The 144,179-nt window shown below is 42.6% G+C and overlaps 1 protein-coding gene across 1 annotated transcript; it reads left to right on the top strand.

The window, feature by feature from the left end:
* Nucleotides 1-30,999: 30,999 nt before the first annotated feature.
* On the top strand, nt 31,000-136,250 carry LOC146785613 (arylacetamide deacetylase-like). Its single transcript, XM_085634873.1, has 5 exons — nt 31,000-31,277; nt 75,030-75,252; nt 122,312-122,381; nt 123,009-123,180; nt 134,796-136,250. The coding sequence occupies exons 1-5, from the start codon at nt 31,140-31,142 to the stop codon at nt 135,402-135,404; spliced, it is 1,212 nt and encodes a 403-aa protein (XP_085490999.1). The 5' UTR covers nt 31,000-31,139; the 3' UTR covers nt 135,405-136,250.
* Nucleotides 136,251-144,179: the final 7,929 nt, after the last annotated feature.

The raw sequence follows: 144,179 nt of genomic DNA, 5'->3' as shown, positions 1-144,179 counted from the left end.
CTGTAAGAACAAGACTGAAAATAGACTGAATTTGAAGAAATATACAGTGAATAATTGGATTGTGGCATATCCCATACATAAAATGTAGTTTTTTAAAAGTTATGAGGAATTTTGAAAATATCAAATTTGGAAAATGACAAAGTATTTTTTAATCCTGAAAATGCAATCTTGCACAACATATCTGCACTATGTGTTAGTTACTTTAACTTGTAGGATTTAAAAATACATCTTACACAAAAAATATACATATCTTATGAGGCCGAAACTGCTATTTTGCACAATATTTTTGCACTATGCGACAGTTATTGCAATTTGCACTTATGAGTTTGAACCTGCTAATTTGCACAACATTACTTGCACTTAGTGCTTATTATTTTAATCTTTAGGTTTTAAAACATGTCTCATGAGGTTATAGCATCCTGTCTTGTTGATATGCAAATTGCACATTGCACAGGTCACTTTCTCATTTTATCCCACATTTTTAGGAACTTAATTGTTTGGGATAGAGCTATTTGAGGCCATGGTCTCAAGTGTTAACTGTATTTTTCTTAAATATCGATTAAGTCTAAAGCCTGATCCATAATCTAGTTACAGCTTCAACTCAGTAGTCTTCTCCAGTTTGAATGTGTATACTAACATGAGCATGATTTGAATAATTCTCGAGTTCATCACGTTTTATGTCTATGTGTGAAAGTCTTCCGAATTTCTCTTATGCCGATATAAGGATGAGTACTTTACTGAAAACACCACCAACATTGTTTGTATATTCACACATAACAAAAAAAGTAAAATTAAAAGAAAAATGGCACTTATTTTATGCCAGACTCACACAAGTCGAATGAGGGGTTAACATTCTAGTCTATTGAAACATACAAGGTAATCCTTTTATTAAAAATATTGTTTTTGCACTCTATCACTTTAAAAAAAAAAAGACTGTCTAGACTATGGGACTCTATGGTCCAGTTGAAGGCATTCGCCGAATCGCGTCGACCGTCCCTGCTGTTTTGCACCCGGTGTTTGAAGAAAATGAAATAGACACAAATTGAACTACCTTGCCGTGCTGTGGAATCCCTCTGTGCTGTGGATACTCTGGTGGGGGACACTGCCGAGTTGCTCTGAAGGTATATATATATAGATATATATATATATATATATATATATATATATATATATATATATATATATATATATATTCACTTAAAAAACCATAGGTTTCACATATGTTATAGTTAGGAATTAGCATTTAAAAAACCTTGCAAATTCACTTAAAAAACCATAGGTTTCACACATGTTATAGTTAGCTGGACATTTCACTCATAAAAAACCATTGAAATTCCCCCGTTATAGTTAGTTCAGCTAACTATAACTCGCACGCCCGCAATCCACTGCTCATGATGTCACATATTACATCACTCATTACATGGTCAGTGGCATCACTCATGACATCACTGATGACATCATCCTTGTGATAGAGTGGCGGTCGCGCGAGTTATACTTATCTGAACTAACTATAACGGGGGAATTTCAATGGTTTTTTACGAGTGAAATGTCCAGCTAACTATAACATGTGTGAAACCTATGGTTTTTTAAGTGAATTTGTAAGGTTTTTTAAATGCTAAGTTATGAATGTATTATTATATTTTTTATATTTTGTTTTTTACAATAAACTACCTATGTATATAGTTATAGATTGACTGTATCCTGTAATATGGAATGGCTTGTTTAAATATTTTTTTTTTTAAGGTTTTTCACCGTGCGCGCACGGTGCGCTCACCCCGCGATTTTTTGAAAAAAAAATAAAATGTTTTTTTCATTCTTCGGGGTCCTTCAGGGACCCCCTGACAAAGGCTAGGGGGTCAGGAACTCTCTACCCTGCCCCCTTTTCACGTTCTCCACCTTTCTTTTTCACTATCACACAACCAAAACACAGAAAATGGCGGTCGACACTTCCTGATTTTGACCGATTCGAACGTTGACTGACATGTAACCACCAATCAGAATTACGCTTGCGCCCGTTAGGGTGCACGCACGGTGCGCTCACAGTGCATGCACGGTGCGCGCCTATAGATATTTACGTGCTTTTAACTGCAATTTTCTCAGGAAGAACAGATTGACACCATATATGCAAAAGGCACATGCCTGACATGAGGACTACCTCTTTGCCAAATTTCAAGTAATTCTGTTTAGCCGTTCGGGCTGTACCTTCGACTAAAGGTCCTATGGGAAAATGCATGGGGAAAACGTGTTTTGGGACCCCCCTTTTTTCTCAGCCCCCGCTTGACGAATCACCCCGAGACTTTCAGTGTAGGAGCTGAGCGGAGAGTCCCATTAGTTTTGAAAATTTCACACGGATTCGTCAACCGGCGCCAAAGTTATACAAAATAGAATTTTCAGGTTTCCTATGGAAACACGGTCCTAACTATAACTATCTACTGGCGACCGCCAGTATATAATATATATATATATATATATAAATATATATATATATATATATATATATATATATATATATATATGCAGTCTGCCTCCAGGAAGGCTCCCGTGATCAAGGGAGCCTTGCTTCCAAAATGCGTAACCAGAACTTGGAATAAATATCCTGACATGGACTTCTGAGAGCGCGTATTTATTTATTTATATTAGACTGCAATTACATGACAGTTTTGCTCTACTGGCTTTACGCGCCACCGATCTATGGGAGGAGCTCCCGGGAAGGGTGCTTATACTGTGAATATATATATATATATCACTGAAAAAACCATAGGTTTCACACACGTTATAGTTCGGAATTAGCATTTAAAAAACCTTGCAAATTCACTGAAAAAACCATAGGTTTTACACACGTTATAGTTAGCTGGAAATTTCACTCGTACAAAACCAATGAAATTCCCCCGTTATAGTTAGTTCAGCTAACTATAACTCGCGCGCCCGCAATCCACTGCTGATGACGTCACATATTACATCACTCATGACATGGTCAGTGACATCACTGATGACATCACTGATGACATCTCAAATGACATCACTGATGACATCACTGATGACATCATCAATGTGATAAATTACTGCATCTTCTCACACCCTAATTTAACCGATGATACACAAACTCAAAATTTCAGACGTCCATTCTCAAAACCACAGATACTTCAATACCAATAACTACATACCCACTTATTAACTCTTAGGTTTACATACATCTCCACTCATTCATATGTACAGTCACTCATACTTACAGTCACTCCGTACAAGACTATCATATGCATTCATGCAGCTACATAGACACTCACACACCACCAATCATCCATAGAGGTACTGTCACACCTAGTCAGTCATGCAAATAATTAATCACACTCCCATTTACTCACCTATGCAGTTATACACACACAAGTTCACTTACTCATAAAAATAGTACCACATTCTTACGCTCTTATACAATCATTGATACAAGCACACACTCATCCATACAGCCACTCTCACAATCACACACTCTCACATATAACCACTTATATACTCTTACACGCATATATACTGCCTTTCACATATGTAGTTAGTCACAAATGTACCACTGAGATATACATTCAATCCCTAACACACCCATACATACACTCACTCAACCATACAGTCCATCAGAGATGCACTGTTAAAACCATGCACCCAAAGAATCACCCACTCACACATCTATGCACAGAGTCACACACAGCCTACCCACACAAACACTCAAGCATACAGATACTCAGACAACCAATCGATAACCCATATAGACACTCATATAGCTATTCACAAAACCATGCAGCCACTTATACACCAACAGACAGAAACATGAAGACATTCACACAGTTTAGTCACTAGTCTGCAGTAAGATACATTTAATGACTCACTTTTCCAGTCAATTACGCACATAGAAAAACATCCATTCACACACTTGTACAGCCACTCGTTCTTCCACAGGCCTTTCACTATAAATATATAAAACATATTTAAATTTTACAGAAACACACAGTCACTGGATGATGTCATCAGTGATGTCATGAGTGATGTCATTTGAGATGTCATCAGTGATGTCATCAGTGATGTCACTGACCATGTCATGAGTGATGTAATATGTGACGTCATCAGCAGTGGATTGCGGGCGCACGAGTTATAGTTAGCTGAACTAACTATAACGGGGGAATTTCATTGGTTTTGTACGAGTGAAATTTCCAGCTAACTATAACGTGTGTGAAACCTATGGTTTTTTCAGTGAATTTGCAAGGTTTTTTAAATGCTAATTCCACGTGTGTGAAACCTATGGTTTTTTCAGTAAATTTCCTAGGTTTTGTAATGCTAATATATGAATGTTTTATTTTATTTTTTATATATTTCTTTTACCAAAAGTTACACATGTATATAGTTATAGATTACCTGTATCCTTTAATTTGGAATGGTTCAACTTTAAAAAAAAAAAAATTGGATAAAGTTGAACAGCATAGTTAATATCTTCTATTAACTTATAAACACTATAATTCTTTATTTTTTTTTTTAAAGTATTTTTGCCGTGCGCGCGGTGCTGTGTGCGTACGTACGTTCACCACATACGCATGCGTTCGTCGTGCGTACTCCGCGCGGTACGTTCACGCATGCGAGCGTGCTCCGTACGCGCTCGGTGCGCGCACTACGTACGCATGCGTACGTTCTTTGTCTACGCATGCGTACGTTCTCCACGTACGCATGCGTATGTCGTGCGTGCTCCGCGCGCTACGTTCGTGGAGTTTGGGCATGCGCACGTGCTTTTTACACGCTCGGAGCATGCACTATGTACGCATGCGTACGTTCTTCGTGTGCGCATGCGCACGTCGTGCGTTGTCCGCGCGTTACGTTCGCATACTACAGCGCACTACGTTTGCGCATGCGCGGTTCGTTCACGCATGCGCGTGTGCTACGCGTTCACGTACGCGCGCATGCTCCGCGCATGCGCTTGTGCTCCGCGCATGCACCGTGCGCGCACGGTGCACGCATGGCAAGTCATGTGATTAAGAAAGAACACTTTTCATTGGTTCATAGTACTTTCTCTTTCAGATTCTTCCAATAACACACCCAGGCAAGTTATGTGATTAAGAAAGAACACTTTTCATTGGTTCAAAGTACTTTCACTTCCAGATTCTTCCAACACCACACCCAGGCAAGTCATGTGATTAGGAAACAACACTTTTTATTGGTTCATAGTACTTTCAGTTCCAGATTCTTCTAATACCACACCCACTCTCCTCATTATTACTTCTGATTCCCTGGGAGAAGGAGCTGATCTGTTTTTGTGATACAATGGCAGAGCAGCAGCCATCTTCTAGTAGTGATCAGGAGACTCTTGTGCCACAGAGGCAGAGGAAGCAGAAAGAGTCTTTCATATGGCAGTTTTTCACTTTTCCTGAGGGGCAGAAGAAGGTAAATACTTCCAAAGTCACCTGCATTATTTGTCAATGGACCTTATCACGTGGAAATGCTAATAAGAAATACTCTTTTAGTATTCACACGATGTTAAGGCACGTTGAAGGAGTACATCCTGTGCATTTTGCTCGAGCTGCTAGTGAAAACTCTCCAGCAGCTCAGCCGAGCACATCCGCAGCAGCTCAGCCGAGCACATCATTGGCAGCTCAGCCGAGCACTTCTTCTGCGGTGGCGCCTTCACCTACTTCTGCACCTCTTGATATACGCCCTGCTTTTCGGAGGGTGTATACACGGTGCATTGACTGTCATGCTCTTATTTCTCTTTGTGAAACCAGTATTGATCTCATTGACAGAAAGATAGAGCAGCACTCATGCACCCGGCCATAGTTTTTTTCATTTTTTACTTTTTCTGTTCCTCTGTCCCTACATTAACAAAAGGACTCTTTTTAGAGCCACCTAAAAACTAAACACAAAAACTTGTTTTTCAAATCAATTTTCCATTTTTTTTTTTACCGTGCGCGCAGGTTTTTTTGTTTTTTTTAAATTAATCATTTTTTTCACCCTTTGTGATCCTTCAGGGACTCCCTGACAAAGTCTAGGGGGTCAGGAAGTCTCTACCCTGCCCCCTTTCCATGTTCTCCGCCTTTGTTTTAAATTAAAACACATTTTTAAATGTTTTTTTTTAATTGCAAGTAAAATGGATTACATTTCCTAAATTTTGTTTCAAGATCTGAAAAAAAGATAAAAAGTATTAATATTCAACAATACATTTTCTTAAACAATACATGTTTTTTCATATTTAACAAAGCAATTTTTTGCCCTTTTTTTGCTGTTTTCAGAATGTATTGAATTTCACTGAAAATAGTGATATCAATTATTTTCATCATTTAACAGCGGGCAAAAAAAAAAACAATCTGAAAGATTGTTTAAAAAAAGCTCTGAAACTCTTCTCACTAAAACAGACCTTGATAGAAATGTCACAAATATATTAAAAATACTTTCTAACAACAATAACTATTTGCGATAAATAACGTCTGAATATCTTGCTGCTTAAGCACGTACACCAAAATAATATCTGTCAAAGAAGTCCACAATTGTTACCTTTACCTTTCCATGAGGCCAAATGGTAATTTTAAAATCCTTTTTAAGTGAAATATCCAATGTTAATCCTATGAAATTGAAATAATGGTTTCTTCAGATGCTGGAATTTGTATCTAAAATTTTGGTTTCAGAAAAAATAAGTAACAATTTGGTAAATCATAAGGCAAACGTTGCTTGAAAATCAATTGAGAATCATTACACAGTGTCCATCCTTTTTCACATTTCAGATACACTGTGTAATGACCAGAATAATTATTTCAACTGCAACAAAAGTTTTACCTGATATTGATAATTGATTTCCTACAAACTTCTTTAGTAAAGTTTGCAATTAAGTTCCATCTGCTCTACAACGTTGTATCATTAAAATTACATACTGTCCATATTTCTTAAAAAATAACGTTGATAACATGTCTGATTTACATTGAGAACATTCCATGTTGTGATTGGCATCTTTAACTAACTTACTAAAAGTCACTGATTTACTCTCTGGTAATGTTAAATATATAAACCTTTCAGAATCAACATTACTGCTGCATGTGTTCATACAGTTTTCACAACAATGTTACCATTTAAATGAGACACCAAATATGTTTTCTATTTCTACCCCTTCATCTTCCAGTACCATAAGCATATACATTAAGAATTCCTGTGCATCTTGCTGGACATTTTGAGTAAATACATCTAAAAGATTTCTAACATCAGAAGCACTTTCTATTTTAGTTTTATCATTACTCAGCTTCTCATAAAGGAGACTCAGCAGAGAACAGAATCTTTTTTCATGATTTAATATTATCTGCTCTTGCAAAATTTCAAGATAAAATACAACATTCAGCACTACATTTGCGTAGCAGTTGACACCAGAGCTATTTTCAAAATGACAACCAACAACCTCTTCAACACTGTCCTTTTTCTTTTTGCTTGGAATCACATCACTCTCCTTTTGTTTTCTCTTCTGTACATCATCATTACAGATATTCTCAATTCTCCTTTTCCGACAAACAACACGTTTTTCAAACACAGGATACTGACCTAAATGAGGAGCATAGCTTCTTCTTAATCTATTATACTCCTTTACACAGTTTGCATCAGCACTAACTTTTGAGTCATCAAAGTCTATCATGAATAAACCAGATATTTTTTCATGCGTGACAAAGCAACATATGCCATACCTTCTTTAAACACACTAGATCCAATATTTACAAAAGCACTATCTACAGTTAATCCTTGAGATTTGTGAATAGTTACAGCATATGCTAGAGAAAATGGAAACTGCTTCCTACGTACATATAAGTCTTTCACAAGCAAGAAACGAACTGAACAACGACAAATGTCTTTAACCTCTTCAATCTGATCAAATTTTATTTTTAAAAATTCAATTCCATCTTTTTTCTGGGACTTTACAAAACCCACAACTTTACCCAAAGCTCCGTTCACTAAACCTTTTTCTACATCCAAATTACGTCTTAAAATTACTCAACAGTTCATACATACATAAAGATTATTTTCCAAACCAGCTGTTTTCGATATGTTTGTCTCTAGAGAATCCAATTTACTTGTCAATTTGCTTGTCAATATAATAGTTATTCCTTCATGCTGTATTTTATCTTCCAGCTTCCAGTTTTATAATCACTTCATTTTCCAATTTCAAAAGTTCTTGATTGAATATAGAGCATTCATGTAGTGTTGGCATTAAGCAGATTACAGTATTTTTTCCAGCAATGTTCTTGTATATTTTCTCTGGAACTATTTGTTCTGTTTGAAACACATTACATAGCAATCGACTCTGTAAAGCTTTTCTGCCATGTTCTGTGAGTAGCCCAATTCTGATATCTTTGAGAATACTTGCATAATCCTCATCATTGGCTTGTCTCATATTGGTAATGAGTTCTTTATACTCAAAGTATGTCCAAATATTCACATTACCTATACTTCCTAACGACTTTTTTGTGTCTTCATGTGTAAGTGTATGGAATACTGGTTGTCCTTTAACTGGAGTGAGCTGCAAAAGATCCCCAAAAACTATGACGTGTTTTCCTCCAAATAACACGTCATAGTCTGTCTTTAGAATTTGCTGCATTCTTAAATGCACAAAGGCAAGCATTAAGTTTCATACCATGCTTAACTCATCAATAATGAGTACTTTCATTTTCTTCAATACTCTTGAAACTTCAAAACATGCTTCTCCTGTTAGCTTGTGGTATTGTATTTTGTTCTCATGCTCTACTAGTAACATTAGCAAACGATGTAAGGTAACTCCTTTGATGTTATACGCTGCTAACCCAGTTGGAGCAGTAACAACACAAGACAAAGTTGAATCCGTTTTGTTCTGTAGGTAGCTTCTAATTACTTTAATTAAGAAACTTTTTCCAGTTCCTGCTTGTCCACTCACATACATTCTGATTGGTTTAAAAGATGTGCATGAGCACTCTTTATTTTGATGTAGTAATCCGTGATCAATTTTTTTTCTGACTTCCTCATAAATATTTTGTTGTTCATCATTCAGTTGTTGTTCCATATTTGGTAAGTTTATTAAATCTTCCTGAGCTTGATTCATAGCTGTTTCCACTTCAGTCATGGCTATTGCAGCTTCATTTTCTACAATTGGTTGTCCTAGAGGATCTTGACTGAACGTCCCAGAACTTTGACTGTCTTGAGAACGGTCTCTAGCTACTTCAGCTGCAATTGTTGCTTCTTGTTCAATTTCTTCATTTAACATTTGAACATAAGTTGTGAAAGTACTGCATTCTATGCTATCTTTGCAAGCATTAAAGGAATCTTCATAGCTCTGAAAATCTCCAAGTAGTTCGTCCTCTGAACGCCATGGTTTAAAGAGCTGTAAAAGTGCCAAGTAGTAAAATTCCTTTTTGTCAGTAGTGTCGCAACTCAGCTTCCGATGATTAATCAAACTTCCTTTTGTTTGTTTTACCAAACATCCTTCCTCACCAGTGACTTTATATTTTCCATTGTTGATGTCTTCTGTGGCATTCCGTTTAGAAATGTATTTTTGCAGCACTTCATAGAGACACATGTTCTCAAGATGATGACTTCTTTGTGGGTAATATGTGTCCAACATGTTTGTTCTTAAAATGTCTGTATTTTCAGGTTCGTACTCTGCTAAATATTCAATTTCTCGAATAGATTTCAGAACCCGATTTCTCATTCCTGCAAGGCCTAAACTTACCCAAATTATTCTTCTGGATTTGGAGTACAGACTTGCAGATGATAACCTATCTGAACATTCGTAGGATCCAATTTCTCGATGCGATAACATCTTTAAACTGAAACTGTATAGCTTTTTACTGACAGTCTTCTCGTGAGAAATCTCTTCCCACATTTCTTTCAATTCCGTTTTCTCAGATTTAGTGATGTAAGATGTGACATACCGAGCAACAGCAATAGAATTGTCAGCAACATACTGTATATCCATGTTAGCATTCCACATGGATAAAATGACTGGGTTGTAGTCATTTATATATTTTGACTTTTCTTTTCTTCTTGGTTGTAGGTATTCTTAGACGATTTTCTTGTAATAGTATGTCACACAGCTGACATAAAAACTGTTTACTCTTCCTTTTGAAAGAACAGGTCGTGGAAATCCAAATCGACATTTTGTGTAGAATTTATCTTTACTCTTGTACGTTCGTCGATAGTATTTTCCACACAGATGACTTTGGAAACGTAAAACTTGCTCTTTTAATTATTTTTTCTTCTGTGCTTTTAGGTATAGCACATGTTGCATATCCTTCAATGAAAGATAAAACTGCTTCATCAGCATCTGTTCCAAATTTGGGTGCATCCTTGATCCACAACAGCATATGAATATGTGGAGCACCTCTTGCTTGGTACTCTTTCCTCCAAAAGAAATCCACAACTTCTCCAAGAGGTGGATTTTTTTTATTGCAGATGAAGGACATCATAGCCTCAAAGCTATGATTGAAATATCTGCAAACATTAACTGGATCCAATGAGCACAATTCTCCTGCTGTCTTGTATTGGATGTTTTCAATATTTGAATTTGCCTCTCGAAGAAAATCCAGTAAATCATCCCAAGCGTACTCTGCACAGCTTAGGGTAAGGAACCATGTAGGAGTTCCTAAATTCCGTAACATACATTTCAAGTCTCCATGGCGTCGGTACCAATATTCATTAGTCCCACGCTGACAAGCCATCAAATTAATCAATTGAGATTCCAAATGATCATCTCGCTGTTGCACTTTGGTCATAAAATCCTTTGCAGACACATTATGTAGATGTACTCCAGTTTTCAAAATGCGATTTACTGCATAAGATAGTGCAGACAAGTCACTTTCAAATAAAAGATGGAACAAATAAGGAATACTTTGACGAAATCTCGGATCTTCTGCATATAGTCTTGTAGTCCGAGACTCAGAAGCAGGAATCTGTACTGGACGTTCATCATATCATCCACCTTTTCCTGTAGGAAACAGCTGGGGAAAACAACGAGCTTCCAAGCTCTCCTCCCATACACTCACGGGAGTTCCTTGTGCTTTTTTCATCTGAAACAGATCAATAGTGTTTCCCATAACTTCTTTAGAATGAAGAGGATGTATGCTGAAATGTTCATAAATTTCTTCTTCTTTTGACTTATCCAATTTGCCCTGTTGGTATTCCTGTGTCTGCTAGTAATTCTTCTTCATCTTTATCCATATAAATAGTTTCATACCATTTATTATTTATTTTCAAATATAAATTTGCTCTTTGTACTTTTCATACATCTACCAGCTCCTGCCAAATTTTCTTATTCTTTGTCGGTACACCATTAACCAGAAAAACTAATGGTTCAGTTTCCAATCTATCTGCATCAATTGTTTCCATATTTTTTTTCAAATCCAATGGCAAATAGACAACTCTTCCTTTTAAACCTCTTTGTAAATCCGAAGGAGGTAATTTACCTGTTTTGCGCTCCATACGTACTATGGTCTGAAATGGATGGACACATTGAATGAGTATAGACTCATACGTATTTAAATCAGAAAGTTCTGCAGGAATATCAACCAATTCTAAATTATTATGTACAACTCTAGCTGGCATTCTATTTTCTTCTAACTTGTTATAACAGTATTTACAAATACGCTGATCTTCACCCAAATCAAAACAATTTTCCAGAAATATATATGTTGCAAAATCCTTCCACTTATAATTATCTTCATTTTCACTTTTTTTATAGAGATCAACATTCCTTGTTTGAATTTTGTAATGGCTTCTCCGGCAACAAAAACAAGTAATATTTGGTCTTTCATTAGAGATGATAGTAAATGTTGTCATTTCATCTTCAAAATTTTTACTAACAGTGAGTTCTACATTCTCTTTCACATTTTCCTCCATAACTGTGTCATTTCCTGCACTTTCTTGCTCTGGACCAAAGTAACAAAACTGAATATCAGCAGTAACCTTCACTACATCTGATACAGATCCACGGAACAGAGCATTATTCAAGTCATTTAACTTTAGTGCTGGACTTTTCGCAAAATACAATGTTCTCACAAACTTTCTCATTTCAGTATGATGAACAGCCAGCATCCTAAAATGGTGAAAAACACTTTGGCAAACTTTCCTAGATAGACAAGCAAGAGAATGTCCTTGCAAACCAGTATTCTCTCTCACTCTGCATGGGTCTAGTCTTTGAAGCACCTTAATCTTCTGTTTAACACTCTTTTTACTATATTCTCTTAGAAAGTCACGTAATTTATCAATAGATTCCTATCGCACAGTGCAAATACTACTACAATTCCAAGTGTACACTGGGGCTTTGGGACGTCTCCCCATAACCTCATCAGCTAACACTTCTTCCTCATTTCTTGGAACCATTTTCTCCTTTTCCATTATACAACCATCTTTAACTTCATAAGCTCGACCATTGGTGTCAACTGCATGCAACAAACTATTACTATGAAGATAACTCTCTTGATTAAAAAATGGTTCAGTGCTTGAACTATGCTTCCATTCTCCTAAGAACACTTTACAAAAGTAATTTTTTTTCACTACTCTTTTCCTTTTGCTTTGTGACTTCATTGCTTTAACTAATTTTTCTAATCTACGCATCCTGTTCAAAATTAAAATGAATAGTTTTCTTTTTATTTCCAAAGCCTTTGCAACAATTGTTTCAATATATTTCTATTTTTCATAAAATTTGGTTTTCTTCTTATATTTTTTCACATCCTTTAGCAAATTTAACATCACTCTTCTCTGAAACATTTTCCGACGAATGTTTTTAAAATCTATTTTTCGTGTTAAATCACTCTTTCTTACTTCTGATTCGACATTAGCTTTTAGTATTTTCTGTCGACTCTGTTGTTCTTTTGTACTTGAAACACTATTTGCAGTGGATATATTTTTAACATTTTTTCTATGTTTGAAGATATTTTAAAAAAAATCCTTAGTCTGCTTACCAGAAGGCTTTTTCTTTTTTCCAACATGAGGTTCTTCAACTAATTTTTTTGTCCAGTTTTCTTCAAATGTAGATGTTGTTGCTGTTCTTTTCTCTTTCTTGATTTTATAGGCATCTTTAATTAATTTCACTGTTGTTCAGCAATACCTGAAAGAAACTAAAAAAAAATACCTTTATGTAATTTTAATACATTATGATTTTTTTATTTGAGCTTTTCAAATCCTATCATATGAGCTGTCCCTTTCCTACAACTGCAAGTCTGACAGAACAATACCAACACGTATTAAATCTCTAACATCAATTCCTGTGTGCACACAGACTCATGGTGTGATTCTAGGCACACAACAATTTTTGTTTGGCAATTTCAAAGCACATTTACTACTGTGGTAGAGTAAGTGATAATTACTATGGCAGCCTGACACATTTTCCTTATATTTTAGAGAGGCAGAAAAGAGCACGTCCTAACAGGTACTTGAGACCATCAGCATGTGTTACAGGGTGAATGATTAGAGTAGAGCAAAGGAAATGAGCCTTGGTGACGTTGAATGTATTAGCATTACACACTGCTATCTAAAATACCACACAGAGCTGAGTAGTAAGCTTGGGAGTGCAGGAGAAGCACCTGTCTGTGTGCTAAGAGCGTGCTTCTGGAGACTGATTATTGTCTGGTGCAAGACAGATCTGCATGGACGCTTGCACAACTGCATGAAGACTGCACAGAGGTATGTAAGAGTACATGTGTGGTAAAAGTTAATTGGAATTTTGAACATGTAATAACTACCTCACCCATTGCGGGAGTGGAAGTAAAATCTACCATGTTGATTTCAAATATGTTAGCATTTGCCTCTCATTTGTGAGATAGTGATTTCTGCTCAATGCTATCCATCACAGTTGAAGAAAACAAGCTGGCCCTTTCCTGTGAGTGCAAATATTACAGAAAAACAGCAACACAAAGTAAATCTCTGAGAACAATTCCTGTGTGCAGACAGACTCAAGGTGTGATTCTAGGCACAAAACAGTATTCCTGGGTGATACCAGTACACCTTAACTTATGGTGAAGACATACTCCATAATATCTGACATGTTCAAGGCAGTTAAATATCTTCCTTAACATAAAATGTAAAACACAACTTTAAAAGTGGAAGGAAAATGTACCATGCTAATTTCAAATGTGTTAGCATTTGCCTCTCATTTGTGAGAAAGTGATTTCTGCTGAATGCTAACCATCACAGTTCTTGAAAACAAGCTGCCCCTTTCCTGCGAGTGCAAGGCTAACAGAGCAAGAGCAACACGAATTAAATCTCTGATAAGAATTCATGTGTGCACACAGACTCATGGTGTGATTCTAGGCACAAAACACTATTCCTGGATGATACCAGTACACCTTAACTTATGGTGAAGACATACTCCAGAATATCTTTCATGTTCAAGGCAGTTAAATATCTTCCTTTTCATAAAATGTAAAACACAATTTTAAAAGTGGAAGGAAAATGTCCCATGCTAATTTCAAATGTGTTAGCATTTGCCTCTCATTTGTGAGAAAGTGATTTCTGCTGAATGCTAACCATCACAGTTCAAAAAAACAAGCTGCCCCTTTCCTGCGAGTGCAAGGCAAACAGAGCAAGAGCAACACAAATTAAATCTCTAATAAGAATTCCTGTGTGCATACAGACTCATGGTGTGATTCTAGGCACAAAACAGTATTCCTGGGTGATACAAGTACACCTTAACTTATGGTGAAGACATACTCCATAATATCTTACAAGTCCAAGGCACTCAAATATCTTCAGTTACATAAAATGTAAAACACAATTTTAAAAGTGGAAGGAAAATGTACCATGTTAATTTCAAATGTGTTAGCATTTGCCTCTCATTTGTGAGAAAGTGATTTCTGCTGAATGCTAACCATCACAGTTCTTGAAAACAAGCTGCCCCTTTCCTGCGAGTGCAAGTCTAACAGAGCAAGAGCAACACTAATTAAATCTCTGAGAAGAATTCCTGTGTGCACACAGACTCATGGTGTGATTCTAGACACAAAACAGTATATCTGGGTGATACCAATACACCTTAACTTATGGTGAAGACATACTCCATAATATCTGACATGTTCAAGGCAGTTAAATATCTTCCTTTTCATAAAATGTAAAACACAATTTTAAAAGTGGAAAGAAAATGTACCATGCTAATTTCAAATGTGTTAGCATTTGCCTCTCGTTTGTGAGAAAGTGATTTCTGCTGAATGCTAACCATCACAGTTCTTGAAAACAAGCTGCCCCTTTCCTGCGAGTGCAAGTCTAACAGAGCAAGAGCAACACAAATTAAATCTCTGATAAGAATTCATGTGTGCACACAGACTCATGGTGTGATTCTAGGCACAAAACAGTATTCCTGGGTGATACCAGTACACCTTAACTTATGGTGAAGACATACTCCATAATATCTTTCAAGTTCAAGGCACTTAAATATCTTCCTTTACATAAAATGTAAAACACAACTTTAAAAATGGAAGAAAAATGTACCATGCTAATTTCAAATGTGTTAGCATTTGCCTCTCATTTGTGAGATAGTGATTTCTGCTGAATGCCAACCATCACAGTTCTTGAAAACAAGCTGCCCCTTTCCTGCGAGTGCAAGGTTAACAGAGCTAGAGCAACACGGATTAAATCTCTGAGAAGAATTCCTGTGTGCACACAGACTCATGGTGTGATTCTAGGCAAAAAACAGTATTCCTGGGTGATACCAGTACACCTTAACTTATGGTGAAGACATACTCCATAATATCTGACATGATCAAGGCAGTTAAATATCTTCCTTAACATAAAATGTAAAACACAACTTTAAAAGTGGAAGGAAAATGTACCATGCTAATTTCAAATGTGTTAGCATTTGCCTCTCATTTGTGAGAAAGTGATTTCTGCTGAATGCTAACCATCACAGTTCTTGAAAACAAGCTGCCCTTTCCTGCGAGTGCAAGGCTAACAGAGCAAGAGCAACACAAATTAAATCTCTGATAAGAATTCATGTGTGCACACAGACTCATGGTGTGATTCTAGGCACAAAACACTATTCCTGGATGATACCAGTACACCTTAACTTATGGTGAAGACATACTCCAGAATATCTTTCATGTTCAAGGCAGTTAAATATCTTCCTTTTCATAAAATGTAAAACACAATTTTAAAAGTGGAAGGAAAATGTCCCATGCTAATTTCAAATGTGTTAGCATTTGCCTCTCATTTGTGAGAAAGTGATTTCTGCTGAATGCTAACCATCACAGTTCAAGAAAACAAGCTGCCCCTTTCCTGCGAGTGCAAGGATAACAGAGCAAGAGCAACACAAATTAAATCTCTAATAAGAATTCCTGTGTGCACACAGACTCATGGTGTGATTCTAGGCACAAAACAGTATTCCTGGGTGATACAAGTACACCTTAACTTATGGTGAAGACATACTCCATAATATCTTACAAGTCCAAGGCACTCAAATATCTTCAGTTACATAAAATGTAAAACACAATTTTAAAAGTGGAAGGAAAATGTACCATGTTAATTTCAAATGTGTTAGCATTTGCCTCTCATTTGTGAGAAAGTGATTTCTGCTGAATGCTAACCATCACAGTTCTTGAAAACAAGCTGCCCCTTTCCTGCGAGTGCAAGTCTAACAGAGCAAGAGCAACACGAATTAAATCTCTGAGAAGAATTCCTGTGTGCACACAGACTCATGGTGTGATTCTAGACACAAAACAGTATATCTGGGTGATGCCAATACACCTTAACTTATGGTGAAGACATACTCCATAATATCTGACATGTTCAAGGCAGTTAAATATCTTCCTTTTCATAAAATGTAAAACACAATTTTAAAAGTGGAAAGAAAATGTACCATGCTAATTTCAAATGTGTTAGCATTTGCCTCTCGTTTGTGAGAAAGTGATTTCTGCTGAATGCTAACCATCACAGTTCTTGAAAACAAGCTGCCCCTTTCCTGCGAGTGCAAGTCTAACAGAGCAAGAGCAACACAAATTAAATCTCTGATAAGAATTCATGTGTGCACACAGACTCATGGTGTGATTCTAGGCACAAAACAGTATTCCTGGGTGATACCAGTACACCTTAACTTATGGTGAAGACATACTCCATAATATCTTTCAAGTTCAAGGCACTTAAATATCTTCCTTTACATAAAATGTAAAACACAACTTTAAAAATGGAAGAAAAATGTACCATGCTAATTTCAAATGTGTTAGCATTTGCCTCTCATTTGTGAGATAGTGATTTCTGCTGAATGCCAACCATCACAGTTCTTGAAAACAAGCTGCCCCTTTCCTGCGAGTGCAAGGCTAACAGAGCAAGAGCAACACAAATTAAATCTCTGACAACAATTCCTGTGTGCACACAGACTCATGGTGTGATTCTAGGCACAAAACAGTATTTCTGGGTGATACCAATACACCTTAACTTATGGTGAAGACATACTCCATAATATCTGACATGTTCAAGGCAGTTAAATATCTTCCTTAACATAAAATGTAAAACAATTTTAAAAGAAGAATCACATTTGTATTATTTTTATCCACATACACCACATACATCCCCTCTCAAATTCATAACTCACCTTTTAAAAGTAGTTAGTTGAGAAAGAAATGTGCCACTCACACAGCAGATTATCAGAACCAGAATCTCTGAACTGTACACCTCTCAGCAGAACCAGTAAATGGCAATGTTTCCCTCTCTTTTTTCACACATATACATGTTAACTTCAAATCACAGTGTTTCCCACATTTTTTCAAATGGAAGCACACATTTCTATTGGTTGCAAATTTCAACCCTTTCCAAATGATCCCTTCCCCCAACATGACTTCTGCCTGCTACCATAGCAACAGGTCATAGAACACTGGTGTGAGCAGAGAGGGCAGAAGTTCAGCACACAATGTTTCAAATCCAAATAGCAAGAGTGCTTGACTTTTCAAACCTAACAGCAAATCCAAACTAATGTTCTGTGGGAACACATTTTTAAGAACCAATAAAAAACATGCTTTTAATAATTTAAACATACAGCCTAGTTTTTACTGTTGAATGGTCTGAAACAGCCAATGATTTCTTTTTATTTTAAAAAAAGTATGTATCCATTTTACAACTATCTTTCTTTTCATATTGCCATTCTACTGAAAGACACCTTCTGAGTGCATCCAGATCTCCTTAGTGTGTTAGTTCAGCTAACTATAATTCACGTGCCCGCAATGCACTGCTGATGACGTCACATATTGCATCCCTCATGACATGGTCAGTGACATCACTCATGACATCACTGATGACATCTCAAATTACATCACTGATGACATCATCCTTGTGATAGAGTGGCAGACCTACTCTCACCATAGCGAGTTATAGTTAGCTGAACTAACTATAATGGGAGGATTTCTATGGTTTTGTATGAGAGAAATGTCCAACTAACTATAACGCACCTGAAACATATGTTTTTTTCAGTGAATTTCTAAGGTTTTTTAAATGCTAATTCCTAACTATAATGTGCCTGAAACCTATGTTTTTTCAGTGAATTTCAAAGGTTTTGTAAATGACAATTTTTAAATGTATTAATTGTTATATTGATTATTTTGATACTGACTACCTACATTTATTTTAACTATTTATTTTTAGATATATTTTTTTTAAATTACATTATAATTATATTATACATTACATTACAAAATATACTTTCTCAGAATGAATTATTTTAGTTTAAATACTTTGCAAATTGGCAATAGACTTTTAAGTACAGTAGTTACAGTTGTTGCAATGGGCAACACAATTTCAAACACAATGCTCCATTGAGCTCAATGTGAATTTCTAGTTAAATGCAATTAGTTACTTTATGGATTACTTTTCTAACCACAGGACTGGATCCTAGATTCAGCCCTTGGACATCTCCTGTAAACAGTTGAGTAAAAGCAGAAATGTTTTCACATAGAATCACCAATGTTATCCTATGGCAGGAAATTCACTTAGCAGGTAAGTAGTGTTATCGTCACTTTTTCTTACTCAGTGGTGGATCCTGGATCCAGCACTGGTGCATCTCCTGTAAACAGTTGAAAGAATGCGTTTAAGTCATACAGGCGATTTTTAAGGAATATTTTTAGTTTGTGAAAATAGACACATAGAAACTTTTCTGCTGAAAACCAGACAATGGATTCCTATGGAAGGAAATACAAGTTACTGGTAAGTACGGTTAGAATTACTTTTCAGGGTCAGCGCTGGGCTAAAAGATGCACCACTGAGGTCTCTCCTGATAACAGGAGAGTAAATCGGAATTCGTAGTTCTGCTGATTTTTTAGGAATATTTTAAAGTTCCAAAATTCCACACTTAGAAGAATTTTCAAGTGAAACCTGTCAATGTTACCCGATGGAAGGATATTCACTTAGCAGGTAAGTAGTGTGATCCTCACTTTTTCTTACTCAGTGGGGGATCCTGGATCCAGCACTGGTGCATCTCCTGTAAACAGTTGAAAGAATGCGTTAAAGTCATACAGGCGATTTTTAAGGAATATTTTAGTTTGTGAAAATAGACACAGAAACTTTTCTGCTGAAAACCAGACAATGGAATCCTATGGAAGGAAATACAAGTTACTGGTAAGTACGGTTAGAATTACTTTTCAGGGTCAGTGCTGGGCTAAAAGATGCAGCACTGGGATCTCTCCTGATAACAGGTGAGTAAATCGGAATTCGTTCTTCAGATGATTTTAGGTGAATATTTTAAAGTTCCAAAACTCTACACTTCGAAGAATTTCCAAGTGAAACCAGTCAATGTTAGCCTATGGAAGGAAATTCAAGTTACTGGCAAGTATGGTTAGAATTACCTTTCAGGATCAGTACTGGGCTCAAAGATGCAGCACTGAGGTCTCTACTGATAACAGGTGAGAAAATCGGAATTCGTAGTACATCCAGTAAGCGCCACAGAGCTGCGTAGCAGAGAGATGTCAAAAGGGGCACGACCTGCACCACCTCTCTGCAACGCAGCACAGTGGCGCTTCCTGGAAGCACCTGGTGGGCTACTTGGCCCCCATGGTCCCTCAGGTTTGAAGTGGAATTTTTTCCCTAACTTAAAACGCGCCACAGGGCGTGTTTGCACACATCACGTAAGGCCCGTCCCCTCGCTTCACCACTGTGTAAATGCACCCTGTCACCATTCTAAGTTGAGAGATTTACTCCCCTTCAATCCTAAGGGTCCCTAGGGTCAAACTGGCCCACTAGGTGCCTCCAGTAAGCGCCACAGAGCTGTGTTGCAGAGAGGTGTAAAAAAGGGCGTGGCCTCTGAACACCTGTCTGCAACGCAGCTCCCTGGCGCTTACTGGAGGTACCTGGTGGGCTAGTTGGCCCCCAGGGACCCCTCAAGATTGAAGAGGAATGAATTCTCAACTTAAAATGGGGAATTAATTTCTCTTCAATCCTGTGGTGCCCTGGGGGCCGACTAGCCCAGCAGGTACCTCCAGTATGCGCCAGGGAACTGCGTTGCAGAGAAGTGTAAAATGGGGCGTGGCCTCTGAACACCTGTCTGCAATACAGCTCGCTGGCGCATACTGGAGATACCTGTTGGGCTATTTGGCCCTCAGGGACCCTCAGTATTGAAGGAGTATTAATTCCCCAACTTAAAACGCGCCACGGTGCACGTTTGCACAGTGGTGAAGGGAGGGGGTGGGGCCTGAGTTCACATGTGTGCAAACACGCCCTCTGGCGCATTTTAAGTTAGAGAATTAATTCCTCCTCAATCCTGTGGGTCCCTGGGGACCAACTAGCCCACCAGGTACCTCCAGTATGCGCCTAGAGGCTGCGTTGCAGACAGGTGTTCAGACGCCACGCCCTTTTTTACAACACTCTGCAACTCAGCTCCGTGGGGATTACTGGACATACCTGGTGGGCTAGTTGGCTGCACCACAGGGCGTGTTTGTAAACTGAGGACTACCTCTTTGACAAATTTGGTGTAATTCCATTCAGCAGTTCGGGCTGTAGCTGTGGCTGAAGGTCCTATGGGAAATGGCATGAGGAAAACACGTTTAGGGACCCCCCTTTTTTCTCAGCCCCCGCTTGACGAATCACCTCAAGAATTTCAGGATAGGAATGGACCGAAGCTGGCCAAAATTTTTGAAAATTTCGCGAAGATTCGTCAACGGGCGCCAAAGTTATTCCATATAGAATGTTGTGGATTCCCTATGGAAAATAGGTCCTAACTATAACTACCTACTGGCGACCGCCAGTAGGTAATACATATATATATATATATATATATATATATATATATATATATATATATATATACAGGAACTTCGTCACACCATTCAAGCTTGCAGAAAGGACGAAGCGGACCCAGTCTAATCAGTGTATATATGCAATCCAAAAGTGTGTCGTGCACCGCCATGATGCGTTTCGGCCCCAGAAAGACCTTGATCACATGACGCTGATACAGGCAGCCAATGAATTTTAAAGTGCAGTAGTGCAAACCAGGTGCAGTGGGCCAATAGACATAGAAAACATATTTCACATCAAATGTTACATTTGCTAGGCAAAGGTCTTATTCGGAACTGGCTAAAAATACATTTGAAAAAAATGAATTTTAATATGAAACAGTCTAATCTCCTTAATGCCAGCTAAAAACAGTAGTGCAAAGTTTAAATAAGTGCAAAGTTGCGCAAAATATAGTATTCGCCAGAATGAGTTAGTAAGTATAAACGATATAACGGGCAAAAGTGTATAATACAAATTGCATACAGAGTGTTGCTTAATTACCTGTCCCCGTACTGATACAAAAGTTCATTCATGAATGTGCAAATTATGCAAGTGCAAAACACGGGCAAAGCCATACTAATTGTTCCTCTATCTGCCACTCAAATCTCAGTTATAAAACATAATAGTAAAAAATGCTAATTCCTAACTATCAGGCCTGAAACCCATGGTTTTTTCAGTGAATTTCAAAGGTTTTGCAAATGACAATTTTTAATGTATTAATTGTTATACTGATTTTTTTATACTGATTTACTACATTTTTTAAACTGTTTATTTTTAGATATTTTATTTTTTAATTACATTATGCATTACAATACAAAATATACTTTCTCAGAATGAATTACTTTAGTTTAAATAATTTGCAAATAGGCAATAGACTTTTAAGTACAGTAGTTACAGTTGTTGCAATGGGCAACACAATTTCAAACACAAAGCAACATTGGGCTCAATGTGAATTTCTAGTAAGATGTAATTAGCTACTTTATGGATTACTTTTCTAACCACAGGACTGGATCCTAGATTCAGTCCTTGGACATCTCCTGTAAACAGTTGAGTAAAAGCGTTTTGGTTACAGTAGTGATTTTTAAGGATTATTATTGTATTTTAAAAGTTGACACAAATGTTTTCACATAGAATCACCAATGTTATCCTATGGCAGGAAATTCACTTAGCAGGTAAGTAGTGTTATCGTCACTTTTTCTTACTCAGTGGTGGATCCTGGATCTAGCACTGGCCAATCTCCTGTAATCAGTTGAAAGAATGTGTTTAAGTCATACATTTTTTAGGAATATTTTTAGTTTGTGAAAATAGACACTTAGAAACTTTTCTGCTGAAAACCACACAATGGATTCCTATGGAAGGAAATACAAGTTACTGGTAAGTACGCTTAGAATTACTTTTCAGGGTCAGTGCTGGGCTAAAAGATGCAGCCCTGGGTTCTCTCCTGATAACAGGTGAGTAAATCGGAATTCGTAGTTTGGCTGATTTTAGAGGAATATTTGTACATTTCAAAATTGGACACTTTGAAACTTTTCTGGTGAAAACCACACAATGGATTCCTACGGAAGGAAATATAAGTTACTGGTAAGTAGGCTTAGACTTACTTTTCAGGGTCAGTGCTGGGCTAAAAGATGAAGCACTGGGTTCTCTCCTGATAACAGGGGAGTAAATTGGAATTCGTAGTTCGGCTGATTTTAGAGGAATATTTGTACGTTTCAAAAATGGACACTTAGAGACTTTTCTGGTGAAAACCACACAATGGATTCCTATGGAAGGAAATACAAGTTACTGGTAAGTACGCTTAGAATTACTTTTCAGGGTCAGTGCTGGGCTAAAAAATGCAGCACTGGGTTCTCTCCTGATAACAGGTGAGTAAATTGGAATTCGTAGTTCGTCTGATTTTAGAGGAATATTTGTACGTTTCAAAAATTGACTCTTTGAAACTTTTCTGGTGAAAACCACACAATGGTTTCCTATGAAAGGAAATACAAGTTACTGGTAAGTACGCTTAGAATTACTTTTCAGGGTCAGTGCTGGGCTAAAAGATGCAGCCCTGGGTTCTCTCCTTATTACAGGTGAGTAAATCGGAATTCGTAGTTCGGCTCATTTTAGAGGAATATTGGCACGTTTCAAAATTGGACACAAAACTTTTCTGGTGAAAACCACACAATGGATTCCTAAGGAAGGAAATACAAGTTACTGGTAACTACTATTAGAATTACTTTTCAGGGTCAGTGATTGGCTAAAAGATGCAGCACTGGGTTCTCTCCTGCTAACACGTGAGTAAATCGGAATTCGTAGTTTGGCTGACTTTAGAGGAATATTTGTACGTTTCAAAAATGGACACTTAGAAACTTTTCTGCTAAAAACCACACACTGGATTCCTATGGAAGGAAATACAAGTTACTGGTAAGTACGCTTAGAATTACTTTTCAGGGTCAGTGCTGCTCTAAAATATGCAGCACTGGGTTCTCTCCTGATAACAGGTGAGTAAATCGGCTGATTTTAGAGGAATATTTGTACAATGGTGAAAGAAGAGGGCAGGGCCTGAGATGACGTGTGCAAACACGCCCTGTGGCGCGTTTTAAGTTGGGGAATTAATTCCTCTTCAATCCTGCGGTCCCCTGGGGGCCAGCTAGCCCACCAGGTACCTCCAGTATGCGCCAGGGAGCTGCGTTGCAGAGAGGTGTTCAGAGGCCACGCCCCTTTTTACAACACTCTGCAACACAGCTCCGTGGCGCTTCCCCTTTGTGAATGTTTGTATAAACATTTTTAAGGAGCAGGCAGTGGTCCCATTGAAAAAATTATCTTTTGAAAAGCAGTCACAGACATGGTTGTCTGACCCCAGCAGGCCACCATACCTGTGATTTTTGCAATTCCCAATGGGTCGCAAACTAAGACTTAACTCATGAATATTAATCAGGTAGGTCTATTCATGAACCACTGGGAATCACAAATGTGTTAAACACACATTTGGACATTGCTGTTTGCGGTTACTAAATAGCAAATCACAAAAAGTCACCATTTGGTAATTGCAAACCCTTACCTTAGTACATCTGGCACCAAGATCTTAAAAGGAACTTTCGCACTTTGAAACCACACCTGCTCAGCCTACATATGTTAATGTTTGAAGTTGTTCAAACACTCTCCCCATCTTGATGTAATCCTGACATGTTAACATTCTTTTAATGTAATGCAACCTCACACTAACTGGTCCTGGTCTGGTATATCAATGGATAAATAAATATATACATAAAATAAGTAAAGGCCCTTTTTTATTAAACTAAAGCAGAACAATTTTCACGACCCAGCAACAGCTCATTGTAGATCACTTGCATAAAAAGTGATAGTCTTTCACATGATATAAAGGGGTGTTTCTATGGATTTCAACAGATTTTTATGAAGTGTGTTATAAAAAAACACTCCTTCCATTTTAGAGGAGGATTCAGTTGGTAGCAGGAAGCATAATGTAATTAAAGCAACATAGGATGAAACACCATTCCACTGTTACCACGTAACTAATAGGATGGTGATCCAGTACATAGAAGAAGGCAGTCCTTATTGAAAAACCTAGAGCAATTCGAAACATGGGGCATGCCGACAGCAGGGGACAGTAGTAGGACTTGACCCTCTTTGCAGGTCACCCTCAAACTTTTTGCCTTCACCTCTCCTATATTTGCTGAATTCATTTATGTTGGCCTTAGGACTCTGTGCACTTTACCACTGCTAACTCATGCAAAAGTGCGTGTGTTTTTTTCTTTAAACATGGTAAAATTAACTTACACCTGATAGGCATATTTAATTTGCTTATAAGTTCCTAGTAAATTGTATATCAAATACCCAGGGCTTATAAATTAAATGCTAGTAGTGGGCCTACAACACCTATTCCGCTACCCGCTTAAGTAGCCCCTTAAAGATGTACAAGGTCTGCCATTGCAGTTTGAATTTAATTTTAAGTTTTCAATTCAGCTTGGCAATATAACACCCTGTCCAAGCCTTAAATTCCCCTTTTTTTGCATATACACGCCCCTATGGTAGGCCCTGGGTAGTCCATATGGCAAGGTGCATTGTAATTAAAAGGTTGTACATGTACTTTTAAGTTTTACATGTCCTGGTAGTGAAAAACTCATACATTTGTTTTTCACTACTGTGAGGCCTACCTCTCCCTTAGTATAACATTGGGTTGCATTATTGCATTTAATAAGTGCTAATTTTTGATTGGGAACAGGTAAACATTTTGTGTTTGGTATCTGAGAACTTGTAATTAAAAATCATCTTCAATTTTAAAGTCAGATTTTAGGCTACAATTTTTGAAAATGTCACTTTTAGAAGGTTGGAATTTGCTTGCCTTAACTAGTTGGTGCATGCATCCTGTTCCTGGGTCACATGACTGGGTGTAGTTGGCAGTTGGACTTCATTTATTCTTACCAGACAGGTAAACAATAGAGGGACTAGGTGTGCCTGGATCGGCAACCAACTTATAGCATGGGACGGAGCTGGGCACTGCCCCACTTTCAACTGAATTGGCCATACTCTGCCTTCTCAAAAAAGACATATTTCCCCTACATTGTTCTTGCAACCAGATTGGATCCAGGGAAAGGGGAAGCAGGAAACTTTAAGAACTTCAAAGGGAATACCCTAGAAACCACTGCTACTTCAAAGGAGGCACCATTTATAAGAAGTTGAATTTCTGGACCTGCGGAAGGTTTCTGAGAGGACTGCCTGTTGCTATGACCTGTTGTGTACTTCAAAAGACTGCCTTGCTCACCTGGACAGACCGCTTTGTTACCTGAAGTCTAACTTGAACCATCAGAGGCCAGTACTGGTGTTTGAACCCTGTCCTACTGCCGAACCTAGGAATACCAGCGTATTTCCAAGGACTAGTTGGCTGGCCTCTTGATCAGAACCTTACCTACAAAATTAGCTTTAACCAACTTGAACCCACACTGGACCCAGCCTGAGTGAATCCTAACCCCACAAGTGGTGTCCCTCCAGTACTGGACCCTTGGTGGTGGTGCTAAAGGTGCCTAGATAGCCAAAATGCAAAATTTGGGACTATAAATGTTTTTTGGTAAAAATTGCCCTGAGAACCGAATGAAGACCAGGATGAACCTGCTTGTCTATCAGCTCAAGGTGCATTGCTGGTTGGCCTAACTTTGGACATCTTCTATCTTCTACCTCTGCAGCAGCAAATCCTGTTCAGCAGTATTTTGCCAAAGTGGTATCTGACCTCATGGAACACTTGTTGGCTTTAGCCTCCAACCTAGTCCTGCTGGAGATTTCCGACTCACAAAAAGTGACTAAGTCTGAACAAAGAATTTTTCTCCACAACTTTGTCCAGTGGCTCCCCGATGGCAATGCTCCCTCCTCGTACACCTGCAGCCTTGCCGATTGAACTTTACCTGCTCAGAACTATTTTCTTCAAAAATCCTTCTAAGTCCTAAGGTTAGTGCTGACTGGGCTCCATCTACTTTTTGTATTCGACTCACGCTCCATCGCCGATGGCCATATTTTTCGACTTTGACCCGATCTTACGCAACTAGGTGTCTTCGGCTGGCTTTTATCTTTTAGGTGCTAGTTTTTACCTTAAAAGTTAAAAATTCATTACTCCGGTTCTACTATTTGGATTTCTATCGTATTGGTGTCAAATAATTTGTTAAGATTTATTCTATATTACTAAATTGCTGCAGGATTTTTCTTGTGTTGTGGTCTCACTTCATTACAGTTTGTATGCTGCATAAATACTTTACACATTGCCCTCCAAGATGACAAGACATTCACATTGTCCCTGCTGTCAAATGAGAGGACCTAGAAAAAGTAGGGAAGGACAGGAAACACCACAGGCTGCTGGGCCAAAGGGTAGATGGTGACAGTAAGAGGATGATGGCACTTCAGCCTAGAGGCTTTTTGTCTTTTCCCTCACACCCACAAATGTAGTATGCATCAAAGGGATCTTACTTGATTGAAAATGTGGGGAGAGTTAGGAAAACTATGTTTTTCTAAAATCTTGTTATAGTTTATTCTTCTTGGAAACAGCAGCATTGCTGTATTCTCTGGCAGCCCGTTTGCCTTTTGGCAGTGTCTTACCATGCATTGCAGGTTGTTTCAGTTAAAGTCAGACATTTTCACAGCACACCAGTTAGGCTACCTCCTTCTTAGACTGAAGCACAAGAAGGGTTTTCTTCTACTCCAAAACAGGTCAACCAAGGATGCTTGCCCTTGGTGCAATCGTTTTCTCTGGGCTTGCCAGCAGAGCTTGAGCAAATCAAAAGTGAACCGTTTTCTTGGCTGACTGACCAGGTTATTTCTAGAATTAGGACGAGTTGTGTCAGGCCACTCAACTGCTCAGATATACTGCAGTACTTGAGAGTTGAACTATACAATCGCAATGCATCTTTTAGTCCACAATCCAGTCCCAGTCTCAGTAACTTACAGTACTAATAGGATTTCTGAATCCATGGCAATGGCAGCCACACCTGCATGTCATCAAGAAAGATGTATCTCTTTAAAGGTTTCCCTCAACTCAACCAGCGATTGTTGATAGGACTTCATCTAGCATGTCAGTGTGGAATCCAGCATTCAAAATGGGCAAGGGGCATGGAAAACATGCTTTGTTCATATGAGAGCAATTGCTATTCTACTGTTAATCTTTAAGTGTCACAGCTGGACTGGTTCAACTTGGCTCTGTCAAAGGGGGGTAAGTACAATAAGCTCACCTCTGCCCAACTGCAAAGATTGTCAGCCTGGATCAGGCACACATCAATATAGGCTGCAATCTCATTTGAATAGACTGGTTAGATGTAGGAAAATCACAACAGAGGAGAATTAAGTTGGTCAAATGTGATGAGTGCAGAACATTTATTGATGTCTCATCTTCACCCTCTGAAGACCATATCTTCAGCCAAATGCACACCAGGTAATAATCTAGTGAGAAGGGGAAAGGGAAGAGAAGCATGTTTAGGTTCTCCAGAGGTGGAATTTCTTGTGTGTCCACGTTTGTCTCATCAGCCAGATCACTCAGGAGTCTGTTCAGACAAGACATGTCAATCTACTGTCAACTAATTTCTTTCTACTCTAATCACAATGCAATGTGACTTACCTCACCTCACTATCTGCCTGTTTACCTCTACTAGCATGCTGTCTCAAATGGATACAGGACTGCCTACACAAGAGCAAGAGTCAGAATTGTGCTTTAATCCACTCCCTCATTCCCTGGATGTACTAGATTATGCACCCCTCACAGTTACACTGCATGCGTCTCGTGCATGTGTTCCATTACAACTCATTGAGACACATTTGCTCTCACTACACTGTGCCATGAGGCGCATAGTTCTTTGATGCAACACACCTTTTAATGCACCCTCAATGCATCTCATTATGAACACACTTTTAAGCGGTCTCAATGCTTCATAGCATAAACTGCACACTAAGCAGTCTGATGGCCTCATCCCAGCATGCGTCTGGTTATCAAACATAGCAAGAAAGTTCCAATCAAGACAGGCGGCACAAATTTACAGGCTGGACTAGCAGGTGTGTTTTCCAACATAGGATGCAGGTGAAATGTTAGTACCTATTAACTATCAATCAGCTACTACCTACTTGCATAAAGTCATACCCTGGACATGGGAACAATATTGTACATGTTACGAGTTCCACTTTAGGTGGACCTCTGTCCCCTGCAGCTTTTTGTAGCCTCCTGGGTAGGCCCTTGTCTCCATTTGAATATGTCCAAGGTCAGGACAAACAGCAACACCATTAGTAACACCTCCTTCCTTCACCCTCTATATCAGTGAATAAATGTATGAGATATCCTCCTTATTGCTGCAGCTATGCTGCTACTTTCCTCCTCCAATCAGGCCGAATGGCTCTACATCTGGTGGTCTCATTTTACCTGCATTTAAGTGTGCATGGAGTTTCAATTTTCCTAGATAGTCCTGTTGCCTTCCAAAAGAAAACTTTCCAACACTCTTGTTCAAATATCCTAGTCTAAAGCAACGTGCATCACATTAAGCAAATAGCTGAATATATTCATGGCAACCATGTCTATGCTTTGTATCCAATCCCACAGTAAGAGTTTCAAGGGGCTTCTGATTTTCTGATTCCCACACATTTGAAGTTATAGCCCACTCATGTGGAGTGAATTACTTGATTGTCTTATTTCAACAGTGTTTTGTGTTAAGTGAGGTTCTTCATATTTACCCCTTTTATTCGGTTTATTTCCTAAAACATTGAAAATAAATTATGTTCATTAGCTGCTTGAAAGCTATTTGTGGATTGGAAATTGTCAACATACATGAACATGATAATTCTTTCTCTTGTTATTGAATGAAGTTCCACAGTTGGTTTTGAGTATTGGTCCGGCAACGTGTTTTCCATATCTATGTTAATGTATATACATTTCCCCTGGTGAATGTAAGCAAAGGTTCGTGATTTTGGCCACTGTGATATTAAATCTACTTGACCCGCTCTCAGTCACTATTTCTTGTTACACGATTTTTTGTAGGTACATGATGTTCTGTAGGTTGTCTGTGCTACAGGATGTTCTGTAGCTGGGACATCCTGTAGCAGGGAATCATGTGTCAACCTGCAACCCTGCCCATGCTGTATATCTTGTATAGGCTACTATGCTTTAAAGATGATTTGCAAATTTGTGATTCACACAAAATTGCATCTGATCTGCAGTGCAACTGAGAGTAGCCCTGGGGGCAATAGGAAAAGAGACATGAGCTCTTCTTTCTGACAGGATTCCAAGTGTAAGACTCAAATCAGTGCTTCACTTGTGTTGGTGGTTGCAGGTGGAGCCCATCGACACACATTTTTGGGGATCGTGACTTTAATCCAGAACAAGAGGCAGAAATGCAGACAAGGAGAAAGGAGGAGGAGCAGAAAGATGGGAAAACAGTGACAAATTCAGAATACAGTAATGAAACAGAACCTACAAGAGTGAAATAAAGGGACAAAGAGGGCACAGTGGTGTAATAAAGAGGAATAGTGTGGATTCCAGACCGGACAGCCCCAGTATTCAGCAACCCCAATATCGTTCATGACCCTTGCCCTTATTTTTTCCACAAATTAAGCACTTTCATAAATGTATTTGTTTGTATGAAGCTGTGTATCCATTGTGCCCTGTTAAAAAGCGGGTTAAAAACCAAACCTCTAAACCATCATACACAGACAGGTTCAGTCCATAGACAGAGGGGCCCAGCTGCATGCTTCCCCAGTATTTAAACCCTATTTAAGCGCAGAGTGAACTTGAATTCTAGAGAGCATTTTGCTAGTGTGCCCTGAATGTCCCCTTAGAAATGAGGAATTAGTGGAGGGATCAGTTATTGAACTACAGTAATTCGACTCCCCTGGTAATTCCTTAATTCTTCAGAAAGTCCCACCCAGAAATTCCGGCTGCTGAAACTAAACAGGTGTGTCTGACTCATGTTTCCACGGATGACATAGCCCCGAGAGGGCGGTAACTGCTGTTACTGGCCCCATCACATTTAGAAGCAAGAAAGCAAGTTAAATAAGAACATTGTTTATACATAGAATGATATATTTTCTAAGGAATATTTGTTGGGAATCTATTTTGCTCAGAATTGCGATTTCTTATTTTGTAAAATGCTAAATCATAAAACAGGACTCTGTCCTTTCACTCGAATGTCTTGCATGACCATGCACTGTGCCAGGTCACACAGATAAAGGCCGGAGACAATGGCTAGCAAGCCTGTTCTTGAAACTGCCCTGTGCAACCCCTGTTACTAATTAACAGCATGGAGTGCTTGTGGTTTGGCAAGCCCCTGTTCACTTGTTATTGGACAGAGGGAACCTGAGTGCAAGTTCCACCAGGTGTCTGATGAAAGCTGCCATTGTGGTGAAACCTCGTGTGTGAGTGTTCTGGCTAGAAGGAGATTTACCTCGAGCAGCTCTGAATGAGTGGATAATTTATCATGGCCTCGAAATTACTGTTCTTCACAATCGCTGCTATTTTTGTGGCGTATTGTTTTTATAAACCTCTTCCAGAAAACACCGAGGAGAGATGGAAAATGACTTTATTAAGTTGGATGTTTGGAACAGTTACACGTGTGGTAAGTTGCAAATTGTATCTTCAGACCTCTGATACGACGACATACTCTCGAAAGCACCGTTTGCTGCTATATATATTTGAAAAATGTTAAATATGCAACTAAACCCAAAAAACCTACTGTAAACATGATGGGGCTTATTTACAAGGCCCTTGCGCCACTTTTAAGTAATTTTTAAAATGGGAAAAGTGACGCAAAAGTGGCACAAGGGGCTTGTAAATCTGCCCGGATCTGTCTAAATGCATTATTTGGTATCGTACATCATATGTAGCTTATAAAGGGTTACTTACATATGTTTTTAATGTATGGAACGGTTTATGAACTAAATATTGTCTTCATGGTCAGAATATATTAATCTTTATTTCAGAATGCTGTGAATCTATGTCTTGTACATGTGTGAGGCCAGTGCTTTAAATGGGGAAACATAAGTGCAGGTACTCATCAAATTGAGCTACGGGGCGAGGCAAGGGGCGGAGCTGAGGGTGGGGCATGATTATATAAAGATACTACTGCCATCTGTCAAGTAATCATTTTGCCCTCGAATTACACTTATCAATAGTCTCAAATTGCCTGCATGTGCAAATTACCTCTGCACATGTGGGCATGGCATATGTAGACAATTAATAACCTGTCTCCTGCTACGCTCCTTTCAACTGTGTAAGCCGCCCATTGTATTTAAAGGGACATGTTAGTTACAGCCGTTTCAGCACACACCAAAACACATGATAAATGTATGAGCATAAAGTGGTTAACTCCTCATAAAAAATTAAATAAAGGCCAAGCAATGTGTTAAGCTTTAGTTTCTGCATTTTTTATATTTGCAGCTTCAGTTCTTATTTGTTTTATTAGGTACAGCATTCATACATTCTCTTGCCCATGAGCATGCACTCACACACATGCACAAGAACAAGCAGACATGCACACACAAAACATTCCTCACATTTTCTTTAACATACCATCACATAATGTCCTAATGCTCTCTCTGTCGCTTCCGTACTCACACACAAAAGCAGACATTCACTGGCACAAAAGGATCACAACAGAATTAAAAACTCTGTTTGCAATTCCTACCTCCCACGGCTTTCTTCTTGCGGACTCTCAGACAGTTGTCTGGACTTTCAGTGCCTGCGCAATTTCACACCTGGGATTTACAGTGCAGGGTCTGATCGGACGCTGTCACTCACAGCGTGATACTGAGCTTGCTCCCCTGCCACACTAACAAAATGTAATGAGCCGCCCCTGAATGATTCAGCAGCGTCTCGGCCCAGGGCTACGGTGGCGCTTTGTCTGAGAGTGATGTTCAGACAGCCTCATCCTCAGCAGCACAAGTACCACTGAGCCTTGCTGTCATGAGTACCGGTACGCTCCGTGGCAATTAAAAAGTGCCGGTACTCAGGAGGTTACAAATAAAAAGAGCCGTTACTCAGTACCGGAGAGTACCGTCCCATTTAGAGCACTGTGTGAGGCCTAATTTAAATAGAACAATGAAGACACAGAACTCTCATATGGCAATATTTATGCAAAAGCTTAGCAGCAGATGTTAACTAACTCCAGGAAGCGGTAGGGGAAGTGGAAACAGAGATAAGTAACACAAGCACTCACACTTAATAAACTGAATATCCGCCAGAATTTTATTAAACAGTATCGCCCTCAATTACAAAGCAATCTGGCAGTCGCAAAGTTCAATCGTAGCCTGGTATTTTTACCGATTAGGTCTTGCAAAGGGTGTGTAAAGGGGTCCTTTCTAAATACCCATTCCTTAAATTGTGTATTAATGTTTTGAGACTATAATCTGTAATGTTGTTCAATAATCACTCGAGGCACGTTGTAGGGACACCGCTATGTTTATTTATTGTTATTCTAGAATCGTACCGAGGAGCGCCGGCCGGCACTCTCTCCCTGTGGCTGCTTAGCGCGCTAATGCCGCGCGCACACCCCGGCGCCAACATGGCCGCCTACGTCACGTCAACGTGACGTGACCACAACTAGACCGCTACATATCTCCCCCTTTTACCAAACCGAAATAAAGTCACTTACAGTTCGCAGGTTAGTTCAAAGTCTCGGAACCTGGAAGGCCTTACAACTTGCCTTCCACTCCTGGTCACCTTACCAATGTTCCCTCGAGCCCCTTGGCTCTGCGTTTCCTCGATTTCTGTTCCTCCACTCATCGCTCCTCCGCTGTTCATATTGCCACTCGGCCTGTCCATCTCTACCACTGGGGTCTCACCCCTTAACACGCCTTCTTGCTCCTCTCCTGCACCTGCTTCTCCCATTTGTTCACTTCCGCCCCTCTTGTTCTCTTCATCCAGGTCTTCCCTGTCTTCACCTTCCGGATCCCACTGTTCCCATCTCAATATCTTGTTGCACCGGGCCATGCGGTCCTGCGACCACACGTTCCCATCACTGAGCAGGGCCGCTCGATCATAGACTTCCTTAACCTGCATCGGCTTGCTGTACTTGCTGTCTCCCTTCCTTTGTAGGGTCGCCAGCTTTACTCTCACCCATTCTCCTCTCTCTAAATGGGTGTCCTTCACATTCCTCCTCTTGTTGTAGTTGTTGGTGTAGGTGGCTTGTGCTCTCTCCAGATTTGCTCTTACTACCGCCGGGGACCATTCGCTGGTCACCACCTTCTCCTTCCAGATTCTGTTGTCGTGCGTGAAGGGTTCACGACCTCTCAATATTTGAAACGGGCTGTACCCCGTGCTTGTGGGCGTTATTCTGTAGGCCCATACCATGTTCTCCAACGCTTTCTTCCAGTCTTTATTACAGGTGATGGCCGCTTGTATAGCCCCCATCACCACTCTGTTAAATCGTTCCACCAGACCGTTGCCTGCCGGATGGTATATGGCCGTGTGCTTTACAGAGATGCCATTTCTACCCATGAATTGTTTCCATCTTTCCGACGTGAACTGTGGTCCATTGTCGCTTAAGATGGACTTGGGAATTCCTTCTCGGGTGAATGTTTCCGATAGAAACTCCAGGATGTTCTCCGTGTCCATGGATTCGCTCACCTTTATTTCTGGCCATTTGGAATAACGGTCGATGAGGACACACGTATTTCTGTATGCCCTGGTCGTCCAGCACCGGTCCTAGAATGTCTATTGACAACTCTTCCCACGGGTTTGAGGGAGTGTCGAATTTCCCAAGGGCTGGACGTAGTGGTCTCAATGTTTTGTCGGCCCCTTGACATTGGGGACACTCTCTGACATGTCTCTCTGCTCTTACGTCCATACCTGGCCACCAGTAGTTCTGTTTCGATCTGGCCTTGAGTTTTCCTATGCCAAGGTGGCCTTCGTGTAATAAGTCCAGCAGCTTGTTGATGAGCTTCGGGGGGGGGATTACTCTGTCTCCCCGGTAGATGAATATGCCCTTGTCTCCTACGGTCAGTTCTTCCTTCACTTCATAAAATGGTTTGAGGTTGGGTTTCACCTTTTTCTTGTCAGGCCACCCTTGTGTGATGTGCGCTTTTGCTTCCACCAGGTCAGAATCTTCATCATAGGCTTCAGTCCACTCTTGTATGCTGATTATCTTCTCTTGGTCCTCTACGAGGGCTACCATCTCTCCTCTGTCCGCTGGGTCCTCTTCTCCCGGCTCCATGGCCGCCGCTCGACTCAAGTAGTCCGCCACTCGGTTCTTGTTTCTAGGGATGTACTCCACATCATATCTGAATTCCAACAGTTTTAAGGACATCTTCGATATCCGGGGTGTGGCGCTGGCGTGCCCGCCCGATGTTAATACTTTCACTAACGGTTTGTGGTCAGTCTTGAGCCGAAACCGGGTACCCCATAAGAACTGCCGGAACCTCGTCATGGCCCACACTACCGCTAACATCTCCTTCTCGATGACACTGTACTTGCCTTCTGTTTCCGTCAATGCTCTGGAGGCGAAGCTGATTGTCTCCGTGTCCCCTCTTCCTCGGTCTTGCATGAGTACAGCGCCTAATCCCTTGTCACTGGCGTCAGTGATGAGTATGGTGGCGCCTTGTGGGTCGTACCCCTTGAGCGGTATGGCCTCCAGGATTCCCTTTTTGATGACTTCAAATTCCGCTTGGGCTTCTGGTGTCCACTGGAACACCGTGCTCTCCCTGGTCAGCCTCCTCATGTTGTAGGTTTTGGATGCGAAGTGTACCACGAATTTACTATAGTACTCCGCCATCCCCAGGAACGATCTGACCTCCTCCTTGTTCTTGGGGGGTGGTGCTTCAGCGATCGCTTTCACGTTCTCCGTCTTGGGTGTGATCCCCTGTCGCCCAATTTCATGGCCTAAATAGGTTACCGATTGCAGTCCCAACCGACATTTCGACCACTCTGCCGTGAGACCTTTGGCTTCCAGTGTCTGTAGTACTTTGTCTAGTTTTCGGTCATGATCTCTTCTATCTCTCCCCATCACTAAAATATCGTCCTGGAAGTACTGTACATCCTCGCAGTCTCTGAACAATTGGTGCATCATCTTCTGAAAGACGGCTGCCGCTGAGGCTAGCCCGAACGGCATGCGACAGAATCTGTAACACCCAAACGGGGTGATGAACGATGTCAGGCTTTTGCTGTCCGGGTGTAGGGCTACCTGGTGGTAAGCGGATGTAAGGTCAATGGTGGAGTACCACTGAACTCCTCTGGTTTTTGCTAACATCTCCTCTATCTTGGGAAGGGGAAACTTCTCCACCACTATGTTTTTATTGAGTTCTCTCAGGTCCACGCAGAGCCTGACCTTCCCGTTGGGTTTCATCACGACCACCAAGGGCGCCAGCCATTCGGCGCAGGTAATGGGTTCTATAATGCCCTTCTTCTCCAGGTCTTGGAGTTCTGTCTGGACGGCTTCCCTTACTGCAATGGGCACATTCCTCACTTTGTGTGCCACTGGTGTGGCTCCATCCTTAAGCACTATTTTATGCTGAAATTTCTCCATTTTCCCTACAGTGCCCCCAAACACTTTTGGGTAGTTCTTCTTCCATCTGTTCATGTCCGGCCATTCCTCCTGTTCTGTGAGCAGGATTTGTTCCTTCCCTCCTGGGTCGAGTTTTATGCCTAGGTCACCCTGGTCTAACCATCCTAGGACGGAGGGTCCTTTCTCGGCCACATACAGTTTGCACCACGCGGATCGGCCTCTGAACTCGAACAGTAGACGTCGGAAGCCTAGCATGGGAATGCGATCCCCATTGTAGGTAACTGGTCGTATGTCTAGTTTCTCCAGCTCAGGGCCTAACTTGGTTTGGAACTGTCCTTCCCACACCGCTCTCTGTATAATGGTAAATGGGGATCCGGTGTCTGCCACTACTGAAATGGTGATGCCGCCCATGGACATCTCTAGGACTGGTTTGGTTGATCTCTTGTCGTCTACGCTCAATACTTGATCGTATATACATAAGACGGTGACCACTTCTTCCTCTGGGGCTTCCTCCAGGTCTTCTGTGCTGTGGTCAACGTATTTCACCACTCCTTTCTGTTGTTTCTTCCGACACACCTTCTCGTAGTGCCCCATGATGCCGCAGTGAAGGCATTTGGCTCGGAACGCCGGGCAGCGTCTGTCGTGGGCTTCGTGGGACCAACTTCCACACCTGTAGCACGTTCTCTTGTTCACGCTGTCCGCTTGTTTCCCTTGCCATCTGCTAATCCCTTTGGCCGTGGGTAGTTTGTTTTTCTGGTCCTTGCGGTGATCTTCCTCCTGTATCCTGTTCACCATGGTTGGAGTGACCGCCTCCTTTTTGGTGGCCTCGGCGCACCTCCTCGAGAGTTCTGCCCTCTTCACTATGACCATTACTTCCTTGAGTGTGGTGTCCCCGCTCGCCCACAGCTTGTCTTGCACGTTTGCACTAGTGGTGTGCATGATCACCTGGTCTTTTATGAATTCATCTTCCCACAGTGCGTACTTACACGGGGCTGCTAGCTTCCTCAGCGCTGCTACATACTCTTCGATGGATTCCCCCACCTTTTGTTTCCTTTGCTGAAAGTTATATCTATCCACTGAAACACAGATGGTGGGCGGTATCGCTCATCTAGGTCTTCCACCGCCTGCGCATACACATCGTCGTCCGTGTCCTCTCTCTTCGTTGGTACCAGACTCTTGTATATTCTCAGTCCTTCTGGGCCCAGATTTAGTAGCAAGATGCGTTTCTTTCTCTGAGGAGTGAACTTCTCTTCATTTTCGTCCTCCAGGACCCCTATGAAGTTGTCTATATATTCCTTCCAGTCCTCCCATTTCATCAGTGGGTCTCCGGGTTTCGTTAGGAATTGCACGGGTGCAATCGCGTACCCTGCCGGGGTACTCATCTTCACTTCCTTGGCGCTCGTTCCGTCGGTGGCTTTGCTCGGGGGCTGCCTGGGGTGTTGTCGTTGTTCCCTGTATGCTCGATTCTCTGGGGGCTCTTATTACTAGACCCCACTTCCTCCTCCTTGGTAGCCAGCGCAGCGCTCCCAGTGCGTGGAATGTGTGAAGGTGGCGCGTGTGCTCTTGGCCGTTAGCGGCTTGCTTCGTCCCTGTGGCTTATATGCAGCTCGTGTGCTGTGCTGTGGCACTGCCACGCTCCTCGGTTGCTCCGTGACTCGGATCGTCCGACGTTCCCCCCGTGGCTCCACCGCTCCAGGCAGGCCTGTCTGGTGTTCCGTTTTTTTCCTTGTGACCTACTTGCGTGTCTTCCTTCGCCTCGTGGGGCCACGTGGAGTGTTGCCTCCTCCTATGTACCCGCGTCGGTCCGGTCTCCGTCCCGACCTCGTCGCCACTGTGATGTTGTTCAATAATCACTCGAGGCACGTTGTATGGACACCGCTATGTTTATTTATTGTTATTCTAGAATCGTACCGAGGAGCGCCGGCCGGCACTCTCTCCCTGTGGCTGCTTAGCGCGCTAATGCCGCGCGCACACCCCGGCGCCAACATGGCCGCCTACGTCACGTCAACGTGACGTGACCACAACTAGACCGCTACATAATCCAGTCACTAAACATTAATATTTTACCACCAAGTCAAAGGTGGTGATAACCATTCGCCAATATGAAGGGGTCTCCAAGTCCCCAATGAGAGGGTACCTTGAGCTTCATAAGTGTGGATATTTGACTACGTGTGTCTTTTATGTTTTCATGTCTGTATATGGGAAAACTGTAAACTTCTGATTTTCCACTTTATGTTCATTTAATTGATTGTATTATATGTAATCTGTATGTTATGGACAGCCAGAATAATAAATGTTATGGATGAATTACTCTTCAGTGTTGTGGTTTGGGGACTTTAAGAATTTCGATGTGCAGAGGCAAGTAAAGAATCAATAATAGTAGCTCTCATGCACAGCCTCATAGGGATCAATATTGGACCCTTTATATTCATGCTTAATAAAAAGCATTTCTCACAATTTTCGCCGAAATTGTGAGACCCGAAAAGGTCTGCGGAATCCAGCAGGCCTTCATGCCTGTGATTAGCCAATCATAGTGGGTCACAATTTGCAAACTTCCTCATGCATATTATTGTGGTAGGTCAAAGACCAATGCATTTAGTAAGATTAGGACCACAAATTGTAATCTCTTCTACTAAATACATTTCAGTACAATCCAAAAAGGAAAATGCAAATTGCGAATTGATATTATTTGTAAATTCCAATTTATTTTTGGGAATATTAGTACATGAGGCCCTAAGTCATTTTTTATTTACATGAAAGAAAATAAGGTAGTTAAAATAAAGACATTCACAAAAATGTAAGACTGAAGCAGTGAGGTATGCAAGTTACTGCCTAACTAGTACCACAGTCATTTTTAAATGTAGGGGAATTACTGGTCGTGTACATGGGTTACCACCCAATATCGTCATGTCTCAGAAATTAGTAGTGGTGGTTGGTATTTTCCACTGATGGGATGCTGGTCACACTGTGGATTCCCCACAAAAATCTGGGCTACTCAATGAACACAACAGATCACAGTAAAAACTAGAGAATTGATTTGAAGATTAAAATCAATCTTCAACTTCGTACCTTGATATATTTTGAATTCTGAGGGCTAGTGGGATGATACGAACAGGTCTGGAATTAGGGGTGGCTTACTGCACCAAAATAATAGCACAGTCCTAAAACATAGGGTCAGTTGTAAAAGTTGTCATAGCCCTCCTCTTCAGAAAAGGGCACTCCCTCCAAGTTAGGAATGGTATGGACCAGTCATGGACAATTCAGGCTCATCACCTTCACAGTCTTGGAATTCAGAGTCCTACATCAGACAACAAATATGCCCTTCAGTTCTGTTCAGATGTGCTGTGTGCAAGATCTGCATTGCTCTTCGGTGACACTAAGTCTTGATGTCTATTTTTAGGTCTCGCTGAGCCCAGCACATGCGCTGGCTCAGAGAGACATTTTATAAGGGACTTTTCAAAGTGCTACCACTGGCATAGAGCTACAGTGCATGAGGCGTGCACACGCGCAAAGCAGCCATATGGCTTTACATCGCTCTCCCTCATAGCCTCCTCTCCGCCCCCTTCCCTGCTGCTATTTCACCAGAACTCTCGCTTCTCCCCCCTCCCCCCCACCACTGATCACGTCTCACGGCCGTTCGCGCGGCCAATGCTTGTTTTGTAAAACATGACGCTGGAGAGATTAGACAAGACACCATAATGTGTCACTCGCGCAATATTAGAAATTCATCAGGACAACAGCCTTTGATTCAACATTACACACAATTCTTACTGCCCAGTGCTTCCGAGCCACGCTGTCTGTGCCCACAGCTAAAAGGCTCGCTTCAAGGGTAAGGTTTGCTGCTGTCGTCGCAGGAGTGTTAAGAGCTCACCTAGTTTGTATTTCTTAGTCCAGACATAAACAACATGGCATCTCTCACGTCCAGATACGCATGACGCATGTACTTACATGCAAGAGTGAGATTAAGGGGCAGGGAGCACCCGGCAGTCGATTAAGAGGCCTGAAGCGGACTCAACAATACGCAGCTTTGGTTATTGGCGCGCCGACATTTAATAGCGCTGAACAAGGGCTTCTGAGCAGCGCTTTTTGGCACCAGCACTCTTAGTTTGCCAAATTAAGCACCACACCCACCCCTTTTCACATCTTGTCCAGGACAGCACCTCAGGGCAGGCGGAAGCACGAAGCAACACGGATTAAACTAATGGACTTAGTTAGTGGACAAATACAAACAATGCAGCCAGCAAAGGTGACCTGTGCAGCACGTTAAGCAATAAATGCAACCTGTGTGGAATATTCTGTGGCAGTGTCCTCTTTCTAATATTGCATTTTAGCATACAGTAGTACCAAATGGAACCTGATGCTATAGGATCCATATATTTCACCAGAAAGAAAACTTTGATATCGACCAGGCATGAAGGATTTTGTCTCGCATCAAAGTATTGTCCGTTCTCTCTGCCTGAGTAACAGTCTGTGCACAGCAGAAGCCATGTTGCACACCGCAGAAAACAAGCACACATATACAGACTACTTGCAAAAAAATACAGACTACTAACAAAACAAATTAAAACAAGCATTGGCATAGCCAATAGGTCTCGCCTTTGGGACCTTATAAGTAAAAAAAAAAAGACTTCACGTTTACATTTACTGCATCCTAAATATGAAGTAAATGTAAACTTGAAGTCTTATACTTCAGTTTTTTTTTACTTACAAGGTCCCAAAGGCGAGACCTATTGGCTATGCCAAGGCTTAGTTATAAATCGTAACTAGGACTACCCTACATATTGAGATGGATGATGTCTTAAAGGAATGGGTTTAGTGTCAATAACAAGGACACGTAATGTATTATGTATTTCAGATTGATTAGGAACTATCGGAGGACGGATTATTTCTTGGAGAAACAGCATATAGAGATGCCTAAGTCCTGTACCATATTTAATGCCTCAGATTGAAGTGCCTACAAGTAGAATTGGCATTGAAAGGTAATAAGGATTATGGTAAAGGAAGAATCTTGGGAGCTATTTAGAACTATGGTTAATAGGCATAGACAACGCCTACTGCCTTACTACGCTTTCGTATTTCTCAGGCGTAGAGCAGTCATCTCCCTCATCTTAACCCTTGGGGAGTGAAAAGAACAGAAATTGAAGGAAATGTCACCATTGATGTTATACTATCAGCCCAGGACAATAAAACGTTATTAAAAAATCCAATATTTGTCCTTGAGTAATAAAGACTCTTATCTTTACAGAACAAGCATTGGCATAGCTAATAGGTCTCGCTTTTGGGACTTTATAAGTATTTAGTTATGCATCACAATATCCTTGGTGCAACAACATCAACCGTTGCATGGCTAAACACTTATAAGGTCCCAAAGGGGAGACCTATTGGCTATTCCAATGCTTGTTCTGGTTTGGAGTCAGTTCCCCACACTGCACAATACAACATGCTCTTAGTCTGGGGGAGGCCTCAATACCAGGACTTATAGAGACCCAGGTTCTGGTACTACAATGATGGGAAACAGTAACATGTGATGCTCTGCTCCTGACATGCAGACCCTGGATTGATAAATGGAGCTCCTTCCTGAAGCACAAATGTAGCTTACTCATTAGAAAAGGCAAGTGTTTCCCACTTTAAGGCACAGCAGAGATCCAGGGCCAACAAACACTCCTTCAATTTGGATGCAGTGCATTTTTGTGGGCTGCCTTCTTAGGCTTTTGCAATGCAGGGGGCAGCTAAGAAATGGCCCCAGTGTAAGCAAGCAACCAGCTGTCATGTCCACGAAGGTTAGAAGGAACAACCGAAGGGAGACCACGATTTTGTACATGTGCTCATATGTATGTGTGTTTTGGTATTTACATAGCACAAAGCTAAATGGGGAGAAATAGGCTGTTGCAATGGATGGATGGGTGTTAGATCTGGGGGTCTCTAGTTGGCAGGGTAGGTACCACTGTCCAAGTAGGGACCCTTGCTTCTCGTCAGGGAAAGGGGGATACACTGTTAAGATAACCCCTGCTCACCCTCTAGGTAGCTTGGCCTGAGCAGTCTAGGCTATCAAAGGCAATGTGTACAGTATTTGTACCAACACTCACAGTAACACAGTGAAAACACCACAGATTTACTCCACACCAGTTTTAGAAAAATAAGGTATCTTTACTAAAAACTAGCAAGACCAAATACTACAGAAAAACCAACATACAATTAAAAAGGTTACTTTAAAGATAGTTCAAGAGTTTGCAGAAAGTACTCCAGGATGTAAAAGTCAGTGTCCTGCACAATGCGACTCTTAATGCACAAAATGCGGCACTCTCGTGCCCAACAGTACCTGTAGTTGCGATAAGGTTCCCAAAAGCTATCACAAGGAAGATGGCAAAGGCGATGCGATACTCCTGAGATCCTGGGGAGGCTTTGCAGCAGCCCTGCTTCACGCAGCAGAGGCGGATGCGCCGGCTCCGATCTGTAGGGGGAGGATGCGATGACTTTGGCTTTCGTTGCGTAGGTTTCTTAGGGGGAAGCTTCACACACAGGTACGATGCGACGATCTTCGGTGCGGCTCGATGCGCGGCGTTGACTTCTGGCGCCGCAACCCTAGATGCGTCACGGGACGGGACTCTGCGTCGACACACGCAGCGACTGGATACTTTCACGCACCGGCAGTGGTGCGGCTCGCAAACTGGTTCTGCGACGACCCTCGCAGTGTCAGGAATCTTATCGCACCGGGACGATGCTCGACGCACTCGGCGATGTGGGGACTCCGGGTTCTGCGATGACGCCGCAATGAAATTCTCCTCGCACTCTCGTTCTTGCGACACGCAATCGGATGATGCATTGGGTACCAGTTACTCTTTTTCACGCTTCTGCTTCCCAGCTCCCAAACACAGCAAAAATGACCTCCTGAGGCCCCACGACTGGGCAAGCACTCCAAGGCAGGTCAGAACTCCTTCAGCAGAGTTCCAGGGGAGCTGGTGGTGAAGTCCTTTTGTTCCTGGGACTTCTTAACAGGGAGCCAGCTCTTCTCAGGCCCTTGGAGATCAGAATCAAAAGAAGGGGACACAGCAAACTCCTTCCCCTCTCTTTGGCAGCAAAACAAAACAGCAAGCAGGCAGTCTTCTCCTCTTCAGTCCTTTTCAGCTTTCTCCTTGGCAGAGGTTTCTTCTTAGTTCCAAAGTGATCTAAAGTTTAGGTGTCTGGGGTCCTCTTCTTATACCCCTCCAAGTCTTTGTCTCTCTGTGTTTCAGTGGGGGGGTTCCCCTGCTCAAACCGGTTCCTGGGGGTGCTCTGCCCTGGAGCACCTGGTTCCTTTCAGAGTGAGGGGCAGGGTCGTTAGACGCTCAGCAGGATGTGGAGCCTTCTTTGTGCCAGCAGAGGCAGAGTCCTCAACCTGGCCAGCAGGGGGTGGAGCCAGCATTGTGCTGGCAGGGGCAGCCCTATTCAAACCCCGGGACTACTCCTCCCACCCATCTAAAGCAGATCTCCCTATTCACCCTGATGCTGACTCATCCAGGCTCCTGGAGCCACCTAGCCCATCACATGACACCAGTCAGCCAACCAGCACACAGGCACACAGGAAGGTTAAACAGGAGAATAGCTACTTTCTAAAAAGTGCTATTCTCACACAGTGAATTTTTAAAACCATCTTGCTAAAAAGATGTATAATTAAATTCTGAACACAAAGATACCAAACTTGGATTTTCTATCTTGCCCTTATGGGAAGATAGGCATGTAGACAGCCTTCCCCATTCTATCCTGTGGGCAAGATAGCCTCTCAGCAGTGAAAAACTAAAATGGCTGTAATTCACTACCAGGGCATGTTACATACCTCAGTACATGCGCTACCTTCCAGATACACTGCACCCAGCCCAGGGGGGTACCTAGGGCCACCATAGGGATGCCTGACATGTACAGAAAGGGAAGGATAAGGCCTGGTCAGTGGGTGCACTGGCCAGGTCGACATGGCAGTCCTGGACTGCACATAGGCACTGTAAGCAGGCCTAAGACATCATTTTAGCGCTACTCCTGTGGGTGGCACAATCAGTGCTGCAGCCCACTAGTAGCATTTGAATCACCAGCCCTGGCACACGCAGTGCCCTTTACTAGAGGCTAACAGGTGAAACAAATATGCCAATCATGGATAACCAATCAATATAACAATTTATACAGAGAGCATATGCACTTTAGCACTGATCAGCAGTGGTAAAGTGCCCAGAGTCCTATGGCCAACAACCACGGGTCAGAAAAAATAAAGGAGGAAGAAGCAAAAAGTTTGGGGATAATCCTGCAAAAAGGGCCGCTTCCAACAATGGGAGATGATTCACAGTCCGTTATATCAAGTGTAATGTAACATACTTGCACATGTTTACATTACACAGATGCATTACATACCATTAATAATCCACAAGGTTTCCCAATTATATATCGTAGTATACAGACATTGGTTTTCAGATTTGCAGTATATGAGTGGATGACTTGATGAGAAGTTTCAAAGCCCGACACAGAAGCAACAGATATTCTAATCTTCTCCCTTTAGATTACCCCCTATGCCCTTCATACTTGCCTTTGGTCTTCCCAACCAGGCCCCCAAACAATGTCTGTTCTCAATGCATGAAATTCGGGTTTTCTGTTGAAGGAAGAGCTCTTTCTGCCTCCTCAGATAGGCAAAATGCCCTCCACCTGTCTTCTGATGCTCAAACTACTACCTAAAATTCGTCCATACCTTTCGAGTTAATTCTGTCATCTGGTTGTGCAGGTTACTATTTTAGTCACCAGGATTATTGCAATTCTTTATTTATAGGCGCACCCTCCTTTTTGACTCATAGACTTCAGTGAATTCCGGTTGGCACTGAGGGTTCCTACGTCATCTTCTGCTTCAGCATGTCTCAGTTCTTTTAATTGGTTGTCTATGTACAAACACGTCCTTTTTAAATCGATGTGAATTATATTCAATGCTTTTCTTTGTTGTAGTTCAGTTTATCTTTAACAAAAATTATTTTGTCGTGTACTTGGTTGTTCTCTTATGTCTTCTGAGGCTCAGTTGGTATCAGTTTCAAGGGTTTCCCACGTCCGCGTGAACAGTTGGGCCTTTGCTGTTGTGGTAGTGAAACATTGGAACCTTCTCTTGTTTCGTCTTAGGGCTCATGAGCAGTTAATGTCATTTCAAAAAGCCCTGAAAACAGATTTGCCTTCTCACCAGACACAGTTTTCGCAGCTCTTCTCCAATTTGGTCTTTCTAGAGCCAGTTCACCTTTTAGATAGTTGCATACTACACAAAACACATAAAAACATAAATACATGCATACATAAATAATTAAATAAATATATACATACAAGAAGCATGACACAAATACACAGTACAAATTCCCAGGATGGAATTAAGGATCTGAGTTCTATAGGAAAGAGTTGGTAGTCTGCCTTCCCACAAGGGTGCAGGTACGAAGGCCTAGGCCCTTGAACTAGAATCAGTTAGGAACAACCATCAGTCTACCCATTTCCTTGTATGTGCAGGGCAGGGACCACTATCGACTATGTACTTTGGGTAATGTAAGACTTTATGTGGGTTAGACCCGATTTAGCAGACCTCTTTTCCCTGATGATGGCATGCCAGTGAAAATTAGGTTCTCCTGTACTGGACTCAGAGCATGTTATTTTCTACTCATTAAAAGCCCAAGGTAGATTAAAAAAGATTGAACAGAGTCAGAGTCCCATAAAGTTCCTTGCCAGTGGAAGAGATTTGGGGCTAGATGTGCTAAATATTTTTGTCTTCGTAAACAGTTAGGATCGCAGAATCGGGCCATTTAAAAACCACAAAAATACCTTTTCTTATGTAAAGAACCCAAGTTGTAATTCAGTAACCCGTTACCAAATCACAATTTGTGTTTGCTATTCAGTATTTAGAAGGGGTGTGTTCGGGACTTCCCTTCCAAATGCCAATTCATGTTGGTATGTACTAATATTTTGAGACAGAAATGCGGTTGCAAAACATTTGCACTTTACAACCAACTCAAAGTTGGTGATAAACCATTAGCAAATGGGAAGGGGTCCCCAAGGGGCCCCTTCCCCTTTAAGAATTCTTGAATAAATATGTTTTCCAAGAAACCACTGCCTAAATCCTAATTTTACAGTCCTATTTTATCCACCACTATACAAAAAAAAATATATTTCTTCTAAATGTGTTTCTGACTTACAACCAATTCATTCACTAAATGTTCATTACTAAGTTGTTTCTCCTGGAGAGACAATGTACCGAGGGGAGCAACTGTATCAACTAAACAAAATCTAGACAAAAAATCTGGTTGAAAAAATATTATATCCTTAATAGCCACTACCCCATAATTGTGAAGGCAAATATATATATCTAAGTCTAGATGCACTATTCTCAACTCTACATATGCATCCCTCCATCAAGGCACGTTGAATGGAGTAGCATACTACCCATGTAAAAAGCACTTTGAAGGCTCCAAAGGATACAATACAGAAAAAACCTTTCTATTTCTTTTTAGTTATTTCTTTTGGTATAGCCAAGCTTCGCTGTTCTCACATCTAGCATTAAAAATGCCACAGGGTGGTCAAGCAATTCAGAGATATTACTCTACTAATACTACGACAACAACTACTGTTTACTAATACTACTATTAGTGCTATTACTACTATATTACATGTATTACATGTTTGCTTCAAAGTTATAATACAAAATGGCAAATTGTTTAAACAAAATAAGTAGTAACGTACATACGAGCTGTTTGTGCATTTCAATTAAACATTTATTAAGGAGGTAATCCTACTGTAGGCAATATGCATCTGAGGATTGGATAGAAAATATTTGACCAAGTTGGTAAGCATATGTTAACGGGAGTTGTCAGCAATCCTTCAAGGTTGCCTCACTGAGCTGCACAGAGTAGGAATATTCACCACACCAGCGTCTCAGAACCCGCCTCCATCCTAGGGCGAAGGATGCAAAAACAAGGAGCTGAACCCCGTCGGAGCCCAGATAGGAGACAGCAGCAACCCGAGGTCTGGGCTGACCACAGACTGCTGGATCAAGCAGCCTTCACTGTAGGGCTACTGAGTATACCCAAGGCACATGAGGCGGCACAATCGGAGGACGAGGAAAAGGTGGATCTTTTATGAGGTGAATTGTTGAACCTATGTGAGGATTCAATCAGCCTTTACCCATTACATCATGCACGCGCTCTGGCAGCTGGAAGGCCCCTCTGCATGCTGATTAATGGAAACCGAGCTGGAAATATTTTCTACACTTTGGCTTTGATGTGTAATACACCACCTTTGATGAGAAAAGGAATGCAGTATGAACAAGTTGATTTTCCCTGAATGTGTACTGTGTCAAGCTATTCGAAGGGAAGGGTGCAATCTGCCACCCACAATTGGTTCCAAAGAACAAAAAAGTGCTTGCAGGTTTCTTCTTTCAAACACCGCTCACCTTTGCTTCCGGGGATGCCGCCATCCACAGAGGGGGACTCCAATCCCCAGCCTGCTTTGCTTCGCGCCTGGAGGCGCTGACTACGGCTGCTGCACCTGGAGGGGCTTAAATTGAAATTGCAGCTCCCGCAGCGCGCAAAGTGCTGGCCCGTTTGCGCCCGTCCTAGACCGGACAAGGCTGGGCTGGGCCACCCCCCTTGGCTCCACACATGGACTATTGACAGAGGGAATGAGACAACTCTGCAGGCAATCCCAAGGTTAGGGCTCCCACAATTGTCCATTGTCTGCTACATTCCTGAAAGCCAATAAGACTTATTCCACCGCCAGGGGATTGGTTTAAAACGAGTCATGGGAAAACGTACCCCTCCCCCCGGTGAAAGGCCCAGCTACCAGGCATAAAGTCCCATTGGCTCCTCTAACTGCTCAGCTGACCGCAATCGATAAAATGCTGCAGCGGGCAATTGCAGCAGTGTCCAACGAAATCGAGCGCACTGAGAGACAACTCCTCTAACTCCTATTCTCGTCCCAAGTCCAACTCCAACGGAGCCAGGGACTCCGTCTCTATCTTTAACACCAAATGTGACTTTAGACCCAGAGCCCTCATATGCACAAGTCAAGACAGGTCCTGGTAGTGCCCCTCAGATCCTCCTGGGAGGTGGAGCAAAGAAGAAAGGAGGGAAACGGAAACATTTTATAAACAAGGGATCAAGGCAGAATAAACAAGTGCCCGACAAATGTCATCAAGCCAGCCCCCGGGGGGACAAGAAGCAGACGAGCTGTCGCAGAAGACTTTGGAGCACCCGTCATGGGTGTCTAATCTGGTAATGGAACTCAAAGCCCACTTTACTTTGACTATAAAATCTGAACTCGATTCACTAATGACATGTATTGATAATCGATCATATTTGATGGACCATTGGGTGGGCAAAGCACAAGCTATTTTCTACAAAATCGAGTCTACAAAACCCCCTACACCTGAGCAGGTCCTGCACCAAAACAAGGTAACACCAGCCATTCTCGAGGATTTACCTCTCCCTGTAGGGTCTAACACAATTGTACAAAAGGATGTAGTTCCCACTCCTAGATTGCCCACCCCACAGAGCAAAGATTTAGCTAACCCCCAACTGAGGCGCCTCCACTGTGCCCCCCTCAAACTTCTAAACAGGCACATACCAATTGCATCAGACCCCTTGGACCAACAACAAGTCCAAAATAACCAATATGCTAACAATAGCGCCCCCTCATACACTAAATTAAGAACCAAACCCGCACTACCATGCATTGATTTGCCCCCAGCCTCTACTCCATACGTCATTGTTTTAGCTGGAGTATCTGAGCTGGAAAGAGGCCCATGGGAGACACACTCAGAACTTAAAAGTAAATGCATTCATTGGTTAAACAAATATAGGCCTCTTCCCTATTAAGACCAAAGTGAAATTTTACTCACTCATAGGGTAAGCTGGCTGGGGTGGAGGCGAAAGGACATATCTAGGGATGTCTGGGCTGTTCAACACATCTTAGAATGGGGTTATCTAAGGGAGAATGGGAATATTCTCTCCTTGCCCCTGGGATATTTCTATCCCCCCAGGCATATGCCAGACAAAGAGAGAAACATGGCCAAGGGTTGGGGGTCGAACGATCAAAACAGTGCCAGGCCAAAAACAGGATGGGAACGCCCAAAAACAATGATGTATAATATCCCTGTTAATAATAGATTTAGCTCTCTGGAACTGGTAGATTGACTAAACTACTCTAATAAATGGCCCACTAATAAAAACGAGGCCAAAACGGGAAACATGCACCTGGCTGGCCTCCCACAAATGGAAGGACAAGAGAGGGAAAAAATAGTCTTGGAGAAGCTCTGTGGGGGTAGTGTTTTAACTCATACTTCCACCCCCTTTAGTACCTCAAATCGGGCTAAGGAATGTAGCCAAAGGGGAGGGGTGGGATACAAAGACACACATCAAGTTTCATCAGAGGAACGGCCTGCCAGTTAATACATTGGAACCACAAAGTACCCGGATCTTATCCTGGAACATAGCAGGCCTTAACTCGAAATTGGACTTCCCAGATTGGGGGCCAGTTGTAGACCAACCCGAGTTATGCCTGTTCCAGGAAACATGGTCAAAGACAGATTTATTTAGAGTGGGATATGTGACGTATTGTACTCCAGCAGTTCACAGGGCCAGGGGGAGACCCTCGGGGGGGTCTATGCACCTGGGTAGGTGTATACTTGGGATGCAGTGTAAAACAGATAGAGACCCAGTCCCCCGAAATCCTGTGTATTCTTCTTCCCTTTCACAATTCCATGAGGATTGCAATAATTAATGTCTACTCACGGCCAGTAAGCTATGGACAATTTTCCCACAGGCTTGATTGCCTCTCCTCATTCCTCCCCACCCTACCGGATAATTGTCGGATAGTTATTGGAATGGATCTCAAATGTCAATTTGAGGCCTTGAACGGCTTATCCGTTAGCATTCCAAGTGAGGAGGACTCAGAATGGTCAATCCCAGAACCTAACATCCAACCAACACGGGCATGGACCCCTCTATTATTACAACTGAATGCAGTCACACTTAGTCACTCATTAAGGGCTTGTAATGGCCGATTCCCATCCGACAGTCCTGGGAATTCTACTTTTGATAGACCCGGGCAGGCATCAATTGTAGACTACATTTTGGTAGATGTCAGCCTTTGGCATAAGGTTATTGATTTTAAGGTCGTCTCTCGCCATGAGAGTGATCATAACCCCTTGGCACTTGAAATATCCCTAACCCTGGCTAACGATCCCCTAAGCACATCCATAAACCCAACCCTAACTTAGTATTGGCCGAAGGAGGGAGGAGGGTACGCTGGAGGGAATTCACACAATCACCGGAAGTAGCTTCTCTCTACCAACAAATCCTCCCCTTTCTAGATGTTGCGTATGCAATATCCGCAACTAGTAGCAGTACAGCATCTCAATCCATACGGGCAAAAAATCACCAGGACCTGTTCTCTACACTGGCAGATTTCTTTTATAATCGTAACAGGCCCAGGTCAAAATGTAAACCATGGCACCCATGGTACAATAAAACATGTAAGGTAGCCAAGCAAGCCCTATTAAACTCTATCAGAACGAATGATAGATTGCTAATCAAGGAAGCCAGGGATCGATAAAAAAAAACTATAACTGGAGCAAAAACTAACTGGGAAAATGAAAAATGGGACGCAATAAAAACAGCATTAGACAATCACAACATGAGAGCCTTCTGGAACTTAGTCAAAACAGGGAAATCCGAAGGCCAATCGGCTATAGGACCAAACCTAAGGGAAGAAGTTTGGAGAACCCCTTTTAAATCTCTATATTCAAGGCCCGCAGAGGAAGAGGGAGAGGACAGGGTAAAATCACCCACCCCAGAGGCGAACGCCTCAAATTTAGATGCTCCCCCTTGCACAATGAAGGAGATCACAGGGACATTGGGTAATTTGCTCCCAGCAAAAGCACCTGGGTTGGATAGGATACCTGGGGACCTATTCCAATCCGAACCTCTGGGCACCCTACCTACAGTTATTATTTAATGCCATTTTATAAGGTATGGCCTTGCCCCCACTTGGGCCGGAGCAGAAATTATCCCCATTTATAAAAAGGGCTCTCCATTTAATCCAGCAAATTATCGCCCCATAAGCCTTATAGACGTCAGTCAAAAAATCTTTGCTCGCGTACTTCTGGAGTGCCTACAATCTTGGATAAAGGAAAGTAACTTAACGCCTTTGTAAGCAGGATTCAGGGCCAGGACCTCCACTATTGACCAGATCTTTAGATTACAACGTATCCATTGGAAAACTGTGGTTTTAGACGGTGGCAGCCTCTATTTCACATTTGTGGATCTTAAATCCGCGTTTGACTTGGCGCAGAGAGATCAGCCATGGGGGATCCTTCTCGACATGGGAGTACCAGAATACCTTTGCCACCAGCTGAAACGTTTGCACCAAGACAACTAAGCAAGAATTAGATATGTTAAAAACTGTGAACTTTCAGCCCCTTTCCCTGTAGAGAAAGGGGTGCAACAAGGATGTGTCTTTGCCCAACACTCTTTTCTCTGTTCCTAACCGGCTTAATTGAAACTTTGTTAACTGGTAAAGACATTGACGCTCCAAGGCTGGTGAATCGCAAAATTCCAGCACCTATGTTTACAGATGACACTCTCCTACTTTCTAAATCGCCCATGGGCATGCAGAGGGTACTTGAGGTATTTCGTTTCTTTTGCAAGAAGAGGGGACTGGAGATCAACCTCCAAAAAACTAAGTATATGGTTTTTAATGCTAACACTACAAATTGCCCACATCCCTAACTAGAAGGAAGGGCTCTAGATAGGGTGTACATTTTTGATTAACTAGGGATCACACACTCACCGAAAAAATCGATTGGGGGACACAAATAAAGAAAGCTAGTCTAAAATTAACACAGTCCATGGGGGGCATTCTAAAAATATACAAAAATTGCACCCATAAAGTGATAGGTCCACCAGTAGAAATCTACAAAATGCAGGCCAGGGGAGCTTCATTGTATGGGGCAGAATTATGGGGCCATTGTCCATCCACTTCCCTATCCATGCCAGAGAACTTATTTCCTAGGCAACTGCTGGGACTCCCTATGAGTACCCCATTAAAACCGCTCAGAAGGGATTGGCCCCATAGCCGATGTAGTTTCCTCTAGACCTCTCCTATACTGGCGTCGCCTGTGGAGTACACGTGAACTAGCTGACTATAAAGAGGAGTTGAAGGATGTCATGATCCTTCTTGGTGCAGGGAAACTCCCCTGGCTAGCTTACATCAGGAATTCCTGTCAGGCAGTAGGGATGGCAAATATGTGTACCACACTAGAAGAGACCTGTCCCACAATCTCCAGAAAGGCACTACTCGACTCCCACAGAGAACATAAAATGGCCCTACTATGTCAAGGGGCCAAACCAAGTAGCTTGACTTCCAGGTTTCTGGACATGAAGCAACTATACAGGACAGAACCAGCACTTGATCAAATCCAACCATTATTGACAAAGAAACTTTTTCCCGCTCCGAGCATTAACTAACAAATGGCAGGGGCCCACAAACTTGATTGCCCAGGGTGTGACCAAGTTGAAGAAACTGAACCATATTTCCTTTTCTTTTGCCCCGCATATGGAAGGCCAAGCTCTAAGTGGGTGTTACAACTCTGTAGAAACTTGGGGATCAGGTCCTACAGGCTCCTCAAGTATGAAACTGACAAACTTATTGTGTTCGCCTCTTCTAGGTTTCTCTGCTCAATGTGTTGCATTCGCAGAGCAATTTTAAAGAAAACTATTGTAGGAAAACCCTAGCCTCCAGCACCCTCTATATACGCTGCTATGCCATGTTTGCACATATCTACAGTATGAATACTGTTATCACAAATTTTCTCCCCGTGGGGTTGCTCTTTCTTTTTTTTTTAAACGTTTTATATTACCCCTTTTCATACAGTTTTTTAACATTGTTACAACCATCTACTAGATAAGTCAAAAGCTTTTTAACATTTGTTAGGAGTTTTATATATAGCAATGAAGTGGCTATTTGTTTTAATATACAATATTTTACCCCCCCTGCACTTAAGGTAGAACACTCATCTCTTGATGATTATTGTCTTGTACCCAGGTTTAGCATTGAGTGATGCTGCGAGAGAGCGCATCAAAGAATGAATTAGAAAATTCTCCACAAACCAGATTCGTATCATCTTTTAATATAGCACCAGTGTATATAAACTGTATGATGACATTTTTTAATACCTCTCTTATGATATATAAAATGTATTGTATTGTCTTTTTCTTATGTGCTTTTATGACCATAATGTCGAAATAAAGCATTTTTGATTGACTGAATATTATATCTATTAAATCATAGAGTAAACACCTGACTGAAGGCCTTTCATGAATGTTGGTTAATTAATAATTCATAGATATTTTGATCTATTCATATCCCTTGTTTCATAGACAATGGTTGCTATTTCTAGCATATGTGTCAGTGTAAAACTACCAAACCAAGGGGCAAATAGTTAGGGCAGAAAATGGAGCCTGCAACAAATGTACAAATGATAAGGGGAGCAGCACTGCAATGAAGCCCTCATTCTAACCAGTAACATCATTATTCAGGACCAAATTCTGCTGTTAAAATGTCAGCAGTGGTGCCCTGTAGAATGTGTGCAGGCCCTCTTATATCTACCAAGAAAAACAACGCAAAAAAACAGACATGCAAGCTAGATAATGTCACGCCTGGATAGAGGGAGATGTTAAATTCAATATATTTTATACTTTGCGTACACAACATTATGAGATATTCGTATTTCTTTCCAACATATGCCATAAGAACACTCCCAAGTATCTTATCCTGTTCCTATCCACAAAGCAACACATGAAAGCAATACAAATTATCCAACCACTTTCTTTAGCTAAACACATCCAAATAATGAAACAGCTTCAGGTGGCCACTGTGTTTCCATGACAATTCCTTCATGTTTTCCCAGTCAGCCCAAACACAAGGGCAGACAGCCTTTGATTGAGAATTATTCCACGCAGTGAGGAGGGTATGTTAGAAAAGGAGCAAGTGCGGTGCTTAATTTGTAAAAAAAAAAAAAAAAAGTAAATAGTGCTAGGGCCCTCGTCAGGACAGCACTACAGCTTGCACCGTCCGTTTCCCCTGCCAGTGCTGCCTGTGACAGTGTCAACACAACTAACCATCAGACTGGTTTTGGAAGAAGGTATTAGTCATTGTACATGTAAATTGAATTACTAAACAGCTATTGTTGTAGTCATACCTAAATTAGGCAAACAGTGCCACCATGTGGCACATTGTCATAAGCGCTGGTGCTGGCAATTACCTGACTGTGCCGAGCACCTGCAACCGCCAGCTCAAACAAAGCACTGTGCTAGGGTTCTTTGCAAGATACGTGACTAGTCGGTATTCACCCTTTCCTGGATCTCAAAGAGTGTAGCTCGAATTGTGAGGTCTTGCCATATCTCACTTTCATTGTATACCATCGGTTTATTGATGATGAGGTTACTGCCTGAAAGTTGGTTGATTGCATGACACTTGAAACATCAGTAAACAGCAGTTTATCACTTTAGGGAACATTTAATGATGATCCTCAAATCTACTTTGGCTTCTGAGATCTGTATTGACTAAAAGAGGCCATTCACTTTATGTATTGCCTGAGATACATGCAACACAGCATTCACCTGTTCTGTTCCAATTTCTGGAAATACCTGCTTTTGTTTTACTTTTTCACTACAATGTATAAGGAGGGCATATTTGTTTGTTGAATGTGGTGTATGAGAATACGATGATGGGTGGAGGGTGTTTTCTTACTGATGTCAGACAAGTGCACTGGACAACCATCAGTGAAGTTCCTGGTCATTGCCCCAGGGTACATATTTATCACCGTCTTATATCCATCTCTATGTGGTTACCAGACTCAGCACATCGCTTGAGTGAGGTTGCAAAACCTCCCATTGGCAGTGATAAGGAATGGTGTGTTATGTTCCTTGGTGCTCCATGTTCTAGTCGGTGGTCGCTGTTGTGCCTGTTAGACTGAGACCTAACTTGCTAATATTTCCATGGACATTGCAAAGATGATTGTTGCAATAGCTTAATTTGAATTAGACAAGAAAACTCAATTGTTGATGAGGAGTTGGGACAAGCAAATTTCTGATTATAATGGGTAGTTTAATCTTATTAAATCAGTGAAGCAGTAGTATCGCAGTTACACATAAATAGGTACTCTATCTGTGGCAGCAAAGGCAGAGGGCCATACGGCAGCAAGATAACACTGCTTCTAAATATAAAAACAAGTCTGACATTGTACTAAGCTCTGTTGTTAGCTCTATTTTGGCCAACCCTGGTACTGCAATGGTTGTCCATCCTAAAGGCCTTTGCTGGCCTTTCATTCAAATATCAATGTGTCACCTGCATTTGATGGCAAGTCTCTTCTAATAGAGTTGTGGCTACTGTAGGAAAGTGCCTCCTTTGACATGGTTAGGCACCCACTTTTTGCCTGATGTAATTTTGAACTTAAAGTGCACTGAGTCCCTGCTGACCAGGTTCCCAGTGCCAGATCGCCTTTCCCTAAAACTGTACCATGATTGACACACCATCTTTAGCCTTTGCAAGCCCAGTAAATGGTACCCCCAGTACCCAGGGCATGAGGACAGAAGGAGGCCACCTAGGTACCCATCACCTGGATCCGGCGGTGATGCTATCCCAGTCTGCGTGTCAAGGTACAACCCGAATAGTTGACATGACACACAGTCCTGTATGCCATGCCAACCCTGCACTGCATAAGATATAGATAAGCCACCGCTACGGCAGACCTTCAGCCTTTAGGCAGGGTGCACTATATCCTATGTGAGGGCCCATCAGCATGAGCCGATGGGCCTATGATATCCCGTCCATTCTGGGTGTCATAAATGAACAGGGGGGCCATAACGAGTACATGGGCTGGTTACTCGTCAACACAAGTTTCCTAGCTCTACGGTGGCTTCACTGATTTCTAAGATGTTTAGTACCAAACATCTTGTCTTAATAAATCTGTGCTGATGCCAGTATTGAATTTAATAATAAATTCACATAGGAGACCCTGCTAGATGGTCCCCTGAAACAGAACAAACCCCGGTGTTTTATCTGTCTAGTTTTTACCAGTCTGCCATCACTAGATATATTTGTGAACCCCTGGGTAGGCAGCCAGAACTCTCCTTATCCAGGAATAATGTCTGCTCTAGGTGGAGGTTGTCACACCTTCCCCCCTGCAGGATCTGCCTCAGCAGAAGCAGGAACTTCTAAGGACATGCTGCCTTTGCATCCTGCCCCCAGCCTCTGCTGTTAGAAGCAGATGGTGCCCCCAGTCCTGTTCCAAGGACGGGCGGGTGGTATAATGGGAGGTGATTCTACATTCACCCTTCACCACCCCTCAGGTGGTGCAGATGAGGTACACTACACTTTTCATGATCCATCATCTTGAGGATGGGGATAGTAGCCAATTAGAAATCAGGGCATGCCCATTCCCATGTGGAGTGAGCATAAAGAGGGTTTAGACACCTTACAAGTAGATTGCCCATTGGCTGCTACCCTCTCTCCCCTAAAAATGCCCCTAAATTCGGGTTTTAGGTGACTCCCTGAGAATCTGACTTCAGATTTGATGGACAACAGAAAAAGACCGTTGTGGTTCAAGAGCAGAGACCTGATGCAGAAGAAATAGGCATAAACCCCTAAGACTGCCAAGAACTCAACAATTGCAACCTGCTGTCTCTCTTGAAACCTGTGAGGCCCTGAGAAACACCAGATCCTCCCAGCCTTCTTCAAACTGCCAAAAATCTCCCTTTGAGCTAGAGGCTAAAGTCCCCAGCATCTGCTGGTAAAGGAACCATGTGGCAAGGACTGGCATACTCCGTGTCGAAGCGACTCACCACTGAAAAGGAACCTCCCAGTTCCAGGTCAGTCGCTCAACAGTCTGGTGAAATTGACTCCTGTGCGCCTCTATCAATTGGAGGGATCTGCTCTGCAGAGCAACCAATGCTGGAACCAGCCCTGCTCCTGAAATCCTGTACCCTCTTGCCAGTGGCATCACCTCCTCCTCTGGGGTAGGCTACTGTGCATCATTCCCATGGCCTGACAGCTGCTGGTGATCTCTGAAACCGACACCCATGATCCCCGGTACCTCCGGTCCAACCCGACTTCCTGTGATACCCAAGTCCTGGACCCCCAAAAACCATAAACCTTCTGGCCAAGATCTCCTCTGACCTTCCAAGGGACCATGATCATCTGAAACTCCTTCGCAGAGTCCTCCTTTGAGCGAGTGCAACAGAAAATGAGTTGGCGAACCTCTGCTACCGAGACTCAAAACCCCCTCCAGCCACAGTGACCGCTGGGTTGGCGGTGATCTGAATCCATTGGCTTTCAGTGACCAGGTGCCATTGACTGTGACGGTAACTGGGTTGGCGGCCGACTGAACTCCATTGTAACTATACCCTTCCATTGCGATTACCGCCAACCGTGATGGTAAGTATTGATGGTATCGACCTCTGAATGGCTTGATACTGAAAGTACTGCAAAATTTGAACTGCACTTCATTTATTTTGATCCTCAAAAGTATGCAAAGTATTTATTCAAGTATTGAGACTGTACAAAGTATATTTCCAATTTGAAGTCTTGCTAATCAAAACATATATAAAGATTCTTGCTATTTTTATATAAAATTGGTCTTGGATTTATACTTGAGTGCGTGTCTCATTTATTTCCTTTGTGAGTAAAACAAATGCTTAACGCTGTCCTCTTATGAGCCTAACTGCTTGCCCACACTTCCACAAAAACAGAGTTACTATTATCAAATTACTACCTCTATCTTCCTCTAGGTATTTTATTTACACTCGACTTGACCCCTTACATGGACCTGAACCATGTATGTTGCAGAACCATCTGTGAGGGCTACAGTATCATAATGGGCAAAATTCCGAAAGCAGAATATCTTAGACAACTTATAGCTCAGTCTGAGAAATATTATGCAGGTTAGTTAGGCTAGTATGAGGATGATGACATTATCAATGATAATAATGATGGGAGTGGACATGAGTCAGTCCCCTCAGAAACAGCTGAGACTCCCTCAGAGGACCTCCAGCTAGAATAATTGGCCAAGAGACAGAGTTTAGAAACCTAGCTCCTGGTACTAGTAAGACAAAGAAAAGAATTGGGCTCAGGAGCCATCTATAGTGGCAGCATAAAAACAAAAGTAAATATGGAGAGAGAGAAATCTTTTAACCTAAAACTCCCAAAAGGAGCTGTCCCTCCATATTTAGAGGGTGATGATATCACCAAATTGTTCAATGCTTTTAAGAGAGCTTGTGTAGCTAGGGAACACACATTGGGGCTCTCTCTCTTATGGGAACAATCCGCAGGAAAATGTCGGTCAGGCTCTAGGCATTGAATGAGGCAGATTCTAGGACCTATGAATTCATGAAGGATTGAGGGATTTGGTCTTACCACTGAAGAGTATAGGATAAGGTTCCGGGAGACTCGAAAAACCCAGAGTCAGTCCTGGGTCAAATTTGGAGACGTTTCAGTGAAAATACTAGATGGTTGGTTAACAGGTAACATTTTGAAAGACTCTGACAGGCTTTACAATTTAATTGTGAAGGAATCGTTTAAGTAATTGTTACAATGAGAAGTTACATCAGCATTTGGTAGGCCTAGGTCTACTTTCTACTCTAGAGTTGGGTAAGGAGGTAGACTACTGGCTCAAGACTAAGGTGACTAGAACTACTGCTGGTGGGGGAGATCAAAAGAAAGAGACTAAAAAGCCCCCTCAAGGGATAGAGGGTGATCCTAAAAAACAAAGAGTCTTAGTCAGTAGGACCATAAATCTGTTCAGGAGGGTGGGCCACAAGACTCTTCACTGCCAAAGGGTGGGTGCCAGGGTAAGAACTGGGATTCCAAGAAGGCTTGGTGCCAGGACTGTAGGTCCTAGGGGCACTGATCTGGAGACCCTGGCTGTGAAAACAAGAAACAAATGTCTAGTCTGCTTGCAGTAAATGCAGTGGCCAATCTCCAGGTGGGATCCCAGGAGGGCCCTGACCATGTCAGAAAGCTCACTGAGACAACTCTCATTGAGGATGTGAACTTACCCACCTAGTTGTCGGGCCCACTAACTCCCAGTTGAATGTTTGCTTGCTAACATCTCACCCTGGGCTGAAGCAGAACTAAGGTTCCATGCTGGAATACTTGAAATCACACACTGGGTGTGTGCAGAAACCTGAGCACAGAGCTGAGCTCATAGTGAAAAAGGGGTGCTAAAAGAATGGCCCAGCCCTCTAAGAGAAAAGGCAGGAAGATTGGGGTACCAGTTTGTGAACAGAAACTGACCACTATCCTCAGGGCGAAGAGTCAGCCCCAGAGGGAACTGAGTCTCAGCAGATAGAGCCTTACCAGGCTTAGCTCTTAGGCCCATGGCGGACACTCTAGGTAAGACCTCTGCCGGGTGCAGAGGAACTGTACCACTCTTGAAAGCCTGTGACAGCAGGCTGCTGCAAGTGGTGATGTCAGTGGTTCCCATAAAACTTGGTGAGAGTAGAGGATCCTTTACACTGAAGTCAGAGAACTAAAACCTGGCAAGTGGTAGTCCCTCAGATGTTTAGGGGGTTCTTTTGTAATAGCTGGCCACCTTGGACAGAACAAACCATGGAGTAGGCGTGTCATTCACTTCTACTGGCCAAGGATGCACCAAAAGGTGAAGGAGTTCTACAACTCCTGCCCCACCTGTCAGGACAGTGGCTAGACAGGTGGGAGCCCAAAGGCCCCCTTAATCCCTCTTCCAGTGGTTGGGGTTCCCTTTGAAAGGGTAGGTATCTACATTGTTGGTCCCCTTGACCCTCCAACAGCATCAGGGAACAGATATATTAAGGTGATTGTAGATCATGCCACCAGGTATCATAAGGCTATTAATCTTAGGACTACCACTGTCCCTGCAGTGTCTGGACCCTCATTGGTGTCTTCACCAGGGTGGGTTCCCCTAAGGCAGTGGTACCAGCTTCATGACTGGCTACCTAAAACACATGTGGAAGGAGTGTGGAGCGACTTATAAGTTCACTAACCCCTACCAACCACAGTGAAACAGCCTTGTTGAAAGATTCAACTAGACCCTGAAAGGTATGATTGGTGGACTCACTGAAACGCTCTGAAGGAGATGGGATGTTCTACTACTCTTGATTTTTGCCTAGAGGAAAGTGCCACAGAAGGGAGTGGGGCTCTCTCCATTTGAGCTTCTATTTGGTCATCCTGTCAAGGGACCATTGTGCTTTGTGAAGGAGGGATGGAAGAAGTCTCTTGTCAAATCTAAGCAGGACATAGTGGACTATGTGCTTGGCCTCTGCTCTCATATGGCAGAGTATATGGAAAAGGCAAACCACAACCTTGAGGCCAGCCAGGAGCTCCAGAAGGAATGGTATGATCAAAAGGCTGCTTTGGTGGAGTTTCGACCAGGGCAGAAGGTCTGGGTATTGGAGCCAGTGGGCCCTAGGGCCCTCCAATATAACTGGAGTTGGCTGTATTCCATCCTAGAAAGAAAAGGGGAGGTCACCTACTTGGTAGACCTTGACACTTGCAGGAACCGCAAGCAGGTCTTCTATGTGAACCGCCTTAAATCCTATTATGAGAGAGCAGATGTAACCATGTTCATGGTTATAGATGAGGATCAGGAAGCAGAGAGTGAACCTCTTCCCAACCTCCTGTCCAACAACCCAAAAGATGGGCCAGTAGAAGGAGTGTTCTTGCCAGACAACCTCACTGCCCAACATCAGAATGATTGCAGGCAAGTCCTAAATCAGTTTACTGAGTTATTTGCTTTGACCCCTGGCCAGACTAGGTGGTGTACCCTTGAAGTGGACACAGGTAAAAGCCTCTCTGTCAAAAACAAACTTTACAACCAGCCTGATCATGTGAAAGAAAGCATAAAAGCTGAAGTAAGCAAGATGCTGGAATTGGGAGTCAGAGCCATCTGAGAGCCCCTAGGACAGTCCAGTCATCTTAGTCTCCAAACCTCAAACCCAGGGTGGTAAGAAAAAAAATAGGTTCTGTGTGGATTATAAGGGCCTCGATGCTTTGACCAAGACCAATGCATACCCATTTACTAGGGTGACTAATTTATTGACAGGTTAAGAGCAGCCAAATATCTGAGTACTTTATATCTCACCTCTGGGTGCTGGCAGATAGGTCTGACTCCAGGAGTCAAAGAAAATTCTGCATTTTCAACCCCAGACAGGCGTTATCAGTTTACTGTAATGTATTTTGGTCTGAAAAATACTACTGACACTTTTCAGAGGTTGGTTAATTAAGTCTTGGCTGGTTTGGAATCTTATAGTACGGCTTATCTTGACGATATTGCTGTCTTTATCTCCACCTGGCCACATCACCTGATCCACCTCAGGAAAGTATTGGAGGATCTGTGCATAGCAGGCCCCACTAGCATGGCAAGCAAGTGCCAAACTGAGCAGGGAAAAGTTGCATACATGGGTCATTGTGTGGGAGGAGTCTATGTCAAGTGTTGCAACCCAAGATCCACACCATTCTGGACTGGGTAGCTCCACCAACCAGACTCAAACTTCCTTGGCTTGACTGGGTACTACCAGAGTTTCAGGGAGGATTATGGCACCATGTGGCCCCTATCACAGAAGTGACCTCCAGAAGAATGTCCAAATAGGGGAACTAGGTAGTGAGCTGTCAAAAGAAGCAATGTGCTCTGCAACTGTGCTGAAAGCTCCAGATTATGCCAAGCAGTTCATTGTGCAGAATGATGCTTCTGAACATGGTTTAGTAGCGGTCCTATCCCAAGTAAATGACGAAGGTCAAGATCAGCCTGTGACTTACATCAGCAGAAAGCTACTCCTTGGGGAACAGCATTTGTGTGCCATTGAGAGTGAAGCCTTTCCTGTGGTTTGATTCCTGAAGAAATTGAGGCCATACCTGTTGTGCTCTCACTTCATCATTCAAACCAACCACAGACCTTCCAGATGGTTAATGCAGATGAAAGGAGGGAACCCTAAACTGCTCAAGTAGTCCATATCCCCACATGGAATGGACTTTAAGGTGGAACACCATTCCGGGACTGCTCATGCCAATGCAGATGGACTTTCCAGGTGCTACCACTTAGACAATGAAGACTCACTAGGGGAAGGGTAGTTTCACCCTCTTTTAGTTGAGGGGAGTCATGTGCAAAAGTGCCTCTTTTGACATAGGTAGCCGCCACTTTTTGCCTGCGGTCTGATGAAATTTTGAACTGTAAATGTACTGAGTCCCTACTGACCAGGTTTCCAGTGCCAGCTCTCCTTTCCCTAAGTCCGTACCATGATTGCCACACCTTCTGTTGGCTCTGTAAGCCCCAGGATATGGTACCGCCGGGACTCAGGGCATCAGATCAGAAGGAAGTCCCATTGGGACCCTTTACCAGGATCCAGCGGTGCTGCTTTTGCAGACAGCATGTCCAAGGTACAAGAGAAACTGAAGAGTCGACATGGCATATAGCCCTGTGTGCCACTCCAACCCAGCACTGCATAAGATATAGGTAACCCTATGGCAGGCCATTAGCCCTAAAGCAGGGTGCACTATATCGTATGTGAGGGCCCATCTGTACAAACAGATGGGCTCTACGATATCCAGTCCATTCTGGGTGTCGTAAGTGAACAGGGAGGCAATAAAAAGTACATGAGCTAGATACTCGTCAACACAAGTTTCCTAGCTCCATGTTGGCTTCACTGATTTCAATTTTGCTTTTGATAGTTGAATATGATTAATATCTTATCTTAATAAATACACGCTGATGACAGTATTGGATTTGTTAATCGATTCACACAGGAGACCCTGTTAGAGGGTCCCCTGAAACCTACCAAACCCTGGTGTTGTCTCCGTCTAGTTTTAGCCAGCCTGTCATCACCAGGCATATTTTTGGAACCCTTGGCAGAGAGCCATAGCTCCCTGGATCCAGAAACAATGCCTGGTCTGGGAACTTCAATGGACATACAGCCTTTGAACCCTGCTTTCAGCCTTTGCTGCTAGAAGCAGATGGTGCCCCCCCAGTTCTACTCCACTTTTGTTGGGAGGTCTGGTGAGAAAATTAGCTAAAATAAGAGGTGGGTCTGACTTTAACATGCACCAATCCTCATATAGGGCAGACGAGGTAGACACCACTTTTCACTATCTGCCATGTTGAGGATGGGAATAGTAGCCAAATAGAAGTTAGGATATGCCCACCCCCATGTGGGTGAGCATAAAGAGGGCATGAAGAGGGAGCTACTACCTGGCCTTCCCTAAAAACGTGACTAAATTCAACATTTAGATGGCTTCCCAGGAACCTGATTTCAGATTCGACGGGTACAAGAAAATGATGGAAGAAGGCCGCTGCGGTTCAAGAACTGAGACCTGACAGAAGAAAATGGCATAATCCCCCGCCTCTGCCAAGGACTTGACAATTGCAACCTGCTGTCTCTCCTGAAACCTGTGAGGCCCCAAAGAAATCCCGGAGTCTCCCAGACTTTGGCAAATTGCCATGAACCCCCTTTCGGGATAGATGCTCCAGTCCCTGGCATCTGCCGGTAAAACCACTGTGGTTGAGGACTGGCACACTCCGTGTCGGCTCGACTAACCACTGAAAAGATACCTTGCAGCTTCCAGACCTGTTGCTTCACTAGTCTGCGAAATTGACCCCTGCATGCCTTCATCAACTCTAGAGATCCTGTCAGCACACCGACCGACGCTGGAACCAGCCATGCTCCTGAGAGCCCATACTCTCTTGCCAATGTCATCGACAGCATACAGAGACAACATTGGCATGACCGCCTACACCTATTGCCTGCCCGCTGCTGGTGATCTCCGAAACCAACACCCACAACCCTTGGTACCTCCAATCCAGGTGCAGCCTGACTGCTGTGGTACCTGAGTCCTGGGCCCCCAAATACCATTACCCTTCCGGCTGGGATCGCCTCTGACCTTCCAATGGACTGCGGCCATCCGAAACTCCTTGGCAGAGTCCTCCTTCCTGTGACCGCAACTGTAACTGAGTTGGCAAACCTCTGCTACCAAGACTCTACACCCCCTCTAGCCACCGCGCTCGTGACCCCTGGATTGGCAGTGTTCCGAATCCATTGGCTTCCAGTGACCAGCTGCCGGCGACCGCGAAGGTAATCGGGTTCGCGACCAACTGATCTCCATTGCAACTATTCTTTTCCATTGCTCATCCTGCCGATTGTGATGGTAAATATTTGATGGTATCAAACTCTGAGTGTCTAGATACTGAAAGTACTGCATACTTTGAACTGTACTGCATTTATTTCGATACTCACAGGTATTCAAATTAGTTATTCAAGTATTGAGTATATACAAAGTATATTTTCGATTTGAAGTATTGGTTCTCAAAATATATATATAGATTCTTGTAATTTATATACAAAATGGTATTGGGTTTTTTCTTGAGTGTGTGTCTTATTTATTGCCTCTGTGAGTATCAAAAATGCTTAACTCTCTCCTCTGATAAGCCTAACTGCTCACCACACAACCACAAAAAGATTTCTATCAGCTTACAGCCTTTATCTTCTTCTGGGGATTTCTCGTACTCTCTACATAGTGTTCTTTATTTTAATATGCTGTAAAGAGAGGTGGTATTTTACAGCTATTTATGGGTCACTATGTCATTTACAACAGCGGCCTTTGACGTGACATTCCACTCATCCAGTTTCCACATCTTTAGCTTAAACCACAGTGGACACAGCAATAATTTTCTTTCTAATTACTTTCACTGTTGAAACTGCTGTGCTAGTGCCAGTCCGACCTATTGTGGTCAGGGAGCTACAATGATGGTGTCTCAAAAGGCTTTTCACTCTCATTTGCAGTCACTCCACATTTTCTGCAGACCCTTCACGGTACGCAAAACACACCAATATGGCTGTCTTATTCACCTTCTAGAGTTACAAAAGCAGCCCATATATGAATTGGATTGAAGGTTGAGACAGGAATAGTGTGACCAGGTGATAGAAATTGGGTTACTGGTTGACTGGGGGGTGAGCCTTGGTCAAAAAGCAACCACCATAGTAGTCAGGGCAAGGTACAAGCAAACCCCAAATTAAGCTATGCTCAACTACCTGGTAGTTTGGCTCAGAGCAGTCATGCTTAACTAAGAGGCATTTTGTATAGTGTTTGTGCAAAACTTCAAAGAGTAAAGCAGTGAAAATACCACACAAAAAGGATCCCACACCAGGGTAGAAGAATAGAACTTAATTTAATAAATTAAACGACCAACAAGAAAAAATCTAATCAGTAGACACAGAGATATGATTTTTTAAAGAATGGGCTGCAATATAGCACCTAAAAGCATAAAACGTCAACCGCACCTATCTGGTCAACAGGGACCTGATCAAAGATATATTTTCAGGCGACCGCAATGGATTGCAGGTCAGATACAGCCCCAGATTAGTCCCATTGAAGTTAAACCCTCTCAAATATTGTGCCACAAGTCCTGTTTGAGTTGGGAAGGGTTGCAGAGAGCAAGTAGAGCATCATGGGCGGTGGTCGGTCTGGTGTGAAGAAAGTTCTGGGCATTGTGGACGGGCAGGCTGGAGCTTCGCGGTGGCATCCTCTGTGCTTGCTGTGTGAAGAGACGGGCTGGCAGTGGCCCGTGCTAAATTTTGGAGTGAGCGACATGCTTCTGATGTGAAAAGGGGCCGGTTCCTGGTCACGAAGAGCCCAAAAGCTTGATTTCAAGAGCTTAGGAGCCACACCAATGGGTCCAGGACCTGAGAGGCATCACTTGGGGTTTAGGAACTCACTGAAGATGGGTTGGGGAGGTTTTTATGTCCCTGAGGCTCATATCAGGAGACTAGCAAAATAGCCCTTTGAGTCACTCTGGAGTCCTGGGTTCAAGATGAAGTTGCAGGTCCAGTTCTTTTTCCCCAGGCAAGATGATAGCAGGCAGCAGGTCAGCACAGATGGTCAGCAGTTCCTTTAGTCCAGCAGAGTGGCAGTCCTTGTAGCAGCATAGCAGTCCTTTCTGGCAGAGTATTCACAGGTCCAGACATATACTGAAGTGCTATTGTCTGAGGTCTCTCTTTTTTAAATAGCTGTGCCTTTTAAGAGGGAAGGAACTTCTAGAGGCATGCCTTTGAGGTGCACTTATCCCCTTTCTTCCTTGCCCTGGCTCCAGACTAACCACAGGGGAATGTAGCCCTCCGTGTGGAACAGCACTCAGTCTATTCAGGCCTATGAGGTTGGGCCCAGCTCCTCCCTCTCAACCTTCCGATGATGGCCCATCCAGTCACACCTAAACATCCATTGGAGGAATACACAAATACCAACTGCTAACTACACCCAGTCATATGACCAGAGACAGGCGGCAGGCAACAAATGGCCAAGGCAAGAAAATGTTAACTTTCTAAAAGTAGGATTTTCAGAATTATAATTTAAAATCAAACTTCACCATAATTTGGGTTTTACATTTGGATCCCAGAGACACAAACATGGACCAATTATCTCTTCTCATTTGGAAATTACCCTTATACAATGCAATAGGGCAACACCAATATTATCCCAAGGGAGAGATATGCCTTTCAGTAGTGAAAATCTTGAAAGGTTTGGGCCTGGCAAAAGGTTTATTTTGACAGGCCATAATGGTTGTTTACAACTGCACATACAGGCCCTGAATTGGCAGGCTTGGGGCATTTTTAAAGGGCTACTTAAGTGGGTGGTATAATCAGTTTTGCAGGCCCCCTAGTTGCATTTAATATACATGACCTGGCCATATTCAGTGCACTTTACTAGGGAACTATAAGTAAATTAAATATGACAATTTGTTATACGCCAATTTTAACCATGTTTTAAGCAGGCACAAGCACTTTGGCACAAGTTAATAGTTGTAAAGTGCACAAAGTCATAAAGCCTATAATAACAAATTTAGCAAAAATTGGAGGAGTGAAGCATTTTTGGGGATGACCCTTCAGGGAGGGCCAGGTCCAACACAGCCCTCATCCAGCCTAAAGCCAAGGTAAACTAATCATTTCCTTGATGTATTTCCTTGCTTAGGTAATAGAACATGGTCACTGGCACTATACTTTAGGGGCATTGGCCAGTTCTACACCTCTCTGAACTCAGTTGGATCCCTCTGTCTATACTCTCCTGAGCCACTGAACTGTTCCACGGGGGAACTTTCTATCAAACAAATTCCAAAGGTTTTATAACTTACTTGTTATGATGTCACAAATTAAAATTAAGGGGCCGTTATGATGTTGGAGGATCGCCACTGACAGGCTGTCAGTGGTGGTCCATCGACATCGGAAGCATCGGTCCGACCTCCGCATTACGATGCAGTTGGCCAGACCGCTGCAGGCTGGGGGAAAGACCTACGCCTCTGACAGGACTGCAGATCCCGTTGGGGCATTGTTGCACAGATAATCCACAATTGGTGGCAGTGCCTGCTCAGTCACCGCCATCAGGATTATTATGCCCGTTTCTGACAGCATTTCCATATCAGCCTTTCTGACATTGAAAGACTGTTCGAAAGTAACTTTTGGGGCCCGAGCAGGGCCCCCTATATACCCTGGTATGAGTCCTGCTGGGCACCTGTGTTCCCCAATACACCCATGCTTCGTGTGGCAGGCACAGCGTGGTTCCTGTCACATACTGCATGGGTGTTTTAAAAGTGTATATTTTCTATTGATGCGTGTGCTGCAGCCCGCAGCACAAGCCCCAATAGAAAATATACTCTTTCCTACTGCCATGAAGGCAGTCGCATCATAATAATTGATGCAGGACTGCTGACTCTTGGTCAGGCAGTCCCATTTCCACAACGATGTTGGTCGGATGCTCATCCGACCGACATCGTAATGGGCCCCTAAATTGTTAAAATCCAATGGTATAAGCAGCATGAATTGCTGACAAAGAGAGCGGTCCTTTCACCTTGAAATCCAAATGAAAAATGACAAGGAAATAGAAAGCATGGGGTCTATATCTTTTAGGCACGCTACTCTTGTGATAGTGCCTCCAGTATGTTAGTTACTGATGTGATATGTCCTGACCCGCCTCACCCTGTTCCAATGAGTATGTGATATGGCGGCACTTTGCAGCATCTTTTCTGGAATGGACTTCTGGAGAGTATGTATCGTAACGTTCTACAATGTCCAGTGTACCATCATCCTGTACCTCAGTTCTGCTGCCATGCCTCATCTCCTCACTATTAAACCACTAGGCCTATTACTACTTTTGGCCCCACATCATTATCCCCAGAGTCGCAATGCTCATCAGTCCTATGTCCTCCTTCCAGCCAGTCCCATAATTTCTCAGCGTGCATAAAAAAATAAATGCTCCCTCCCATGCCGCTATCTATATTGTGGGAACATGAGAATGTACCTGATACTTAGTGATCACAGTTTCTACTCTACAGTCTCTCTGGTCCTGAAATTTACATGTATAATCCAGAAGGATTCTAATGGTTTGACCCCCTGAAGGAAGGATCTAATTTTTCCCTAGCTAATTGAAAAATGTTATCTTTGTCGTCGTAGTTGAAAAACGTTGAAATTATGGCTCATGGTGGAGCGCCAGGCGGCGGACGGGAGACCAACACTCAAATAGCTCTCTCTACTTCAAAGAAAGCCAACAACCTATCCTGTCACATAAACTCTCTGAGCCACTTTTCCAGAAACCTTTCTGAGGCATATACCTCTGCCCCGAGAAATCCCACAAATGGAAGATTACACCGTTGCAATCATCCTTCTGTATCTTCAAATAGATTAGGTCCAGCCACGGAGTGAAATCTAGAGCCAATTTTTCATGCACTGAGATTGTAGCAGCCAAACTTGAGAATGCTATTGCTTCTCTTTTGTTTTTTGATTTTGAGAGATCCCCGGCATTTCCATGAGGATACAGTAAGCATAGATGGCTGCTTCTTTCTTTTGCGCTGGGGCACATTGTTAGGGCACCTTGCAGCAGTGAACAGTCTGTGATCTAAGTTTGGCGGGAGGTGCATGTTCTGTTGTTCCCAGAGGCTGTAGGTATGATTATTATTTCGCCCATGGGTACAGTGGAGTTTCGATTGCCCTTTTTGCCCCTAACAGTATGAAATCATGGGGTTTCTGTTTTCTGCTTATGGCTCCAATCTTGCTTGCACTCTCTCCTTGCATGGCATGTTTCATGAATATAGCTGTGTATTTTGGAACTAAGGGCTTTATGATGTTTATTCCACATAGCTATAGATGCGCTTGTTTTTTCCTCAGAGATTGAAACGGTTTGGAACTTGTAAGGTAACTTCTGATCACTCATTTACCTCTCCGTTGGCCAGTTGGAGAAAAGCAACTGCTTCAATGTCCCTTTTGGTAATTGCTTCCAGGCCTAGGGACATATTTACAAGGTCTGGCGCATCTCTGCAAATCAGCAGGGATGCGCCAGAAGACTTGGGACAAGCAAAACCACCCGTGCGCCACTACAGATGCACCGCATTTACAATTCGGCGTGCCGTGGCGCATGGATGGGCAGATGCGTGTCACATCCCCTGTCGTAAAGGTGGCGCATTGCTGGAGTCGCGTCGCAAGCGCGCCGCAGCTCCAGCAAGTCTCGGGGGCGCCCTATGCCTATCATGCTGTGCAACTCCTTGCGCCTGCTTCAAGCAGGCGCAGGGTTTTGACGCAGCATGGCCGTAAAAGTGACTCAGTGAAATCTTGTAGATTTCACTGCGTCACGTGTACGAGGCGTACCTGCAAGGGAACGCCCACCCTGCGCCATAATGCCCACATGAATCCTGACGCAGGTTTCATGTGGTGCAGGGCTTTACAACGAGACTCATCTCTCTAGATGCGTCACGTTGTAAATAGGGCACAACGTGGCACAAGGTTTACGCCGCTGCTGCATCACAGGAGTGACGCAACGGCGGCGCAAATGAGGCGCAAGGGGCTTGTAAAACTGCCCCCTAATTTCTTTGCTTTTACTTTGTGATCGGATGAGGTCATTGCTCAGGCTCAGCATGAATGCAGTATCTGGACATGGGGGCTTGCTTTCTGGCCTGGTTGTTTGGAGTCGATCCTTGGAATGTGGTCTTAGTGGTAAATAGCCTTGATGTTGTCATGTGATCTCAAGGTGACATTAAATTATTTGTTTGTTGGTTTGACAGTTGTCACTATAGGGCTTAATGCCGGTACAGGCTTCGGCTCTTGGTAAAGCAGTTGTATAGGGTGCTGCTGCAGAGCTACAATGAGGGTTTTATTCAGAGTTTGACAGTGCAGTAGCTGGACCGCCTCTCTCCCGCACCACCAAACCGATGTACGGACCGTCCGCCAGATCAAGAGTTTTCTCCTGTCTGGTGGGTGGATGTTTAACATTCCCAGGGCCGTGCCGATGAAATAGGCACCGCAATGGGAACGCCAAAGACAGTCCCAATATGGCATTGACTGCTGCAGTCCATGTCCTGTAGGTACTGGTTTGCATGCACACAGAAGGGCACATGTTGTGCTCACCTGTGTGCTTTCACATGGCGTGAGGGAGCAGGAAGCCTTTTGTTTCCTCACTGCCACACTTTTCATGGGGGGTCGCACTGCCATGAAATGTTTGGCCATGAGGAAACTCGTAATATGCTAGGCAGGGCCTTAGCCGCCCTAACAAGCATATTGAAGCCTCAAGACTGCCGCACCACTGCCAGGGATCTCTGATCCCTAGCTGCTGCAGTGGTCCATGGACCGTCAGACTTGCAATAAAGCCTTGAGCTTTCTGCCACTGCTATTATGTTGCTCTCTTTGTTGACCCATGTTGTCTTAGGGCTTAATGCACTGTGTGATGGAAGATCCAGGCATCCAATGCATTCCCTTTCTTGTGTTAGCACTCGATCTCTTGGTTGTTGCCCAAGAGAGCTCCTAAAGGTGGAATGCAATGCGGTCAAGGCCCCCCTCAGTGTGCCTGCCCTTAATATATCACTTTTGCTTTTTGATTTGGCTGGGCTTTCTGCACATTTCTTGTTGGCTTTTGGATCATAAAAGGTCTAGGTTTGCCTCATGAAGTTCTCTCTGATCTTTTTTCTCAGATAGGGTACAGTAGAGGGCTAAATATCAGTGCTTGCTTGAGGTGCTGCCACTATGTCTGTCGGCTTGGCTCTACTGTGAGTACAGGCAGTTGCAGTTGTTGGCTAAGTTTCTGTTGTGGCTAGTTCCTGTTGTTGTCCTCACCCTGGGTTGATTATAAATTCTTTGTTCCATTTTTACTCTCTTTATATTTTTGTTAGAGCAACTTTGGGCATTGGCGTAAAGTAATAGAGAGCTTTGTGTCCTCATGGTTAGATCACTAGATTTATTCTGCAGATGGTTTGCAGTTTAGTAGCAGTTGAGAGACAATTAAAGTGCATTACGGATTTGTGTTTTGATGCATGTTTAATGTGCTCCCATGAGATATTATTTGACTATTTTCAGTAATGCCCAGCTTCTCAGACAACTAGGTCTTTCTCATGTGCTTTTTTGTGAATTATGGCTGGTGTTTCATCATCCTGGGGCAACCCTGGTTCTTAGCTTGACTTGACTTAGTTTGGACCCACCATGTAGAGAGAGGGCGGTGAAAACATCTTGCCTAAAGACTCCTCCTGGTGCACAAGCTGCACTGGCCTTGCACCGGGCCCCTCCACGCACCAGAGCCTCTTTGCTGCTCAGCTGCCCACTCTCCCTCTCTCTCATTCATTTCCCTTGACCCCCTGCCCTGTTTCACCAGCTTAGTGCCAGCTTTTACGGTTTTTGCAGCCACCCTTGGGCGATCACTGATGATGTGTCCAGGAGGCCCTGCCTGTCAACTTCAGTACAGGGAAGCATACTACTTCAAGGTGACATGCAGAATATTATTGGACCCAGTAGCCTGTGTTGGTTTCATGTCTTGGAGCTCATGGGGCCAGCCAGGGGGATGAGGTGGATGTTGTCGGCTCAAGTGCTCTGCTCTCATCTAGCGCCCGAGGCCCTCGCGGCTCCATGCTGCTTTGCAGGAGAGCAAACTGTTTACTTGTGGTCACAGTCACTCCCACAAGGTTCACTGTGAGCAGTGCTGGGGGTGGCGAATAGTAGGTGCCATGGGAGCACCAGGGGAGTGATCTGCGTTAGGACTCAATGGCGGCAGCTGCCATTCTGCAGTCACAGTTTCATCCCACTTGTATGCGTTATGGCATCGAGCTGAGTAGCGGGAACATGTTTCAAAATATAATTTGGAATTTTAAAGGCAAGCATAGAGCGAACATATAAAATATGAGGGACAATCTTGATTTAATAGTTTCAAGTCTCCTCCACCAGGGCCAAAGCAAGGGAGACCAAACACTAAATAAGCTGGTATTTTACATTTCAAGGCAGAAGTATTGTAATCAATCATCTTTATGACACTAGAGGAAGCCCAAATAGCAAGATATATATTGAAACCCATAAATAGATGAATTAAATTGAATTATCCTCAAAAAGGTTCTAAACATAAGGCAAATAATAAAGGAGAAAGAGGACACTAGTTTTCTCACAAAATGACTTATTGAGAATCTACGATAGGGCCATTTATTGAGGCTAAAAAAAATAGGGGCATATTATCAAGAAACGGCGTTAAAATTATCGCTAAAGCGGCGATAATGGGCTTGATAATATGCCCTTGAAAATTCCCATAGGATCCCATGTTCTGGTGTCAACATGGGCTTCTATGGGAATTCTCTGCGGCATATTATCAAGCCCATTATCGATGCTTTAGCTGCAGTTTTCTGCCGCTAATGCGGCGATAATTTTAACGCAGTGCTTGATAATATGCCCCATAGTGAGTTACAAAGATACATGTTCAATTCATAAAAAATAAATATGCAAAACATTTTCAGAAGGGGCTCTTCGAAACGAACTGTAGAAAAAACACGTACAAAAATGACAAGCATTGACAAAATGCATGCCCTGATTTGTAACAATAGGGAAAATAATGAGGAATTGATGCAATGATCATAGTTTATTCAAGGCAAAGTGACAAGATTACATAAAAAATACACTCTCCCTTTCGCCCTCCGGAACATTCAGGACCCGTTGATTTTCAAGAAGAACTTGAAAACATATTTCTTTGCCTAATTTCAGACATTTTGCCCCTCTTTGCTTTGCGCGGGGACACTTTTGAGTATCTGTGCGCGCTACAAATTAAATTAACATTAACAAGATTACATAAAAAATACTGAAATATTGGAATGAAATTGTGAATGAGGAGGCACTGAGAGAACTGATGAACAGTAGGCCATTGACGGAATCTATTAATAATATATAAGATGACGGATGCACCCAGAACAAGTACATAATATGTAATCATATTATAGTTAATCAAATTGGATTATATTGTTTAAAGAACTGATTCATGAATGACTAAAATAGTATCATGAACACAAAAAATATGTAGCAGAGACTTAGTGAATGATGAGGGAAAAGCATAAAAGAAATACATGACAAGTTAAGTGGTTTTGACTTTCAGCTATGATCCACAAATAATTGATTTAATCTTTATGAGAAGAACATTTATTTTGGGGAAAGAATTAGAGATCACATTTCACTTGAAGTTAGGGTGGATAAATAAGGCCCAGTAATATGAATAACTATAGAGTACTATGATGGACCAGTGGACATAAATGTAGTTAAAGACAATTATGGTAGGTGCTACCTAGAACGCTGTGATTTAAAGCCTTCTTATTTATTGTTAAATTTTTTTTATCCAAATACGAAGTCTGACTTTGCTTTACTTTATGTTTAAATTCTAAAGGTGAAAACTACATTTTCCCTGAAGACAGGACAGTTTGTAAAACATATAAATACACAATGAGAATGGATGATATAAATCAATGATGGAATATGAACTGAATACTTGAATAAACAAAAATAAGCATGAATGTGAAATATTAGTAACTGTGGGGCAGATTTACGTTGCGTGACACACTGGCGGCGCAACCTGCTGAGTGATATTTTTAAGCACAGGTAAAGCCACCGTGTTCTTGTAAATATTGCCTCTTTTCACGCAACATTTTGCGTGTTAGGGGCGTGACATGGCTGTTACTGTGGGTGCTCCAACGCAACACTCATGTCCACTGATGCATTTCCAGATTTACGAGCAATCGTAAATCTGGAAATTCATCAGAATGCTACGCCACCCTAGGGGTGACATAGCGTGGTGCAACGAGAAGAAATGTTTTCATTTCTCCTTGTTTTTTCCTCTTTCAATGCGTGCTGTATTCTACAGCACACATTGGAGGAGGAAATCACACCAATTGATTGTTTTTGTGGAGGAAGGTGCTCCTTTCTGCACTCAAACAAACTCCCCATGACGTAGGTATCCTTGCACCATGGTGCAAGGGTGCCTGGGCCAGCGCATGGCAGCAGTTTGTGCGTCAGCCCAGCGGGAAGCACAGAGATCTGACATATTGTAAATATGTTGCATCCCTGTGCTTCGAAGCTAATGCATCGCGGTGCAGCAAAGTGATTTGCGCTGCATTTGTTTCTTGTAAATCTGCCCCAGAGGGTCTTTGTGTATTGTGAGAGTCTCATCATTAGTAGCAGTCATGTTTATGTACTTCCTATGATTTGGAGAGGATTGAGGTGCCCCTATACATTTTTAACAAGGCGCTGAATAATATTTGTCAACCAGGAGAGAGATAAACTTGGTGTTGTATTTTGTGCAGTTGTTACTCATCGAAAGCAGATAGAGGAACATCAATAAAGACACAAGACTATAGCCTGATTTCTTGTTTGTTCAACTTCCACCCTTTGTATTGTCTTTGAACCAATGTCAAATTACTTGAAATGAATAGGTATTATTGTTGTTGTTTTGGGAAATATGTGATATGGCATTCTAAGTTTGACATGTAAATTAAATTTTTTACATGTGTTATAGGATGCTGAAATATGTTGCTTTATTTTTTTGCAGGCAGAGTTTACTGATATGCTTGGGCTAGTAGATTACATGGATATTATGGAGCTTGCTATTTCATATAACAATGCCCCTGCAACATCAGATGAAAATGTCACAGTGACCAAGACCACATTTAATAATGTTCCTGTTCATTTATATGTTCCAAAAAAGTCGTCACATACTCAAAGGAGAGCTATGATTTATTTCCATGGTGGAGGATGGTGCATTGGAAGTCCTGGTATGTATTAAAGTAAACTTATGTCATTTATAGAAATAAGATAATTAATGCTTATTTACTTTTAGTTTATTATTTTTTATTCTAAGTAGTGAGTTGAATGAAAGTTGAAAGAGACTGCCGTCATTTGCATCATTTGCCTCATCTCCAATGTGCACTTGTTGCTCTGGCTGTGTGATTTACCTCCTCTCCTAACCTCGCTCAGTGACTTCAGGTGAAGTTGAACACTGAAGAATCCTAAGACAAGGGCCCTAGAGTTTTCACATTCGTTCTTCACCCCCATTAAGTTTATGGGTCCTTCACATGATGGTTAAGTCCAGGAAGAAGCAGCGTGTATGTAACCAAAACTGAGGCTTTTTTTAAGTATGTGTTTTCTTCTGTTTCGTATTTTTCTTATAGGGCCAGCATCAAATACAGCCAAAACCTGTAGAGTCTTACAATCAGAGGAGTCTATCAATGTAAAATAGATTTTGGACTAATTCAGTTGTTCGTCAAGGTGTAAGAAAATGAGTGGATATATCTCCAGTTGACTCCTTGCAAGTGTGACTACATCCTAGGTTGATTATGACCTAAAATTATTATATAAACACCTATAATCTTGAAAACCATTGGGTAACAATAAATTGATTGATTATTGTATAGCCCTCTGTGTCACAAGATTCAGGCCCTTGGTGGGGAATCATCGAGGGTAGAGAGGGCCTCACTGAGGAGGTGGGAAGGGATATATCCTCCCTATGTAAAATTGGTTCAATGAATAGATATTCCTGCTGGATCCAAGACGGTGCCTAGTAAAGATAGGAGAGAGAAAGAAAAGGGGAAGAGACAACCAATGATGAAGGTGGGGGTGTTCTTACTGAAGGAGAACACCTGAAAGAGTCTACACCATGGGTGTCAAACACAAGGCCCGCGGGCCGAATCCAGCCCCCCAGACCTCGTCATGTGGCCCGCGTAGCCGCCGCCGGCCGCCAGCCTTCACCTTTTATTCTCGCTTTTTTTTTGACACAAGAAAGCCTTCACCTTTTATTCTCGCTTTTTTTTTTTTTGACACAAGAAGGCCGCCTCTTCAGCGCATGCGCGGCCCCTCTTCAGCGCATGTGCGGCAGCCTACAAGCCAGAGAACGTCTGCCCTCCAGCGGCGCCGGCTGTTCTACACAGGAAGCCTCCACTTTACATGCATTCAGGAAACCTCCACTTGTTTTTATATTGACCGCATGCCATCCTGTGATGTGACAGATCCAACGGCTGCCTGAACCCTTCTCTCCTGTACTGTAAGTACATATGATGTATGTGGGGGGGAGGGGGGGTCTGCTTACTTTTATTCTGCTTAAAAGTCTGAGCGGTAAACTTTGGATATACTGACCACTTCTGTGTCACTTTATGTGGTATAGGGACCATAAACTACAATCACCCAAAAATGTCCAAGAAAAGAAAAGTTGATGCAGAGGGAAGGCAATTTTAGGAGAGATGGGAAAGTGAATACATGTTTGTGATTAATGGAGACAAGCCGGTATGTCTTATTTGCTATGAGGCAGTGGCAGTGATGAAGGAATACCATTTACGCCGGCACTTTGAGACCAAACATGGAGCCAAATTTGCTAACCTTCGCCACCAGGAAAAGCAACAAAAGGTCCAAGAATTAAAAGGTAGCCTGCATTCTCAACGGAATATTTTTGCAAAAATGACAGCAAAAAATGATGCAGCAGTGAAAGCCAGCTATCTTGTGGCTGAAGAAATTGCACGAGCTTCAAAGTGCTTTTCAGAAGGTGCATTTGTAAAGCAGTGTATGCTGAAGGTAAGTGAACAGGTGTGCCCTGAGCAGAGACAGGCTTTTAACAATGTCAGCTTGTCAAGAAACACATCACAGACCGAGTCAGGGATCTAGCCTGTAATTTAAAAAAAAGTTGGCTGTAGAGGCATGCAGTTATCTGGCATTTTCATTAGCTGTTGATGAAAGCACTGACAATACTGATACAGCTCATCTAGCTATTTTTGTAAGAGGTGTGAAGGAAGACTTGTCTGTCAGTGAGGAGCTCTTGGATGTGGTCGCCATGTATGGGACAACAACTGGGAGGGACATCTTCAATGCAGTGGAGGAATCCGTAAATAAAATGAAATTACCTTGGGAAAAGTTGGTGGGACTTACTACTGATGGTGCTCCAGCAATGTGTGGATAGAGAAATGGCTTGGTTGGACTGTTAAAAGAGAAAATGAAAAAAAGTCATTGCCACACGCCGCTGATAACTTATCACTGCATTATCCACCAAGGAGCTCTGTGTGGCAAGGTTCTGCAACTGGATAACATAATGTCCACAGTCACGAAAACAGTGAATTTTCTGAGTGCACAGGGTCTGAATCATCGTCAGTTCCAACAATTTTTGAAGGAGGTGGGCATGGAACATACAGATGTGCCATACCATACAGAAGTAGGGTGGCTTGAGTAGGAGCACCGTTCTCAAGAGATTTTTTGAGCTTTTGGAAGAAATTACTCTTTTTATGCAAAGTAAGGGGAAGCCCAAACTGGCTGTGCGATTTTGCCATGTTGTGTGACATAACAGAGCATCTCGCCCAACTGAATCTGAGGCTGCAGGGCCGCAAACAAGTCATAACCTCAATGTATGAGGCAATAACAGCTTTCCAGGAGAAACTGCGCCTATGGAAGTCACAGCTTGAAAAAGACAGTCTTGCCCACTTTCCTATCTGCCAGAGCATCTCAACCTCATTCCCAGGTACTTTTTCATGTGCTCGATTGGGTACCAAAGTGAATCGGCTGATTGATGAATTCAATCGACGCTTTTCTGACTTTAAAGGACAAAACTTAACCTTTACCAGCTTTGCCAATCCCTTCAACATCGATGTTGACAGTGCACCACATCACCTTCAAATGAAATTAATAGAACTTCAGTGCAACAGCAGCCTGAAAGCGAAGTTCCAGGATGCGACAGTCGATGACTTTTACCGTCTCCTCCCCCCTGCTTTGATGCCACAGCTCCGACTTCAAGCTGCACGTGTTCTGTCCATGTTTGGGAGCACCTATCTATGTGAACAGATGTTTTCAGTCATGAATCTGAACAAGACCAAGCTCAGATCACGCATCACTGATGATAACCTCCATGCTGTTTTGCGGATTGCTACAGCACAAGACCTAACGCCAGACATCAATGGACTGACCTCAGGAAAACGATGTCAGCCATCTAGTCAGAAAAGTTAAAAAAAAGTTAATGCCTTGTGTTTACCATATGTGTAATAAACAGTGTTTGGCAATATTTGTATGTTTAAAAAAAAAAAAATTACTGTCTGTTACAAAAATCATTTTTCGATAAATTGTACAATAATTGTACATTTGAATATCTACTTGCCATTATTCTGACTATGTTTCTGCTTTCAGAGCTAGTTATTACTTACATTATTACAAAAAACAGTAATAATTGAATGCAGTGACAATAATTTATGATAATAAAGAGTGGACACATAGTCCTACAGATACAACCGGCCCTTTGAGGGTGACCAAACTGCTGATGCGGCCCCCGATGAATTTGAGTTTGACACCTCTGGTCTACACCATACTGATTCAGTAATGTCCCTTAGTTGAAGAGTGAGAAGGGAGAAAGATCCATTTGTTCTTATAGCCCTCACTCACTCTAATAGTGACATGCGTCATCATCGGGCTCATCCTAACTCTTAGAGGCCAGGGTGGGCTCAACCGTATTTCAGGGAGAACTTATGAAGATAATTGGTATGGGGTGTAACGTTAAGATAAAATTCCTGTCCAGCTCCTAAAGTATCCTTTATTAGTGGAGATGGAGGGAAGGTTAAAACTGACTATCATGGTTTGGGAGGGTATGATGGTTTGTGACTTTCAAATATAATTTGAGGACCTGAAGTGTGTTTCATTTGTTAACATTGCACTAGTAGCTTTCAGAAATGATTTCATGGACTAATATTAGCCACTTTGAAGGTGAGGACCTAGTGGATTTAATTTAAGCCCACCGAGAAGTCTTCAAGGCATTGCAAATTGACAAAAGAATTTACCATCATGCAAATGCGCTGGGTTCAGTTTCAAAGACTGCTCAAGACCCTTTTAAGGTACTTGAATTCTCTGATTTGGAGAATGCAGACACGTGATATACTGAGTTAGAGAGTGTGTAATTGGAGGTGTCTTAGGCCATAGGCAAGATATAATTGGTCATGGCTGGTAGAGACCATGGAGAATGACAGCAAAACGTAAGCAGGAAAAAAATTGGAAAAAGCAAACTTCATTTGACTAAACTGTATCTTGTGGAACATAGCTGGTCTACACATCATTTTCAAATCTTCAGAGACAGTAAATTATTTGCAATCTTTTGATCTTTGTGGCTGCAGGAAAGCTGGTGTGACAAAGACTTGGGGAACAGCCTTTAAAACAAGGTTTTTATCTTGTTGTGCCTTTACCTTGCATTTTTCAGCACAGATATTTTTACCACGTGCATGCCTTTACAACGCATGCCTTTACCACGGATGTAAGGTAAATTGGGGTGTGGGGGGTCTCCCCCCACAAATACATTGTTTGTATAAATAAGAACAATGTGTGGTAATGGCATGCGTTGTGAAAGCATGTTTGTGGTAAAATCATTAGTGGTAAAAAATGTGTGGTAAAGGCATACGATGTCTTTACCTGCGTTGTACCGTCGTACAACCCAAAGACTTTAATAAGCCAGAGTGTCAGTCTTTTTTCCTTGATGCCTCAAGGGAGTCCACACTTCATATTTACTGTCTTTCATGCAACTGAGCATTGCATGAAATATGGCACAGCACCAGAGTTAGAAAGATTCACCTGTTGATTATGTCACCTGCAAATCTCACCCTAAATCTGGCTATTCTGCATCATGCAGAACTGTGTCAAAAAAGGCAAATCTGCTCTGTGGAGACTAGCACAGAAGTCAAATATGTAAAATGTCTGCTTTAGGATAAACAACACAAGTTACATGCACGTACATAATATGATATGCCACTTCGGCTCTTTGCTTGTGTCTGTTTTTCTTTGGTGTTAGAATTTGAGAAGAAGCCATATCACACTATTTCAATAACTTATGGCATTTCACTAAAATCTACGTTTTGTACTGGCTATCTCCAGACACACCCTCCAGTGCAAGAGAATGATGAAGTATTAGGGTCAACTGTCAATGTAAAATATGTGTTGCTCAAGAAGGTTGATTAGTCGCTGCTCTTTGTGGAGTTTTGTATGCCTCACCCAGACTCACGTAAGCCCTTGCACAATCCTTAGTATATCTGGCCCCAAGTTTAGAAGAGTAAAGGGAGGCTGGAAATTCCAGTGTCCACTATATTTGACTGTTGAACAACTAAGTAAAAAAAGTACTGATCATATATAAACTTATAAATCTGCTTGTACTGTCTGGATACTATGGGACTGATGATGATGCTGGTCGGAAAGGCTCCGAATGGCGTTCGGTGCTTCCGAATCCGATTCAGAACTCGTCTTTCCGACTGATTCAGAAAGCCTTCCGACCGACCAATTACGATAGTCAGATATCATTCCGACTTTCTGACTCGGTTCCGAATGGCATTCGGAGTAACAGAGTCATTTGGAGCCAACTTGAACTGGTCTACGGAGCGCATTTCCGACCAATGTATTATGATGTAGGGTTCAGACAGCCTTTCCGAATCAGTTGTTCTGACACAGATTGGCTGTTGGAATCCCACTTTCGGGGCCAATAGCAGGCCCCCCTTCACCCGAGGCCCACCAAATAGGGCCCATGGGGGTACTCACAGGACCCCTCTTCAATACCATTCACAGTGTGGCAGGCACCATGGGGTGCCTGCCACAGGGTGCATGATTTTCCCCACCCACTCCTTTTTTCAATAGAAGCCTGTGTAGTCGGTCAGAACACAGGCTCCCAATAAAGTCAATGGGAGTCCAACCGAATGGTGTTCAGAACCATTGTAATAGGTCAGTTGGACTCCCCAAATGAATGTATGTATATATATGGATTGATGTATGTGGAATTTCTATAGTGCGAACCTAGAGAAAAGGCAGTGGAGCACTGTACATGGTCAAAGGTAAGCTTTAAGTTGGCAAATAATAGGAGAGGAAGTTGAGTTGTGCATTGTGGGGTAGTCTTCTTTAAAGAGGAGAGTCTTCAACTCTTTACGAATTTGGAGCAGCATTGGGGCAGCCCTGATCGATACAGGGATGTTGTTCCAGTTCCTGGGTGCATAGATGGAAAAGAACTGTTGTCTTTCTTTTACACTTCTGAAAATGGGGACACTTATGACTAACGGGGAGGGGAGGGGATGGGTGGAGTAAGGAGGGGCTTAGGAAGGGATGCTACCTACTCGCAAAAGACTATGCCCATTCCTTTTCAGAAACTGCACTTCTAACGGTACTTTGGCCAAAAAGGGAGCTATAACTGCAGTACATGACTCCAGATCAGAGCTGGAGTAAGTTCAGCACCACACAGGGCCTAAAGCTAGTACTGCAACCTACTCCCATAGAAATCAGAGGAGTTACAGAATTAAAATAAAACCCTATAATAAATAACATTACATTAAATTAACTAGTCAAAATGATAAATAAATATATTTTAGTGTTAAAAAAATAAAATTAGTGTATATTTTTTAATTTAATTATAAAATATTTTGATGACCATTTTTGCATCTAACGTAAAAATGTAACAATACATGTAATTGAAATATAAGCAAATTAATGTTATCAAATTCTATACATCACTTTCAATGTGTATTAATGAAAACCCAAAAACATTTATTTAAATTTAGGCACACGTATATTTTTAGCTTTAAATCTTTTTATTTATTTAACAAATAGCAAGTCAACTTGCTTTGCAAGAGGTATCAAATCATGGGCTACACAGAGCCTGGGCAGGTGACTTGCCAAAATATTCAAACAGGGAATGTAAAGAACAAAAGAAATATAATCTCATCCCACCTCCCTCTACCCCCTCCGCTGTTCACTGCAGGTTAGGAGTCATGTTTGGGCGTATAGTGTTTCACTGTTGCTTTGTGTCCTGATGAGTGGTAGTGTCCGATGCAGTAAGGCATAGGAGATGTAGATACCTGGGGCACGTAAGTTCTCGGAACTCCTGAGCAAGTATGGTTAAGAATAGCTGCCAGAGGTCTCTAAAAGTCAAGCCTTTCCCTGCTAGTCAATCAATCAATCAATCAATCAATCAATCAATCAGGGAATTGTAAGCGCGCTACTCACCCGTGAGGGTCTCAAGGCACTGAGGGGGTGTCTGCAGATCTGTTTAGCTGAAGAGCCAGGTCTTGAGGGTCTCCTGAAGGTGTTCAGGGAGGGGGCACGTCTGATGTCTGCTGATAGCTCGTTCCAGGTATTGGCTGCAATGTGAGAGAAAGATCTTCCGCCTACTCTGTGGATGCGCGGGGTTTCTGCCAGTATGAGGTTGGAAGATCGGAGGTTTCTTTTGGGTGCGTGGAAGTTGATTCTGTTGTTGAGGTATTTGGGTCCGTTGTTGTGTAGGCATTTGTAGGTGTGAGTGAGGATTTTGAAAGTGACTCTTTTCTCCATGGGGAGCCAGTGGAGACTTTGTAGGTGTTGACTCATGTGTTCGTGTCGGGGGATGCCGAGGACGAGTCTGGCGGCGGTGTTCTGTATTGTCTGGAGTTTACGGAGTAGGGACTTATTGATGCCGATGTAGAGTGCGTTTCCATAGTCCAGTCTGCTGGTGATGAGTGCGTGGGTGACTCTCTTCCTTGACTCAGGGGGGATCCACTTGAAGGTCTTGCGGAGGATGCGGAGGGTGTTGAATCAGCTGGAGGTGATGGCATTGACCTGTCGGTTCATGGTGAGTGATGAGTGGAGTATGAAGCCAAGGTTCTTGGTGTGGTCTGAGGGGGTAGATGGGCTTCCGAGGGTGGTCAGCCACCAGGTGCTGTCCCATGCAGAAGGGGTGGTACCGAGGACGAGGACTTCTGTCTTCTTGGTGTTGAGCTTCAGGCAGCTGTTGGTCATCAAGACTACGATGTCTTGCATTCCTTTCTGGAAGTTGAGTTTGGCAGTGGTGGGGTCTTTGGTGAGGGAGAGGATGAGCTGGGTGTCGTCGGAGTAGTATACGATGTTGAGGCCATGTTGTCGGACGATGGCTGCGAGGAGGGCCATGTAGATGTTGAAGAGGGTGGGGCTCAGGGATGAAACCTGTGGGACTCTCCAGGTGATTTTGGTGGGGTTGGAAGGGAAGGGTGGGAGTCTGATCCTTTGGCTTCTTCCGGTGAGGAATGATCGGATCCAGTCCAGGGCTGTTCCTTGTATGCATGCGTCATGTAGTCTGGCGACTAGTGTGCGGTAGGAGATGGTGTTGAAGGCTGATGATAGGTCGAGTAGGATGAGAGCTGTTGAGAGGCCTTAGTCTAGGAGAGTGCGGATGTCCTCTGTGGCCGCGAGTAGTGTGGTCTTTGTGCCGTGGTTGCTTCCGAATCCGGATTGGTATGGTTCGAGGACGGCGTTCTCTTCAATGAATTTTGTCAGTTTCCTGTTGACTGTTTTCTCTGCAACTTTGGCTGCGAAGGGGAGGAGCGAGATGGGCCGATAGTTCTTGAGGTCGGTTGGGTCAGCTTTGGGCTTCTTGAGCAGAGATCTGACTTCTGCGTGCTTCCAGTCATCTGGGAAGGTGGCTGTTTTGAAGGTGGTGTTGATGGTGCATTGTAGTTTGGGTGCGATGGCAGCTGTGGCTCTGTGGTAGATGTGAGGGGGCAGGGGTCAGTGGGGCCCCTGAGTGAATGCTTTTCATGGTTGAGGTGGTGTCTACAGCCGTGATCGGTGTCCAGTTGGAGATGGTGGACTGGCTGGTGTTTCTTGGGGGCGGGGGCCTGTCTGTGGCACCTGGTGGATGGTCGATGAAGTTATCGTAGAGGTTTTGATCTTGACGGGAAATAGGTTCCAAGCTTGTCACAAAGGTCTTGGGATGGAGTGATGTCTTTGGCTCAGCTGCATGGGTTGGCGAATTCTTGAATGACACTGAAAAGTTCCTTGGAGTTCGTGGAGTTGGCCAGGATTTTGTTGTGGATGAAGTTCCTCTTGGTGGTTCTGATCTGGTTGTGGTAGTTCGTCATGGCGTCCTTGTAGGTGGTGTGGTTTTCAGTTGTCTTGGTGTTTCTCCAGTTCTTCTCCAGGCGTCTGCAGGTGCGTCTGGATTCTTGGAGAGCAGTGGTGAACCAGGCGGCTTTCCTGGGGTGTTGTCTGTCAGGGTTGCATAGTGGGGCAAGCTCGTCTGTGCAGTCGGAGATCCAGGTGTGGAGTTCTCTGGCTGCGTCATTTGCATCGGGTGCCCAGGCATGGTTGTCTCGGGTGAGGGTGGAGCTAAGTTGCTCGTCGGTAACCTTGCTCCAGTTTCTTCATGGTGGGTGGGGGGCTGGTTTGGGTGCCTTGGGTTTGTTGATGGCGAAATGTACGCAGTGGTGGTTGGTCAATGGCGGCTGCGTTGTGTGGCTGAATTGGATGCTGTTTCCTGCCGCGAAGATGGGGTCAAGGGTGTGTCCTGCTCTGTGGGTCAGTGTGTTGACGAGTTGTTTAAGTTTGATGCTGGTGAGGTTGTCACGAAGGAAAGTGGAGTTGGTGTCGCTGGGGTTGTTGAGGTGGAAGTTCAGGTCTCTAATGAATATGTAGTTTGTTGAGGCGATGGCGTGGGGTGCGATGAAGTCGGTGATGGTGGTGGCGAAGGGTGTTCGGGGGCTGGGGGTCTTTAGATGAGGGTTCCTCGAAGTGTGGCTTTGGGGGTGGTCTGGATCTGGAAGTGCAGGTGTTCGGCGGAGGGGAAAGTTTTGCTGGAGGTGGTGAGGCGGAGGGTGCTCTTGTGGGTGATGGCAACACCCACTCCTGGGTGGTTGGGGTGGTCTTTCCTCTGGATCTTGTATCCGTCTGGGATAGCGGTGCTGATGTCGGGGGCGGAGGATGCATTGTTCCAGGTCTCTGTGAAGAAGGCGATGTCGGGCGAGAGAGAGTCGAGTAGGTTCCAGATTTCCATGGCGTGTTTGTGTACGGAGCGTACATTGAGGAGGATGCATTTTAGGGTGTTGCCAGTGCTGGCGTTGGCGGTGATGGAGGCCGGGTTGGCGGTGAGGGTCTGGTGGCAGTGGCGGCAGGAGAACTGGCTGTGGGTCGTGTTCAGCGAGGCCTGTTGGCATTCTCTCAGTCTTCCAGGGTTGAGTGTGAGGAGGGTGGTGGTGTCATAGCGATGGATAGTGGGAGGTCCAGGGTCCCTGGCGCTGGCTGCGGTCGGGTAGTGGAAGGACGCAGACAGGCTTGCCTTTGGTGAGCCTTCGGTGCGCCAGCAGCATGCCCGCTGCGCTCTGCCTTTAAGTAGGGGAGGTGGGAGGGAGGAGAGGCTGTAAAGGTTATCTTCTCCATCCCCAATACATGCCACAAGCACTGGAGCCAACCCATGTGTGAGGGAATTCGAGGAGATTTCCAATGGATCAGAATGTTTTGAGTGGCCGTTCCTAAAGCTATCGCTATCTGGCGTCCTCTTCTGGATTTGAGGGGATATGTTAGGGAATTTGGCACTCCCAGAAGAGTGAATGCTGGGATTCTTGGTAGCTCAGTGTCAAGGTGTTTATCAACTTCGTCTAGAATCTGAGACCAATACTGTTGTACATGCTCACATTCCCACAGAAGGTGGACCAATGTTCCGGTTTTCCCGCACCCTCTACAGCGATCTGGGCTTTGTGAGGGGTCAACTCGGTAGATGCTCTCTGGGGTGTAGTACCAATAGGTGACTATTTTGGATAGTGTTTCAGTTAGGCCCATGTTACTTGCCGTGTGCCGCGCCCTATAGTATACACCCTCCCATTCTTTAATACTAAGTTCATATCCTAGATCCCTCTCCCAGCATGCGTGGCTTGGATTGTATGTGTGCGCAAATCGAGTGAGCAGCATCTTATAGAGGTCCGAGATTAATTTCTTATCTGATGATCTTGTGATAAGCCAATGTTCATAAGGGGTGAGGTGTCACTGTGCCTGCGGCCTATTGTCGGGGTGTACTGCCCAGTGTCTAAGTTGCAGATAGTGCAGCCTTTCTGACTCAGGAATTCCATAGTCAGATCTAATCTGTGGGAAAGAAATGACTCCCTGTTCATCAAATAGGGGTCCCAAGGCGCGGTATTCCGTAGTGCGCTAGTGTGTGAAGGCAGTCTCACTCTCACCCAACCCTGGGCTAAATTCTGGATTCTCTAAAAGTGGGGTGAGAGGAGAGGGAAAGGTAGTCAGCTCATGTCTCATGTTGGTTTCATCCCAGGTTGTTAGTGTGATTTGTGTAATGTGGGAGGTGTATAGATTAGGGGGTCTATGTGGCTTCTTCAGGAAGGGGATCTTCCTGAGTGATGGTAGGTGCCAATTGAATTCCCAAGAATGGGACTGTGTCCCAAGTCCATTGTATTGGATGCTGGTTTTGGAGACATGCCTGCACGTGTGGTGAAAATGAGAGGTTGAGAGCGACTGATTTCTCAATATTGACCTTGAACCCGGAGGCCGTCGTGAAGGAGTCAAGCTCTGTCAGAAAAGCTCCTAGAGCCACAGCTGGGTCCGATAAGGTTACCAGTACATCGTCCACATATAAGATTATGGTGTGCACATCTCCCCCAAATTGAATTCCGGTGATATGTGGGTGTTCCCTGACTCTCTGGGCCATAGGCTCCATGTACAATGCAAAGAGCAGGAGTGACAGGGGGCACCCCTATGGGGAATGGTGTTGAGGTATGTCTGTTAACTCTAACTGACGCAGTAGGGGAGTGATAGCAGTTTAAAACTTGTGTCCTAATTTTCTCACCCAGGCAGACGCAGGTCATCATTACCTGCTCCAGATAAGGCCAGTGGACCCTGTCGAAGGCCTTTTCCACGTCAATGGTAAGGAGCATGAAGTCTCCCGGGATCCATGATGCCTTCTCTTAAGATGTAAGACCCTCTTAGTGTTGTCGTTGGTCTGTCTGTGGTGAATAAATCCCGCCTGGTCGGGATCAATTAGTCCTGGCCTATAAATAGCTAATCTATGCGCCAAGATCCCGGTGTATAATTTCAGGTCTGTGTTCAGGAGAGAAATGGGGTGGTATGCACCTCAGCTAGATTTATCTTTCCCTGGCTTGGAAATAACCAGTATTGTGGCCTTAAGCATAGACTTGGGGATCGCCCCTGGGGACGTAAGGTATTAAAGAGCCTGGTTAATAGTGGTGCCAATGTAGAACAGAATTGTTTATAAAAGGCCCCAGTATATCCGTGTGGCCCAGGGGATTTCGCTAATTTAAGTCTTGGTATGGCTGCTATGACTTCTTCTACCTGTATGTCTCCCTCTAATTGCTCTGCTTGTTCCGGGGTTAGTGTGGGGAGGTGTGCCCCTGTTAGGTAAGCATCTCTATTTGCGTCCTCCAGCCTCTGCCCCGCAAATAGTTGGGTAAAAAAGTCCCGAAAGGTCTCAGCTATAGATGCGTCTTCTGTAACTAGTCTACCCGTCGGGTCTCGTATCTCCTGTACCCCTGCAACTGTCGTATCTTGTGTAGTTTGTGAGCTAACAGGCGCCCACATCCTACCCCCCAACATAAAACGAGTGGCGCAGGCATAGCGCTGCATATTCCGCTCTGTCTTGGTCTAGAGCCGCTAATTGTGCTCGGACAGTAGTCAATTGACGCCAGATTCTAGGTGCCCCTGTCCGCTTGTGCATTTGTTCTAACTCCCTTGTTTTCTGCGTTAGGTCGTCTCTCTTTCGTCTGTGCCCAGCATTGTCTGCCGTCGAGATGGTTATTAGCTCGCCTCTAATCACGGCTTTGAGTGCTTCCCACCGTGTTGACATGGGTGTGTCGGGATTGTCATTGTGCGATAGATAGTCATCAATAGCACACTGTACTTGCTCAACCACGTCTGAGCATTGAAAAAAGGTGTCCCGAAGATGCCACAGTCGCATGGGCCGTTGAATAGGCGGAAGGGTTAGTGTGGCCACAACTAAGCGGCCTGAACCAACGGAGGGGGTGAGACCTCTAGGCCGACTGCTGCCCTGAACATTCAACATCAGTGAGGCTGATGGCAGCGCCGCCGAGGACATCTGAGCGGTAGCGTGAGCATTGTACAAACTGCCGAAGGAGACTACCCCGGCATACACACAGAGGCCAACACGAGGTGGGTGAAATTATGCTGGGCCTGGCGGAGCAGTGAAGACAGGCCTGGCCGAGAGCGGCGACAAGCGGCGACAAGCAATCTCATACGGGAGGCCATAATTACCATGGTTCTGGCTTTCCAAGAGGCGTAGACTCAACAATCCCCATATTGAGAGGTACAGCATAAGGCTGCGCAGTTGTGGGGACAATCAAATAGGCCGCAACGTTGCGCCAAGGTGGAGGCCGCTGGATTGTGGATCAGACCTTGGTCTGCCCCCTCGGAACTGTCTGACATCCATGAGCGAAAGGCGTGGCCATGGGTAGTGAGAAGAAGGCCATTAGAGGTGGTTGCTAAGAGTGGAACCCAGCTTCCTGTGGAGGTGGCCCGGTTGGGCCCGGTGTGGCTTGTGGGCTCACCGTGCGGTTCCCCGCTCAACCCCTAGCCTTGGCCCAGCACTGGCCCAGCACTCCAGCAGAACCTTCACCACCCTCTCCGCCTGCTGCCCACACCTGCTGTCAGAGATCAGGCCTCGCCACTGGGCATGGAGGCGCAAGGGCACAGAGAACACGGACACAGCAGGGGCCTCGATGAGGTGAGCTCCAGTCTGAACTTGGGGAGTCTACTTTCCTGGTCCAATGTGGGGAGTAGCACTATAATGTCCATGGTGGTGGCACACTTGGGTCAAGCATTAAAGAAGAGGAGAGAGGCCTGATCAGAAGGCTGACTTGGCATCACCCGGCCGAAGAGTCACTGGCAGTACTGGGAGCACTCTAACCTTTGCCCCAACGAGCATGCAGTAGGGGTCGCCTGGTGGTCACTGCCGAGCCCAGCCAGGGTAGCGCCTGCCCAAACACTGCCCACCACGGACTGAGATCGCTGTAGACTATGCTGCGACCCTGAGCTTTCCCGGAGTGCTGGGATTTGTGGCCCCTGACATTCAGAGAAGTAGGATCCGATTGCCACACACCGGATCCCCTTAGAGGTCATCCTGGAAGGTGCCCGAACGCCTACCTCTGCTGGAGTGTTTAGCCTCTGGAACCTGTGCGGCTCCCACTTCTGTTGAGAGCACTCCAACTTACCTGAAGCAAGACAATGATCTCTACCCGGGGTAAGAAAGATAAAATGCTGAAGGATCTATTTGCACGGCCTCAGGGTGGAACTACAATGGATCACACCCTCCCGGGTGAGCCCACCTAAACGCAGGTGGACAGCACCAAGGAGGAACCAGTGACCCGAGCATTCCTCGAGTCCCTCTTCACGGCTCTCCACGAGGACCTGTAAACAGTTAAGCGCGACCTCACACCAGAAATTAAAGATATCAGAAGAGATGTGGAAGAAGTAGGGGAGCGCGTCGCCACACTGGAACAAAAGGGCAACTGAAATGACGGCCCTACAGCAGGAGGTCATCCGCCTCCATGAACAACAGGTGGATCTGCAGGCTCACCTTGAAGACTTAGAAAACCACTCCTGCAGACATAACATTAGGATTAGAGGGGTGAGACCCAATGAGGAGGCCGGGTACCTCTTCAATCATATCCTTTGCAACCCACCTGCAACAGACCTTAAACTAGACAGAGCACGTGGGTCCACTTGGTCTCCCGGGCCTTTCAGAGGAAGGTAGTGCAGAAAGTGGCGGAAATCAGGGGAATGATACTGACTTATCAGTTTACGATTGGGGGACACATGTTGGTTATTGGGTCTCTTTACGCACCAAATGAGGGCCAGGAAAGATTTCTTCATGAGTCTCTGACGGAAGCCTCTGCAACAGTCGAGCGCAAGATACTCCTGTGGGTGATCTTAACTTAGTATTTAATAACTACCTAGACAGGCCGGCACAACTCTTCGATCAGATCGGCTCGATTTCCGCAGCAGGGTTGACCAGACGAAGGAACTAGGCCTAGTGGGCATCTGGAGGTGTCACCACCCTCATCTTAGAGAATACTCCTACTACTCTAACGCTCATAAAACCTACGCCAGACTCGATTACCCGATAGGCTCTGAGGCTCTCTGTGATCTCACGTCAGATTTTGAAATCTTAGTGGCATCGCTGACGCATCCGCGCTTGCACTCGTCTTGGCCTGCGCTGCCGTCCGACCCCGGCTGCGGTCCGCGGTCTTTACACCTGGTGTCCTTAAATCTCAGGCTGCCAGAATGTGGCATGGGCTTCCCTGAACTAAACCCGAACAGAATCCGTTTTCGAGGTCAGGTCTGAGCTCCGGGAGGTGCTGTACTTGGGCGACGACAGGCTGGAGCAGAGAAACACTGTCCTAGCTCGCCCCCATCTTGGCCACGCCCCACAAATATATTTTCAATGTAACCTTGTGAAAAACAACGGAAAAGTAATTAAAATAGTAAAATAAATATATTACAATAATTTACTTTAATACTTTACAACAAAATTGTTTTTACAAACTTTTCCAAGTTGAACAAAAGTTTACTTTTCCCTATACTTTACCATAAGGGGACTTCGCATTTTGGGGTGGCGACTGGCGAGCTCTGCATGGCAATGTATATTGAAAAATTCTTTATACTTAACCATAAGGAGATGTACACACCCGTCACGTGAAAATATAAGGAAAAGTGAAAAAAGTTTTTTCAACTTAGAAAAAGCATTTAAAATATTTGTTATGTACAATAATGATGTAACTTATTTTTATATATTTCTTTTAATGATGAACTAAAGAAAATATGTGAAAGGGCTTTTAACTACATTTTGAAATAAAAATGTAATTCTTTAAAATATATTAAATTACATTAAATCTGTTTCAAGAATAAATTAAAAAATACATTTCCACCTGAAGTAAAATATTTAAGTTTGTATTATGCATTTACTCTACGGATATCATTCCCAGTTCACATTTAACACCACAGTCAAAACAAAAAGCCCTTGCAATACAATTTAAAGGAGAGAAATGTAGCTGTGCTTTAGATTTCAGTAAAAACACAATTAATGGAATAATCTAACATCAGACTGAGAACTAAGAATATATTGTAGCAATAAAAGCCTCATGCTATCTATATTTAGAAGCATACTTGAATGTGTTTTTTGAGCTAATCACAAAGTAGGCCATTTAGTATTGTAAACATTATCTCTTGACGCCAACTGCTAAATGTCTTACTTCATTTCTATTAGAAGTATAGGTGTTCACAGTTTAGTAGTCCTTCAATCTCTTTACTACATGCTACATACCCATTGCTACTTAGAAACTAAATCAGTCTTACTCTCTGATTTTTCTAGGAAACACATGAACACTTAACGAAAAACTAAATCACTAACACTGTCATTGTTAACATTATGATTTTCATTAATGTTAAATTTCATCTCCATTCAAATCGCTCACCACATCCTGTCTCCAAAGCCACCCGGCATGTATACAAGTCTCTTATGTTAAGAAATAAATGCACTTGCCTGATACATATAAAAATGACCAGCACCTGTTCCACACTACAATGTGTCAAGTGGGCTCGGACAGAATTCTAATTCTGCATGCCAGAATGATGCCATTCATGCCTCACAGGAGCAACGCGAAGCTCCATAATGCACACTTTTGAGCGCAACCTTGATTTGGCAGTCCCTTGTGTGATTTCCATTTGCACTAAGCCTTCCAGCACTATTTTATAACCTTGGCAGAAACGAGTGGTCACAGCCAGAGAAGACTGCCATTTGAGTAGATTTGCTGCCGCTGAAGCAGATTTTCTACTCCAGCGGCAGGAAAATGAACGTGAATGGCCATGCGCTCTTGACCGATACATGGTGCCATTTGCACTGATTTTCAGCAATTACAGCACGAGCAGCATATTTTTTCCCGTTGGCCAAATTCAGCAGAATTTTGCTGAGTTTTTCTTTAACTCCGATGAATTTTACAGAATGAAACTATGCGAGTTCTGCGCACCCCTAGTGTCAAGCAACAATAGTCATCCACACATGAATACACTAGCACAATGTAAATATGATTGATGTAGTTAAAGTTACCTACTGGAATTGAGTATCAAGATTGTATCTACATCACACAATATAGCTACCTGCGCCTGAGAACCCAGTAATAAATAGACACGTACTTCCGGAAAGCATGCGGGGAGACACATTGTATCTCAGAGCCACCGATCCAAAGGCAAAGTTATTTACTAGTGCACAACTATAGAACTCATTGTAACCGTAGTCTTAAAAAATGTATATACTTCGCACTACTAACAACAAAGACTTTATACAGTTTGCACAAGATCGTGCTTACTCTATAACACTGCTATTCTGGAAATCCAATATTTTGCAGCTGTAGCCCATAGCCCACCAAAAGTTATGCAGTTTTAGAACTCTATGGGCCTCATTTATGAAAAGTGACGCATCACTGCGTGAAAACAGTGATGCGTCACTTTTCACTGCGCCTTCCCTGCGACTCCAATGATGCGTCATATTTACAGTATGACGCATCATGTCGCAAGGAGTCACAGATACGTCAGTATTTCTGACGTATCTGTAGGCGCAAAAGTGACGCATCGCTGGAGTGTGTCACAAAAGTGACGCAACTCCAGCAATGTGTCCTTTCACAGACGCACCGGCGGCGCAAAAGTGACGCAGGGGCTCATAAATGAGCCCCTATATTTTTATCTGCCCCTAAAATGACATATATGATGCATCATTTCCATTCTGCTTACCCATCAAATCCGAATTAGAAAAGAAAAGTTCTTATTATTGAAAACATGGAAAGAAAATTGAACAGATATATCTTCAAATCTTCTATACTACCCATGTGTAGTGAGGAGGCCCTCCTTTTAAATCAAACCCCGCATGTAAAATAAATAAGAAGTAAAGAAACTTACCTGAGCGAAATGCGCATGCGCGGGCGTCCGCGTATGCGCATTTGTCAGAAGAAGTTGGAAATGAGGAAGAGGGAGCCCCGGAGAAGCCGCGCTTCAGGTAAGTTTTTTTACTTTTTATTTATTTTACATGCGGGGTTTGATTTAAAAGGAGGGCGGGCGGGAGGCGGGTGGCGGCGGCAGGCAGCTACGCTTCGCCCTGGGTGTGCATAGCGCTAGCCTGCTTCGCCTACTTCGAAAACTGCGAAGCAGGCAGCGCTACGTACACTACGTGGGCGAAGCGTAGTGTCACGCCCAGGGTTAATTTTTTCTCCTCATTTTTGCTTTTTCCATGTGTGCTGCCTTGTGCAGCACACATGGAAAACGCAAAATGCCCTGGTTTGTTTATGTACAGGAAGGTGTCCCTTCCTGTACATAAACAAACCTTTAAAAAAAATGCCATTTTGTCACTTTCATGTGTGCTGCATGAAGCAGCACACATGAAAGTGACAGAATGGAATTTTTGGATTGTTTATGTGCAGAAAGAGACACCTTCCTACACATAAACAATTCTCCCCTGCACGCTGACACCCTTGCACTCTGGTGCAAGGGTACCTGCGTTGTCGCTAAGTTGCTAAACTTAGGGCCATGGCAAGGGGAAACGCAAGGCTGTACCTCATTCTTGTAAATATGGTGCAGCTTTGCATTTCAGAAGTGACGGAGCATGTCGTTAAGCCAAGGAGGCTCACGACAAGCTCCGCCACTTCCTTGTACATATCCCCCTGTTTCTAATACACCAAGCTGTTAATGAGTTGTGTCCTTTAAACATAAATATTATAGTTTACTTTATTTTAAGAATATTAGCATGGATGAAGTAATGCATGATCAAATCCAGCAACTTACAGGTACAAAGCACAGCCTATCCATCACACTTCACTACCCGGGATCTGACTATTTATTTCATCTTAGAAAGTCAACTTCTCAAAAAGCAGAACAGGACTATTCAATAATGTACTGATACAGCAGGGACAGCCTTCATAAATAGCATTCATGTAACTTCAGTAAGTCACTCCTTAGAATAATTTTCAAGCAGGGATATATTACAACTATTCCCAATTATTTAACTTCCCGTTTTGAATGAATATATAGCCCTGTGTTTTTTTTAAACTGATTTTCTCATAAAAAGTACCACTATGACATTTTGCATGCATTTCTGGATGGACTTTCAAATGTGTTATACCAATCATATAGATACTCATTAAATTGAAACTACATTGACTATGCTCCTAATGTATCCAAAAGATAAAGCAGTGATGCTCAAAGCAAGGCCTGGGGGCCACTTGTGTCTCTCCTGACCTTCACTTATGGATCCTGTTGATTAGCATCCCTATGTCGCTGTTTACTTGATAGAGCACTATTATTCAGACAAAGTTAAATAAATGGGCAGGCAATTGATTGCAGGCTAACTGAAGTAAAAGAGAAGCAAAGAAGGTGTTGTGTACCACTTAAATTTAGTAAAACCATCCTTTGTAAAGACTTCTTGCAACAAATGTGTTAATATTCTATAAACTCTCTTCAAAAGTTCAAAATGCATATTTCATTAGGCACACAGAAATGTTCACTTTAGTACATCAGATTATATCAGTGTGTCGAGAAGTAGTTTTTCAAAATCATAGTTTTCAAAAATAACATTCATTCCATCTCCCACCCTGACAACACTGCCACCAATGATCTAAGTATCAAGTCAATTCACATGTGGATCCCTCGTCAAAGTTTGTTAAATGTTATGTTATGTTATGTTAAATATTTTTATAACGCGCAATAGTTACTCCAAGCAGTATCCCAGCACGACACAAGATACAAGATAAGGTTTTGTACAATGCACAGCTCGAACTCGAGTATTTCATGGTGCTCTTACATGTGAGAATGAAGCAAAAGAAGGCAAAGGGAAATAAATCAATTGCCGGGGTTTATTCAACAAGGTGAAGTGGGGAAGCCAGGATTAATATCAGGGTTTCTGATTTTACATTGTGAAATTCTATTTCTCTTCAATTTAATAATCAAATTACTTACTTTGTACACCTGACTCTTCCAATGTAGCAATAGCAAGCAGAGAAAGCTTACTCCAAGGTGAGTATTTAATGAATTTTAATGAATATCACGCAAAGCGTCATGGTTATAGGTACATACGGTTTGTCCAGCATGTCCTAGGTGTTTCTATAAATATATATTTTTAAAAATAATAAAAAACAAAGGTCGGCCCCGGGGGATGGGGTCCCCGGGACCATAAGTGGCCTGAGGAGGGGGGCAACGCAGCCCCCTTCCTAAAGAATAGGAAATAAAAAAAGGCCATGACCCGGGGGTTGGGGTCCCCGGGGCCGATTAAGGCATTGGGAGGGCCAAATTAATTTTTTTCAACAAAATAAAATAGGGTGCAGGCCCTGGGGGATGGGGTCCCCATGGCCAATAAATTAGAAAAAGAAGGGGTGCCACACAGCCCTCCTTCTTAAAAAAATAAAATAAATAAAAGACCGGCATCGCGCCGGAGGCCACACCCCTTCCTTGCAGCACTCTGCAAAGGCTCCACCCTGGCCAGTTGTAAGTTGGGAAATTAATTCCCCTTCAATACTGAGGTTCCCTGAGGGCCAACTAGCCCAACAGATATCTCCAGTATGTGCCAGGGAGCTGCGTTGCAGACAGGTGTTCTGAGGCCACGCCCCTTTTTACACCTCGATGCAACACAGCTCTGTGGCGCTTACTGGAGGTAACTAGAGGGCTAGTTTGATCCTAGGGACCCTTAGGATTCAAGGGGACTTAATCTCTCAACTTAGAACAGCCACAGGGCGCGTTTACACAGTCGTGAAGGGAGGGGACGGGGCCTGAGGTGACGTGTGCAAACACAACCTGTGGCGTGTTTTAAGTTGGGAAAATAATTCCCTTTCAATCCTGAGGGCCCTTGGGGGCTAACTAGCCCACCAGGTGCTTTCAGTAAGCGCCACTGAGCTGCGTTGCAGAGAGGTGGTCCAGTCCATGCCACTTTTCACACCTCTCTGCAACGCAGCTCTGTGGCGCTTACTGGAGGTACCTAGTGGGCTAGTTGGACCCTAGGGACCCTCAGGATTCAAAGGAACTTACTCTCCCAACTAAAAACGCCCACAGGGCGTGTTTACACAGTGGTGAAGGGAGGGGATGGGGCCTGAGTTAACGTGTGCAAACACGCCCTTTGGCACGTTTTAAGTTGGGGAAATAATTCCCCTTCAATCCTGAGGGACCCTGGGGGCCAACTAGCCCACCAGGTGCTTCCAGTAAGCGCCACTGCGCTGCGTTGCAGAGAGGTGGTCTAGGCCGTGCCCCTTTTTACATCTCTCTGCAACGCAACTCTGTGGTGCTTACTGGAGGTACCTAGTGGTCTAGTTGGACCCTAGGGACCCTCAGGATTCAAGGGGACTTAATCTCCCAACTTAAAACGGCCACAGGGCATGTTTACACAGTGGGGAAGGGAGGGGACGGGGCCTAAGGTGACATGTGCAAACACGCCCTGTGGCGCGTTTTAAGAGGTAGTTTTATTCCCCTGCCCTATTATATAATAGGGGCTTACAGAGGAGGTCATGCTAATCACAGGGGGACCCCAACGCATAGTGATTCCTAGTGTATGTAGGTGTTTTCACTGTATTCTGAGTGTCTTTTAACATAGCACTGCCTCTAGGACTGGTTGGTCAGACTCAGTTACCACCAGTATCTGTCTGAAAAAGTTGAGGGTACAGGATGATTTTGCAACTAGCCTTCTTTCTGCTCTTCTGTTTGTTCTTTCAGCACGTTATCCTTCTACCTGCACTTTTCTTTATCTTTGAGGACTTCTGTTGCTTCTTTCTGCATTTCTTTTTTCTTTCTGTGAGTTTTTTATTCTTTCTTCACATGTCCTATCTCTGTAGGCATAGTTAGAAATTAGCATTTAAAAAACCTTTGAAATTCACTGAAAAAAACATAGGTTTCAGGCACTTTATACTTAGGAAATAGCATTTAAAAAACCTTAGAAATTCACTGAAAAAACCATAGGTTTCAGGGGCGTTATAGTTAGCTGGACTTTTCACTCGTACAAAACCATTGAAATTCCCCCGTTATAGTTAGTTCAGCTAACTATAACTCGCGCGCCCGCAATACACTGCTGATGACGTCACATATTACATCACTCATGACATGGTCAGTGACATTACTCATGGCATCACTCATGACATCTCAAATGACATCACTGATGACATCATCCAGTAAATGTGTATTTTTCTGAAAATTACATATGTTTTATATATGTATATCTCAAGGTCGATGGAAGAATAAATGTGTATATAAGTGTCTAAATGGATGATTTGTTTTTGGAAAATTGATTGCATAACTGACTAATTAAAGGTATCTTAGTGAATACATGGCTTAGTGAGTAATGTTTAAATATGTAAATATCTGTATCAGTCTCTCACTTTGTGAATAAGTGGCTGCATGGGTTGGTGAGCAGCTACAATTGTGGGCTATAGATCAACCCAGAGTGGGCTCTTTCTACAGCAGGCCCCCTTTGTGTTTGATGTGATAGCGGCCCTGCCTGAGCCGCGGAAAGAGCCCTGGTGTTCTCACGAGCACCCCTGCGACGACGCCAACCGACGCCACCACGAAAGGACTGGGTGCCGGTGTTGGAGGAATTACGGTGTTGGCGGGGGCTTGAGTCTCTGCCCCACACCCCACTTGGAATTTATTTGGACAATGACAGGCAAGACACGTCAGCTCACTGCAGCAATACTGAGCACTACACTAACCATCAGGCCATGGTTGGCAACGCCCACGGGGGCGGGACTTATGACTTTAAATAGTGCCAAGAAATTGCCGTGCCTTGACCTCTCCAGTCTGCGCCTCTGTAGAAGTGGACTACACGAAACGCGTCAGGCGGCAAGATTGAGTTGTATTCCTGTGAGCCATTGCTTTATCCCTGCGACACCCTCCAATAAAATTGTGGGCTATAGATCAACCCAGTGTGGGCTCTTTCTACAGCAGGCCCCCTTTGTGTTTGACATATATATATATATAGGTCCTAGCTGTAACTACCTACTGGCGACCACCAGTAGGTAAAATGTATATATATTAATGTGATCAAGGCTCGGAGTACCCGAAACGTTATGGCGGCAATAAGGCACAGATTAAAATAATTTAGCACTCATCTTTGGTCCGTGTCCGTTTATGCTGTGACGGTGTGGAGCTACAATTGCAGCAGGTATACGGATTCACGCATATATATATTCACTTAAAAAACCATAGGTTTCACACATGTTATAGTTAGCTGGGCATTTCCCTCGTAAAAAACCAATGAAATTCCCCCATTATAGTTAGTGCAGGCATTATAACTCACGCAACCGCAATCCTCTGCTGATGACGTCAGATATTACATCACTGTATTTAGATACTTATTTACCCATGTCTTCTTCCATTCATCTTTAGCTATACATATATTACATTTTTTATTTTTTCAGAAAGACACATATGTCATCAGTGATGTAATATCTGACGTCATCAGCAGAGGATTGCGGTCGCGTGAGTTATAATTAGGGCTCCCGGTTTTATGGTATTTATTTTTTTGCCATTTCCGTCTGTATTTATCCATATTTATTTTTTGGGCTTTTTTTCTGTATTTATCCATATTTATTTTTGCCACAAGCAAAAGGCGACGCTACAGATAGTATTTTTCCACATTTATTTACACCATACTGCCCCACTGAGAGAAACTCGCACTGCCTTCAGCACAACTCAATTGTGCTGCGACTAAATTCAAATTATGCACTAGACAACAGTAAAATGCTGTCTGAAAAAAAATGAATAACACCCTGGAAAAAGCAAACACTCATAGGGAATGCAAGAATAAGCAAAGCATGTGAACTGTAATCAGAAAAAAACATGGTTACCTTAACGGTTTTAAACTCATTATTCAGAAATCAGTAAGTGATTTTGCCTGAAAAGTTCAAGACATGGCTACAGGACCAGGAAGGGACCCCTTTCAATGTCCATTGCTTATATCCTTTCAAAATGTATGCAGTTTGGTTTAAAAAAGACCACATCCCCAAACACAGAGCCTCATTTTATAAGCTAAAATAATTAAAAAGTTGAAAACGATCATATTAAACGTTTCCACTCTACCCATCAACCAGGTATTGCAGTCCCTTTAGGAATGGCGCACTTACCCACCCTGGGAAAACATTGTTGTTCAAAGAAAGAAGATAAAAAGAAAGTAGCGCTTTCACTGGCAAACTCTGTAAAGTGGAACAAATAAAGAAAAGGAAAGGCAAGAGGGAGTACCTTAAGAGCTGCCTCTTGAAATCAGCACGTAAGCAGGAGCGAGACAGAGACAGAAAGAGATGGAAGAATAAAGAGAGGAGGGCAGCCGATACGGTCCTTGCCATGAAGGAAAAGAGACAGCGTTTATTTTTAATCCGTTCTCTGCCCTTCCCAGAACGGCTGAGCCTTCCTGCAGCATAACAAAAGGCAGAGGGCGGGGCCTCTGACTCCGGGCAGGTCAAGTGCAGTGACATTAGGTAGCGCTTTCGCGTGCTAATGGCCCTGCGATAACAGAAGGGAGAGGGGAAATTCCTTTGTCCCCTCGTCCCCCCACCCTTGTCCCCCGTGTCCCCCCCACTCCAAAATCTGGGGGGGATATATCCCCCGCGTCCCCCACACTTCCTACGCCCATGGCTCTGACAGGTTTTTAAAGGCATTGCCTGGCTGTGGTCGCATGCCCTCTCACGCTCTTTCACAGGGCCTGATACAGACTCTTACAGGTTTTTAAAAGCATTGCCTGGCTGTGTTCACATGCCCTCTCACGCTCGTTCACCGACAATTTAGAGGCTCTTACAAGTTTTTAAAGGCATTGCCTGTCTGTGTTCTTCACATGCTCTCTCATGCTCTTTCACATAGTCTCTTACAGGCTCTTACAGGTTTTTAAAGGCATTGCCTATCTGTGTTCTTCACATGCTCTCTAACCCTCGTTCACAGGGCCTGTTACATGCTCTTACATGTTTTTAAAAGCATTGCCTGGTTGTGTTTACATGCCCTCTCACACTCTTTCACAGAGACTTTACAGGCTCTTACAGGTGTTTAAAGGCATTGCCTGTCTGTGTTCTTCACATGCTCTCTCACGCTCTTTCACTGGGACTGTTACAGGCTCTGTCTGGACTCTGCTCAATCCCTGTGCTCTCTTGCACGGTCTCACTGTGTGCTCTTCTACAGGCTCGGTTACAGCTCCTGTTCTTCCTTGCTCTTTTTCTGGGTCTCGTCCCCCACACTTCCTACGCCCATGCCCAGAAGGAAAGGAGAAGAGCCTATGCAAAGGGGGCGGGAGGGGCAGGACTGGACATTTGAAACGCAAATGCACTTTGTTTTCTTACCTTTCAGAAGCATGGCGCGCAATGGCAGAGAGAAGGTGATGCAAGAGTTGTGCACTGGCCTGGGAGGTTGCTGGCAGTGCGTACCTCCCCCCCCCACGTTTGTGGCAGCCCGGGCTGAAACAACTTACACACAGCCGCCCCGAGCACTTCACAGGTCTTTAAAAGACCATTCGCGTGTTAATGAGGCTTTGTTGGTTGTTGGTTGTTGGTTGTTCACCCCTTCTAGAGCCCCTGCATCGCCACTCCGACTATTGCTGGAAGAATTAGCACGTTACACAATACTGCCCTGTCAGCTGAAACCCAGAGGCATCTGGTTTTTGCTTGCAGGAATCGGGAGGCGGGAGACTAGCGCGGCAACATTTACTCATATTTTACCGTTTATAAATATAAATACAGACAAAGGAAATATCGATTTCCGTCTGTATTTATATGTATAAATCCGTAAATACGGAAAACCGGGAGCCCTAGTTATAATTGCCTGCACTAACTATAACGGGGGAAATTCATTGTTTTTTTACGAGGGAAATGCCCAGCTAACTATAACATGTGTGAAACCTATGGTTTTTTAAGTGAATTTGCAAGGTTTTTTAAATGCTAATTCCTAACTATAACGTGTGTGAAACCTATGTTTTTTTCAGTGAATTTGCACGGTTTTTTAAATGCTAAGTTATGTATTTATTAATATATTTTTTTAAACAAAACTTTTTCACGGCGCGCAGCTACAGCCCGAACGGCTGAACAGAATTACTTGAAATTTGGCAGAGAGGAGGTGGTCAGGGAAGTGCCATTTGCAGGTCTGGTGTCAATCTGTTCAGTAGTTCCTGAGAAAATCAAAAGTAAAATCAAATATATATGTGGGCGGAGCCTAACCACACATCTCATCCTGAGATCTGATTGGCTGTCAGCACTTCATCCAAGAAGTGTTGGCAGCCATCTTGGGACCAATATACATGATAGCACCTCATTAAAAAGCATTGCAGTTAATAAAAGATTTTAAGACTTTAGTTACATTATAAATCATTTGTTGATGGTACCATACTCATTTTAGGAATTGTGGTATGTTCTAAGGTGATTTCACCATCTGAAAAAGCCTTCTGCTGGGATATCATGATTGAGAGAAAAATATTTTCTCATGCTTTTCCCACAGAGGGTTGGAAGGTGATCTATAAGCTAAACTGAGAGCTTATTTTCTGTAAATTCACATTATCTTTCTCAGTCATGTGAGAATGAAGTCTGACATTCTCAGTAAAACATGTACATCCAACAAGGGCAGAGACTGTCAGTTGATTCCTTTGTGTTCTACTGCAGCTTCCCAGAGTGTTCCAAAGAACAACTAGAGCGCTAACAGTCCTACTTATGATAAACATATGGCACACCTGAAGCCATCTTGCTTGGATTAAAGTGGTAACTCTTAAAACATTTAATTTAAAAAGGAACAAAATGAGGGGGTTCATTTTTCCATAAAAAGTATGATTAGTGCTGCAGAAAGAAAAAGTAGGGCACGTTTTGAGTGACTTCTCAAATCCTCTTCTATTTAATTAAAAAATTCTGACATGCAGACTGAAACATGCACTTTCGAAACCAGCAGCAGTTTTCCCTGGTGAACAGTAGCTTTACTACAGTGATCTAATGAGCAAAAAGAGTGCTAACATTCAGAATTTATGGCAAATGTGTGACATATCTGAATACCTTCATGATGGAATCGAAGTAAAAAACTGAAAGCATTTCCTACTGAGGAGACTGCAGTACATGAGGAAATTAGGAAACTTCATAAGAAATAAATCTCCCAAGATGGCCACCGGAGACAAAAGAGCCCAAATGTAGCCCAAAATCACCCAGATGTAGCCCAAATATAGCCCAATGACAGAAGTGTGCAAAACACTTATTATTTTGTGTTTTTGCAGTGTTATATAGTGCAGACTTGTCAGGTATTGGAGTGCTTTACATGAGCATTGGTTACATCACACAAGAACAAATTCATTTTGGTTGTAGACATGGGGAGGCTAAGTGATTTGACCAGAATCACAGAATGTCGAGCTGAAGCAGAAACTCCAACCTGGTTCCCCAGTTGCAAAATCTGCAGTTCTGGAAGTAACACCACATCCCCTCCCCTAAGTGCAACATTTAATCAAGTGGTCAACTGGATAAAAAAACATAAAGATAACAAATAATTTAAATGTGCTTTGTCGCTATTTGAAAACTCAGAAAATATGTCCTTATTTTAGTCTTTTAGAGCACTAACCATAATTTTGATGCCAATAAGACCCTCTCATATATGTAATTTCTAAAGGAAATGCTCTAGGTATTACAGTTTTGATTACATCAAGATGACGTCAGGCGTTCCACACTTTTGTAATAAATATAGAATGTTAGCAATCTAGTTGTTCATAGGATACTGTTGAGAGGCAGAGGCCAGGGGCACGGACTCTGAAAATTGAAGGCAGGTAGGAGGGTGCAAAGGCAACAATTTAACCACACTGAGCAGGCAGGAAGGGTCGTGGCAGCACAACAGACTATGGAGGGCAGTGGAAAGGGGGGGCAGGGGCAACAAACCAACAATACAGGACTTGCAAGAGAGGCACTGGCAATGTTATAGACCATTGTGGGCAGAAGGAAGAGGCAATGGTAGTACAACCATACATGCCAACAGACCCGATTCAGCCAGGAAACGTCCAATGTTTTTAAGCTCAAATGTGCTTTATTTGATCTGTCTCCTGTCTACAATCTCCTCTTTTTCAATGTAACTCAAAGGGGAAAATCAATACCCCAGTTTTTTTTCAAAATCTCCCTCTTACCAAGTTCAAAATGTTCGTAAGTATGGTACATTGGATCATGGAAGGAAATGGGGTAGGGACATGGACTTAGATAACAGAGGACAAGAGGGACATGGAGAGGTGCACCAAACTGATCCTGCAGGGCAGGCATCAGGGTTTGCAGCAGCACAATACACCACACAGGGCATGCGGGACGGGAGTGCAGCACAACAATCCATAGAAAGCAAGAGGGAGGGGACAGGACCATGCACATGGACAACAGAGAACAGAGGGGCAAGAGGCAATGGTAGCTAGCTGACCATAATGGACAGACAGGAGAGAAAGCTGCAGCATAACAGATCATAAAGGGCAGGAGGGACGGATCAGGGGCATTACAATGGAACAGACAAGCCAGGAGGGAGGGAGTAGGGGTCTGCACATGTAAACAGAGGGCTGGGGGCAAGGGGGCAGGGCAGGAGCAGCAAGATAGCCATGGAGGTCAGGCAGGATGGGCACTAAAGCAAGACACACCATGAAGAGCAACACTGAGACTGTGATGGCATACACACAGACCACGGAGGGAAGGTGGGAGGGGGTCAGGGGCAGCTAACTGACCACACAGGGAAGGTGGGAGGGGCCATGGCAGCACAGAAGACCATGCATGGCAAGTGGGAGGGTTAGTGGCAGCACAATGGCTATGATGGGCAAGAAGGAGGGTGCAGGGGCATGCACAAAGGACAATGGAGGATAGAAGGGAGGGTCAGGGCCTGTGCACAGACAAGAAAGTTCAGGGGAAGGGGCCTCACAACAGACCCCACGGGGCAGGCAGGAGGAGCAGTTGCAGCACAACAGACCAGGGAGGGCAGAAGGGTGTGGCAGTACAATGGACCATGTAGGACAGGAGGAAGAGGATATGGGCATGACATGTGGACAGGCAGGGTTGAGGTGGCAGGGACAGGTTACAGTCATCTGACAATGCTAGGCAGGAGGAGAGTGGCAGCTCAACAGAACACTCAGAGTAGATAGGAGTGGCAGGTCCATGGAACATGGTGGGCAAAAAGGATTTAGCAGGGGCATGCACAAAGACATCGGAGGGCAGGGGGAAGGAGAATAGGGGCAGCAAGCTAAGCACAGACTTTTAGCAGGAGGTCAATGATGGGGCATAGAATTGGGCAATGGAGGGCAGGAGGAGTGGACTGGTACATCATACTAAATTGAGGGCAGTGGCAGCACATCAGACCATGCATGGCAGGAGGGAGGAGGCTAGTCCATGAATTCACACAACAGGGGATAGGGAGGAGGGGAATGGGGCAGCAAGCTATCTGTTCAGAGAAGGCAGGTATTAGGAACTTTATTGTTTTTAAAACGTGTGTCTGTGCGAACTACTTAAAATATGAACAAGTATGCAGCATAATCTCACTTTTATTCAGGAAGAAGAGTACGTTTGTGACTGTGACTCCGGGCTCACTTGGGAGAAACACCCCCTGACCCTCCACCCCCTATCGCAAAATGTAATGCCCGTGAAAAGGGTAGGTGTTATATAGACCATAGTCCTGAGAGCACGATTGAAAATGAAAACTAGATATAGTGTATGGTATAAACTATGCACCAAAAAGTGTGATATAAGATGAACCGGGCGTGAAATATAATATGCAATACATTGTGCGCAATTACAGATTCATTGGAGAGCGCGAGATAGCACAGGCACTAGCGCGTGCTATGCGATATGCGCCTTGGAGTGTAATATGCACAGGGCAGTGTTGTGTAACCTAACTAGTCTCTAAAGTTGTAATATAAAATTTGTGGTGGGGAGTGTAACGTTGCATATGCACTGTGACAAAGATATGGATCCCATATTGTAATATGTATGGCATAGCACTGTGCGTTATAACATAGGCATCGAGGAAGGCACGTTAGATGGGGCAATATAACCCGTGCGAAGACAAGTGTGGCATGACATATTCACGGGGTGGTGTTACAGTGCACATGGGCTAGAGAGTGTCATAGCATATGCACTAGCTAGTGGAATACAACACAGAGGTGTGTGGCACTCAGCAGGCAATGGTGGGTGTAACACAGAATTGGGCTCTGCCAGGAGCGCGCTGTGACTCTCAAGTGATGTTCGTCCCCTTTCCAGAGAGTAAAATAAAAAATATTACACATCCGGCAGTGGATGTGTGTTTTATTAACTGTGAGGGGAGTTTCTTGCATAGTTTTTGTCGAATTTTTGTCGAATCCCCTTTGAATGGCTTGGTGTGCATGTGTATTAAATGTGCCCGTCAATAGCTACCCATGTTTGTATAAATAAACGACAAGGCTGTCTACCGGGATTAGGCACGGTAGGGCATCAGACATGTCAGAGCTTCACTAGTGGTGTAAATACATTCCACGTGGATTCATTGTATGCATAGTCGCCTTTTAATGAATATCACGCAAATCGTCATGGTGATAGGTACGTACGATTTGTCAAGCATGTCCTAGTTGTGTCTATAAATATATATTTTTAAAAAATAATAAAAAACAGTGGCCGGCCCTGGGGGTTAGGGTCAAAAAAATATAATTAGGAGACAGGCCCTGGGGGATGGGGTCATCAGGGCCAATAAATTAGAATAAGAAGGGGAACCACACAGCCCCCCTTCTTAAAAAATTAAAATAAATAAAAGACTGGCATCGCGCCGGAGGCCACGCCCCCTCCTTGCAGCACTCTGCAAACGCGCCCCCTGGCGAATTGTAAGTTGGGGAATTAATTCCTCTTCAATACTGAGGGTCCCTGAGGGCCAACTAGCCCAACAGGCATCTCCAGTATGCGCCAGGGAGCTGCGCTGCAGACAGGTGTTCTGAGGTCAAGCCCCTTTATACACCTCTCTGCAACGCAGCTCTGTGGCGCTTACAGGAGGTACCTAGTGGTCTAGTTTGACCCTAGGGACCCTTAGGATTCAAGGGGACTTAATCTCTTAACTTAGAACAGCCACAGGGCGCGTTTACACAGTGGTGAAGGGAGGGGACGGGGCCTGAGGTGACGTGTGCAAACACGCACTATGGCACGTTTTAAATTGGTGATATAATTTCCCTTCAATACTGAGAGCCCCTGGGGGCTAACTAGCCCACCAAGTGCTTCCAGTAAGCGCCACTGAGCTGCATTGCAGAGAGGTGGTCCAGGCCGTGCCACTTTTTACACCTCTCTACAACGCAGCTCTGTGGCACTTACTGGAGGTACCTAGTGGGCTAGTTGGACCCTAGGGACCCTCAGGATTCAAATGAACTTAATCTCCCAACTAAAAACGGACACAGGGCGTGTTTACACAGTGGTGAAGGGAGGGGACGGGGCCTGAGTTAACGTGTGCAAAAACGCCCTGTGGCCTGTTTTAAGAGGTAGTTTTAATCCCCCTGCCCTATTATATACTAGGGGCTTACAGAGGAGGTCATGCTAATCACAGGGGGACCCCAATGCATAATGTTCCCTAGTGTATGTAGGTGTTTTCACTGTATTCTAAGTGTCTTTTAACATAGCACTGGCTCTAGGACTGGTTAGTCAGACCCAGTTACCACCAGTATCCGTCTGAAAAAGTTGAGGGTACAGGATGATTTTGCAACAAGGCTTCTTTCTGCTCTTCTTTTTGTTCTTTCTGCACGTTATCCTTCTTCCTGCACTTTTCTTCGTCTTTGAGGACTTCTGTTGGTTCTTTCTGCACTTCTTTTTTTTCTTTCTGTGCATTTTTTCTTCTTTCTTCACATGTCCTATCTCTGTAGGCATAGTTAGAAATTAGCATTTAAAAAACCTTTGAAATTCACAGAAAAAAACATAGGTTTCAGGCACGTTATAGTTAGGAATTAGCATTTAGAAAACCTCAGAAATTCACTGAAAAAACCATAGGTTTCAGGGGTGTTATAGTTAGCTGGACTTTTCACTTGTACAAAACCATTGAAATTCCCCCGTTATAGTTAGTTCAGCTAACTATAACTCGCGCGCCCGCAATGCACTGCTGATGATGTCACATATTACATCACTCATGACATAGTGAGTGAACATGTAACAAATCAAATGATATATATGATGTTGGAACGAAATAAAGCCCCAGTGGGCGATATACTTGACTTGCATCTCCTCTGCTTTGTATAACCCAATTGATACATAAATAGTGGTGGCAAATCTAAGCAATTGTTACTGCGTCATAGTATTTTTGCTACAAAGTAAAAATATGATATTACCATAGGAATTTGGTAAGTGAAGATTTTGTGAAAACCAAACAAATAATTGAAACAAAAACAGCTAGGTCAGATCTAATAGGATTGGTATTCAAATTTTGAAGAGGCAGTTGTTATTTTAAAGATGTACACTTAATGCTTCATCAGCATTGAGGCCATATGGAATCTTACAATCCAACAGGATTATATATCTTGACTCAAGTCTCCTGAGTGCCTGTTGTCTGTTACCACCCCTGATGTTCTTCTTGACACTATCAACAACAAAATATGCCAGATCTTCTGCTTTGCCACCATGTACGTTGTTGATGTGACGGGCCACAGGGTATGCTGGATCGTTATAAACTAATGGCCCTAAGGTGTTGTAGAATTCTGATATGTACGGGGTGAATGGTACTGCCCACATACAATTTGTTACAGGCACAACGCAGCACGTATACTGCAAATTCTGTTTTGCATGTGTAGTACTCCCTAATCTCTAATGGGGTTTTCCGTAAGGGAGTGGAGATTGAACTGGTGTTGACTCCATATTTACAAGCTTTGCACTTTGTGCATTTGAAGAATCCTTGTTGGCACTTAAGCCAACTAGTGCCCTTAACTTGTACAGGAGCATTGCATACAAGTTTGTGTTTCATTGATTTAGCCCTCCTGAAGGTCAATTGGGGGAGCTTCATGCATGATGGGCCTATGATAGGGTCACAACTCACTATTGGCCAGTGTCTATACAGGATTTGCATCAATTTCTGATGGTAAATATTATTTCCTGTAATTAGCCTTGGTGTTTGTGTCATTGCCTGCCCTGGTGTTACTGTTTTATCTTTATTTTTGAATAAAAGATCTGCTCTAGTAACGTTTGAACATTTCTGCTTAGCAGTTTGCAGAGTTTTTGCTTTATACCCTCTGTTGCTGAGCCTTTCAAACAAGTTATTTGTTGAATCTGCTAAACTCTCTGTAGTGCTGCAGTTTCTTTTCATGCGCAGACACTCTGCATAAGGGATGCTTTCAATCAATTTAACAGGATGGAAACTTTGGGCATGTAAGATAGCATTTCCTGATGTTATTTTTCTGTGTGTACGTGAATGTACTTTGTTGTTCATAGGGTACAGTTCCAAATCCAGAAATACAATAGATTGCTTACTGATCGTGCCTGTAAATTTTAAATTTAAATCATTACTATTGATGGCATTTATGAAATCATTGGCACTTTGTTCACTACCCTTCCACAAGATGAAAATATCATCGATGTAGCGCTGATACAACATTACATTATCAGACATTTGGATGTTATATGCCCTCATGAGTACTTGCTCCTCCCACCAGCCCATATGCCAATTCGCATAGCTGGGGGCGAAGCAGGTACCCATGGCCGTACCTTGTGTCTGTTTGTAAAGCAATCTATCAAACATAAAAATGTTATTCTCAAGGCACCATTCCATCATATGCATTATCATAACAGTATGTTCATGAAAACTTATATCCCTTGTACTTAAATAATGTTTGGCTGCTCTCAGACCATCCGAATGTCTTATGCTCGTGTACAGGCTCTGTACATCCAATGTAACAAATAGATAATCTTCATGCCAGTTGCAGTCAAAAATCTTAGTCAAAAAATCCCCAGTGTCTCTGGTGTATGCTGGTAAAGCCTGTACGAAAGGCTGAAGAAAGAAATCAATGAATTTGCTCGTGTTTTCAAACAGACTTCCTATGGCGGATATAATTGGCCTGCCCGGAGGACACTCTGCATTCTTATGAATTTTGGGTAACAAGTATAATTGAGGTGTTACAGGGTAATCATTTTTCAGAAAGTCCAATTCATTCCTTGTTATTAACCCATTTCTTCTCCATTCGTACAGACTTGCATGATATTTTTCTTTGATACTAATGGTGTTAGTGGCACTGATCCTTATGTAGCAGTTTTTGTCTGATAGTTGGGTTAGTGCTTCTTTATTGTACATTTCCAGGGGCCAGAGTACAATGTTGCCCCCTTTGTCCGACCAACGTACAACAATATCGGGGCGTTCCTTTATTTTACGCATTACACTTGAATATTCCATCGGTTCTTTGTGCCTGATTCTGTTAAAGGCATTGCTACTCTCAAGTGCCAATACTTTGAGATCCTTGATCATTTTCTCAGCAAAAATGTCAATATTATCCCTGGGCATTAAAGGATTAAAAATGGATTTGGGTCGAAATGGTGTACTCACAGATATGCCTGTATTAACATCCGATATAAATCCTGCTTGCCCGATAGTTGGTTCATTTGCTCAGATCTCATTTTCCAGATCCGTCATGTCCTTCAGGAAAGTTAAGTCTGCCACTGTTAAGGTTCCAGGCTCTTGAGATATATTGCCCTCCTGGTCCCTAACATCATGCTTTTGCTTAGTGTTAAAGAAATATTTTCGTAGTTTCAGTTTGCGTGTGAAGTGGTACAAATCAATTCTAGTTTGTGTGTAATCAAAGTTCGTTTCCTTGCAGTATGATAATCCTAAGGCAAGGATTCTTTCTTCTTCTGATGTCAAAGCCATGGTTGTCAGATTGACTACTGTGTTATCACTTTTTGCTGTGTTATTTATCTCCTTTTGTTGCGCCTGTACGTTGTTCTTTGTGCTTTTTTTGCCCCATCTGCGGTTTTTCCTCCTTCTGTTCCTTGACTGTGAGCTTTGTTTGATGAGTACTCCTGTCTTTGAGGTCTTGGACTCAAACTCATCAAACGCTCCACACGTAAAAAAACAAGTTCTTGGATCGGTGTAGGTGCCTTAAGTGGTTGATCCCTGCTACCACTTGTTTCAGGTTCTGATTCAAATTCAGAACTTAATTCCGATTCACTGGGTATTTGATGAGTTGTGGGGCCACTACTTGTTTTTGATAATTCTTGGCGACGTATATTCTCAAATCTTCTTGAAAACGTATAAATTCTGCCATATAAATAGTCATTTCTGTCACGCTGGAATTTGCTGGCTTTTCTTTCTTTGATAATTTGCTCGTACTTAGAAACACGATTTTTTATATCGTCCAGACCCGCTTTCACTTCATCTTGTTCAGTTATTTTCTCAAGTTCCTTGTAAATTTCATTTATTCTTGCCAGAATTTTATCTCTGTCAGTTGTTGCGAATTTGATTAATATTTGTAACATGTTACGTGACGACTGGGCACTATTGTCCGCCCATTCCTGAAGCATGGCGGGGTCTGGGTTCTCATAAGTTGGTGCCACAAGGATCCTCAAACCTCTTGGGATACGATTTACCTCCAGATACCTCTGGCGGTCACCAGTAGATAGTTATAGTTAGGACCGTGTTTCCATAGGAAATCCGCAACATTCTATTTGGAATAACTTTGGCGCCGGTTGACCAATCCTCGCGAAATTTTCGAAATAGGTGGGGCGCTCCGCTCCTACCCTGAAAGTCTCGGGGGGATTAGTCAAGCGGGGGCTGAGAAAAAAGGGGGGTCCGAAAATGCGTTATCCCCATGCAATTTTCCATAAGGACCTTTAGTCCAAGGTACAGCCCGAACGGCTGAACAGAATTACTTGAAATTAGGCAAAGAGGTAGTCCTCAGGTCAGGCATGTGCCTTTTGCATATATGGTGTCAATCTTTACAGTAGTTCCTGAGAAAATCAAAAGTAAAATCACATACATATCTGGGCGGAGCCTATCCACACATCTCATCGTGAGATCTGATTGGCTGTCAGTACGTTATCCAAGAAGTGTTGGCAGCCATCTTGGGACCAATATACATGATAGCACCTCATTAAAAAGCATTGCAGTTAATAGAAGGTTTTAAGACTTTAGTTACATTATAAATCATTTGTTGATGGTACCATACTCATTTTAGGAATTGTGGTGTGTTCTAAGGTGATTTTACCATGTGAAAATGCCTTCTGCTGTGATATCACGAACCATGTTTGAGAGAAAACTATTTTCTCATACTTTTCCCACAGAGGTTTGGAAGGTGATCTATAAGCTAAACTGAGAGTATATTTTCTGTAAATTCACATTATCTTTCTCAGTCATGTAAGAATGAAGTCTGACATTCTCAGTAAAACATGTACATCCAACAAGGGCAGAGACTGTCAGTTGATTCCTTTGTGTTCTACTGCAGCTTCCCAGAGTGCTCTAAAGAACAACTAGAGCGCTAACAGTCTTACTTATGACAAAAGTATGGCACACCTGTAGCCATCTTTATTGGAATAAAGTGGTAACACTTAAAACATTTAATTTACAAAGGAACAAAATGAGTGGGTTCATTTTGCCATATAAATTATGATTAGTGCTGCAGAAAGAAAAACTAGGGCACATTTGGACTTCTGAAATCCTCTTTTATTTCATAAAAACATTCTGACATGCAGACTTAAACATGCACTTTGAATACCAGCAGAAGACTTGCCTGGTGAGCAGTAGCTTTACTACAGTGATCTAATGAGCAACTAGAGTGCTAACATTCAGAATTTATGGAAAATGTGTGACACATCTGAATGCCTTCTTGATGGAATCAAAGTAAAAAACTGAAAGTATTTCCTACTGAGGAGACTGCAGTAAATGAGGAAATTAGGAAACTTCATAACAAATAAATCTCCCAAGATGGCCACCAGAGACTAAAGAGCCCAAATGTAGCCCAAATATCACCCAGATGTAGCCCAAGTATAGCCCAATGACAGAATGTCCCAGAGTGTTCTTAAGTACCACTAGAGAGCTTACTGTCTTACTTATGACAAAAGTATGGCACACCTGAAGCCATCTTGATTGGAATAAACTGGTAACACTTAAAACATTTAATTTAAAAAGGGACACAATGAGGGGGTTCATTTTGCCATAGAAATTATGATTAGTGCTGAAGAAAGAAAAATTAGGGCACATTTTGAGTGACTTCTCAAATCCTCTTCTATTTCATTAAAAAATTCTGATATGCAGAATGAAACATGCACTTCTAATACTAGCAGCAGACTTCTGTGGTGAGCAGTAGCTTTACTACAGTGATCTAATGAGCAACTAGAGTGCTAACATTCAGAATTTATGGCAAATGTGTGACATATCTGAATTCCTTCTTGATGGAATCAAACTAAAAAACTGAAAGCATTTCCTACTGAGGAGACTGCAGTAAATGAGGAAATTAGGGAACTTCATAACAAATAAATCTCCTAAAATGGCCACCAGAGACAAAAGAGCCCAAATGTAGCCCAAATATCACCCAGATGTAGCCCAAATGTAGCCCAATGACAGAAGTGTGCAAAACACTTATTTTTTGTGTATTTACAGTTTTATATAGTGCAGACTTGTCAGGTATTGGAGTGCTTTACATGAACATTGGTTACATCACACAAGATCAAATTCATTTTGGTTGTAGACATGGGGAGATTAAGTGATTTGACCAGAATCACAGAATGTTGAGCTGAAGCAGAAACTCCAACCTGGTTCCCCAGTTGCAAAGTCTGCAGCTCTGGAAGTAACACCACACCCTCTCCCCTTGGATGCAACATTTAATCAAGTGGTCATCTGGATAAAAAAACTAAGATTACAAATAATTTAAAAGTTCTTTGTCGCTATTTGAAAACTCAGAAAATATGTCCTCATTTTAGTTTTTTAGAGCACTAACCATAATTTTGATGCAAATAAGACCCTCTCATATATGTAATTTCTAAAGGAAATGCTCTAGGCATTACAGTTTTGATTACATCAAGATGACGTCAGGCATTCCACACTTTTGTAATAAATATAGAATGTTAGCAATCTAGTTGTTCATTGGGATACTGTTGAGAGGCAGAGGCCAGGGGCACAGACTCTGAAAATTGAAGGCAGGTAGGAGAGTGCAGAGGCAACAATTTGACCACACTAGGCAGGCAGGAAGGGCAGTGGCAGCACAACAGACTATGGAGGGCAGTGGAAAGGGGGGCAGGGGCAACAAACCAACAATACAGGACTGGCAAGAGAGGCTGTGGCAATATAATAGACCATTGTGGGCAGAAGGAAGAGGCAGTGGTCATACAACCATACATGCCAACAGACCCGTTTCAGCCAGGAAACGTCCAATGTTTTTAAGCTCAAATGGGCTTTACTCTATCTGTTTCCTGTCTACAATCTTCTCTTTTTCAATGTAACTCAAAGGGGAAAATCAATACCCCAGTTTTATTTCAAAATCTCCCTCTTACCAAGTTCAAAATGTTCGCAAGTATGGTACATTGGATCATGGTAGGCAGGAGGAATTGGGGTAGAGACATGGACTCGGATAACAGAGGACAGGAGGGACATTGAGAGGTGCACCAAACTGACCCTACAGGGCAGGCATCAGGGTTTGCAGCAGCACAATGCACCACACAGGGCATGCGGGACGGGAGTGCAGCACAACAATCTATAGAAAGCAATAGGGAGGGGACAGGACCATGCACATGGACAACAGACAACAGAGGGGAAAGAGGCAATGGTAGCTAGCTGACAATAATTGACAGACAGGAGAGAAAGCTGCAGCATAACAGACCATAAAGGGCAGGAGGGACGGATCAGGGGTATTACAATGGAACCGACAAGCCAGGAGGGAGGGAATATGTATGTATGTATGTATGTATGTGTGTTCTTATATAGCGCTCGACTTACCCTTGGGCATCTCGGCGCTTGCATTGGGAACCCGTCCTGGTTTTTCCCTGTGAGATAACCCGTACTGGGCATCCCCAAGGTGAAAGCCAGGCATCCCGCCGCGGGTGGGCCGTTGTGGAGATTAAGCAAGCTTGTTGCCCAGAGCTGCATAGTGTGAACTCGTGCTTAGAGTGGGCACCGAAGCGAGAATTATCGAGTCCGTGGACAATTGGGCTCCGGACCCTGCCGCGTCGGGAGTCGAACCCTGGTCCCAGGTCTGATCTCTGCTTCAGGGTATGCCTCCTCTAACCAGTGAGCTACACATTGAAACAGAGGGCTGGGGGCAAGGGGGCAGGGCAGGAGCAGCAAGATGACCATGGAGGTCAGGCAGGATGGGCACTAGAAACAAGACACACCATGAAGAGCAACAGTGAGACTATGATGGCATACACACAGACCATGGAGGGAAGGTGGGAGGGGGTCAGGAGCAGCTAGCTGACCACACAGGGAAGGTCGGAGGGGCCATGGCAGCACAGAAGACCATGCATGGCAAGCGGGAGAGTTAGTGGCAGCACAATGGCTATGATGGGCAAGAAGAAGGGTGCAGGGGCATGCACAAAGGACAATGGAGGATAGAAGGGAGGATCAGGACCTGGGCACAGACAAGAGAGTTCAGGGGAAGGGGCCTCACAACAGACCGCGCGGGGCAGGCAGGAGGAGCAGTTGCAGCACAACAGACCAGGGAGGGCAGAAGGGTGTGGCAGTAAAATGGACCATGGAGGACAGGAGGAAGGGGATAGGGGCATGGCATGTGGACAGGCAGGGTGGAGGTGGCAGGGACAGGTTACAGTCATCTGACAATGCTAGGCAGGTGGTAGGGGAGGGGCAGCTCAACAGAACACTCAGAGTAGATAGGAGTGGCAGGTCCATGGAACATGGTGGTCAAAAAGAATGGAGCAGGGGCATGCACAAAGACATCGGAGGGCAGGGGGAAGGAGAATAGGGGCAGCAAGCAAAGCACAGCGGCTAAGCAGGAGGTCAATGATGGGCCATAGACTTGGGCAATGGAGGGCAGGATGAGTGGACTGGTACATCATGCTAAATGCAGGGCAGTGGCAGCACATCAGACCATGCATGGCAGGAGGGAGGAGGCTAGTCCATGGATTCAGACAACAGAGGATAGGGAGGAGGTGGATGGGGCAGCAAGCTAACTGTTCATAGAAGGTGGGTATTAGGAACTTTATTGTTTTTATAATGTGTGTCTGTGCGAACTACTTAAAATATGAACAAGTATGCAGCATAATCTCACTTTTATTCAGGAAGAAGAGGACGTTTGGGACTGTGACTCCGGGCTTACTTGGCAGAAACATCCCCTGACCCTCCACCCCCATCGCAAAATGTAATGCCCATGAAAAGGGTAGGTGGACGCAGTGTTATATAGAACATAGTCCTGAGAGCACGATTGAAAATGAAAGCTTTATAAAGTATATGGTATAAACTATGCACCAAAAAGTGTGATATGAGATGAACCGGGGCGTGAAATATAATATGCAATACATTGTGCGCAATGACAGATTCATTGGAGAGCGCGAGATAGCACAGGCACTAGCGCTTGCTATGTGATATGCGCCTTGGAGTGTAATATGCACATGGCAGTGTTGTGTAACCTAACTAGTCTCTAAAGCTGTAATAGAAAATATGTGCTGGGTAGTGTAACATTGCATATGCACTGTGACAAAGATATGGATCCCAGATTGTAATATGTATGGCATAGCGCTGTGCTTTATAACATAGGCATCGAGGAAGGCACGTTAGATGGGGCAATATAACCCGTGCGAAGGCAAGTGTGGCATGACATATTCACGGGGTGGTGTTACAGTGCACATGGGCTAGAGAGTGTCATAGCATACGCACTAGCTGGTGGAATACAACACAGAGGTGTGTGGCACTCGGCGGGCACTGGTGGGTGTAACGCAGCATTGGGCTCAGCCAGGAGCACGCTGTGACTCTCAAGTGAGGTTTGTCTCCTTTCCAGAGAGTAAAATAAAAAGTATTACACATCCGGCGGTGGATGTGTGTCTTATTAACCGTGAGGGGGTTTCTTACATAGTTTGGTTGAATTTTTGTCGAATCCGCTTTGAATGGCTTGGTGTGCATGTGTATTAAATGTGCCCGTCAATAGCTACCCATGTTTGTATAAATAAACGACAAGGGTGTCTACTTGGAGAGTACCCACCAGCGGGGGCGCCGGGATTAGGCATGGTAGGGTGTCAGACATGTCAGAGCTTCACCAGCGGTGTGAATACATTCTACGTGGATTCATTGTATGCATAGTCGCCTTTTAATGAATATCACGCAAATCGTCATGGTGATAGGTACATACGGTTTGTCCAGAATGTCCTAGGTGTTTCTATAAATATTTATTTAAAAAAAAAAAAAAAAACAAAGGCCGGCCCCGGGGGATGGGGTCCCCGGGGCCATAAGTGGCCTGAGGAGGGGGGCAACACAGCCCCCCTCCTAAAGAATAAAAAAATAAATAAAAGGCCATGACCTGGGGGTTGGGGTCCCCGGGGCCGATTAAGGCCTTGGGAGGGCCAAATTAATTTTTTTCAACAATAAAAAATTAGGATGCAGGCCCTGGGGGATGGGGTCCCCAGGGCTAATAAATTAGAAAAAGAAAGGGGGGCACACAACCCTCCTTCTGAAAAATAAATAAATAAAAGACTGGCATCGCGCCGATGGCCACGCCCCCTCCTTGCAGCACTCTGCAAACGCGCCCCCTGGCCAGTTGTAAGTTGAGGGATAAATTCCCCTTTAATACTGAGGGTCCCTGAGTGCCAACTAGCCCAACAGGTATCTCCAGTATGCGCCAGGGAGCTGCGTTGCAGACAGGTGTTCTGAGGCCATGCCCCTTTTTACACCTCCATGCAACGCAGCACAGTGGCGCTTACTGGAGGTACCTAGTGGGCTAGTTTGACCCTAGGGACCCTTAGGATTCAAGGGGACTTAATCTCTCAACTCAGAACGCCTACAGGCCCTGTGGCGCATTTTTAAGTTGGGGAAATAATTCCCTTTCAATCCTGAGGGACCCTGGGGTCCAGGTAGCCCACCAGGTGCTTCCAGTAAGCACCACTGCTCTGCGTTGCAGAGAGGTGGTGCAGGCCGTGCCACTTTTTACACCTCTCTGCAACGCAGCTCTGTGGTGCTTACTGGAGGAACCTAGTGGTCTAGTTGGACCCTAGGGACCCTCAGGATTCAAGGGGACTTAATATCCCAACTTAAAACGGCTACAGGGCGTGTTTACACAGTGGGGAAGGGAGGGGACGGGGCATGAGGTGACGTGTTCAAACACGCCCTGTGGTGCGTTTTAAGAGGTAGTTTTAATCCCCTGCCCTATTATATACTAGGGGCTTACAGAGGAGGTCATGCTAATCACAGGGGGACCCCAACACATAGTGTGCCCTAGTGTATGTAGGTGTTTTCACTGTATTCTGAGTGTCTTTTAACATAGCACTGGCTCTTGGACTGGTTAGTCAGACTCAGTTACCACCAGTATCCGTCTGAAAAAGTTGTGGGTACAGGATGATTTTGCAACAAGGCTTGTTTCTGCTCTTCTGTTGGTTCTTTCTGCACGTTATACTTCTTCCTGCACTTTTCTTCGTCTTTGAGGACTTCTGTTGCTTCTTTCTGCATTTCTTTTTTTTCTTTCTGTGCGTTTTTCCTTCTTTTTTCACATGTCCTATCTCTGTAGGCATAGCTAGAAATTAGCATTTAAAAAACCTTTGAAATTCACTGAAAAAACCATAGGTTTCAGGGGCGTTATAGTTAGCTGGACTTTTCACTCGTACAAAACCATAGAAATTCCCCCGTTATAGTTAGTTCAGCTAACTATAACTCGCGCGCCCGCAATGCACTGCTGATGACATCACATATTACATCACTCATGACATGGTCAGTGACATCACTCATTACATCACTGATGACATCTCAAATGACATCACTGATGACATCACTGATGACATCATCCAGTGAATGTGTGTTTTTCTGAAAATTACATATGTTTTATATATGTATATCTCAAGGTCACTCATGACATGGTCAGTGACATCACTCATGACATCACTGATGACATCATCCTTGTGATAGAGTGGCAGACCTCCTCTCCCCCTAATATAACCTTTGATACACTCATTCAAAAATAGAAATTAAAATTTTCAAAACAATGGACATACCAATACCAGTTACAACAACCTATTCAGTAATTGTAAGATCCACATCCACATCTACTCATTCACCAACAGTCCTATACAGTCACTCATACATGTACTCACTCATCATATGTACTCATACACCTATACATCCTGTTACACAACACTACTCATCCATAAAGTTACTCACACACATAGTCACTCATGCTAATAAAGAATCAAACATCCGTTTACCTGCATATACAGTTATACACACACCACCACACTTACTTCTACAGAAACTTACACATACTTAGTCTTTTTAACAATCACTTATAGAAACACATACTTATTCATACAGGAACTCTTTCAATCTCCCACTCTCACATATACTCACTTATATACACCAATAGTCACATATGCTAGTTTAAAACATATGTAGTTACTCATAGAGACACCATTGAGACAGTCATTCACTCACTAACACACCCATGCACACACTCATCCACCCATACAGTCCTGCACACATGCTGTCTTCAACACATACAAACAGTGAGTCACTCATTCATGCACCTATGCACTACATAATACCCCCCACCGAACCATACAGACATCAGACACTTATACTTATACTCAAAAAAACAACTAATAACCTATATAGACACTCATGTAGCTACTCCCCAACCCATGCAGCCACTTATACACAAAGTGAGAGACTGATACAGATATTTACATATTTAAACATTACTCACTAAGCCATGTATTCACTAAGATACACTTAATCAGTCAGTTATACAATCAATTTTTCAAAAAAAAATCATCCATTTAGACACTTATATACCCATTTATTCTTCCATCCACCTTGAGATATACATATAGAAAACATATGTAATTTTCAGAAAAACACACATTCACTGGATGATGTAATCAGTGATGTCATCAGTGATGTCATTTGAGATGTCATCAGTGATGTCATGAGTGATGTCACTGACCATGTCATGAGTGATGTAATATGTGACGTCATCAGCAGTGCATTGCGGGCGCGCGAGTTATAGTTAGCTGAACTAACTATAACGGGGAATTTCTATGGTTTTGTACGAGTGAAAAGTCCAGCTAACTATAACGCCCCTGAAACCTATGGTTTTTTCAGTGAATATATATATATATGAATCGAGGAGCCCAGTAATTGATTTTGCTTTAAAGCCTGTTATGGACATTTTGAATGTGTTAGAAAACTGAAAACAATTTAAGTGGCTCTTACAAGGAGGGGTGGTAGCACAGATAAGGTTCAGCTTTGTATAGAGCTTATCTGTCCTACGTACATTTATCAGTCAATAAGGCATAATGTTGAGATGATAGGGTCAACAATTATAGAAATGGGACTACAAATGACCTGAAGCTAGGTATCTGGGTCAAAACAAAAGTGTATATTGCTATTACAGCATGCCAGCATGCCACTTAAGGAGAGCCAATGGTCCACAGGTTTAAACACATTAGATTTAAAGATCAGAATTTATACTTTAAATATGCCACCAACAGAGCCTAATCCTGCACCATCACAAACACACTCCTCCTATGGTCGATGTAGTATGGGTCGAATGAGGTTTAGATATAAAACCATCTGCCCAATTTAGAGTGGACAGTGTTATATGTTTCTTTTCGTCTGCGAGATCTGACAAACGTTTGACAAACTGATAGGAACTACCATGATGGCGGTTGCTGCCAATGACTAGAGATGTCTGCAAGGCTGACAGACATCTCTAAATGTGGAGGAGTACTTTGCCAATGCAACAGCACATTTTTCTTCATCGCCATTACTGAGTACAACCAGATTCTGCAATTTAAGTCAGGCTCTAATTCATAATTCTAGGTCTGATGTAAAAGCTTTCTCCAGATGACAACTGGTAATAAAAGAGCTGAGAAACACCTGATGTGAAATTCATTTTTCTTCATATGAAATGAGAAGTGAGATTAGCAAAACCTGTCTTGTTATTTGAATTTCTTCAATATTGATATTGTGTGGTGGCAGCCACTGCCTGAAAGGTAACGCCAAAAACTATAAATTCCAGGTCAATATAAAGTTGTGGATATACTGTGCTAAAGTCCCAAAATACTGCAGAAAAATTCTGGATGACCCTACACTGCACATTTATGATTGAAATAAAATAATTTCAGGATATGAGGGAAACTCTTCTTTCTTGTTCTAATCTCCTTTTTTGAAGAGACATTGGTGTAAGCACCACTATGGTTTTCTCATGGAGTGTTCAAGTTCTTCACATACCAGATGTAATGTGGGAGAGGTGAACATTATGTCCTCCTCATTGCAGAGGTTATAAAACACCTTTATTCCTCTGCTGTTTCCCAAGCCTATTACTGGATATAATCTACATTTTTAATTTGGAAGAGACAATTACAATTTGAACAGGTGGTAAATGACAATAATAGTTTAGTTGGATTTGCTTTGGTTTTGCCTAAGTCAAACAAATTACTAACATGCACATATATAAGCTCTTCTAAACAAACACAGATCGGAATGGCAAAAAGTTCATTGTGACATCTCTCCAACATCTTTATTAAATATTTGAAAAATTAGAGTTCATATACAAATTGTCTATGTGCAGCAAAAATCATAAAGTGGACAAATTGGTCATCGGAAAAAATGGAGAAGTAGGGCAGTGACTTCTGAAAGTGCAAATTCTAAAAGGCATCTTTTCCCATATTTTTGTGGATTGTGCCCAGTTACAAATATTCTGGGATGATATAGCTGTGAGAATAAGTTTAACAACTTCATCTGAAAAACAACTACTCCAAAAAGTTGTTCCATTCAATGACGGTGCAAAGGGCCTGGCTACGAGTTTGGAGGATGGGTTACACCATCACTAGCAAGGCGGATATCCTATCCGCCGTATTACAAGTTCTATTATATCTAATGGAATATAATGGAACTCATAATACGGCGGATGGGATATATGCCACATTTGTTGTTATGGAGTAAATGGAGTAACCCATCTGCCAAACTTGTAATCAGGCCCCAAGTGGGCTGGATGAGAAAAACAGCAAAACATGTGGAGTACGAAAGCCATATTGGCAGCAACAAACAAGATTATCAAACCTAAAATAGGAAAATTGATAACTGAATTGTTCCATATATCCTTGATAAAGCCAATAATGCAGTTCAAGCGTGAAGACATAAACAAATATATTCAAATGTGGAGGCCAAGTATGGAATTGTATGTAAAAGTGTTCAAATGTTCTTTTACATTTTGAGCCTTAGATGTCTGATTGTTTAATCCTGCCCAATATAGAAGAGATAAAAGAGCATTATAAGATTCAGTAATATATTTAACATTCTGAGAATTTGTATTTTGGGACCATTTTGTTTAATTTTCGGCCACAAAGTAGCCTAATTTGTGTTCCTTGGTGTATTTGAAGGTCTCAATGTTTTTTTTCCGGCAAGCTTCATTTTGTTTTTAAAAAAATCTGAAACATATGTTAATGTTGAAAAGCTCCAGTGCATTTGGATTTTAGTGTGAAAATTAGGAATTTCGCAAGTATAATGTTGCGCTATTAAAATTTGTTTTCAATCACTCTTGAGGAAGAACTAATCCACACATTCACTTTCATTCAAAATGCCTGTGGGTGACAGGTGAGACATGTTCCAGACTACTAGCAAGATAAAGCTAAACATGTCATGCACATGCAAAAAATCTCTCCATTTCATGGACGAGAAAACAAACATAAACTGGGACATCGGAGAAGAAACTACAAACAACAGTAGGCCAGAAAACTTTGTGAGACTGCACTCTTAAAAAAAATCTTTCACACCCATAATTATTTGAAGATTTAACTGTGTCTGATTTTTATATCTCCTACTTCATACAATTGTATAATTCTGTTAATATCACAATTAACTCTATAGCTGTATATAACAATATTAAAATATTCATTATATATAGGCATCATTTTGAAGTTGTGCATCATTGTTTTAAACACCTTCTAGATAAGCATTTTTCTAGTGATTTACCTAATTGAATTGCAGCCATGAAGCCGTACGATCTTCTCGCGAGATGGGTTGCGCACAGGCTGAACGCAGTTGTTGTGTCAGTTGAGTGAGTATTTTATTTTTAATGTTTTTAAAATGTGTACTCGTGCTTTATTATGACGCAAACTGCAACTTTCCATTTAATTACTTAAACGTGTGACTCGTGCACTGCACTCACTATTAAAAGGTGCCAGTTCAAGTAAAGCAGTGGAGGCTCCTCCGCTAAGGTGGAGGAGCGTCGCCCCACTGGCCTCAAGTAGTAAATGAAATGAAAACAAAAAATGATAATAACGTAATGTTTTTATCATTTTATTTTGTCCTGCTGCTGTAGCATGCCTTTTTTTACAAAACTGTCGATTTTGAATGTATGCGGACAACTCTTGGTGGTACTGTCTCATTCTGCCTTTAGAAAGGGACTGAAAATAAAACATCAATGTTTTTGAATGTTATGCTCAAAATGACTAATTAACACGTTTTTCGCAAACTTTGAGCTAAAATTACAAAACAAAAGAGGTTAGATTTGATGTCACTTTTTTCAGAAAGGAATGACAAAAACTATTCATTTAAAAAGCCATCTGAATTTCTGTAATCTATTACATCATTTGTGCTTGGTGTTACATAACCACATAAGGAACTGTGTGGTATCTGGTAGTTTACCAAAGAGATTCAAATAACACACTTTTTTCTCAATCAGCTACAGGCTAGCACCCGCTCATCATTTTCCAGCGCCATTTGAAGACGCATATGCTGCTACAAAGTATTTTCTACAAAAAGGAATTCTTCACCTGTACAATGTTGATCCAGAAAGAATTTGTGTGTCAGGGGACAGTGCTGGTGGAAACTTGGCTGCTGCTGTGACACAGCAGGTATGAGATTGTCATTTGTAAGCGAAAAGTATTCCTATGTTGTAATAGAGCCAATTACACACTGCAAAAACTGACCTGGTTTGCAATAGTATGGAACCTCATATTGTGTACCCAGTGCAGATTAGAACTGTTCCCAACAACAGAAGCAAAATGATGTCTACAGTGACATGAGTTAATGCTTTGATTGAACTAAAGGGAAAACTCTAAAGTCCTCGGTAAAAGAAATGTGATAATTCCGATTTGACTATAAACATAGTTTATGGTGGCTGAATCAGTATTACAAGCGTGAAGGAATATTGCACATCTGTGGGGTCTTCCCCTTGGAGATTTTAGGAGGAAGAAACTGGTGAAATACACACAATAGAAATAGGACGAGAAGTGGGAAGTGAGAAGATCATGTAGGAATTCAAGTGCAAACACAATTTCTACTGTAATTCCCAGGTCTTATTTCCAATATACCAGACACCTAAGCTCAGTCAGAATGCTACTTGCAGAAATCCATTGAATACGTAGGAACAGATCCACCTGACGTCTGTCTCCTACCTTGCTTCCAAAGCTTGGAACAAACTGCCTCTGTACATCAGAGCCCTCTCCTCGGGTCTTCTGCAAAAAACTGAAGATAAGGCTATTTGACTGGCCTCGGCCCAGGCTTGGCCTTTGCTACTCCTGCTTTCAGCATCAGGATACCCTCCTGGGTGAGTTGCGCTCTCTAAAAATACACATAACATTACATAACAGAGACTCAGAGCTGCCAGGCATTCTGCACCTCAGATTGAACAAATCCCTTCATATTGGAATTTAAGGATGTTCGGTTACCAAGGTAGTGTAATGCTTTAAGAGTTGCACGTGTTGGAAAGAGTGCCATGGAGACTCAATACAGTGGTGCGCTCACAAATGTGTGATGTGCAGCAGGTAGTCTATGGACAACTGGGTACTTAAGGCATTTTCTAAAGACACTTGCAGTGATAGGTGAGCCCACAAACTCCCCTCATCCTTACAGGGGACTTCAGTAACACACAGTAGAGGTTGGTTGGATGGTGCACATGCCTCAAGACTCAACACTTTTTTTTGCAGGCACGTCACTGGCCTGACTTTGAAATGTGGCATGGATTCCACCCTACCGAGGATTGCTGCCTTTCACTGCAGATTTACATGGAGGTCTACTAGACACTTTTTACTTTCTCAGGAAAGGTGGCAGGAGGTCAATTAACCCCTTCAGCGCGGTGCGGATTAACGCGCTGTGCTGAAGGGTTCGTGCGCGGGCGGGGCCGTGATGGAGTGGTTCCGTCATCCGCACAGCGCGACCAACGCGCATGGCGGAACCACTCCGTCACGCGCATCGAAGGGGTTAACTGTACACCACTTTTATTGTGGTACACATTTAAAACTTCCTGAAGGACCTCTGTGCCCAGGCACCTGTTTCACTGTTATTGAGCAGATGAATGGGCAAACATAACCTTAATTTAATTGAGTTTGTTCACTTTCCATACATTATGCAACACCCACTGTATATTTAACAACCACTGTGTTTGCTCCTCCACAAAGAGTATCACAGAAGAGAAAGCATAACTATTTTCATCCCCTTCTGTACTATGTATGTATTTCAGGAGCACTAAAACAACCTGAGCAATCAGTGTCGTTCACAGATAAGACTGTGTACAACGTTTTAGATGCACACAAAATGTTGAAATTTTAGATTATGCAGATTTAGCAAATTTTACTTAATTCTTTGCTTCATTATTACTGGTTGAAGCAGAAAATGCCTTGCAGAAGATGTTCTCGCTGCACAAGCTCCTATCAGTACCTTGGGTGACTTTTGAATCTGAAGGAAGCCCTAGCAATCAATTTTCACATGAGATGTCATCAGCAAGGACATTTCCTGTATTTTCACATGCTCGTTCTCATGAGATACTTTTGTAAAAATGCCAATGATGTCTAACCTTTTAGTAGAGCTTACTTCTCAATCGTTTTCAGCCATATTTCCCCTTAAATGGCAAAGAAAATATATTCATTTGTGAGTGAGAGAGAAGATCAGAGGTATCTCTCAAAAATAAATCTTTAATTAAAATCTCTTTTCTAGATCTCCTCTGAGGAGCAATCATATGTGCCTTCAACATAACATTAGACCTGGGAGAAAATTAAATTACAACAGCTTCATTCGGGTAATTTTAAGAATTTTGCACCACGCCTATGATGTGCAATTCATAAATGATGCCATTAAGTCCCTTCACATAAATACTCTCCATTCGCTGTTAAAAATGTAGCACAACTTGCTAGTTTTCACTGCTAGTGCACTAAGACAACAGAGAGTGAGAGTGTGTTGTTTGCGGTGCTTTTGTTGAAACGCATCCTTGTGCCAAGAAACGACACAAGGATAAATTTCACCCTAAAATATAGTGAAAAATAACAAATTGTTTTTCATGTAATTATCCATAATTTAGTGAAATGTTGCTGTAATTACGCAAAAGCCAATTACACCATTTTTGGACCCTCCTACAGAACATCGATATTACTTGCACGGAAATTAGCTGTAATATAACAGGGAATTTGCCAATCTATGTTCCATTACACAACAGAAAATCCACAGCCATGCTCAACAGGAGAAGAAAAAGCATCATTCATTAATAGTGAGTTGCCGAAATTATCCTGGAAAAGATCATGGCTGATTGCCATAACCCATTATAAACAGAAGATCACTCTCCTAATTTGAAATGAACCTACTATAAAACTCCAAAAAGGAGGTGGGATTGATGGTTTAAACAGTATTTCCTTAATTTGCTCATTCATCCTTTTTTCCATACCCCAAAGTTGAGCAGGATCTTTAGGAAAGTCTTCCTTTTTGCTCCTGATCATTCCCATTTTTTTTAAATCATGCTGGTGGTTCCTGATTCTGAAAGTGTTCTAGACTCTGCTAACCAGGCTCACGGGCAGTGCTCTGACCTCTAAAGGTCTATGGCAATTGGTGTAATTCTAATTGGCAAAGACAACTTACCTTTAAGTCCCTAGTATATGGTAGGGCAAGTAGATTTACAGATTCCAGTGAGGAAGATGCACTTAAATGTGCACTGTTATGATGGTTGGTGCTGTTTTTAAGCCAGGCCTGCCTTGCAGGCTAGTTTTAAGATAAAACTATATCCAAATTCGACTTTGGAATTCAAAATACTTTCAAATTCCAAAACTACCCTTTTATGACCAATACATAACCTATAAGATCAGCCCTAGGTGGCAAAAGGATAGGGTAGATTTTTTATAAAAACCAGGGACAATATAAAATATGTTTTATATACCCTGGAAGGAAAAACATTAAAAGTCATTTTAACCTACTAAAGTGCTACTAGCCTCATAGGCTAACATGGGAAGGTTTTATTTAACTTTATAGAGTCTATATTTGCATTGGAGCTAGCTTACAATACTATGCAAAGTATCAAAATAATGGTTGCAATAAATCCAATGACTTGCCATGGTTGAATTTATTATAACTATTACAGGTAAGTAGTTTTAGAACTTACAATCCTGAAGTTACCTAAAGCAGCCCTGTACCAGCCACTTCTGATTGGACAGTCTTTTGACAGCCTGAGCCACGCTCCTCCATGAGTAGGAATGAAGAGACCTAGGACAACAACAATTCAGTTATTTATTGGAAAAGCCAGGGAGAGGAAGGTAACTGGGTAGATAAGCTGGACTTCAAAGGCAGTCACCTTGGCAGAAAACAGATGTCACAGGACTCAGGCCACCCCCCCTTCCTTGATCTGTAGCCAGGTGGGAGACCCCCTCATTAGATTAGGAGAGAGTCTGGAACGGGAGTGTAGTCAGGTGTTTGCCACACTTCTAGGTGGAATTACACAGACACACACACCAAGGAAAGATTTTCTCAATTTTTATTTTTGGGAGAATAGCTGGGTAAAATGTTTGTCACACTTCGCAGGAAGAGGTCATAGCAGGGGTGGAATCTTTATTCCTATTGGTTGGGGTGAACCCCCGGCCTCAAAGCACAGAATGGCAGATACATGTGGCACAGCTGCAGAAGCTCTTTAGATTACTGACAGCATGAACAACAGAGGGGGAAGGTCAGACCTACTTGACCCATGAACTGCACCATAGAAGGCCTACATCCTACGGACCGCCTCTGCTGCACTCACAAGGCTCCACTAAGAAAGGACTGTGCTGAGTCAAAGGAAAAATAGTGGACTCCCTAATCAGCAACAGGTACGACATAGCTGGAAGAAGTCACCTACTAAGCCACAAAGAGGATCACCCTAGCTAAACAGTTTATTTGGATGTTTCCAGGATTGTGCAGGTGCATTGTGGAAAATTGAGTTCTAGCCCCAAGAGGCAATTCAGAGTCTCTGAACCCTTTGCATGAGCAAGTGGCCACTTATTTTCCCCAAAGAAACTCAGTAGCATCCAGAATTCAAAGTTTAGAAACTTTTTACAAAGTTTTGCAAAAAAGCTCCAGGAAGAGACCGGCTCGACATCAAGAGTAAAACTGCCATCAGTGACTCACAAATGGGCCTGACCGCACTGGTTTGACCAGGTGAAAGCTCTGTAACTCCTTGCCATCGAGGACAAAGACTTTCAAAGGTTTACCAAGGCATTGTGATACAGCAGGCCGCTGTCATTGAATGAAACTCCAGATTCAAGAAACACGAACACTTGTCATCAAGAGTAAAGCTCAAAGAAGTTTAACTTTTGATTTCATCTTTATACATTCATATCTCTGGTTCCCTACATTGGATGTTTGTCATTTTGGTGTTGTTTTGAAGATTGAAATATTTTACTGTTTTATAAATTGGTGTTGGATTTTTTATTGTGTCATGTATTTTGCATTTTTTATGTTTTGGTGGTATTAAATGTTTTTCACATACCTGTCTCCTAAGTTAAGGCTGACTGCTCATTTGTTAAACTATCAAGTGTGGAACAAGGATTAATTAACTGAGACTTGAATGGACCTATTAGTGATTGTAGTATTATTACTAGCTGAGAATAAATAACCACACCTACTAATAGCCCAGCTTCCTACAGTAACATTTCATCTGAGGAACCACCGATTGCACTCCAATTCCTCTTCCCTGGCATTGTCTCCAGTTTCTTGATTGTGGGCCCATGCAGTATGTTTTTTGGGACCAAATGGAAATTAGGAGACACAGATAATGAGAATGTGAGGTACAAGCCATAGACTGAAAGTCACTCTGGCACTGAAGGACGTCAATATGGGGAATTAGAAATTAAGAGAACGGAGAAATGAAGGAATGTAATAAATAAGCAGCAGTGGGACATCTACACAATAGAGAGAATTAGATAAACAAACACAGGATTGAGAGGCCTAGGCACTGTGGAGGGGAGGTTTAGGCACTGAAAGGTATAAACACATGGAAAACAGGACATTTATTATGCAAGGCACAGATGATAGCAGTTTTTTTAGGCTTATTTAAAGTGTGGTAGGCGGCCCGCCATCTGTCAAGGTGGTCGAGAGTATATACTCTACCACAACCCACCATATTTAAAGATCTCTGCAGGCCCTGAGAAGATCTCTGTGTCTTCAGAGGAGCTACTGTTACAGCAGCTCCTCTGAAGGCACTGAAAGGTTGGTGGGTTATAATGTTGATTTAGCATTTGTTATTATGCTACTACTTTCGAGCACACATTTTGGTACTTTGTGCTCTTGGTTGTGAACAAGCATCTCTGAGGCTCATTTTCAAACCTGAGGTTACAGGTGATGTGTTTATGAACCAGGTGAGTTGGAGAGGTTGATCCCAAGCCGGGTCTGGTGGCTCAGTTGACTAAAGCAGCAACTGCAGGGGCCTGTGTTCGACCTCATGGTCACAGGTTCATTTCCCGGCGGGTCCACTCAGCCTTTCATCCATTTGAGGTCAATAAAATGAGTACCATAGAGTTGGGTAACAATAAACACCTGTTATTGAGCGCCAGGACACCTTTGGGTAATCGTGTGCTTTACAAATACACCTGTTATGTTAAGTTGCTGGGAGGAATAGTGGCACTGAGGACTTGGAATAGAAAAAAAGGTATTTGTGAAATCAAAGGGGATGGTGCAATCTTCACCTTTGAGAACAGTGATTGAGCAAGCAGATGTGAGGAGGACTGGCACTCCTCATAAGAGCATAATAAAGTTACAAACCCAGCTATGGTGTAGAGGATGAGTACCTTCAAGTTCAGTTTATTGCTCAGCAGGGTCCACCCACAGGCATTTTGAAATCTTCTCCATCTCTCGCTTGGCAGTTGGTGCAACAATTCCTTCAGTCCTCTCATGGAGGCAGATAGAGAAGATACACAGAGTTGGTGTAAGAAATTGGGTAATTAGTTCAGGGAGGTGACTTATAATAATATCAATCGAAATGTCACTATATTAACCTGAACTCAACCTATGATAGTTATGCCACAGTGCAGACAGGCTTAACTTAGGGCAATGTGTAAAGTATTTATGAAGTAACAAATCAATAAGAATTCAAACCAATTTAGAAAAATAGAGTACATTTTAATAAATAAATTGAAAACATGAAATAAGGGAAACCTCGTGTATAAACTTAATTTTTTTTTAAAAGGGTGAGTCACCAACCGTGGTTAACTGGAGGTATCATGATTTGAAGCCAAATGTGATGGAGCAGGGATCAGATAAGGAAACCAAGTTTGAAATCGTCTGAGATTTAACATTGGGACTTTGGGCCTCATTACGATGGCGTTGGGACCACCACCGTTGTTGTGTAGTTCCTAAAAACCTATATAGAATATGCACCTTTAGACAAACAGAAACCAAGAGATTGGCATCCAAACAGTTTCAAACACCCCCAAGGGGTATGTTAGCCTTTAAACTAGATAGCTCACAGTGACAATACAAGCCCCCTAACCTCACCAAGGAGCGTATAGTTTCTGGCAATCATCAAACATGACAACCCTTGATCCTTCATGATCGTGGAAAGTACTTTTGGCTCTGTCTCTCATGCTCACTTGGTCTCAGAGAAATACACAGTATAAACAATGGAGATGTTTTCATTAAGCATTTATTGAACCAGCAACAAACATTAGACAGAAACAGATGTATAAGATTACAAGCACCAACAGAGTAAACAAAAGATAAAATTCTACCATGGTGCTAAAACTGAATATATGCAGGAATATAGATATATGACAGTAATCAAGCGTACTCCTAAAATACATACCCTAGCTAAGTGTTCCTAAGTGTACCTAGCATGTATGTAGGTTGGACACCCCACAAGGGATGTCAGACCACTGAGTGCTGTAAGTTCTGCGTGCAGGAATCTCAGCATCTTGTGTCAGCATGGAAGCTTCTCCGCTGGTTGTCCAGTGAAGATGTGGTTCTTTTATACCCGAAAGGCACCCTCAGTGGTTCTACCTAGATTTGTAATGTTACTGTGGGCCTGTCATTAAAGGATGATGATAGTGGTGACTTTTGCACGGAGCTACAATACAGAAGATGGTAATCCTGCTGTGCATGTCCTAGGCGGGGATTAAGATATGATACTAAGAATCTGCATGTATAATAAATTATGCTAGTTTTGGAAGATAACCACACAATATTTATTCGGCACATAACTAGGTAAAAGGTAACACCATAACCATTATGTAGAGCATGTTAGGACAAATGTAGGTAAAAGGTCATGCAGCTACCTAGGTCTACGTTGGGGTACATTGGGGCTCATAACACCGTAAGTCCGTCTGTGGCAGTCCCACTGCCATCAGACCCTGCATGACCACCTGCCGCATTATGATGGTGGGCAGATGGAGGGTGGGTGGAGAGACTGACCGCTACACATCTGGTCAGTGCATTTGAGGGACTGCGATCCCTACAACAGTAGCGGTGCCTGCTCTGGCATCGCTGTAGGGATTACAATGTCCCTTTCCACCGGCCGGTTCATTGCGGTTAACCCACCATGAAAAGGCAGGCAGAAAGTGACTTGGGGTCCTGTAGCGGACCCAATTCCCCCCTGGCCCTCTGAAATATGCCCTGGGGGCATCCATGGTGCCCCAATACATATGCCTGCACCAAGTGGCAGGCAACACCTGGTGCCTGCCACATAGAGCAGGGATATGTGCAATGTGTTTACTTTTGACTGCAGTGTGTGCTACACAACAATATAAAATATGCAGATTGCGATCTTGAAGGCAGTCGCATACTAATCAAGAAGGCAGGACCCCTGATAGCTAGTCAGCCGTTTCTGTTCCCGACAGATTGGCAGTCGGATGCTCGTCCGACCAGCATCATTATCGGGCTTTTTGTCTTGAAAATTAAGTTAAAAAAAATCAAACAGGGCAAGGCAGCAGGCAGCAGCCAAAGAGGGCTCCATGGGTGTGGATAACCATTGGACGTGATCCAGTGTAGCCATTGGTTTTGGTGGGGATAGCTCAGAGCTTGAGAAATTTGGATTTCATGCCCAGGGAAGTCCTCTTGCCGGCCAGATACTTTTGGAACCTTCGCCTGGCCAAGATTTCATCTTTCGTACTTAGTCACTTTTTCAGACCTCAGAATCCTTCAGCAGGGCAAGGAAGGCTGCAGATTGTTGCTGAAGAAGGCTCCACAAGGCTGTATACCTTCTCTGCAAGATCCTGATAAACCTGATTTGAGCTGCAGAGACACTCTAAGCAGGAGAAACCTAAATTTTCAGCCCAGTGCCAGTAGACTTTGGGCAGATCAGCTTGGCAGATTTGTGCCAGTCCTCCGGAGATCTTCAAGTTTAAACAGTTTCTCAGTTTGTGGCTGGTGGTATGAAAGGTTCTGCCTGATACATACCATGGGTTCCGTAACCTTAGGAGCAGCACTTGGGGGTTTGGACTCACTCCAGAAGACCCCAAAATGAGTGTCCAGGTTCAAGGCAGCTGCACGAAAAGGACTCTTCTAGCTTTCTCTGTCCCTATACCTTGAACTGGAGCTCATCCCTCTGACCCTTGGATTGCACTTCTGGGTACAAGAAGGAGCAGGTCCAATCCTCTAAGGCCCCTTTCAAATCACCATCAGCAAGTTCAGTCCTCTTCTCTTCTTCCTCAGGTCTAGGAGAGCCACCTCACTAACCAATAGTGCAAATGTTCTGATAGGCAATCTTACAACTTTTGCAGCAGTTCCTGCTTGCCATATTGCAAACAATTACACAATGCCCCTTACTCCAACAACCAAAAATAGTGAACGCCTTCTCCCCTTCTGCAGAGCCTGGGTACCCACCCAGAGGCTTTTCCAGGGTAATGAGCAGCCCCTTGTCTGTGGTTACTCTCTACAACCAGGTCATTATTTCTCTTCTGTAAGCAGCTATCACACCTCATTAAGGGCCATTGCCACCTGTGTGACAGAAGGTTGATATTAAGTAGCTATTGGGAGGTTCTGGCACATTTCTTCAGGTTCCTCCCAGGTACCTTCTTGGACACTCTGGTGCTGAGCAGAGGTCAGCTTCTTTCCCAAGCTCTTTGGGCAGATTTAGCTTGGAATCTATCAGGTGTTGGCACAACTCTGTAAAGCTATTAGTCAAGATGTTTTCGTACATAAGCAAATTGCACAGCCCATCATAATGCTTTACTTTAGAGTCCTTCACTCAACCTTCCATGTCCTTGCTAGATGCATCTACAGAGGCCACCTATGACTGGTGTGCCTGCTTCTGGTTATCCCAGAAAGTCAGGTAATAATTCTCTGGGGTAGACCAAATCTGGGATGAGGCTCTTTATCATGGTGCCATATTTAACATGGTCAACTACATTTTGGACCAATAGTATATCTCTTTCAGCATTTACTTCCATAGGCTACCCCTCAGTCCTCCTCTGGGAATCTTAGAATTTGTAAATTACCTCATAGGCTGAAAATCAAATAACAATGTCATCCCCCACATATACCTTTGGAGATGGGGCCTCGACCTTACCATATGGAGTATTCCACAGGCAGGCAGAGATCTCTGATTGTGAAAGTATTGAGAAAAAAAGGTTATTTCAAATAAAAAAAACATGTATTTTACATTACATGTTAGTGTGAAATATTTAAATATATCGAGTTGAAATGTAGAACAAAAGACAAATGCCATAGTAGTATTAACTTTTTTAAAAATGAATTCTGTAATGAATTTGCATATATTAAATTACATTAAAAAACATTTCTATAAATTAAATTAAAAAATAACCCCCAGATTGATTTAAATATTCTTTAATAACTAGTATATGTGATGCATAGAATTAAATATAAGTAATTCAATAAAACTTTATAGTTGTGTTCATTTTCACGTTAAACTTGCTTGTTAAAATCTTTTACAATTAAGTATTAAACATGTAATATTTTTATTTGTGTTAACATTATATTAAATGAATTTATATCTGTATCTATTTAAAATATTTTGATTTAATTAAACATTATTTCATAAGGTTTTTTTTCAGTCTCTACCTCCATTATTTTCTATGGGATGGTGTTGCTGTACCAGTGGTCATATATGGTGCTGAAATTACTACTACTTTGGCAATAGTAGCAACTACACTCATACACATGACTCTACACCCTTTTTCAGGGGGTGGTACATGTAAGATATATTATTTGAGTAACTTTACACTCAGAATTTGTGACTAGCCAAAAAGTAGTAAACTTACTCAAAAGTTTAAGTTAATTTTCTGAATCAGCCCTTCTGTCAAGGCACACAGGCATGGAAAATTTAATAAATGTACATACATGTGGAGTTAAGCATAGTAAATCTGTACCTTATAGTGGTTGTTAGCCTTCCACACTCATTATTGCTTCAAGTTACTATCTTGCATTCAGTTTTGTGGAAAGGTACATATACTTTGTCCGCCATATTCTCACCCAGAGACCTTACTGTACATATATACCGAGGTATCCCACAAACTATCCAATCCAAATAATTCCTATTCCAAATATTCTTTACTCAATCTTCTCTAGCCCTGCTCTGCTAGCAGATCACAACACCATACATTTTGGAAAGTTAGTGGTATCAGAATACTCTTAACAAGAGACCATCTCACCTTATCAAATAATCAAGATTGCACCATCTCTTCTTTCAAAAATATTCCTTCTTCCAGAAGATCATCCCATTACCTAAAGATCTCAATCCTTTGAGGAACATACCTGTTGCAAGATGACATTAAATTAGGACCCCTCTTACTTTTTTAAATTATGTCTATTGCTACATAATTTCCTCAATGTGTGCATGTGAGCCAAATATTAGTACTAATCTTTCTACAAAAATTTGCAGTAATTGGAGAGCCTGTCTATTGTGCAAAAGAGTAACTAAAAGGGAAAATAAAATCAACAGCAAAGGCACTACATTTATTTCTAATAATTTGTAAACATTTGGTTGAGACCCAGTACCATTTTCTATAGGTCATAGTCCCTGACATTACTCTCATTGTATTTAACCATATTAACAAGAGTTCTATCTTTCAGTTAACAGTTTGCATTAGGTAGTGATTAGTTGAGTAAGACTGTGCGCAGCCATTTATGATCCACTTGCTTTTAAATTAATTTTTTTACATAAAACATGCATCTCTTTTTGACAATATTGTTGTGTAATAAAGAACTTCGTAATCCTATTACACATTCCTTTGTATGTCATGAAACTAGGCTGGAATCTAAACAGATTGCAAAAATATTGTCTTTACAGCTACAAGAGGACAGTGAAGTTGATGTTAAGCCTAAAGTTCAAGCTTTGATCTACCCTGTACTGCAGAACATTGACCTGGACACCCCATCATATCGCGACAATAGTGACATGCCTGTTCTCACGAGGAAAAGCATGGCCAGGTTCTGGAGTACATACTTTGCCACTGACAAGTCTTTAATTGAAGCCATGAGATCCAACATACATATCACTTCAGAATCAAACAACCTTATTAAATTTGCAAACTGGAGTGATCTCTTGCCGGAAGAGCTGAAAAAAGATCATGTTTATCACAGCCCAAAAGATGGAAGATCAGAATTTCTGAAAAAGTATCCTCAGATTACAGATCCAAGGGCAGCACCGCTTTTGGTTGATGATGAAAAATTGAGTAAATTGCCCCTAACATATATACTTACCTGTATGTATGATGTCCTAAGAGATGATGGTTTTATGTATGCAGCGAGACTAAAGCAGGCAGGTGTGCAAGTTATGCATGACCACTATGACAATGCATTTCATGGAATGCTGGCCTTCATTACCTGGCCGACACACCAATCATTGGGAATGAGAATGGTCGATAACTACATTAAATGGCTGAATGACAATTTGTAAACAACATCAATTAGGAAAGTGCTTTATTGGAAAATATACTGTTCACACTGAAGATTTTTAATAAGAAATTACATTTGAATGCAGAAGAAGGAGCCCGATTAGGGGGCTGGTTGTCAATGATTTTGAAAATAGTTTTCCACAAATCATGAATAAGGTGAACAGTTGAAATTTAAATCTCTTAAAGTATAAATGTCAAATTTTTCTTAACCTTTTGTTTAACATTACATGCTATCCATGGAGATTGCAATGTGGTATATGATTTACAATAACTCTCGAAGAAAAAGATGTACATGGTACTGAAAGCTAGTAAACTAAAATATGATTTTGTCTAATAGTGTTCTGTACAATCATGTTAATGTTGGGTACATTTCTACATTACAATGCAGGGTTTTCACTATGTAACACTGGCATGCCTTGTTTTAAAAATTCGGCAATAGCATATTTTTTTAGATAATGCATGTGCGTAATAATAGCCTCTTTCTCCCTCCTCAGGTTTATTATATTGTACAGAGAGAAATACAATAGTTTGATATTTATTTCTTTATTTTCTTTGTAATAGAATATTGTTACAAGTATAAACACAGACATCCACAGTTTATGAATGGAGGAACTCACCACTTCCTGTTTTCAGGTTTTTGCGCTACATAAAAATGTAAAGCAAACAGCTGAGCCCTAGCTCTGTTTTGTAACAGAAAGTACCACTTCATTGCTTTCTGCATTTATGTGTGTGTGTGAAGGTTTTTGTTGTAAAAAATGCCAACTAATAAAGAGGCACATTCAGTTACAGACCTGCACTATGAACTTGGGAAAAGCTTGTTTATGAAATAAATTTAATTCAGCACTCTAGTGAATCTACTTCAAAACTTGGTGAATGTGGCTACTGTCAGCAGGGTGATTTGAGGTCTGTATCAATTAAGGAAAGGATTCTGAGCTATATGCATTTTAGCAACAGTGGGGACAGAGTAGATAATTCTTCTTTTAAATTGTCAACCATTAAAAGGGCAAGGTTATCTATGGCAAAGCACAGGGGTGGCTTTAAAGGGATCACAAGTCACTTGTGACAGGAGGGACGTGCTGCATTGTCGGTTCTGTACCTGTTTTGGCTCACCTTTAATGGAGAGGGACTCCCAGTCCCAGGAATCTACTGTTTGCCATTAAGAAGGGGCCAAAGACTCGCACAAAAGTATGCAGCATCTCTCGCAGCACGGGACACGCATGAGCCATGCTCAGGCCAAGGATGGGCCCCTCCTGCACCCATCGGCAACAGGAGGAGGCGGGGCAGGCCATCCCCCTTGGCTTAAGAAAAAACTGCAAAATGGAATCAGCTGTACTCACAGATTAATTTTGCGGCGACTATTGTGAGCGTTAGGGAGGCAAGTCCCAACATTATATTAGCTACTTCAGCATAGGGCAGTCTCATCAACTCGTATCGCATGCTTTGACTGGAGGGACTGGAGGGAGTTTGGATAAGTCGGTCAAACCCACAGACTTTTTGGGAAACCAGAACTGCTTGGCAAAAGACTTTCCAAGACACGCAAAATGTTCCTCTGTGACCACTCCTTGCTCTCGGTATCCTTCTCCTCTGCCCTACTTTGACTGTAACATGCTACAGGAAAAATTATATTGTAATATTGAAGATATTTCTATTAGGGTATATAACCTGGAGCTGAACCCAATTCGTTTAGGTTTGATTTGTAGATGAATGCTCTGCTTTGATAGGATACTTATACATGATCTTTGGGCTCCATTGAGTACTATTGTCCATTATTGATCACTAGCGCGGTGTGTAATTTAGCTGAGATTTCGGTAGTAGCGGGTGGGGGGTTGTGCAATACCCTGAATATTTGAAACCTATCATTTTTCGATTCTATATTGTTTTCTTAACCTAGCAAATCCAGCTGAAATAATTTCTTGATCACACATTCCCAACTAAGAAAAATATTTTATGAAATATGGGAAAGAGAAAGCACCAAGTTACTGCTAGCAAGTCCCAGATTCAATTGCCCGATAAATCACAACTGTCATTATAAAAATATATTACAGGGGCTATGGGGGCAATAGATAAGCAAATATCTTCGGTGGAAGAGTCATTGTTAACCTGTGGAGAGTCTACCATAATCCCGGGAACCTCAAGTCATTTCTCTTCTAAGGACCCAAAGGAGACTATAGTGAGCCCTACAAATAATAGTGTTGGATGGGGCAATGAAGCGAGCGGGTGCATAGGAGCTAATGGGTGTATCCAATTTATCACTGAAGCAATCTCTGTATCTGAATCTAACACACCTCCACCACCCAAACGAGTTAGAAACCCCCCTACTAACACTATATATACCTGTGTTACAAAAAAAGCCTTCACGGAAAAAACAAACCACCAACCAAAAAAGGGGGCCCCTGCCTAAAGAAAAAGTTCTGCCTGAAACTATTAATATAGCGCCAAATAATCTAATAAGCAGCAAATTGGATGCCTTAGGTGAAGCTCTCAAGCTGTTGAAGCAACATTTTAATAATGCATTAAGGTTATTTTACAGACACGCCTAGCAACAATGGAAACTAAAACTAATTCTTGTCTAGATCTGCTGAGTGACCTTGCAAAGGGGAAAACAAAAAATGTAATACCTACTAAGAATGGCCCACCCTGTAAGGAGACCCCGATTACCCTTGCAACTAATAGAACTACCTCCGATAGCTCCAATCTATAATCTTCAATGGGCACAAATATAAATACAAATAACAATAAAGCCGGAAAGCATGACGGGGGAATTTCAACTAAGAAAGTGACTGGTACTGGGGTGGATGGTGTTTGATGTCTAGGTCGTATTGTAGAAGTCTCACCCATGGATGATAATTCTTGCGATTCTACAGAGCAGGTGGAGGATTGCCTTGGTCTTCCACCTGCATTCACCCCATATGTGTTAGTCTTGGCAAATGTTCCACCTTTACCTACAAACAGGACTGAGGATTGGTTTGCACTAAGAAACAAGTCCCTAAACTGGCAAGGCCTAAGATCGGGTTTAACTGATCAATTATTTAAAGACATTAAAATGGCGAGGAGGGTCAAATGGGTGGGTAAAGGTCAAAAAAATGTATGTGGGGACTGTATAGTCTTGTCTTTCAAAACACCATGGTTGATAGACACTATGTTGTCCAGGACTAGGGCCCTCAACATCTCTCCAACTACTATTTGCTAGGCTACTTATAATCAACTTCCATTGGGATATTTCTATCAGCCAGAAAAACAATTTGACAGGGAAAGGCTGTGGCCCACTACCATTGCAGGCCTTATACAGAATTTTAACTTCATGGTATCAACTTATAATTGTTTTCAAAGTCTATCAAACTTAGAAGGGCAGGATTGATTTAATGGCAAGATCGTCACAGAATAGAAAGAAGATAAAAGGTCCACTCCCACTCCATCTAGAGAGGGAACTATCCCAAGACACGATGATCACTCAATCTTTTAGTAACAGCCAATTAGCTGCTACATGTAACAATAATAAACTTAACCCTGAACTAGCTCTATATGATTATTTGGGTTTTGTCTTCTGGAATGTAGCAGGCTTGCGGAGTTAGGGACAACATTTAGAGTGGCTAGAGTGCTGTAGTCAGCTTTCATTTTATATGCCTTGCCTATAAGAGACCTGGCTTATGGAGCCAATACACATGAATGGGTATAGAACATACTTTACCCCTGCCCTCCCTTCCGTACACGGCAGATCAAAGGGTAGAGTGTGTACATATGTATCCAATTGTTTACAATTCACTAAAGTTTCTTTGAAAACACATACTCCTTATTTCCAATTACCATTATGCGATTCCCCAGGCTTTGCTAGGCTACTTATAATCAACTTCTATTATAATGCCCCGCAGAAAGCCTTTATAGAAACACTACATAAATTGAATGATTATGTGGAGTATATGTATATATATTATCTACTGGTGGTCACCAGTAGATAGTTATAGTTACAACCTAGTTTCCATAGGAAATCTCAAAATTCTATTTTGAATAACTTTGGCGCCGGTAGACGAATTCTCGCGAAATTTTCAAAACTAATGGGGCGCTCCGTTCAGCTCCTACCCTGAAAGTCTCGGGGTGATTCGTCAAGCGGGGGCCGAGAAAAAAGGGGGATCCCAAAACGTGTTTTCCCCATGCATTTTTCCATAGGAGCTTTAGACACAGCTACAGCCAGAACGGCTGAACAGAATTACTTGAAATTTGGCAAAGAGGTAGTCCTCAGGTCAGGCATGTGCCTTTTGCATATATGGTGTAAATCCGTTCAGTAGTTCCTGAGAAAATCAAAAGTAAAATCATATACATATCTGGGCGGAGCCTAACCACACATCTCATTGTGAGATCTGATTGGCTGTCAGCACTTCATCCAAGAAGTGTTGGCAGCCATCTTGGGACCAATATACATGATAGCACCTCATTAAAAAGCATTGCAGTTAATAGAAGGTTTTAAGACTTTAGTTACATTATAAATCATTTGTTGATGGTACCATACTCATTTTAGGAATTGTAGTATGTTCTAAGGTAATTTTACCATGTGAAAAAGCCTTCTGTTGGGATATCATGAATCATGTTTGAGAGAAAACTATTTTCACATGCTTTTCCCACAGAGGTTTTAAGGTGATCTATAAGCTAAACTGAGAGCATATTTTCTGTAAATTCACATTATCTTTCTCAGTCATGTGAGAATGAAGTCTGACATTCTCAGTAAAACATGTACATCCAACAAGGGCAGAGACTGTCAGTTGATTCCTTTGTGTTCTACTGCAGCTTCCCAGAGTGTTCCAAAGAACAACTAGAGCGCTAACAGTCTTACTTATGACAAAGGTATGGCACACCTGAAGCCATCTTGATTGGAATAAAGTGGTAACATTTAAAACATTTAATTTAAAAAGGAACAAAATGAGAGGGTTCATTTTGCCATAGAATGTATGATTAGTGCTGCAGAAAGAAAAATTAGGGCACATTTTGAGTGACTTCTCAAATCCTCTTCTATTTCATTAAAGAATTCTGACATGCAGACTGTAACATGCACTTTCAATACCAGCAGCAGACTTCCCTGGTGAGCAGTAGCTTTACTACAGTGATCTAATGAGCAACTAGAGTGCTAACATTCTGAATTTATGGCAAATGTGTGACACATCTGAATGCCTTCTTCATTGAATCAAAGTAAAAAAACTGACAGTATGCCTACTGAGGAGACTGCAGTAAATGAGGAAGTTAGGAAACTTCATAACAAGTCTCCCAAGATGGCCACCAGAGACAAAAGAGCCCAAATGTAGCACAAATATCACCGAGATGTAGCCCAAGTATAGCCCAATGACAGAAATCCCAGAGTGTTTTAAAGAACAACTAGAGCGCTAACAGTCTTACTTATGACAAAGGTATGGCACACCTGCAGCCATCTTGATTGGAATAAAGTGGTAACATTTAAAACACTTAATTTGCAAAGGAACAAAATGAGGGGGTTCATTTTGCCATAGAAATTATGACTAGTGCTGCAGAAAGAAAACTTAGGGCAAATTTTGACTTCTCAAATCCTCTTCTATTTCATTAAAAAGTTATGACATGCAGACTGAAACATGCACTTTGAATACCAGCAGCAGACTTCCCTGGTGAGCAGTAGCTTTACTACAGTGATCTAATGAGGAACTAGAGTGCTACCATTCAGAATTTATGGCAAATGTGTCACATCTGAATGCCTTCTTGATGGAACCAATGTAAACAAGCATTGATAATGCAATAGGTCTCGCCCTCGTTTAAGTTAAAGCAATTCTGTTTGTAATTAGGTGGCTTTTTAGCTTTGCTTTTATTAGTGTTTTTCAAAATTTCATGTAAATAACATGCATATCTGTATATGTATGCATGCATTTATATTTGTATTTATATAGATATGCAGATTACATATATGTTTATATATGTATGTATATACATATATATAAACATACATATATATAAATGCATATATGTGCATATGTGTGCGTGTAGAGAGAGGTAGAGAGAGGTAGAGAGGTAGAGATGTAGAGGTAGAGACGTAGAAGTAGAGAGGTAGAGGTAGAGAGGTAGAGGTAGAGAGGTAGAGGTAGAGAGGTAGAGAGTAGTAGAGAGAGAGGTAGAGAAAAGTAGAGAGGTAGACAGTAGAGGATGAGTAATAGAGAGTAGAGAGTAGAGAGAGAGTAGTAGAGAGAGTAGTAGAGAGTAGTAGATAGAGTAGCAGAGAGTGAGTAGGAGAGAGTAATAGTGAGTAGTAGAGAGTGAGTAGTAGAGAGTAGTAGCGAGTGAGAAGTAGAGAGTAGTAGAGAGTAGTAGAGAGTGAGTAGTAGAGAGCAGTAGAGAGTGAGTAGTAGAGGGAGTAGTAGAGAGTGAGTATTAGAGAGTGAGTAGTAGAGAGTAGTAGAGAGTGAGTAGTGGAGACTGAGTAGCAGAGAGAGAGTAGTAGAGTGAGTAGTAGAGAGCAAGTAGTAGAGAGTGTGTAGTAGAGAGAGAGTAGTAGAGAGTAGTAGAGGGTGAGTAGTAGAGAGTGAGTAGTAGAGAGAGTAGTAGAGAGTAGTAGAGTAGTAGAGAGTGAGTAGTAGAGAGTGAGTAGTAGAGAGTGAGTAGTAGAGAGTAGTATTAAGTGAGTAGCAGAGAGAGTAGTAGAGAGTTGTAGAGAGTAGTAGAGTGAGTAGTACAGAGAGAGAGTAGTAGAGAGTGAGTGGTAGAGAGTAGAAGAGTGAGTAGTAGAGTGAGTAGTAGAGAGAAGTAGAGTGAGTAGTTGAGAGTGAGTAGTAGAGAGTAGTAGAGAGTAGTAGAGAGTAGTAGAGAGTGAGTAGTAGAGAGTGAGTAGTAGAGAGAGTAGTAGAGAGGGAGTAGTAGAGAGAGAGTAGTAGAGAGTGAGTAGTAGAGAGTAGTAGAGAGTGAGTAGTAGAGTAGTAGAGAGTGAGTGGTAGAGAGTAGTAGAGAGTGAGTAGTAGAGAGTAGTAGAGTAGTAGAGAGGAGTAGTATAAAGTGAGTAGTAGAGAGTGAGTAGTAAAAAGTAGTAGCGAGTGAGTAGTAGAGAGTGAGTAGTTTAATTTAAAAGGAACACAATGAGGAGGTTCATTTTGCCATAGAAATTATGATTAGTGAGGAAAAAAGAAAAATTAGGGCACATTTTGAGTGACTTATCAAATCCTCTTCTATTTCATTAAAAAATTCTGACATGCAGACTGAAACATGCACTTTCAATACCAGCAGCAGACTTCCCTGGTGAGCAGTAGCTTTACTACAGTGATCTAATGAGCAACTAGAGTGCTAACATTCAGAATTTATGGAAAATGTGGGACACATCTGAATGCCTTCTTGATGGAATCAAAGTAAACAAGCATTGAAAATGCAATAGGTCTCGCCTTTTTAAGTTAAAGCAATTCTGTTTGTAATTAGGTGGCTTTTTAGCTTTGCTTGTATTAGAGTTTTTCAAACTTTCATGTACATACCATGCATATGTATGCATATATGTATATGTTTGCATGAATTTATATTTATATAGATATGCAGATTATATTTATATGTTTATATATTCACTGAAAAAACCATAGGTTTCACACACGTTATAGTTACGAATTAGCATTTAAAAAACCTTGCAAATTCACTTAAAAAACCATAGGTTTCACACATGTTGTAGTTAGCTGGACATTTCACTCGTAAAAAACCAATGAAATTCCCCCGTTATAGTTAGTGCAGGCAACTATAACTCACGCGACCGCAATCCTCTGCTGATGACGTCAGATATTACATCACTGTATTTAGACACTTATTTACCCATGTCTTCTTCCATTAATCTTTAGCTATACATATATTACAAATATTTATTTTTCATAAAGACACATATGTCATCAGTGATGTAATATCTGACGTCATCAGCAGAGGATTGCGGTCGCGTGAGTTATAGTTGCCTGCACTAACTATAACGGGGAATTTCATTGGTTTTTTAAGAGTGAAATGTCCAGCTAACTATAACATGTGTGAAACCTATGGTTTTTTAAGTGAATATATATATATATATTCACTGAAAAAACCATAGGTTTCAGGGGTGTTATAGTTAGCTGGACTTTTAACTTGTACAAAACCATTGAAATTCCCCCGTTATAGTTAGTTCAGCTAACTATAACTCACGCGCCCGCAATGCACTGCTGATGACGTCACATATTACATCACTCATGACATGGTCAGTGACATCACTCATGACATCACTGATGACATCTCAAATGACATCACTGATGACATCACTGATGACATCATCCAGTGAATGTGTGTTTTTCTGAAAATTAAATATGTTTTATATATGTATATCTCAAGGTCGATGGAAGAATAAATGGGTATATAAGTGTCTAAATGGATGATTTGTTTTTGAAAAATTGATTGTGTAACTGACTGATTAAGTGTATCATAGTGAATACATGGCTTAGTGAGTAATGTTTAAATATGTAAATATCTGTATCAGTCTCTCACTTTGTGTATAAGTGGATGCATGGGTTGGTGAGTAGCTACATGGGTGTCTATATAGGTTATTAGTTGGTTTTTTGAGTATCAGTCTGAGTGTCTGCATGGTTCGGTGGGGGGTATTACGTAGTGCATAGGTGCATGAATGAGTGACTCACTGTTTGTATGTGTTGAAGACAGCATGTGTGCAGGACTGTATGGGTGGATGAGTGTGTGTATGGGTGTGTTAGTGAATGAATGACTGTCTCAATAGTGTCTTTATGAGTAACTACATATGTTTTCAACTAGTATATGTGACTATTGGTGTA

This window comes from Triturus cristatus, chromosome 11 (assembly GCF_964204655.1).
Source record: "Triturus cristatus chromosome 11, aTriCri1.1, whole genome shotgun sequence".
NCBI lineage: Eukaryota > Metazoa > Chordata > Amphibia > Caudata > Salamandridae > Triturus > Triturus cristatus.
Note: the sequence above shows the minus strand (reverse complement) of the source record. Positions and strands in the feature narration are given on the sequence as shown.

Excerpts from the sequence above, each read along its gene's own strand:
- LOC146785613 (XM_085634873.1), top strand. The coding sequence starts at position 31,140 with ATGGCCTCGAAATTACTGTTCTTCACAATCGCTGCTATTTTTGTGGCG. Across the intron at positions 75,253-122,311 it reads ATGGTGCATTGGAAGTCCTG|CCATGAAGCCGTACGATCTT; the intron begins GTATGTATTAAA and ends ATTGAATTGCAG. Across the intron at positions 122,382-123,008 it reads GCAGTTGTTGTGTCAGTTGA|CTACAGGCTAGCACCCGCTC; the intron begins GTGAGTATTTTA and ends TTTCTCAATCAG.